At 41.8% G+C, this 106,806-nt stretch overlaps 3 protein-coding genes across 13 annotated transcripts in view; 1 reads left to right on the forward strand and 2 right to left on the reverse strand.

Annotated features, from left to right (window-relative positions):
- The first annotated feature begins 33,356 nt into the window (after nucleotides 1-33,356).
- On the forward strand, nucleotides 33,357-77,038 carry TEX9 (testis expressed 9). Of its 7 annotated transcripts, XM_065559470.1 has the most exons (13): nucleotides 33,358-33,428; nucleotides 33,728-34,007; nucleotides 34,513-34,604; nucleotides 36,277-36,340; nucleotides 40,618-40,694; nucleotides 49,162-49,210; nucleotides 50,619-50,701; nucleotides 53,770-53,948; nucleotides 57,743-57,825; nucleotides 62,154-62,327; nucleotides 72,350-72,484; nucleotides 74,244-74,378; nucleotides 76,439-77,038. In XM_065559470.1, the coding sequence occupies exons 1-13, from the start codon at nucleotides 33,424-33,426 to the stop codon at nucleotides 76,514-76,516; spliced, it is 1,434 nt and encodes a 477-aa protein (XP_065415542.1). In that variant the 5' UTR covers nucleotides 33,358-33,423; the 3' UTR covers nucleotides 76,517-77,038. The 7 variants fall into 7 exon arrangements, with proteins under 7 accessions (XP_023957589.3, XP_065415543.1, XP_008162262.4 ...); XM_024101821.3 differs by lacking the exon at nucleotides 72,350-72,484 and having other exon boundaries at nucleotides 33,357-33,428; XM_065559471.1 differs by lacking the exon at nucleotides 62,154-62,327 and having other exon boundaries at nucleotides 33,357-33,428.
- On the reverse strand, nucleotides 63,808-98,617 carry MNS1 (meiosis specific nuclear structural 1). Of its 5 annotated transcripts, none has more exons than XM_065559469.1 (10): nucleotides 98,402-98,617; nucleotides 97,733-97,960; nucleotides 95,472-95,599; nucleotides 92,142-92,244; nucleotides 89,619-89,848; nucleotides 88,527-88,743; nucleotides 88,329-88,436; nucleotides 85,064-85,321; nucleotides 82,870-82,995; nucleotides 63,808-65,219 (listed from the first exon to the last, which is right to left on the reverse strand). In XM_065559469.1, exons 1-10 carry the CDS (start codon nucleotides 98,600-98,602, stop codon nucleotides 65,202-65,204), a joined length of 1,617 nt encoding a protein of 538 aa, XP_065415541.1. In that variant the 5' UTR covers nucleotides 98,603-98,617; the 3' UTR covers nucleotides 63,808-65,201. The 5 variants fall into 5 exon arrangements, with proteins under 5 accessions (XP_065415541.1, XP_005294287.2, XP_065415538.1 ...); XM_005294230.4 differs by lacking the exon at nucleotides 63,808-65,219 and adding an exon at nucleotides 76,991-79,634; XM_065559466.1 differs by lacking the exon at nucleotides 63,808-65,219 and adding an exon at nucleotides 76,991-79,634 and having other exon boundaries at nucleotides 85,064-85,317; nucleotides 88,325-88,436.
- Nucleotides 98,618-106,351: 7,734 nt separating this feature from the next.
- Nucleotides 106,352-106,806, reverse strand: part of LOC135973860 (meiosis-specific nuclear structural protein 1-like) — a 6,380-nt gene continuing 5,925 nt past the window's right edge. Inside the window, exon 4 of the mRNA XM_065559026.1 lies at nucleotides 106,352-106,367. Within this exon, the coding sequence (XP_065415098.1) occupies nucleotides 106,352-106,367 (16 nt within the window). The remainder of the gene's footprint in view (nucleotides 106,368-106,806) is intronic.

Consider the following 106,806-nt stretch of genomic DNA (forward strand, 5'->3'; position numbering starts at 1 on the left):
GTCCAAATAAATTGCCCAGTAATGGAAGTAATTCCTTTATCAACACCACTTACTCAATAATTGTAAAAGAAAAATAAATTAACAAAAAGGAAATGTATACTAATAAATAGCAACAATGCACTGGCAGAGAAAGGACGCATTAGCAATGAAACATTTACTCAGATAATATCACTCTAAAATTCACTCAGTCAGTCTCTACAGTACCCTGCATTTTCTCTTTTTGCTTTTTTAGTCACAGCTCACACATCTGTGAATCATTCCAGGGGAAAGTTTGAGAGATGCTTTGTGTCAGGTCAATCCAGGTTCATTCACTGTACATCCTTAGAAAGCCAGAAAAAATTGTGTGTAAATAAAGGGGGGAGGGGAAGAAGAATGTTTAATGGGACAGTCACAGTTAATCTTTTATTGAAATATCATGTGTAGTATGTTTTTCTGATTACAAACAAAACTATAGTTATTTTTCTTTAATTCAGTAACACTAATAAAGCAGCCAATTAATGCTGTTGTCTGTGTGTATTGTAAACAACGACACACAAACAAAGCCCTCGTTGCTTTTCTGGTACTAACAAAGCTATTCAAGCTAAAACATATTCCTCAGCAGAACAACAACAAAATAAATGACAACATTAATTCAATCCAGAATGCTTGATAAATTGAGAGGAATTGTTTACCCAGTGTGTAAAGAAATCTGTTAGGGGTGGGTTTTATTATGATCTGCATAGTCATCCATCTTCCTGTACTATCTTGTTTCATGTTTGTGAGTAAAACATATACAGTAATTTAGCATTCAGATAATCCCACAACTATAATCCAGACAGATTTAGCTCAAATTTCTCCAGGATTTCTATTATCTAGATTTAGCTATGTGTTGTTGACTGGATATTTTAAACTGCTGCAAATGCTTTATTCTGCAATAAACAACATATTTTGATGCTCTGATAATTGAAGCTGTGGATTGTTCTTGGCATTAACCACATGTAAAATTGTATTTTTGCGGGGGCAGTGATTGCACAGCTGGAGCATACTTTTAATGGATTCCAGTTATTTGACTGCACAACACACAACAGTATACAGTGTCTATAGCTAAGTGAATGTAATATCTAGTTCTACAGTAACAACTGAGGAGAATTTGAAGAAGGTTTACCTCCATTACTTGTAACATATCTGAAAGAGAAGTTAACTACTTAACTAATTCATATTAATTAGAACTTTTATTATTGTCAGCAAATCCCCTTCACTCCAACAAGCCCCTTCAATGCAACTCCCAACCTCCCTTTCCCTGTAATTTCTAGAAAAATGGGAATTTTCTGTATGAAATGAAGTTGCAGCAAGTCCTAGGATGCTGTGCACCAGGCAAGTTGGGAGACCCTTTGTCATATGTTAAAATTAACTGCAAATGTATTCCTGGTGAGAAAGAGGGAGACAGTGGTGAGCCCGGACCACTCTGCAGGGGAAGATGAGGCATGAAGAGTTCAGGATTACTCAACTGGCTGCTGGTTTAACTGCTTGTAGGTTCTTTCCAATAAAACAGGCCATGGATTTCCATAGTCTTGAATCCACAAGCATTTTCATAAAATCTCTCTTTAGAGTAGCACCAACTGTGGTAGCAATGGTGTAACAGGATCCAGATATTGTGGTAGAAATGTTGGTGATTGGTCCATATTAGCACTCCCACACTTGTTACCATTTGCGGAGCTGAAGCAGTGCGAGACATTACGGGGAAAAGTGTGTTGGAGACCAGGCCAAAAAGCTGTTTCTGTGCTGGGAAATTTCATCATTGCAGCTTGCGCCAGAGTGACTGAGCCAATGCAAACTGTGACAGGGTCGACTCGGACAGTGGCAGGGTCCAATGCTGGATAAGGTGAAATCCTGCTACAGGCACCCACTGAAAATTAGGAAATTTTGCAAATTAGCAAATGAGTGAACAAACAGATTTCAGGAATCCCCTCCTTTTTTGAAAATTGTAGATTTTTATGATTTCACAAGTAAACGTACTATTGAATATTCTGTAGGAATAATGAGTTCTACTAGTATGGGATCTCTCTACAAGGATCTGCTATTCAGATCTTTGCTGAGAAGTAGGACAAGATCACTATTTTTGTGTGAATTATAATATGTATAATTTCCCAAGATTCTGATATAAACACAAAGTATTAGCTAATTATTGTCATTTTTAAAAGGCATCTGAATTTCTTGAAGCCAACAAGAAATACACTAAGAAATTAATAGTCTAAACAATGATCATGTGTGAGGTGTCTGCTACCTTATCACTCTAGTGTCAGAAGTGTTTATTCACCTAGAAAACATGGTTTTCACTCCCTTTATAATACTGTCAACATTCCTATTAGGTGTTTATCCACCTGTTTATCTCTTGTTCAGTCTCAGCCCAAAATTAATTTTTTTGGAGAATTTGAAAAAAGGCACTTCCGCTGTGTCTGGGTTTGCAAGCATAGCGGAAAAAATCCCATGGCTTCTTTTTCAGTTTATCCTTTTAAAACTCAAAAATAGCTTGGGCTTATACCATTAAACTTGTCTTTTAGTTCTGAACCACAGAAAACCATGGAATTTTTGCCTTTGAACTCAAAGTGGGTATCAAGTTTTACACTGAAGTAAATAAAAGAAGAATTTGGTCTGATGCTTTCAATTATTTCACCAGCTGACAAAGGATTTAGTGATGCCAGCTAAGCAGAGATGTGAAAATTAGGTGTTAATGTTTCAGGGCCTGCAACGGCTACAAATCTCTTCTTTAAGAGATTAGTTGCGTTATGTGTTGGGTTTTTTTTAGATACTTTTCCATGGCTAGCAACTATGACAATGCTTCTGCTCAGAAACCCGCGAGCATCCCGTACATTGCAGTCACTTTTGGTTTCATACTTGTTCTGAACCATCCTTTGCAGTAAAGAAAATGCTGGTTTGGTTTCAGATGTTGCAGCAGTTATGTGCTTGCACTGAAGAAACTAGAACCTGACTTACCTCCTTGGTCTGTCACCCATATTAATGCCACATGCAGATTTCCATTGCCTGCCCCTCCCCCAGTAAGAAGATAATTATATTAGCATTAAAATATTAAGTTGGTAATAAGTGTTTGAAGTTTTGAAGTTGAGTTTGACCTTCAGTCATGTTGAGATCTGAAAAAGATTTGGGGGTGATAGTGAATAATCTGCTAAATATTAATTCCCAAAAGAGCTAATGCGATCCTGGAATGAATAAACAGGGGAATCTCGAGTAGGAGAAAGATGATTTTACTGCTGTATTTAGCACTGGTGTGACTGCTGCTGGATTACAATTCAAGAAGAATGTTAATAAATTGGCGAGGATTCAGAGAAGATCCACAAGAATGATTGAAGGATCAGAAAACATGACTTGGTAGACTGAACTCCTTGAATCTATTTAGCTTTCCAAAGAGAAGGTTAAGAAGTGACTTGATTACATTCTGTAAGTACCTACATAGGGAACAAATATTTAATAATGGGCTCTTTAATCTAGCAGAGAAAGGTAAAATATGATCCAATGGCTGGAAGTTGAAGCTAGACAAATTTAAATTGGAAATAAGCCATACATTTTTAACATTGAGAGTAATTAACCATTGGAACAATTTACTATGGGCCATGGTGGATTCTCCATACTGAAAATTTTTAAATCAAGATTGGATGTTTTTCTAAAAGATCTGCTCTAGGAATTATTTTGGGGAAGTTTGATGGCCTGTGCTATACAGGAGGTCAGACTAGCTGATCACAGTGATCCCTTTGGGCCTTAGATGATATGAAAGTGGGATTGCAGTGTAACTCAATATCACATGCTTGAAATACAACCCAATAGCCATCCTTATTTCACTCCTCTTCCTCCACCCACCCCAGTTTCTGGTGCAAGCTGTATGGAACACCACATAGTGCTATTGATTTAAATTGCAGTCATGGGTATTCAGGACCTGTTAAGATCACACCCTTACTCTGCTCCTTTCCAATAGGATTTCCTTAGAGTCCATTAAAAAAGGTGACCTCAAAGGAACAAAGATTAGTTTATAGTAAAAGAGGTTAAAAACTGGACCTGATTTAATTGTCATAAGCAGAGAGGTACTATTTTTTTTAAATAAATGCATTAAGCAATTTAAAAGTGTTTCTCTTTTATTTGTAGTTTACTTTTGTTTGCATAACAAAATGCACACAGTAAACATCTGTTTCAGTCCACAAACCCTTTGCTCATGTCTACACATGCTTACTTGGTTGGCTCACTACTTGGTCTGCCTGCCATTCTGTTCTGATCTCCCATCCAACAACATCTATCACAGGTTTTAGCATGATTCCTCTGCCTTTTCCCTGACCCCTGTTTTTACTTTCAATAACAAGTGGTAATGTAATAACCTCTTTGGCATACAGTATGTAAGATCACCTGCCTAAACACTGAGGGTAAAGTCCTGGCCCTATTGAAGTCAATTGCAAAACTTTCATTGACATCAATGGGTCCATGATTTCACCTTCAGGGTATTAATTGCACTAGGAATGGGTCCATGTTCGCAAAGCAAAACCACCAGCTGAAACAGCATAATGCAAATATCGGGAGGACTGTTTTTCATGACGTTATTAGACTGGTAGTTCTTCATGAATTCACCTACACTTTCAGAAATTGAACTATGTCAACGGGTCCACAATTTTTTTGGAGGTGGGGGATGGACAGAGAAGCATTTTGGCAATACTTCACATCAGTCACTAATGTTACAATACATAATTGTATAGCTATAAGCATAGTCAGAGGATACTGACATAGCAATATTCTCCAGCAAGAGACAACTATGTATTATGAGTGTAGAGTGTACTTTTCCAGAAACATATATACATAAAAAGAAAAAAAAACATAGGGAACAAAAAATTAGCAGAATATCATGAAGATCTGAAATAAATGCAGCAATTACAAGTCAGCAGAGCAGGCTCACTCTCTAAAAAAAATTAATATAATGGAGTTCTCTGTTTGTGTCTATGTCTTGAGCTCACATATGCTCTGTATATATGTAAAAGGATTTCTTTTTCTAACTGCCTGCTCTGCAAATTCACCTTGGCATCTGAGACTCAAGCTGTTTTCTTTCTGGCTTGTACATCACCAGTTAAGATTCTGCAACCATTCCACTCCAGAGTTTGCCTTCAGCTATCCTTGTGCAACCGTATCATCTGCCATTGGGTTGCACAGATACAAATGAGACAGAATTGGGTCTACAATTGGAATTTAGTGAACAATTCTGTCAGTGCTGTGTGAGACCAAATAAGATCCAACTCCCTCTCCCACACCTGTGTTAGATCTATAGTGCTAATAGAAATCAAACTAGTAAGTTGTTCTAACTCTAAATATACACAGGAAGCAGATTTGTTATATGAGAAGCTGCCATTTGCACAGTTATTTTTCAGAGTTGAACAAGTTGTTTGAATCTCCTCTCTTCTTTTCAAACTACTGTTGCTTGCTGAACATGTATTCTTATACATAAGTCTTGCTACTCTGTCCTGCCCTTAGTTTGGCAAGGTATAAGAGCAGGTTAGACAAACACCTGTCAGGGATGATCTAGAGATAATACTTAGTCCTGCCATGAGTGCAGGGGACTGGACTAGATGACCTCTCAAAGTCCCTTCCAGTCCTATGATTCTATGAAGATGATGCAATTCACATCAGCATATAACATTAAGCCCTGTGATGACAGTCACCAAAACTGGTGAGCTCCCCTCCTATCTTTATCTGCTTTATTCACTGGTCCCACGCAACTCTAATAATGCCAGGTGTAATCTTATGTCTGTAGAATGAATTGGAATGATATTTCTTGCTGTAATATATTAAAACCCCACAAAAATTGCCTTGAACTGTATAATTATTGAGAACACTTACTATTATCTTTGACTCTTCTGAGATGGCATAATGCATCAAATTCTTCTACCATGTATTTGTTTTTATGATATGAACTGAACTGCTACAGTAAAGCTCATTTCAAACCACAGCTCACAGAGCAAAGGCCAGTATCATTATACTCTACCCTGTTCTCTCCTATACTCAGAACACATCATGGTCATAAACTGGTATCTGTTATTCTCTTACATGAATGTTATATGTAATATTTAATGAAAAAACAATTCAGTTGAAAATGCACTAGGCACAAAATGATGAAGAACATAAGGTGGTGACTAGTGTAGAGATTGATAGCTGAATTTCTTTCTCAGCTATTTAAGGAAAGTTAGAGGCCTCAGTTAGGGCTTGTCTTCACTACCCGCCCGGATCGGCAGGTAGAAATCGATCTCTCGGGGATCGATTTATCGCGTCTCGTCGGGATGCGATAAGCGATCCCCGAATCGACGCGCGTACTCCACCAGCCCAGGTAGGAGTAAGCGCCGTTGACGGGGGAGCCATGGCGGTCGATTTGCCACCGTCCTCACAGTGGGGTAAGTCGGATCAGATACGTCGAATTCAGCTACGCTATTCCCGTAGCTGAATTTGCGTATCTGAAATCGATCCCCCCCCCCCGTAGTGTAGACGTAGCCTTAGAGGCACCCTGAACCACCCTCCAGCTGCCGCTTGTTCAGAGCTGGATGATTTGGCAGCCACTGTGGTTTCAGACCCAGACACTTGTACTGATGCACCAACATTAGATGAACTGAAGTGCGCCATATGCAAACTGAAAAACAGATGCGCAGCCAGTGCTGACGGCATCCCCCCCAGAGCTGCTAAAATGTGCTATTGACCCTATAACGCAAGGATGGGCAAACCTTTTGGCCTGAGGGCCACATTGGGGAATAGAAATTGTATGGCGGGCCATGAATGCTCACAAAATTGGGGTTGGGGTGCGGGAGGGGGTGTGGGAGGGGGTGGGGTTAGGGATGAGGAGTTTGGGGTGTAGGAGGGTGCTCTGTGCTGGGACCAAGGGTTCGGCGGGTGGGAGGGGGATCAGGGCTGGGGCAGGGTTGCGGGAAGGGGTACAGGTTCTGGCTGGGGGTGCAGGCTCTGGGGTGGAGCTAGGTATGAGCAGTTTGAGGTGCAAGAGGGCTGGGATCAAGGGGTTTGGAGAGCAGGAGGGGGATCAGGGCTGGGCAGGGGGTTGTGGCATGGGGAGAGGCTCGGGGGGGGTGCCAGAGCGGGGCCGAGCCACATGGTCCGGCCCTCGACCCAGCGCCCTGGCCGGAGCGCCGGAGTGGGGCCGAACTCCCGACCAAGCTCGCGGGCCGGCTTAAAATGGCTCGTGGGCCGGATCTGGCCTGCGGGCTGTAGTTTGCCCACCCCTGCTATAACACAATCACTTCTGGCCATCTTTCTTCTGATGTGGAGAACTAGAACCTTGCCAACTGCCTGGAAGGACGGTATTGTGATCTCACTTTACAAAGGCAATGGACTGCACAGTGAATGTAAGAGCTACAGGCTGATCACCTTGTTGTCCATGACAGGGAAGGTGTGTGTGCAAGTTCTGGTGGTGCATTTGGAGCCCCTGCTACATCGGAAGTGTCACCCCCAACAGTCAGGTTTTACGAGGAACAGGTTCACATTAGACGCCATTTTGTCCCTTTGCTTGTTGGTGGAGATACACTGTGAGTTCAAGAAGCCTCTGCACATGATGTATGTTGATCTTAAGGCTGCGTTTGATTCAGTTGACTGAGTCATGCTATGGAAGTCCTTAAAAGGCGTAGGTGTCCCAACCACTCTGCTGGACTTGCTTTGTGAGCTGCATAATGGAACCACTGCCCATGGACGTCTTGAGAATCAGATGTCAGCACCTTTTACATCAGTATCTGGTGTCTTCCTCTTCCTCGTCTGACTCAAGTGAGAACGATTCTGGTGCATCACGAACCGGCAGTCCTTCTCAGTGGGGTACTGGGCGTATAGCTGATGGAATGTTTGGATAATGCACAGTCCACTTTTTCTTCTTTGACACACCTTTCCCAACTGGAGGCACCATGCAGAAGTAACAATTGCTGGTATGATCTGTTGGCTCTCTCCAAATCATTGGCACTGCAAAAGGCATAGATTTCCTTTTCCTGTTCAACCACTGGCGAAGATTTGTTGCACAAACGTTGCAGCATATGTGTGGGGCCCACCTCTTGTCCTGATCTCCAATTTTGCAGCCAAAATAAAGGTGATAGGCTTTCTTAACCATAGTGGTTATACTGTGCTTTTGTGATGCAAAAGTCACTTCACCACAAACATAGCAGAAGTTATCTGCACTGTTCTTACAAGTACGAGGCATCTCTGCTCACTTTGGCTAAACAGAAATGTGTCCCTTTGCAAAATCAAACACTGACAAATAAGAGAGCACGACACTGTATGATTTCTAGAGCTGATATAGGGCAATTTGTTCAGCAGAGTGATGTAAGCTTTGTTATGATTGCATCATCCATGACTTCTAGGAATAATAATAATAATACCAGCTTCAGATTTGCATCATTCATTGTTTTGCCTAAAAAGCAAGTACTGTCCAAACCCAGTCATAGATTTATTCATAGATCCAGTCAAAGATGTATTTTAGTCATTTCTGGTTTAAATTGAGATCCCTTCCCTTTATAACTCACTTATCCTCCGCCATTCCCAAGTCAAGGGTGGTATATACTGACCCAATAGCATATCTTGAAAACTAGAGCCAATCAACAATTTTGAGCATCATTTTTGTTCTCAGTGACCCAGAATTAGTAAAGTTTGACTACATTTATTTCAGAAGCATTTTGGCAGTAGAGCAGTGTATCAGGATCATGAGCTCTTATTTTTTAATGTAAAGAGCATATGTAAGGCTCCATGCAAATTAAGAATGACCTTCAGGCTCCTGGCAAGTTGCCAATGCACAAGCTTTGGGCACCTCAGTCTCAACCAAAGTGTTTAGATGTGCCTGACTTTATAAGAAGTTTGTATCAGAAAACAAGTGGAGAATGGATGCAGAAACATTGTTTTTTAATGAAAAAAATTGAGCCATGTATGAACAGATATTATGGGAGATTTTTACTTGTATTTTTTCTAAAAAAATGGTTCTCAAGCTAAGATTATAGACCACCAGTGGTTTGCAGAGAAAGCCTTTTGTGGCGTTCTGTAGAAAGAAACTTTGGCTCTATCTACACCAGCCTTTTTCCCTTTCCACGTTGCTACTGCCAGTTTACCTCTACTGTAGTAGATGGGAGTGCTAGCATGGACACAGCTTAGACAGTTATTGGCATTTTAATCACCATATTTTCTTACCCTTCTCACAGTAGGTCTTAGATGACCCACTCCTTAAAATGCTGATAGCTGCCTGAACCTTTTGTACACTAGCAACACAGTTGCCAACAGGGATAGTGATGGTAGGAAATTTTAGGAATTAAAAGCTAGTGAAATCAAGGCTGTAGAGAAAAAAGTAGTAAAGGGTTGGGAGGAGACGTGGGTTCATGAGACCAGTCATGTTGTATGCTGATGCCTCCTGCAATAGATTTTGAGAGAACTCAGTACCTTGCAGCATCAGGCCCAAAGAAAGGCTCTGACAAAATTATATGCAGAATGGAAAATCACATAAGGTAGATGAATGTTTGTTCACTAGCTGAATAGGGTGGATTGTTGTGGTCCCTTGTTTCATTTTTGCAATGCTTTCCAATTTCATGACTCAAGCTCACTTATGGGAGATAAGGGAGAAGTTACAGAATAGGGGAGAATTCTGAATCTAAGTCCTTCCTGTGCTGTCAGACATTGCATAGGGCAAAACAAGGCTCACTCATTCCTGTCTATCCTCTTTGCATGTCTTTTGTGTTAAATCCCATAAGTTTTCCCTCTCTGAGTACTGTTTGATGCAGGGATTTTTTCAGTGTGTCCCCTTTGTCTGTCCCTCCAGCTGCCCAATGGCACACCTGCTATGACAGATGCTCTGGTTTCATTCCTTACACATCCCAGATATTTCCATCTTCTTTTCTAGATAACTTTAGCAGTAAGGGGTGTGTTGAATTCTCTGAAGAATCTCAGCATTTGTTATAAATTATTCCATTTAATATTAGGGCAGCAATATACAAACTAACATTTAAAAAAGTAAATCAATTCAAAAAAGCACAGGGGGAGGCAGCTTGGCCTGATACCTCATTACTGATGTAAAGGATGGATACTTTTGGGAGTAAAAATGTCATATGAAAACTCCAGGGAATTAGCATGAGGAAAGAAGAACTTGTCAACCTCTAACAATACAGCATAGATACAGATTAAACTAATGTGATGTTTCGTATTACTCATAGGAATGCCAAAAATGTTTTCCTTCCCTATTTATTACTTATGGAATCTACTCCATTGCGTCCCTTCTTGTCTGTAGATAATTTAAATAATTTAAATTATTCCCTCTGCAAAAGAAACAATCCTAAGGGAAAAAAGTAAAACCAACTAGCAACTCTTTTTTGGAAACAAAGGTATGTCATGGCTGGCATGAGCAATATCTCAGAAGCTGGAGTAGTACTTTGCCAAAAAGGAAATTAAATAAAATCAAACCAGATTCAGTTAAGAACCTAAGCACAAGCTTAACTTTAAGCATATCATTAGTCCAATTGAATTACTCATGTGTTTTAAATTAAGCACATGCTTAAGTATCTTGCTGAATTAGGAGCTTGGTTGCACTATGAATCTTTCAAAAAAAATCAGATTCCTCACCCAAATCTTTGTAAAGCAATTCACATGGCAAGCATCTTGCAGAGAGAATAGCAAGGGCTCACATTTTATACATAGCTGCTGCTTGCTTTTGTGTAGGCCTGGGATATTTTTACAGGAATATCCACAGTTGTTGCTGTCATAGAGGTAGATTTGTACATCTTTATTGGCATGCATTCAAATATTCCATAAAAAGTTCAGCACTCAAACCCTAGCCAGGTTGGTAGTTATCCTCTGTTGGCTCTTCATTATGGTTGACTGAAATGGTGGTTTCATTTCAGTTCCTCTTGGACAACAAGGACATAACAAAAAACACAATCATAAATGGCACTAACTAGCTTTAATTTGCAGCCTTGTTGTTAATGTCAAACAGTGTAAAGGCTGAATGTAAAATGAACTATCAGCTCCTCCTTAGAGGCAGGCCTGGATTAACCATTTGTGGGCCCAGCACCAAACATATTTGTGGGCTCCCATGGTTTGGGCCCTATCAAATTCGTGGCCATGAAAAATGTGTCACGGACTGTGAAATCTGGTCTTTTGTGTGCTTTTACCCTATATATACAGATTTCATGGGCCCAGACCTGCGTTTCTCAAATTGGGGGTCCTAACCCAAAAAGGAGTTGGGGGGGGGGCGTAGTATTGCCACCCTTACTTTTGCGCTGCCTTCAGAGCTGGTTAGTTGGAGAGCAGCAGCTGTTGGCCAGGCACCCAGCTCTGAAGGCAGCGCCCCGCCAGCAGCAGTGCAGAAGTAAGGGTGGCAATACCATACCATGCCACCCTTACTTCTGTGCTTCTGCCTTCAGGGCTGAGCGGCCAAAAAGTTGCAGCTGCTGACTGAGGGCTCAGCGCTGAAGTAAGAGTGGCAATACCTTTCCATGCCATCCTTACTTCTGTGCTGCTGCTGGCGGCAGCTCTGCCTTCACAGCTGAGATCCCGGCCAGCAGCCGCTGCTCTCCAGCTGCCCAGTTCTGAAGGCAGTGCTGTCACCAGCAACAGCACAGAAGTAAGGGTGGCAATACCACAATCCTCCTTACAATAACCTTGCAACCCCCCCATAACTCCTTTTTGGGTCAGGACCCCTACAATTACAACACCATGAAATTTCAGATTTAAATAGCTGAAATAATGAAATTTATTATTTTAAAAATCCTATGACCATGAAATTGACCAAAATGGACCGTGAATTTGGTAGGGCCGCACCCATGGGACAGTATAGCAGGAGTTCCAGAACCTCCCCACCCTGCCTCTTTCTCCCGAGACCCCACTCCTGCCCCGTCTCTTCCCCCCATGGCCTTGCCACTCACTGATCTCCCTCCGCTTCGCCCCCCCCCCGGGTTTAAGCAAAGTGAATGAAGTAATTGTATGCTTTGCCTTTATATGTCCATATACTTCCTTTCTGACAAACAAGCAAAGTTGGTCACGTGGACCAACTATTCACTTCCAAGAAATGCAGGCACAAACATGCATGAAACTTTTCCCCATAAATGAGCTTAGTTTGGTCATTCATAACTCCATATAATTTTTGACCGCTCAGTGCATGGCACTTTCTAAAGCCAGATCTTAATTACATGTATTACTAAATGTCTTAATCTGATAAAAAAGAGTTGTTTTTAATTTCTTTAACATCCAAAAATCAAAGATGTCAGGACATGGTAACAAACTCTACATAATAGTAAAATTATAAAACAAATATACCAGAGCAGGATTAGAATTAAATCCTTGAGATTTCAATATCTGCACAGGATAAAATGCACAACTTCCAGTAACAACAATAGAAAAGTAATGTCTAATGCTCATCTCATTGTGCTGAAGAGGGTGTTGTGGGGTTTTTTTTTTGCCTTAATTTCTGGGGGACAGCCCAGGACTGAGCTGGCAGGGAGCTGTGCGTTGGGAGTGATGCGCACCAGCAGAGCTGGGGGGGAGCCCAGGGTTGGGCTATCAGGGGGCTGCGTGGGTCAATCCCTGGAGCAAGACATGGACCGGAGATAAGCACAGTGAGGTGTGGGGGTGCAGATAGGATCTTCCCGGGGCGGCGCGGAGCTCACCGCCGTAGTCGACTCTTTGGGAGCCAGTCTCTCTTGCCAGCCGAGCTGCAGCTCCTCCAGCTCTTCCCACCTAGTGGGGAGGCTGCCTGCAGTTACTCCTGTAACCGGACTTTTAGTGTCCGATCAGCACTCCTGATTGGACACTGCCAGGTCCTCTTTTCGGTTTCCGGTCGAAAACCGAATACCTGGCAACAGGGGCACTGGAATATGGGCAACTGAGGGGCCACGGCCCCATCATTTTTTCCCTGCTTTAAGGGCAAGCGACGGGGTTTGGAGGGGGTGGAGAGGAGTGAGCGGTGGGCGGGGGAGACAGAGAGGAGCGAGCGGTGGGTGGGGCCTCAGGGGAAGAAGCGGAGCAGGGGCAGGGCCACGGTCCAGGCACTGGTATGAGCCCTTTCTGAGTGTGGGCCCGGTGCCACGGAGCCATTGTAAACCTGATACTGAATGGAGGTAGTTTCCCCCATCCAGGCTCCTATTGCCCATTCTATACTGACTTCAAAATAAATCGAAGGCTTAGTTTTCAAATGCAATTAACTTTTTAATCCCCCACAAACATAATTTTACAAGAATCTTCCTATACTGAATATGCCGTCACATGCCGGATATCTGATCATGGTAAAGCAAAATCATAGTGCACCAGAGGACAGGAAAACAGAAATGTTTCTGAGCAAAATGCCTATATTTGATATTATCTGAGTAGGCTACAAACCTCTACTAAGGATTATGTTTTAAGACAGAGATGTTTAAAGTACTTTTACAGTATTTAATATTGATTTAATATGATTACATTTTCAAACTATAAGTTACTCTTTTGATTATTAAACTATAATTAATTCAGGAGGCACACTAATTTACAGCCTAACACCAGCTCTCCATATGATGTAACTTTTCCGCAAGATGGACACTAAACAGCAAGTCTCAGGTGCATTAATTGTGGTTAAATACAATAAAACATTTAAGAATCAGAGCTGAGCAAATCAAATTCAAGAACAATTTCTACAGTGAATATAGCATCTTTTCTGGTTGTACAGTACCATTTCTGATTTTTCAGTTATTTTGTTTCAGTGCATGTTTGTAAGTGCTAAATATCATATTTGATTTAGCTGTTCTTATGGTCTTTTGGGGAAGATAGGTAGGTGGGTGATCACACATATCACATCATAAAGGTCTGAGTTCCATTTCCGAGATGTAATGAGGAGGAAGTAAGGACTTTATGACAGCCTCAGCCCAGAGTTTCTTTGCTGTGAATCTCAACCTCAATTTTACATTAATAAAAATTTTAAATTAAATATACAATGAATGAATCAAGTGAAACATTACAAAATATGTTTTTATTAACCAGAGCAACTATAGTGCAATTGTTTAATATGCTTATTTTCACATTTAAAGGGATGTGTACGGTATGCCGTATGAGTTTTGAAAACTCATGGCGATCGGGGGAGGTCCCAGATGACTGGAAAAAGGCTAATGTAGTGCCCATCTTTAAAAAAGGGAAGAAGGAGGATCCGGGGAACTACAGGCCAGTCAGCCTCACCTCAGTCCCTGGAAAAATTATGGAGCAGGTCCTCAAGGAATCAATTATGAAACATTTAGAGGAAAGGAAAGTGATCAGGAACAGTCAGCATGGATTCACGAAGGGGAAGTCGTGCCTGACTAACCTAATTGCCTTCTATGATGAGATAACTGGCTCTGTGGATGAGGGGAAAGCAGTGGATGTGTTATTTCTTGACTTTAGCAAAGCTTTTGATACTGTCTCCCACAGTATTCTTGCCACCAAGTTAAAGAAGTATGGGCTGGATGAATGGACTGTAAGGTGGATAGAAAGCTGGCTAGATCGTCGGGCTCAACGGGTAGTGATCAATGGCTCCATGTCTAGTTGGCAGCCGGTTTCAAGTGGAGTGCCCCAAGGGTCGGTCCTGGGGCCGGTTTTGTTTAATATCTTTATTAATGATCTGGAGGATGGTGTGGACTGCACTCTCAGCAAGTTTGCAGATGACACTAAACTAGGAGGCGTGGTAGATACACTAGAGGGTAGGGATCGAATACAGAGGGACCTAGACAAATTAGAGGATTGGGCAGAAAAAAACCTGATGAGGTTCAACAAGGACAAGTGCAGAGTCCTGCACTTAGGACGGAAGAATCCCATGCACTGCTACAGACTAGGGACCGAATGGCTAGGTAGCAGTTCTGCTGAAAAGGACCTAGGGGTCACAGTGGACGAGAAGCTGGATATGAGTCAACAGTGTGCTCTTGTTGCCAAGAAGGCTAACGGCATTTTGGGCTGTATAAGTAGGGGCATTGCCAGCAGATCGAGGAACGTGATCGTTCCCCTTTATTCGACATTGGTGAGGCCTCATCTGGAATACTGTGTCCAGTTTTGGGCCCCACACTACAAGAAGGATGTGGAAAAATTGGAAAGAGTCCAGCGGAGGGCAACAAAAATGATTAGGGGTCTGGAGCACATGACTTATGAGGAGAGGCTGAGAGAACTGGGATTGTTTAGTCTCCAGAAGAGAAGAATGAGGGGGGATTTGATAGCAGCCTTCAACTACCTGAAGGGGAGTTCCAAAGAGGATGGAGCTCGGCTGTTCTCAGTGGTGGCAGAGGACAGAACAAGGAGCAATGGTCTCAAGTTGCGGTGGGGGAGGTCCAGGTTGGATATCAGGAAAAACTATTTCACTAGGAGGGTGGTGAAACACTGGAATGCGTTACCTAGGGAGGTGGTGGAGTCTCCTTCCTTGGAGGTTTTTAAGGCCCGGCTTGACAAAGCCCTGGCTGGGATGATTTAGCTGGGAATTGGTCCTGCTTTGAGCAGGGGGTTGGACTAGATGACCTCTTGAGGTCCCTTCCAACTCTGATATTCTATGATTCTATGTAAACTTTTTTTGATATTGCCTTAGTTGTGAGTAGCACAACTTTAAATTATTAAACAGAGAAGAAATTTTACAGTGAATCTAATGTGCTTTTCACTACTCAAGTAGTGAACTTCACTTTGATAATGAACGTTCATTTTTGTCTCTGCATTTCACTTTCTGCTTCTCATGCAATAACAAGATCTTGTAATGTTTTGGTTGCAGACACCATAGGGAACTGTTCAACTCTAAATAAACAGAATACCTCTCTCTCTCTCCATGAACACATTTATTATCATAAGGTATTTTTTGCAGAAAATGTGGGAAATTAAGTATAACCTCCACTTTCAATTTAAACTTTTTGGGAATGCCCCTTTTATTCAGGTTGGCCAAAAGCGTAAAAACTAATTTATTCCTGTTTCATATTAGATGTTTTTCTGTTCTCCACGCTTTGTTAACCAAAGGTTTAGGGCCTTATAACTCACAAGTTTTATTTAAAAGCACTGTTACATAAATTGTCTGACACTGCCTTAAAAATGACTGCAGAGTTTTTTACCTGTCAATACACTGGTCCATTGTTTGTCCCACAACAACTGATGCAAGAAATTCAGCTTGGGGGTCTGTGTGGAGAGAAGAGCAATAAGGCAGAAGGAAGTGGATTTTCAATTATTTTGTATGAAAATGCAACTATTTAATATCTTGATAGCTACACTTTTTTACAATGATTTGAGATCTTAAATGTTATTTATTTTTCAAAAAGGCTATTCAGCTCATCTTTTGTTATCTGCTGTAGTTGGTTACTATAAGGGCAATGGCTGATTTTCATAGGTGAGGTTGACCCATGGCTCTCATTGACTTTAAGTGTATTTCTGGGTGTGCAGCATGTTTAAAAATTAGATCATTTATTTTTAGAAGCTATCCAATTTTTTGTTCACTCTGAATTGTTCAGCAGCCTATAATATGTGAGATAAGTTTGGTCTCTGGTTCTCAGATGACAGGCGTTTGCATCAGCCACAAAAACACATCACAATTGAGATCAATTGACACCTTTGCTACCAGTCTGAGGCCTGGTCTATGTTAGTAGATTAAAATCAACCTAGTTACTTTGGTGCAGCCCCTAATAGAGATGCACTTAAACTGGTATAAATTGACAATTTAGCTTAATGCACTAGCAGTTCCAGTGCATCTATATTAATGGTTTGCACAGATGTGTGTATGCATGTATGTATGTTGATTTTAAGTTGATATTTTTACACCAGGGCAAGTTTCCTAATATAGATCAGCCCTTAGTAAGAAGACCAAAGACCAAATGGATGACGCAGACTGAATTGTCCTCTCCCTTCTAGAGGCTGGCTGAATCTCTCATTGAGGAGCATATGATGGGTAATGTGTGGAAAAAGCCAATGTGTTTCTGTGTTAGGGCTATATTGAGGAAATACATTCATGTTTGAAATATATCTTCAAATATACACTAAGGCAAATCCCACACAGTATAAAAGTGTGTTTTTTCAGAGAATCTGTTTGATAAATAGCATGTATAGAACATGCTCTTCTAGAAGCAAGGAAGAATTGCATACAAATGATGATATACCTGCGCAAGTAAAATATTGATGAATAGGACCCAAAGGCTTTTTGGCTCTTTCCTTTTAGACTTTGGGGGTGTTTTTGGTACTGAATACATGACCAGTTTTCTAACTGCTGTCTGTATTGATTATGGAGATAAATGTGAGCCAATAACTAAGGATGTGGGGGAAGAGGAGGAGGAAAATTGTTGATAAATCAACATTGCAAATTTTATGTCTGGGCTCATGTTATAATGGTAGAGCCTTGTAAGAGGCTGATAGAGTTTGCTTGACAATTCCATCCTATTAGTAGGAAAGGATCCTGGTGGAAACTGTCAGGTGGATTTTGCTGGCTTGCTGTTATAGGTGGATTATTAACCCACCTTGATTTAAGAGATGTGGGAGAGACTCTTTCTCTATAAAAAAGACCTAGGGTTGTGGGCTAAGTAGTTCTCAGGAGAACTCTACTAGCCAATCCTAGGGAAAAGGCCGGCCTGGATTTTGTATTGTTTTATTTGTGAGTGCTGTTATGAACAAAATGGAACCCCAGAAAGGGGATAGGTTTTGACTTGTTACAACTTGTGTGGACTATGCTTGGAGCAGGATGGGGAAGCCACCTACTCATATACCTGAACCACTTTATAACAAATGGAACTACAGGGGATTACATGTTCCAAAAGAGACAACTGCCTGTCAAACAGACTGATTAGTGATTAAGCACCCAAAATGACAGGCTTAATTTTGCTTTTAAAAAGATATATCCCCTGGAGTGTCCATTTCTGAAATATTATTCAGACACAAGTTAGTACAAGGAGAGTCCTCCTTTCAATAAAGTTAAGTATCAATTTATAATTTTGGTGATAGGCTGGAAATATAATGGCATAAACTAGAACAACAACTCAAGTGTAATCTAAGCTATAAAAACATTATATGCTTCATATATTTGGGAAGAGATTTTCATCTTTATGAAGGAGATCCCCCCCCCCAGACTTTGACATTGCCCTACTTTGAAATCCCTAACCACACAGTATTATAGGAATATACATGACAATGTTTTTATTAGATTTGCACTGAAGTCGATTGTAGTTCTGAAATGTTACTTTCCCCTTCTAATTTTCTAAGACTACCAGACATCAGAACAACTGATAACCATGCAGTTTTCACAATAACCTGATAATATTACAATGGCCACTTTTAGAAGTGATCTGAAAAGTATTTGCCAAACCTTCTGATCCTTAGCAATCAGAACAGAAGTGCCCAAAATCCTGAGATTAAAGGATTATGCCTCAAGGAAGACTTGTGGTATTTCAAGAAAATGTGACTGATGCTCACCACTTATTTTTTAGTGCTGATGAGATTTAATGTTTAAGGTCCTTTTCTGTGCAGACATAAACGCTGCTATAATCAGAGTATTATTAGGGAAAACTACTCTGGTTGTGGGATTCAATATGTTTAAATTGTTGAGCCAAGGTTATTGTTTGGATTAGGTTAGAAAGGATGACACTGAAATAAGTAAGCTCAGATAGTGAAACAAAAACAGAAAAACAAACTGTTATGATTTTAGTATATTACAGTTATATATGTATATTGACAATTTATGAAAAATAGAAAAACCTGGAAACTAGGTATACTGCTTGTCTACATAGTTATTGTAAAACTGTATAAATATTTCATTTGAACAATAAAAAAATCCATATGATAACAGAACTATAGAAATTAGAGATGGAAGAGACTTATTAGGGGATCTTGCCCATCCCCCCACAAATGTTGTTTTCCAAAATATAAGTGCTTTGGCCAGTTTATTTTTAACCACACTTTTACCTATATATACTGTATTGCACATATATATGTACAATATTTTTACAAAAAGAAAACTTGTCACAGAAGCAGCTAACATTGATCACATATTCTACACAACAACAAATATAAGACAGTGGGATATATTGATGGTGAACCATTTTTAGTACATTGTACCTAAAGGACTAAAGAGATCTTGCAGATTGTGTTATGCAAACAGCCGGCCACTGTTTTACAAAAAAATGAATGCCTATTATTTGATTTTCTTTATATTTTAGGAGACCTTGTCATATGAAAAAAATACCAGAACAAAACAGATGCTAGTGTAACCCCTGTGCGTAAGAGGGAAATATCTCTTTATGAGATCTATTGGGGGGGTGGTAGGAAAGACTTTGGTCTGGTTCATTGTTGCTAGGCAGATACACAATTAGCTATCAACACTCAGAAGTTTCTGGAATTGGGTGTGATAGTTTGGGGTATGCTCAACAGGTTCCCTGTTGCTGGATTCAGACTCTATAAGGGCAAGTAGTTAGGGCAGCTGCTTTTCAAAAGGCCAGGTGCCCTGTGTGCGTTGGGAGATGCTGAGCCCAGGAGCAGAAAGTAGGCTGTTTCCCTTAACTCTGAAGTATTTTGCAGCAGATTAGTGATATTGTTAACCCTCCAACAGGGGAGTCCTGACTGTTTTAATTATAGACAGGGGAAATTCGGAGGGGAAACTAATTTCTTTCATTTTAATTGTATACTCGGAATGTTGCTTGATTTTAGCCAAACTGTTTTAGTAAAATTGTCTTAACCGGTATGATTTACCAATTCTCATCTTATATGAGTAGGATGATGGGGAAAGAGTTATTTATATTTTGCTGTTCTCAGTTTTGTATTTTTCTTGTAACAGGCCTTTTTTTATCTATCCATACACTTAGCTGACTAATTAACCAACCACTCAGTTAACTAATTAAACCGAATTATTTCAGCAGAGATGGAGGCAGAATCTGCATGGATTCGAGAGGAAGATTTCTACAAGCCAGTGGAGGGAAGATGTTGTGGCAGTGCTTTTGACTCATCAGACTGTATAGAATTTGGTAATTAAAGACTGTAACTGAGACTCGGGTGAACTCAACATAAGCTTTTGGGAACTCTGAGTTTCTTCTCATTATGTTTCTGTGGCGATTGACCTGTTTAGTTTTAATTTGTTTTCTTGATGTATATGTATTACTGTGAAGATAATGTATGTGGATTATAAAGTAGCCATGGTATGTTGTAGAAATTAAGTTGTAGCTATTCTTGTGCTTATTTTTTTTATCTTTATAAAGTTGGCCTTAAGAATTAATTTCATTCCTTTTGTTCTTTTTGGATTGGATTGTGGGAGTGGTGGTTGACCCTGTGCACTCCCTGCTGAAAATCCTCAGTGACTGATTTTTTGGGTTTCCATGTACTTTTCTATGAGAGTTCTTTTTGGCACTAGGAGAAGGGCAGTAAAGTAAACTCTGTTCCACCCAAAGAATACATTTATCTTCAATTATACCAGTTTACATGCTTTCAAACACCACAAGATGATTATTACTGATTAAGAGAAAAAGTCTAATAGCTGTCTGGAGAATTCCTTCAATGTCTAGATTATTGATTTAATATCTACCCATTGTCTAATTCCCATCATTTCACAAATGTTTAAATATATTATACAACAGGTTAATATTATTAGTGTATTTTCCTCCATCAGTGCACATATACCTCAAATATTTTACTATAATTAGTTTGATTCTTCAGGCATGAGTTCAGCATTAATGGTCTTGGGCTGTTTAGCATGAAATTTAATTTGCACTAAAAGCTCAACATGATGGGAGCATGAAATATACTGGATGCAGCAGTTTTTTTCCTAAATGAGGTAGTTAGTCCCAAATATTTTTTAACATATTTCTTTTGACTTTTGGGAAATATGCTAAAGATGAAGTTTCACTTACATAATTACACAGTCTTGGGCATGATGCAAAGCTCATCTTTGATCCTCTAGGGAAATGGAAATGGAAAAAGGAGGGAAAAATGAAGGGTAGGCAAATTATTCAGAGGTGGGCTGGCTTACTGGTGGTCTACCTAAAATTCTACTGCTGCATTTACAAATACCTCAAGTTATGCCAATGGCACCTAGAACATGTGGATAGGTACGAGGGTTGCCAGATGTCTGTTTTTTGACCGGAGCACCCGGTCAAAAAGGGACCCTGGCAGCTCCGGTCAGCACTTCTGACCGGGCTGTTAAAAGTCCGGTTGGTGGCATGGGCAGGCTCCCTACCCAGCCCCGTGTGACTCTCTGGAAGCTGACAGCATCTCCCTCTGGCTCCTAGGCGGAGGGACAACCAAGGGGGCTTTATGTGCTGCTCCCGCTCCCAGTGTCAGCTCAGCTGCTCCTGTTGGCCAGGAGAGTCACATGGTCATACCTCTGCTTAGGAGCCGGAGGGGGATGTCGCTCCTTCCCGGGAGCCACCTAAGGTAAGCGCCACCCAGAGCCTGCACCCCAAAGCCTCTCCCGCAACCTGTCCCAGCCCAGAGCCCCCTCCTGAACCCCAACCCCTGGCCCCACTCTACAGCCCACACCCCCAGCCAGAGCCCTCACACACCCCTGCACCTCAACCCCTTGCCCCATCCCCCTCCTGCACCCCAAATTCCAGCCCCACCCCAGAGCCCGCACCCTCAGCCGGAGCTCTCCCCCCCCCTCCCCCCAGGCCCAGCCTGGAGTCCTCTCCTGCATCCCAAACCCCTCATCTCCAGCCCCTACCCCCAGCTGGAGTCCTCACCAGCTTCCCCTGCCCCCGCATCCCAACTCCCTTACCCAGCCCAGTGAAAATGAGCGAGTGAGTGAGGGTGGTGGAGAGCGAGCGACGGAGAGAGGGGGATGGAGTGAGCAGGGGTGTAGCCTTGGGAAAGGGGTGGGGCAAGGGTGTTCGGTTTTCTGCAAATAGAAAGTTGGCAACCCTAATAGGTACTCTTTTTAGCAATTTGACATATAAATAAATGTTTCATGGCACTATGGCCCATTGATATCAATGAGAGTTAGGGGTCTAAATACCTTTGAGAATCTGGCCCTAAATTCCTTGCTGTGAGCTGTAAAGCTGTATTAGCAGGCCTGTTTCTACTCTACTTCCTAGCATCCCTTTAACCTGATGTTGAGTAGCATGTGCATTGTGGTCCCCTTCACTACCACCATGGACACCCTGTTTGAGTGTGCAAATCTTTTGCTCTTAGCGAGATTAGCCTTAGGGGAAATGAGGGATGTAGTATAGACCAGTCTCTTCCTTGACTGGTTAGACCAAGCCAAGGTTTAGGAGACCGGATATGAGTACACTATGCAACACAAACTGTTAAGGAGTTAGAATACCAGTGAGAATGGCATGTTCTGTCTCTGTTGATTTGCCTCAATAAAGAATCCCCTTTATATTCATTAGAAGATTCCGTTCTCTTCTCCACTGTAGGAGATACTACAGGGGGAAACAGTCTCTTTCAGAGGGCTGCTGGGAGGGAAGGGGAGTGATGTGGAGTGGAGACAGGAGAGCTTGTGAGTGAGAAGCTCAGCACTAAGTCATGGCTTCACTGTAACTGTCCCACTGAACAAGTTGGAAACAACCTCTGAGGCCCACCTCCTCTCCCACGTAGCCAACTCTCTCTTCACTTATTGTTTCTCTCCACGCCCTATACTGTTTCAGATGCCAGGGGAGCACATGTAGTGGTACAGGCTAAATTTTCTCCATACCCACACAACTCTCACTGACTTCATTAATTCCACTGTAGATACAAGGCAAGTATGTAATCCTTAATATGATCTTTCATCTAAGAGTTGGTTGATGTACTTTTCATTTATATGATGAGTTTTACCTTAAAGTATGAATTTATTTGCTTAACATGGGCCATTTTTTTTAAAGTAGTCCCCTTAGTTTCTGCTGCAAAATTCATTCATGCTCTTGTTGCTTGCACATAATGGGTACAATGTGCAGAAGAAGTGCATGTGCAATTTTGAAAATGTATCCTGATCTCAGCATTCTCTTGCAATGTATCCATTTTGAGTAAACTTACATTGCATGTGCTAGTTTGCCCCTTATTGGTGTTTGCCATAAAACACCATCACACTTTGAATAATTTATAATTTCTGATTCAAACAGATGATTACTATACATATATATATCCAACTCTTGTTTCCTTTCTGAAATATTGGCCACTGAGTATATCCAGCTCTGTAAGAAACTAGACCGCTAAATATCGCACTTCAAATGGAGAACATGGAAAACACTCTGTGCACTGAATCCTGAGTTCCTTACTAAGCTCTAGATGTCAACAACAAATTTTGTCTGCATAAGAATTGTTGGGCTCAAGCCCTACATTAGTCCCAGGAATGATGTTAATTTATTACCAGAATTTCAGACATAGTCCAATTTATCCTACACCATATGAAATAGCTGTATCTGTAGGTACTGAAGCAGATGTTTATAATTCATCTAATTTACTGTTACACTTCTGGGATTAAAAATTATGAGCTGAAAATAACAAGTGTACATACATTATTAATGTTGCTTATGAGCCAAATGAAAATTTTTCCCTAATAAGCTACTACATATTATTTCTTTAGCTAATGAATTAGACCCCTACTGAACAAGTGTGATAAGTATGGTATAAATAGACAACAAACCACAAAAATAAACATCTTAAAATTACATGGGAATGACCTGTAATTGTAGTAGCAAATGCATAGCACTACATACACTTCCCTTGTTCAATATGAACATCACTGCATTGATAGAGATCACTGTGGGAAGGCTTAACAGAAGAAGTCTCTTTAAGAAGGCTTTTGAATAATGATAGGGTGGTTATAATAGAGCAGTTGGATCTAGGACTCTAATTAAGGTGCTTAACTTTAAGCATGTGCTTAAGTAACATTAACTACAAGTTAAGCATCTGCATAAGTGCTGTCCTGAATAGAGATGCTTTCCTGAATTGGGGCCTTACTTTACAAGTTCTTAGGGGCAGGGAATGTGTCAGTGCGTGAAGAGCTGGGTAAATTTGTGGCGCTACATACATGTTTTCAACTGCAAAAACACTGACATAAGTGATCACTTTGTTCCTTTGCTATAGTAAAACACAGACAAAAAACTCCACCATGAATTTTCTTGGGGGTATTAAATATAAACCACATTTGTATACTGTACTGGAGTTCCTCCACTACTACAAGCATGTCTTTCCAGTTTCTGAAAATGTAGACCAGGTGTAAGACAATTTTTAATGATTACTGTGTCAATGAAGGGAATAAGGAGTAACCTCTTTATTTAGATGTTGCTGTCCTCTCAAGAGAGGCTGAAGTGAAGGATAGTCTCTAGCTGAAAAGGTAGCAGGAGTGCAAAAAGTGGAGGGGGGGGGGAACATTCATATAGCATATCAAGTGATATACACACTGTAGAGGGTGCATAAAGTGCTGAAAGTTAAGTGCATATTTAAATGTTTTGCTGAATCAGAGCATTAGGTTAGTTCCATCTCTAGCGATTGGTGATAGGTCAGAGGGAACCCAATTTGATTTTGAGATTCTAAGATGAGTTTTACCATTTTTAACTGCATATATTTACTTAGGAAGTCACTAGAATTCATTAAATATTCTGGTGTTCTATATCCTCTTTACAATTACTTTTCAGATAAGAACCACACTTCAAACTGAAAAGCCAAAACTCTGTCCACTGCATACGGCTTTCACATCTGATGGACATTCTGCTAATGGAAAATACATTATACAACAAATTAGTTTTTAAAAATGTACAAAGACTGACTTAATATGTGAATCTCAGGGTCTGCATATCTTTGTGAAGAAACCATCCAAATACCATGCTTGCAAAAGGAACAGGAAAATAAGCATCATAACATGTCACCAAAGTATGTTTTTCAGACTAATCAGAGACAAATGTATGCTTACACTCAGGTGTCTTCTACAGGAAATTATAATAATACCATGTCCTGTTTGCACACTTTTCTGACTAGAACATCCCCTGTTGGCTATATTGGTTGTGGTTATTTTTGTTGTCCTTTACATATATAATTACATTCTCCTTCTCTGCAAGAACAGAACACATGATGGGAACTATACAATTTGGAACTTATTCCTTTTTGTTAGAGCCATTTAATTTGAGGTTCTTCTCTCCCGCAAGAGAGACAAAACAATAATCAGAACATACAGAAACTGCAAAGTAATGACTATGGGATAAACTAATGGAAGGAAGATTGTAGAGATGGACCCAAACCAAAACCCTGGATCAGAACATTCACAGACTGAGCTGTTTGAAATCCAGATCTATTTTTATGGCTTAGAACAACCTCTAGAATATGTAGCACTTGGATTTAAAGTAACAATTCCTTTTTAAATACACAAATATTTCTATTTTACAAATGTTTGATATTTGAGCTGGTTTTTTTTTTTTTTTTTTTTTTTTTAATTCTTGAATGGAAATGGGAGTCTGCTAACAACAAATGTTAGGTAAGTCTTGAGCTGGCAAGGTCTATTATTTTAAATGCTTCTTTCATGAAGATAAATATTGGGATGAATTGCCTTAGTTTCCTGTGTATCTTGCTATTGGCTGTTGGCTTTAATGTAAGCCTATTTTTTACCCAGTTACCAACTATGTATTATAGACTCACTCAACCACAACTGTTAAGGTCATTTCAGGTCATATTAAAAGTGACAAAGCCTTAATGGTATAAAGGATCAAGAATTTAACACAATCTCCTATTTCTGTTTTCTATATGTCTCCAGACAAATACCATTAAAGTTCACTTAGAAATATTTATTTAAACACTTTCATCCTATCACATTATCTCAAAACATTGGTGGCTGTATTCTAAGCCTGCCCGAAACATTACTGAACAAATCCTTATAAGGTCCACAGCATGATTTATTTAGAGTATAAAAAGAATGTAGAATCTACAGCACTATATATATTTCATTTATTGAAAGTTATTCTGTCCCAGGGGCTCTAAACAAAAGGAACAATGAGAATATTTTTTTAAATCATTTATGATTGAATAGAGTAATTACCCATTTTTCCTCGTTATCAGTCAGCTAAAGGATAGATAAAGCACCAAGGACTCTAATCTCTTCATACAGCACATATACATAACCCCTGCTGACACTGTTGCCTCAGCACCTAACCTTGAATGAGATGTTATCAGACCTAGCTAACTTCATCTTTCTTTGGAATTTCTAACATCCCATCACCATATATCTAGACCTGTATAAGCCTTTGAAATAATAATTTCCTAAGAAATATTTCAATACTGTAGAAAGAAATGATAGTTTTTCTTGTAAAAAAGACAAAAGAAGTATTATTTTATTTGAGCATGGTCCTTCTTTGGGCTGCAGTCTGCCAACCTTCTCCCCATCCCTTGGATTCCGTCACCCCCACTTCCCTCCTACTCCTCTAGGAATTTCTATTCCAGCTCTAAAAACCTGACCTTGACCACGATCTTTTAATCTCTTACTGAATTAATCTCTTCATTCTTATCATCTGTTTCCCTCTGTCCATTTACTTAGGTTCTATCAACACCCTCTCCCTGTCTCATTCCACCAGCTTGAATTAATTGGTCAAGTTCCCCTTCTCTTCTTTTGAAGCCTACTGTATGCTTCTGTTCTGTTCCTCTGCCAATAAATGGCTACAATCTACTAACTACTTGGGATGACCATACTCCTCCCCGCACCCTTTGTCAACCTAAATGACTGGTTCTTTTTCTTCCTTTCATCTCAATACCCAACTTTAATCCTAGGCAACTTTAGTTTCCATGTCCGTGATCCATCTACTTCTGCGCCTGCTGCTATAACCCCCCTTCTTCCACTTTTCCCCCATGAGCTTACATGTCTAATCTTCAAACTTGCCTCTCCTTCAAACATTTTCCCCCTTCTTCTCCAATGGAGCTGAGCACCTTTGGAGAAAGTCTCCAGATGTGCACTTTATGAAGTCCACATTGCCCTCGTGCTTAGGGTCCTCATAGCTCCAATGTCTATTGTATAAAGCCTTCAATTAAAGTCTTTATATAACCTGCATGGTCCAGTACACGTGTATATATAGTACAATGAGTTGAATGAAAGGAATCAACAAGAAGCATTCAAGAGTATGAAAAGGCCCAGTTAAAGTCACCCAAACATCCTTAATTCGACTTGTGTAGTACTACCAGCCTCCCTTTTTTCCTTTGTACCCATTTTGTAAAATTATTGTCTTTAGCGGCTCAAACAAGTGTGCAACCTATAATTGTGGATATCTTAAACCTTGAAAAGCCATTGTATGTACAGAGATGGCAATACCATCAATGTCTCTTCCTTTTTTTATTATGAGTTCTTTAAGAAGTTCATGGCTGATGGCTACAACCATATTACTTTTGGACAAAACACTGTTCTTGCATAGTTTGTAGAAGGAGAATCATAAAGGCCACACTATTCTTCAATGGCTCACTCTCTCTGCCTCCTCCAAACCCGAGGAGTGGTTCATTCCTTCTGCTTTCTTCATAGTCTACTCCTGAGGGAATTCGGCACCACTGTGCAAGTAGTAGAATTCATGTTCCTCACAGAATAATACGTTCTGCCTGGGGAGGCGCTGCAATTACACCCTTCACCCACCAGGGAATGCTATGGCACCAGAAAAGAGGGGAACCAGCTCACAGCCAAAGCAGCCAGCTGTGGAGAGGAAGGGGTCAGAGACTGCATTCCTCATAGCGCCCTGCCTGCAGCATCAGGTGAGGAGGCAAAGGATATCGGGGGACGGACAGAGCGGGGCACATGGGGCTGCTGAGGGGTCACACAGATTGGAGTTCAGAAGGGCTAGTGGGGTGTTAGCACTGAGCCAGGGGCTGAATGGGAATGGAGGTGTAGGGCCACATGGTGACCTAAGCCCGGAGGTAAGTGGGGAAGTGGGATATCAGGAGGAAACACAAGGAGGAGGGTGCAACAGAGGAGGCCTCCTGATTCATATTAACAAAGTAGGGCAATTGGCTAGTTATCTTAGGTGCCTGTACACAAACACAAGAAGCCTGGGAAACAAGCAGGAAGAATTGGAAGTCCTGGTACAGTCAAGGAACTATAATGTGATTGGAATAACAGAGACTTGGTGGGGTGACTTACATGACTGGAGCACTGTCGTGGATGGGTATAAACTGTTCAGGAAGGACAGGTGAGGCAGAAAAGATGGAGGAGTTGCACTGTATGCAAGGGAGAAGTATGATTGCTCAGAACTCCAATATGAAACTGGAGAAAAGCCTGTTGAGAGTCTTTGGGTTAAGTTTAGAGGCGAGAGCATCAAGGGTGATGTCGTGGTGGGCATCTGCTATAGACCACCACACCATGAGGATGAGGTAGACGAGGCTTTCTTCAGACAACTAACAGAAGTTTCCACATCACAGGTCCTGGTTCTCATGGGGGATTTCAATCACCCTGACATGTGCTGTGAGAGCAATACAGCAGAGCACAGACAATCCAGGAAGTTTTTGGAGAGTGTTGGGGACAACTTCCTGGTGTAAGTCCTGGAAGAACCAACTAGGGACTTTGCTCCTCTTGACCTGCTGCTCACAAACAGGGAGGAATTGGTAGGGGAAGTAGAAGTGGATGGCAACCTGGGCAGCAATGACCATGAGATGGTCAAGTTCAGGATCCTGACAAAAGGAAGAATGGAGAGCAGCAGAATATGGACCCTGGACTTCAGAAAAGCAGACTTTGACTCCCAATTGGAATTGCAGCTAGCAAGGGATGTGAAGGGTAACAAGAAGGGTTTCTACAGGTATGTTAGCAACAAGAAAATCAGGGAAAGTGTGGGACCCTTACTGAATGGGGGAGGCAACCTAGTGACAGATGATATGGAAAAAGCTGAAGTAATCAATGCTTTTTTTGCCTTGGTCTTCACAGACATGGTCAGCTCCCAGACTCCTGCACTGGGCATCACAGTATGGGGAGGAGGTGAGCAGCCCTCAGTGGTGAAAAAACAGGTTAAGGACTATTTAGAAAAGCTGGACATGCCCAAGTCCATGGAGCATCTAATGCATCCGAGTGTTTTGAGGGAGTTGGCTGATGTGATTGAAAACTCGTGGCGATCAGTGGAGGTCCTGGACGACTGGAAAAAAGCAAACATAATGCCCATTTTTGAAGAAGGAGACTCCGGGGTGTGACAAGTTGGATCACAGAAACCCCCTTGGGGCTGCCAACTGATGTGCCAAAATTACTTCTGCCCCTGCTTTCCCTGCCAGCTTGGGACTCCAGCACCCTTTCTTGTTGAGCCAGACACGCCAGTCTGCTCCAACACAGACCCAGGGTCTGAACCATGTGCCCCAAAGCTGCAGACTTAACTGAAAGCAACTTAAGAAGTGTTCCTGTCTTTAACACTCAGATGTCCAACTCCCAATGGGGTCTAAACCCCAAATAAATCCAGTTTACTCTGTATAAAGTTTATACAGGGTAAACTCATAAATTGTTCGCTCTCTATAACACTGATAGAGAGAGATGCATAGCTGTTTGCCCCCCCCCCCCCGAGGTATTAATACATATTCTGGGTTAATTAATAAGTAAAAAGTGATTTTATTAAATAGAGAAAGTAGGATTTAAGTGGTTCCAAGTAGTGACAGACAGAACAACGTGAATTACCAAGCAAAATAAATTAAAACACGCAAGTCTAAGCCTAGTACAGTAATAAAACTGAATACAGATAAAATCTCACCCTCAGAGAAGTTTCAATAAGTTTCTTTCACAGACTGGACGCCTTCCTAGTCTGGGCACAATCCTTTCCCCTGGTATGGCCCTTGCTCCAGCTCAGGTGGTAGCTAGGGGATTTCTCATGATGGCGTGCCTTTTGTTCTGTTCTACCCCTTTATATAGCTTTGGCACAAGGCAGGAATCTTTTGTCTCTTTGGGTCTCCCCCCTTCTAAATGGAAAAGCAACAGGTTAAAGATAGATTCCAGTTCAGGTGACATGATCACATGTCACTGTAAGACTTAATTACCCACTTACCAGCACACATGTATACAGGAAGACTTACAAGTATAACACAGCCATCTACAGACAATTGTCCTGGTTAATGGGAGCCATCAAGATTCCAAACCACTATTAATGGCCCACACTTTGCATAATTACAATAGGCCCTCAGAGTTATATTTCATATTTCTAGTTTCAGATACAAGAATGATACATTCATAAAAATAAGATGAACACACTCAGTAGATTATAAGCTTTGTAATGATACCTTATGAGACCTTTTGCATGAAGCATATTCCAGTTACATTATATTCACACTCATTAGCATATTTTCATAAAAATCATAGAGTGCAACGTCACACGGGGAACTACAGACCAGTCAGCCTCACCTCAGTCTCTGGAAAAATCATGGAGCAGGTGCTCCATTTTGAAACACTTGGAGGAAAGGAAGGTGATCAGGAACAGTCAACATGGATTCACCAAGGGCAAGTAATGCCTGACCAACCTGATTACCTTCTATGATGAGATAACTGGCCCTGTGGATCTGGGGAAAGCACTGGACTTGATATGGCTTGACTTTAGCAAAGCTTTTGATACGGTCTCCCACAGTATTCTTGCCAGCAAGTTAAAAAAGTATGGATTGGATGACTGGACTATAAGGTGGATAGAAAGCTGGCTAGATTGTCGGGCTCAACCGGTAGTGATCGACTTGATGTCTAGTTGGCAGCCAGTATCAAGCAGAGTGCCCCACGGGTCTGTCTTGGGGCCGATTTTGTTCAACATCTTCATTAATTATCTGGATGCTGGGATGGATTGCGCCCTCAGCAAGTTTATGGATGACACTAAGCTTGGGGAAGAGGTAGATACACTGGAGGGTAGGGATAGGGTCCAGAGTGACTTAGACAAATTGGAGGATTGGGATAAAAGAAATCTGATGAGGTTCAACATGGACAAGTGCAGAGTCCTGCACTCAGGACAGAAGAATCCCAGGCATTACTACAGGCTGGGGTCCGACTAGCTAAGCAGGAGTTCTGCAGAAAAGGACTTGGGGATTACAGTGGACGAGAAGCTGGATATCAGTCAACAGTGTGCCCTTGTTGCCAAGAAGGCTAACGGCATATTAGGCTGCATTAGTAGGAGCATTGCCAACAGATCGAGGGAAGTGATTATTCCCCTCTATTCGGCATTGGTGAGGCCACATCTGGAGGTCTCTTCCAACCCTAACCTTCTACGATACTATGACAGAGGAAGATATGCCTAACTGAATAGGAGAGTCTAGGGGTCAGCCAGGGTCTGCATGAGGAAGCCTCCCCAACTTCCTAACAATTTCTGCCCCCAAGAAAAAACCTGTTCCATACTTCTCTCACCCACACCCAACAACCCCCAGGTTTGCTCCCAGGATCCTTCCCAGCAATTACTTCTTTCTCCCTCAGCTCCTCCATTACCCTGACTACCCCAAGTCTTTGCACTGCTTCTGAGGGGTGTGGGAAATATGTTTCTGTATTGTAGTTTAAATTAATTATGTCTCAAAGTTCTGTATTAATATGCCAAGTAAGGAATCTATTTGTCAAAAAAACATATCTTGAATCTTTTTTGTCTGTATATACAGACATACTTGCTGCCAGGTATTTTGAAATAAATTACCAAAATAATTGAAACTGGGGAGATTATATTGTTATTTAGACAAATAAAATAAGCAGATTTTTATAGAACTTCAAAATTTTATGTGCAGAATTTTTAATTTTTTGGTGCAGAATTCCCTCATGAGTAATAATCCTTCACTCCAAAGGCTCCTTCCTAACCTTTCCCCCAGAACTTTATCCACTCAGCACCACCCTCTACCAGCTAATTTTCTCCATGGCCCTCAAACCTCTACCTCATACTTCTCCACATGCTCCTCTCCAAACTACCCACTTGCAGCTCTTACTCTACTTAGTCCTCAGCCCTTCACTGTGGTGGCTACTCTTCCACCAAAATCTGCATCCCTGGCAGCTCCTCCTCTACCTGATCCCCACCCTCAGGCTTGGGTGATCCCCAATCTATTGCTTTTCTGGCTCCTCCTCACAGCTCAATAGAAGTGTGTGTGAAAGTGAAAAATTGAGTGACTATAAGGAAGAGACTCAATGAATGAATGTGTGAGTGGGAGAATGAATGATATGTGAAAGGATGAATGAGTGAATGTAAGGATGTGGCAAAGAATCAATGAATGAACATGAGTGGGAGAATGAATGATATGTGAAAGGAGGAATGAATGAATAAGCGGATGATTGATTTTTCACTGTGTCTCTCTTTCACAATCAGTGTGTGGGTGAGAGAGAATGAGGTAGAAAGAATGGGGAAATTCAAAAACAAAGCAGAGGACAATGTAGGAAAAAAGATAAAAGTATAGAACAGAATTGAGAACAGAATACCCAGGTAGAGGAAGATGACAGAGGAGAAAAGCAGAAGACAAGGTAGGACTGGAAAAGCTGTGATAAATAACTGAGCAGAACTTTCAGGAACTAGTACAAAATAGAGTCGAGGAACTAGAAATAGGAGAAAACAGTAGAAAGGGCAGAGGACACAAAAGTTTTTGTCCATTTCACCATTTATTGTAGTTCATATCCTTCAAATGTCAGGAAGGGGGAAGGGACACAATAGGCATTAGCCCACACTCCTATCTTGCCTCCAGCTTTAAAAAAAAAAAAAAAGCTATGTCTATGTCTATACAGTACTAGGAACCAATTACAGGTATAGGAATACAGTATACTATAATGGCAAAGACCCCCTCCTAGTGTGGACACAGTTATGCTGGCAAAGTGCACTTTGGTTTAGTAAAACCAACCCCTATGTGTATAACAGGCTATACTGGTAAAAGTGCAGTTTTGCCATTATAACTGCATCTATACTAGTGTCTTTTGATGGCACAGCTATGTCAGTCATGGATCACACTTCTTCACCCCCCCGAATGATGTATGGTGGCAGAAGTCTGTAGTGTAGGCCTACGTGCACTTCCATGACTCCCACTGAAATCATGCATTACCCAAGACAGATGTCCCTGATTTTCATTAAAAATTTCATTCATCCTAATCACATATCCAGCATCAAAACTGCACTAAGGTCTTGAGTGACCTCTTCATGGCCTCATCCAGGGGCCTTTACTTCATTCTCAGCCTTTCTGAGTCTCTTTGTTAACTCCCTCTCCTTCACATCAGACACAAGCCCCTTAGCTTTGTCTTTAACGTTCTTCACCATTTAGCCTTGTTGCATCAATTCTTAACATTGCAAACCATTGACCCCTGCGCCTTTGCTCTGCCACTCATGGCAGCCTTAATTTCCTGCCTTCCACTTCTTCCTCATCCACCTCCACGTTTTCTCCTATGTCACCCCTCACACATGGGATAAACTCCTTGTCAACATTTCTAAATTCATCCTAGCATCCTTAACACCTGTCCCTGCCAAATCACTACCAGCTGGCAGCAGTGAGGCAAGTGACAAGCCATTACTTTCCCCCCTAAATTCTGTTCATTTTAGCACCTGATCTCCCCCCCGCCCCATCATTGAATTTGGACGCTGGTCACGTCCTGACAACCAGACTGGAAACATTCTGGGCAGGGATCGCCTCATGGGGTATTTGTGTCCATACAGCACCTAGCCCAGCGGGGCTGTGCTCCTGGAGGAGGGGTTGCGAGGAGGGGCAGTGAGAGCTGGCACCAGACTGTATTCTGGCCTCCACGCCAAACACCTGGAAAAGGGAAAAGGCAAAAACCCGTCTGCCCATGTCGGAGATGGTGGCAGTTGGGTTCACGGGTGGGGTCACAAGGGCACCCCGCTGCCCCCCTAAGGAGCAGAGCCCGGAACCAAACCCTTCCACCGGGGGGGTGGGGCGGGAGAAGATATCCAAGAATTAACCCCTCCTCCCCCGGTAGGCGCCAGGAACCAACCGCACGGAGTGAGGATGAGCTCCACGGACCCGCCCTCCTGCGATGTGGAACGGTCAGGCCAGGCCAGGCCAGGCCGCCCCGCCCCTCCCCTCCCCTCCCCTCTCGCCAGGCCTCGACACGCGACGATTTAACGCCCCTTCCCGCGCGGGGGTGGGTCCGGTTGCCTAGTGACAGCGACGCTACTCAGCGGCCCCTTAGCAGGGACAAAATGGCGGCGGGCTGCGGCAGCGGGACCCGGCGAGGCGCGGGCTGCGGTTCAGCTGGGGTGAGGCGTGAGGGAAATTTGGGGTGCTGACTGCTAGGGGAGGCCCCTGAGGCTGGTTCCGATGCCGGGGGCGGGGAGGCTGTGGTGGGGCCCATCCCGGAGGGGCTGGGTGAATGCGGTGATTGGGTGGGGGGCTAACCGGAGTTGCCCAGGCGAAGAGGAGGCGGGGGGAGTTGATCGGATTAAGGGTTCAGACCCGCGTTGGGGAGGGGGGTGTCTGGGCGGCCTAGGGGATCAGACCCAGGGGAGGCAATCAGAGTGTGTGGGAGTGTCTGGGGTAGTTGGGGGCCAGAACTGGGGGAGGGGACGTCGATCAGGGTTGTGGCGGGGTGTCTGGGTGCTTAGCGGTTCAGACCCAGGGATGTCTGGGGAGTCGGCTGGGGTTTTAGGGGGGTGTTGGTTCTGGGCAGATTAGGGGTCAGACAGGGGTGGGGAGAGTATCCAGGGGGTGAGGTGTGATCCAGTGTGCTAAGGAGGGATGCCTCACCTGTCCTGCTCTCTACAGGTGCGGAAATCCCACAGGATCCTGCCCCATCCTGCCATGCCAAAGAAGACTTTGATGCATGGAGACTTCCTGGCTAAGGAGGAGGAGTACAAGTAAGGACAGAACTGTGAGGCAAGGAGGAGAGAGGCTCCCTTGACCCTATTTTGATACCAGTAAAATACTGTGTTCAGAATGGATTGATCAAATTGGACAAGGCAAATGCTCCAGCACTTTCAGGATCGTTACTGGGTTTTTAGGGTACCCCAGCACGGTTCTTCTTTGTTGGATGGCCTCTCTGGCTCTTAACAGACCCACATTCAATTCAGAGCTACCCAAATCCACAGGCCCAACTGTCCTTACCAAACAGTTATGGCCAGAAGTATTAGGAGTACCCTTTTCATCAGGATATCTGGTCATGGCAGAAATGATGATTCTTGCTAACTAGTGCTCTGACACCTTTCTCCCCCCCCCCCCCATTGGCATCTTACACAAAAGGCTACATCTTAAACATTTTCACTGTACTAGGCCTCAGTGTAGGTAGGTTAGTTTAGGGGTTTGATTCCCCCCCCTTTTTTAAAGCTGCATCTTGAACTCACCATTGGTAAAAAGATGCGATGACTTTAGAATATGAAAGTTCCTTTAAAGTGCTCAAAACTTTGTTTTAAAAAGTTAAAAATTGCTGTTAACTTTTTAAATCTAAGACATTTTTAGCTGAAGGGTAGAACCCACCCTCTTTCAATAAACTCCCCTCCCAGGTGTCTGCTCTCTCTCTCTCTCCCTATTATCTGTTAGGGATATGTGATGATACATCTGGTAAGACAACTTTATATTACATTAAAAAAACAAGCCCTCTGTACATTAAAATAATGTTAAGGTTTCAAAAGTTAAGCACTCAAAAGTTAGGAAATGTTGGAACTAAGGTTGCCCATGAAACCTTAATTCACCCTTTCTCTTCCTTGTGCATATGTGTAATGATACAGTCTTCAATTATATAATCACATAATACTATTTCCACAGAATGCCAGCATCATTTCTCATGCTTGCTGTCAGCTCTACCTATGTAGATTTTAATTAAAAATGTTTGAGTTTTGAGCGACATAAAGTATAATAAAAAGTGGTGTCTGAAAAAGCAGAGATGTGTCTTCTCCACACATTTTGATTGTACTGACTTGTTCTAATACATGATTGTGTTGTATTTTCTGGCTTTGGGTTGCAACTTGAATAGCTTTTTCATTCTGCTGCAACAACTAATGTAATAATTAGTCTTATTCTAAAAGGAAAATCTAGTAGCACAATGGAATAGAAATTTTGCATTGTGTATTTGGGTTTTTTTAAGGGGAGAAGGACAATTTAAGATAATCCGTTTAACTTGTGTCCAACAGAGCATTACATTTTCTAATGCAGAAAAGTTCAACTGACTGGAATAAAAGCACTGCAAAAGCTTTTTTCCTTTAGATGTGTAAAAGTGAAATAAGTTGAACTTAAAAAATAATTAGCTATTTTACTTTTATTGTAGGAAAGTATTACCCTGGGTGGGGTTTAGGGAATTAAAATACATATGTATCTAAAAGGCAGACTGCATATATGACATCAGTCTGTTAACACAGAAATAGGTAAGATGTTACTACCCACTATAAAGGAACCTATAAGTATTTCATTCTGCTTTGTAGACGTGAGTGATTATTCAATGTTTGTGTACTGCCAGACTGCAGAGATTCCATTTAAAATTTATTTCCTTTAAACTCTTCAGGTAAACTTAATAACAAAGCTATCTTATTGTCTCAGGCGACTGAATGCAGAATTAGAGGCAAAAACAGCAGAGTTGGTGCGTCAGGCTGAAGAAGTAATAGTGAGTAAATTTAGGCTATATTACATAACGCAAATGTAGTTCACGTGCACAAAGTGTCAATTCTTGAAAAAATTCTCTGGCTACAGGAGGTAGGAAGCTTTCATGGGCAAGTTGGACATAAGTCATCTATTTCTGCAGAACTTAAGCTTTTTTATTTAAAAAAATCTTTCTTAATACAAGTTGAATATGAACTTTTTCAGTGCTAGCGTCTGAGTCTGCAGGAGCTGGAGTGCCTTTGTGGTTGCTTAAAATGTTCCCAAGCTACAGCAAAGCAAAATTAAAGGGATACTTGAATTTGGCCCAAATTTACTTTTTAAAAAACAAAAAACAAAGAAACAAAAACAACCCCAAACTACGGTTGTCGATTAATCGCCGTTAACTCACACGATTAACTCAAAAAAATTATTTGCAATTAATCGCAGTTTTAATTGCACTGTTAAATTTCAATTGGTATTCTATTGTTTATTAAATATTTTGGATGTTTTTCTATATTTTCATATATTGTATTCTGTGTTGTAATCGAAATCAAAGTGTATATTATTTTTTATTACAAATATTTGCACTGTAAAAATGATAAAAAGAAATAGTATTTTTCAATTCACCTCATACAAATATTGTAGTGCAAACTTTGTCCCGAAAGTGCAACTTACAAATGTAGATTTTTGTTTGTTTGTTACATAACTGCACTCAAAAACAAAACAATGTAAAACTTCAGAGCCTACAAGTCCACTCAGTCCTACTTCTTGTTCAGCCAATCACTAAGACGAACAAGTTTGTTTACATTTACTACAGGAGATAATGCTGCCCTCTTATTTACAGTGTCACCAGAAAGTGAGAACAGGTATTTGCATGGAACTTTTGTAGACAGCATTGCAAGCTATTTACATGCCAGATATGCTAAACATTTGCATGCCCCTTCGTGCTTCAGCCATCATTCCAGAGGACATTCTTCCATGCTGACAATGCTTGTTTAAAAAAAAAAAAAAAAAAAAAAGTGTTTATTAAATTTGTGACTGAACTTGGGGGAGAATTGTATGTCCCCGGCTTTGTTTTACCTTCATTCTGCCGTATATTTCATGTTATAGTAGTCTTGGATGATGACCCAGCACATGTTGTTCATTTTAAGAACACTTTCACTGCAGATCTGACAAAACGCAAAGATGGTACCATTGTGAGATTTCTAAAGAAAGCTATAGCACACGACCCAAGGTTTAAGAATGTGAAGTGCCTTCAAAAATCTGAGAAGGATGAGGTGTGGAGCATGCATTCAGAAGTCTTAAAAGAGCAACACTCAGATGTGGAAACTACAGAACCCGAAGCATCTAAAAAGAAAATCAATCTTCTGCTGGTAGCATCTGACTCAGATAATGAAAATGAACATGCATTTGTCCGCACTGTTTTGGATTGTTATTGATCAGAACCCATCATCAGCATGGACGCATGTCCCCTGGAATGGTGGCTGAAGCATGAAGGGACATATGGATCTTTAGTGCATCTGGCACGTAAATATCTTGCGACGCCAGCTACAACTGTGCCATGAGAATGCCTGTTCTCACTTTCAGGTGACATTGTAAACAAGACACGGGCAGCATTATTTCCTGCAAATGTAAACCAACTTGTTTGTCTGAGCGATTGGCTGAACAAGAAGTAGGACTGAGAGGACTTGTAGGCTCTAAAATTTTACATTGTTTTATTTTTGAATGCAGGTTTTTTTGTACATAATTCTACATTTGTAAGTCCAACTTTTATGATAGAGATTGCACTACAGTACTTGTATTAGGTGAATTGAAAAATACTTTGTTTTGTTTTTTTACAGTGCAAATACTTTCAATCAAAAATAAATATAAAGTAAGCACTGTACGCTTTGTATTGTGTTGTAATTGAAATCAATATATTTGAAAATGTAGAAAACATCCAAAAATATTTAAATAAATGGTATTCTATTATTGTTTAACCGTGCGATTAATCACACGATTAATCTTTTTAATCACTTGACAGCCCTACCCCAAGCCAACAGAAGCATATCCACACCATTCTTCGGGAGAGGGAAATCCACATCTTAAATAAACATTACATTTCAATGTTTGAAACCTAGCCATTGCAGCAGTGATACCTTACAGTGAAATTAATTATAAATAAGTGAAACTGACTTGATTGATTTGCATTGTCCAAGTTGAGAGAAATACAAACAGTAAACAGCATAATTAGCAATAGTGTTGTTAATAACAAAGGAGCTTGTTTAAAGCAAAAAGTATTCCTTTAACAAGGCAGTCACCAGGATCTGGACCAGGCAGACTGAAGACTGGCAACAGACAATATTCTTGTTTGCATCAAAAGAGAATCATAAAATCTCAACCTTAAGAAACAAATCAGGCTTGTTCAAGCACTAACTTAGACAGCAAATAGGCATATTGCCCCAATTACTTACAGTATTGCAATCCATATCAAAAAGAGAAAAAGCTAAAGTCATACGCAGAAGTCCATAGTTCTTGAAGCCACTGCACAATTATTGGAATCACCAATCTTCATACCCACTAGGTATCACCTATTCCAGTAGCTCACCTGGACCCTGCAAACTGAGCCTAGCTATCCGGTTTCTGAAAAGAAGCAGCTGAAAGAGGCATTCAAAGTGCTATCTGTTTTTCTTTCTTCAAAAAAGAAACCTGCCAACTGGCTGTATTTCCTTATGTGGCATAAGATCAGAAACTGTGTGGGTAAAACTCAACCAGACCAAAGCTGACTACAATATCTCGTGTTGTAGAATTTCTCCAAGATAGCTAGATTTAAGACCCAGGAAAAGAAAGAATATGGACATCAAAAAACTCCTCAGAGCAGCAGAAATTAGAAGGTCTCCTCTGGTGCTCAGGTTCCCCCTTGGGACCTAAATCCAATCCTGGAAGTGTGAGTAAGCATCCTTTTAAACCATTACATAGTTCTCTATATTTATAAAGGTGGCATTTAGTGGCCATCATATCCGGCGGAAGAATCAGAGTTAGGAGCGCTATCAATTGATCAGTTTTCCATGTTTTAAGGCAAAATGATCCTAAGAACATATGTAGCCTTTGGTCCAAAGGCAAACAGTTGTGCAGTGCTCAAGTGATAGCTTGCCTCCTTTTTGTGTGAAGCCATCTCTCCCAAAGGAGAAATTGTGGCAGGAGGGCTCTGAAGAACCAAAAAGTTAAGGAAAACTTAGTCCCTGTATCATCTAGTAGTTTGGGGGCAAGAAAGCCTTCAAATCCATCACCTTCAACAGAGCTTTCAAGTCCATTCCTTCACCCCTTCAAATATTGAAGCCCACCCACCGAGATCAAAGTAGCATCATGGTCCCCAAAATCTCATTCCCTACAAAGAAATCTGTAAAATTAGCTACATGCTCTTCAGTACATACATTTTCCAAGTGCTAAACATCAGATATGCAAGTGTCCACAGAAACCTCCTTGGTGGAAGGAAGCTGTGTTGCCTAAGAGTACTTTTGACTAGTAAGTTTTCTGTATATACTTCAATCTCCCCTTATGAATATTGCTTAAAACAACGACGACAACAACAATTCCATAGATGTGCAAACTTGCAGGTAACATTTTCCCCAGTACTTAAGGCACTTAAAGCAAGAATAAAAATAAATAAGGGATGAAAATACCACATGGCTGTACTGGCATTGTGTGTGTGTGTGTGTGTGTGTGTGTGTGTAAGAACCCAGTGTTTGTTTGAAAGAAGCAGATATTGGATGTTTTTCATGGACTCAGTATTCCAGCCAACACTCTAAAAACTTCAAAGAAAAATGATTTACAAGTTCTGAATGTCTCTGGCTAAACTGATGTCTTAAAAAAAACGTGTCCGTGTTTTATTTATTTGGATAGAATTGGGAGAATATAAATATTTTAAATTAGAAAGACTGGTTATTTCTTTTGCATAATCTGGAAAATAGGAAGTTTGTTCATCGACTGTGCATTATTGTATGTTCTACAACATGTGCATAGGACGCAAAGGTACGCCTACAGTTTCCCCAGGTTATTTTAATATAGGTAGAAAGATTTCACATGAGCAAAAGCTAAATACCTGCTTTGAAGTGGAAGAACACTTGAGGCTGTCAGTGATATTTTAGGCTTTCCTCTCTGGATTTGAGAGAGATAAGTTATCCTACCTACTACCCTCTTTGTTTCTGTCTCTCAAGTGTGGAAAGCGACAGCACTTTTGATTTTTGTGATGTTTGCTAATTATTGATTGTATGGTACCAACAGTATTTTCCTGTAATGGAAAACTTTCTTTCCTTATTAAAGAGAGATCAACAAGAGATACTATCAATACCAGTTTCAACACAGGTTAAATTGTGTGAAGATGATGACAAACAACTGAGGTAAATGCTTTGAAATTCCAAAATATTATTGGCTGTCTGTAATGGATATGGAGTCTTTGAATTTGATTCTGCAAACCCTGACTTGCACGAGTAATTCACTTGACTTCCATGGGCCTGCTTGTAGAAATAAGGAGCACTAATGTAAATAAGAGCAGGGTTTCTAAAACAGGGGTCGCTGCTTGTGTAGGGAAAGCCCCTGGTGGGCCGGGCTGGTTTGTTTACCTGCCCTGTATGCAGGTCCAGCCGATCACGGTTTCCACTGGCCACGGTTTGCTGCTCCGGGCCAATGGGAGCTGCTGGAAGCGGCGCGGGCCAAGGGACTCGGCAGGTAAACAAACTAGCCCAGCCCGCCAGGGCCTTTCCCTACACAAGCGGCGACCCCTGTTTGAGAAACCCTGAATCAGAGTTTGCAGGGTCAGGTTCCTATATTGCACGTAGTCTTTGAACACTAAGCTTCAGAGAGTAATTTTGTCAGGTTGCTACTGGCTTATTAAGTAGCGGTATTGCTGGCCTCTAAAGGACTTCTGCTTTGTTCTTTATTTGAACAAAATGATGGCTCAATCTAGAGCAAAGTAGGGATGCAGTGTTTCATCACTATGAGGATGAAGAGGGACCAAACATAAGCCATGCCTGATAAAGTGAAATAGCAATAGTCATTTCATTATGCAGAATGCCAGATTTAGAAAGAATTTTAGGATACCCTCTGTAGGAGGGTGAGGGAGGAGTGACATGTCTCCTCCCTGCCTGACCTCAGCACTTACCCTCCTGGAAGGATCTGGGGAGGCAGTTTCCTTCAAAAAAGAGAGTACAAGAAGCTTTATGAAAGCTTGTCTCACTAACACACAGCCTGTTCAGGCTCATGTTGGGGGGGGAGGTCCTTAAACAAACTTAAAAAGGGAAATTCTCAGTTCCAAAAATCTGTTCCAGGGCATGGCTCTTTCGTCAGAGCCTGGGGGAGGGAAAAGTGTTTCTTCAGTCTCTCATCAGTTTACAGTTGCCCTGCCCAAGCTGACTCCATTGTGGCTTCAGAGTCAGTCCCATTCCCTCTCCTTGGAACTGCTTCATCTCCTGCTTCCTTCCCCGCACCAGGTCTCTCTGGTTGGCTCATTTAGCAAGCCTGCTCTAGGCTTCAAGTCTCCTGCAGGGCAGCTCCCTCTCACTCCTTTGCTCTTTCACACACTCCCCCACTGACTCTCTGGAGTTTAGAAGTATGGGGGTAGGAGAGCTCCTTTCAGTGACAGACAGCACACTGATAATTGAGCAATATACTGCTCTTCTTTGGGTGCTAAAGGAACAACTTAGTGCTGTTGAAAGTGTTATAGCTAAACTGCTGGGCACCATGGTGATTGATGTGTATAAGAACATAACTCGAGTTAACACATACCAAAGAAACTCATAACTGTAAAGATTTAGCCTGTTCTCAGCCAATTACATCAACAAAGGCATGATCTAGAAGCCTCTAGGACTGGAAATGCTTATGCCAGAGACCTAAACAGAGAGACATCCAGCTGGCACCCTGTGGAATGTGTGTCATTACATTATAACAGCAGGCATTATATTCTACTACAGCATATGTTTGGGCTCCATATGTGTACACCAGCTAACTCCAGAGTTTACAATTAACTATGCTGTTTATTTAGTCAGATGTATGTTACATAGGAGTGTCATTAGAAATAGTGGTTAGATTGAAGAGGTATTGGAGATGGTTTATCAACTCACCTCCCCAAACTGATAAAATTTCAAGTTTATGTCGCAGCTGATCTTGAAAGGATAGTGAAAATGCAGTGTCAAACTGTTTCAAATGTTGAGCTCTGATTGGGAAATTAGTTTGCCAGAGCTTTTGATTTGATTGCTACTCATGACCATATAGCTCTAAATCAGAGAAATGAATAAGGGAGGCACTTAGTCCTTGTTTATACCCAAAGGGGTTTGCTGGAATAGAGGTACTGGTAGAGATATAGTGGCGCGCACGCACACACACACACAAAGTGGAGACGCAGCTTATAGTGGAAAAAGAATTCTTTTTTGCCAGCATAACTGAGTCTATGCTAAGAGTTGTGTTGACAGAGCTATGTTGGTTGCTTGTGTGGGGTATGGCTTAGCTAAGTAGAGTAAAGCTACACCTGAAGTTTGTGGGTATGTGTGTGAGTACGTACCTCTGTGTTCTCTACTTGCCTAAGCCATGCATTGCTATTTTTAGCAGCGTAGTGTCCCGCTGCCTCTCTGCTGCTGTAGTCTTTCCCGACTACAAAAAAACCCTTCCCCAGCAAGGAAAGGTTCTGGCAGGGGGGAGGCATTGAGAAAAGACTCCATTAACTCCCTGTCGCTGGAGCCATTTGCCCGCTTCAGTGAAAGGCTCTGGCAGTGGATATCTGCTGAAGGCTTTGCTCACTGCCTCCCCTCTGCCAGTGTGTTTTACTGACATTTAGCTGTACAATGCAGCGTGGATGCAGCCTGCTTTTCATAGCTACATGTACTCTACATGCTGCTGCCAGTGGTATGTAGTCTAGACATAGCCTAAAAGGGGTTGGGGAAAGAGGAGGAACTCTGGCCAGGAATCTCTAAGATACAGTTGACCTGTCAATTACATAAGTAATTGAAAAGCTTTTAAGGCAACCACTGTTTGTATGTCCAGTGAACTTTTAGCTGAAAAAGAGAAAACTCCAGACTGTAGTGAAAAAATTATAAGCTATTGATAGCCATTAGAAGATGGAAGTTATAAAAACTAGGTAGTTGGACACACTGATTACCCTAGGATGAGCATCCATTGCCCTTCAAAAGGGGTTGTCTTTAACTCACAGTGTATTTGTCTGTACCAAATTATTTCAGTGTGTGGCTTTTTTTTGGAAGGGAGCGGGGGAACAAGAGGGGTACATATTATAATTTGAAAAATTGAGTTAACAAATGGTAAAAGTAGGCAGACAGCACCAGTTAGGCATTTGAGAGAGGCTGTGTTCTTTTCTGTATTTTTTTTTCTAGTGGTCATTCTTAGTCTTTTGACAGATACAGAATCCAGGAGAAAAAACAGGTTAAGGATGGAAAGCAGTTAAATAATGGGCAGAGGAGTTTAATGAAAAAGATACTGAAGCAAAAAATCCTTGCTTTTTTAAAGCAAATGTTTTATTAAGTTAAAGGGACACTAAAGTGAGGCTAGGTGCATTTCTTTAAATCTACCTCAAGATGATTCTGAAGTATTTTATAGCATAGTCTCTTTTCCTCCAAGTTATTAATATTTTACATTGAGAAACAAAGCAACTATGGTGTTTACTCTAAAGGACCAGCTTTTGTTTACACTTTCACTCTTCAGGGCATGGCCAGGCAAACAAGGGTGGGCAGTGGGTGTGCGCGCATGGCTAGGCATACTATAGGCTTTGAATAGGATTAGCGAACACAAAGGATTCACTCATGCACGCGCACCTCCTGTTTATGTGCAGGAAAGCGATTGTAAACATTAGCTGCTATTTTGATGTGACCACCAGCCTAGGTACTTATTTGTGAACCTTTTGAGGCTTAACACTTTAATTTCACATCTCAAATGATTTATACAATCTTCATTTCTTAAGGATTAAAAAACAAACAGGGTGGCAGGCAAACATGGGGAAATGAACAGTGCCTTTAAAATTAAATAGATTTGAACACTTTAGCAAACAAATTGAATTTTAGGTCAGAATGTCTAAGTACAGAGGTGTTAGGAACAAATTCACATGCTGATGAAAGGGATGCTCTTGTTTTCCCAAGAATAGAAGTGTTGCATTTTAATATTTCTGTAAGCAATATGTAATGGAATATTTTGTCAGCAGCTGTGGAGGAGGGCATGAATCCTACCCTTCCCTCAGTGATTGTAGCTAGCCAATAGGATGGGAATAGGAAGAAAACTGGGTAGGAAGACTATCTGTTCTCTGTGTCTGTTGCCACCCGCAAAAGAGATCCTCAGTCTGTAATCATATGATACTAGCAGCACGAATAGCCCCCTGAGATAGCTAGATCACAACTGTAAAAAACAAACAAACAAAAATCTTAGTCAGAAAACATGTTTGGAAGGACTTTCCAGTTCCTTGGATTAACAGTATCTAGAGCATTGTGCAGATAACACTTGTGTTTGTGAATAGGGAGGTTTGAATGTGAGTGTAGTTCCCAATGTTAGTGTAGGGTGAGCATAGAGATCTGTTTCTGTCTGGATTAGAAATAACCAAATGGAGGTAGAGGTGGTAAGAACTGACCTGAACCTTTGTCCAAACCAAGGTGTTTTCTAAACCTCAAAATATAAAGTTAAGGGAGTGCAGTTAACTTTGGTGTAAAATTTAAGTATTATGAAAACAAATTTTTATAAGCCTGCAGATGAACTATTTACTTGTTTAAAACATTGATAAAGTCATTTTTAAACAATCTACTCCAGTGGCTGAAATGCAAATATTGCAGCACTAAGAACCTGGAAGTAAAACTGATTTAGTGGATTTTCATTAGCCATGTGGAGATAAATGGAAAAAATAAGAAGCATAAGTAGTGAAAAGTAAAGTGGATTTTTTTTACTTTAAGATTAACAATTATAACACATATTAAGCTTAGTGTTTACTTTCTTCAAAATTTGCATTTAATGTGTGTCTACACTATACCTGATGACTCATTACCCAGAAAAGAATCCATTTTCTTTTTCCAAAGCTGCATTTCTCCTGTATTTAAGAAGAATAGTAAGATGTTGATTTGTCAATAAAATAAGCAGATATAATTCGGAACACAAGGAGCAGATATGTTATGCAAATATTTTCATAGTCCTATTCTGGCCACACTTTAATCTTTCTGAGTCTGTTTCTCTGGCTATAAAATGGGTATAACAACTGTATAGGTTTTTGTTTTCTGACAATTATTTTCAGCTCTACTGATGAAAGACACTATAAAAAGGATTGGTATGTAATAGCACAGGGGTGGGCAAACTTTTTGGCCCGACGGCCACATCGGGGAACATAAATTGTATGGCAGGCCATGAATGCTCACAAAATTGGGGTTTGGGGTGGGGCTGGGGATGAGGAGTTTGGGGTGTAGGAGGGTGCTCTGGGCTGGGACTGAGGGATTTGAAGGGTGGGGGATCAGGGCTGGGGCAGGGGTGCAGGTTCCGGCTGGGAGTGTGGACTCTGGGGTGGGGCTGAGAGGTTTGGGGTGCAGGAGAGTGCTCCGGGCTGGGATTGAGGGGTTTGAAGAGCGGGAGGGGGATCAGGGCTGGGGCAGGGGGTTGGGGCATGGGGAGAGGCTCAGGGGGCACAGGTTCTGTGCGGCGCTTACCTCAAGCGGCTCCCGGAAGCAATGGCATGTTCCTTCTCCGGCTCCTATGCGGAGGCGCGGCCAGGCGGCTCTGTACCCTGCCCCATCCACAGACGCTGCCCCTGCAGCTCCCATTGGAGCGTGTAGGAGCCGGAGTGGGGCCATGCCGCGGCTTCTGAGAGCTGTGTGGTGCGGCCCCTGACCATGCGCACCAGCTGGAGCACCAGAGCGAGGCAGAGACACGTGGTGTGGCCCCCAACACAGCGCCCTGGCCGGAGCGTTGCTGAGCCGCATGGTCTGGCCCCGGCTGAGCGCCAGAGCGGGGCCGAACTGTGTGGTGTGGCCCCTGACCCCGCGCCCCGGCCGGAGCGGGGCCGAGCCATGTGGCGCGGCTTGCAGGCCGGCTTAAAACAGCTCATGGGCTGTAGTTTGCCCACATTCCTGTGCCACAAGAATAAAAGTATTGGACTCTGAGACAGAATGCTCAAAGTTTAGGATCCTGCTAAAAATTGCAGTTTACTGTAGTTGACATTGATCTTGCTAGCATACCAAATCCTGTAGAGTAAACGGGGTATAACAGAGGGGTTTCATAAACAGCAGACAGATTGTATATAAAAAAAAGTTATTTTCTTGGAGGGGAAAATAAAGATCTTATTTCCTTCTAAAATGTGTAAATTAGACACCAATCTTTTGCTTACAGAATCCTGCTGTGTTCCTACAGCTCTGATTACTATTTGTTCAATTGCACTGCATTTTTACTGATAAGTAGTACAGCATGAGACATGACCCTCCTCTGTTTGATACTGCTTCAGGTAGAAGATAAATGGTTTTTGCGAAGAGAATAGATGCATCTCAACATGGACCATTTATCTGCAACAATCATGTATTTAAAGCAAAAAACAAAATACCAAACAACATGCGCTCCCAAACATACACTTTTTTTTTGTTACAGATATTCTCAGCAGTAACCGACAGGATATTGCCTTTTTCTTGAACATCTCTGGGTGGTCTTTGAGCGTGACAGGTGTCCTTGATCAGCCACAGCTTGGTGCTCTTAAACAGAGTATCTACTGTTAGGAAAGTTTGGCTTAGGAGAAGCCACCTGGAGTCAGTGGCACATACATGTTGAAATTTCAGGAGAGAGCATAAGGCAAGCACCCTTAGTCAGTCACAGGGGAGAAATTTGTTACATGCTTAAGTCCAAAATGGTATTTGGTAGTATACCTCTGACAGCCCTTACAGGTACAGGTGTGACAGTTGGTTTAGAGTGGAATAAAAGGAGTAAAAAGATGCAGAGGGAAGAAAATTTCTCTAATTTTTAATACCAAGTAATAGGTGGCAGATGTGTCTGAAAACAATTAAAAAAAAAAAAAAAAAAGCATTTTACGGCCAGCACACTCTCCTTTTTTTTAACCTATTTAATTTGTAACCTAATTTTCAGCTCTGAATATCTGGTCAAATAGTTTAGGGTTCTCTGTTTCTGCCTGTAACAGTCAGGGAGCATCTTTAAGAGCAAGTGCTATGTCTCCAAGCATAATTTAGGGTTTGTCCATTTAAGACCAGGAACACTGGAAATGTCTGCAGGAGGGATTGTTTGGAGTTGTATGGCTGAGGGAGTCAGGCAACCAGCCAAGACTAAAAGAAAAAGCCTGTGGTTCGCTGGAAAGATGGGGAGTGGAAGAAAGGCCTAGGGTTGGACTTGTCATAGCAGAAGGCAAGAGAGCTGGGAAAATAGTCAGAGGCTGGTGGAATAGAGATAGGAAGAGGCCTGTTAGAGATTTAGGAACAGGGCAGAGAAGGAGTCCAGGAAGGGGTATTAACATAAGGAAGTAGCAAGGGCAAAACAGTGTGGATGGCCATTCATATCTGATCATTTTACCCAGTTGGAAGCCAAGGGGGATATCTGCGTCAGCGTTCCTACTCTGGGTTCATCCACTTTCTTCCTTTGGTGGTCCTCTGACTCAGCAGTGTTGGATCCCTGATATGATTTAGCCCTTTGGCTAAGTCATGCAATTCCTCCATCGCTTCTGGAGGGGCCAGAACAAGTCTAAAATCATCTTCCGGCCTTCCTCAAAACACACAGTTCTTCCCATGATTGCTCAGGGTTCACCTTCACAGGGCCACACAATGTCTTCACTCAAGATGGACTGCACTTCCTTTTCTAGACCCCCTACTAGGATCAGCAATCCTTTTGCCCTGTTGGTAGAAGGCTGTAGAAGGAGATGGGGGCTTTTCCCCACCTTTGCTGAAATCCCAGTTCGCTAAGTGAAAGTGTTAACTTCCCACCATGCTATTTTGTCCAGGTTATTTTCTTCTGATTGTACCATCCTCAGGGTCTTTTGATGTCCTGGCCCTAGGCACCTCCTAGGCTTTTTCACAGTTCTGTTCAACCAGGTTTCCTGACTGTCTTATCAAGCTTGTTACCATAGAAAGACCAACTGTAGGTGATATCTCCACTCCCTACCTAGCCCACTGAGCCACAGACTTTTAAAATATGGTTTTGGAAAGTCACATGGAACACCACAAGTCACATGATCATCACCAATCCCCACATAGCACTCCCTCCTCCCCTGTTTAGTTAGTAGTGTTGTTTATTAACAGACCTCTTGAGTAGAGGCTGAGAATAGCATCACCACATTTTTTGTTATTTATGCAAACAATGACCTTTAAATAGATGTACCATACCAGGAGCATCCTGTGTAAGTGAGATATATGGGGGAATAAAACCTATGTCCCTGTGTGTGGGATCAGTCAGGACTACAATTCTATCCCTTTATGATCAGCAGTGAAGGAGGCTTAAGAAATGGGTAAGAAATCACATAAATAAGTTATTTGCAGGGTTTTTTTTTTAATTTGCTTCCACAGAGATGCATTGGGAATTTAATTCATCTCAGCCTACCACATGGTAAACTATTTAAACTTTCTTTCACTGATCAGCCCTTAGTCTTGATCTTCTTTTATTCTTTATCATTGAAGACACTGAATTCCCAAACCAACTGGATTTATTGGATTAAAATAATTTTAGTAAAAAAAGCAGTTGGTGCATTTTCTCCAATTTTACGTTCACTTTTACTGTTTTGGTCTGATGTATGTAAAATGTCAGAACCAGCAGAATAAAAAGCATAGTTCATTTTGGAATATTTTTTCTTTAAGTATTTGTTTTATTATGAGTTTACAAAACAATTTACTTTCATTTTATTTTTCTTTTCAGAGATGTGCTTTCTCCTGAACTGCCAATCCTTACACTTTCGCATATTAAGGTACTGAAACTCTGCAAACTTTGCTCTTTAATGGAATTACCAGATAGCTATGTCTACCATTCTAGAAACTGTACTGAGTGGTGAAAATCTATGGGGTGTTTAAAGCAGAAGTCTGGGAGATAGGATTCCTGGGTTCTATTTTTGCAAATTGCTGTGCTACTGACTTGCTAGGTCACCTTACACTAGTCACTTAGGCCTGGTCTACGCTAGAACATTGTCAGCTTACCTATGCCACTCGGATGTGAAAAATCCACACCCCCAGAGCAGCATAGTTCAACTGACCTGACCTCCAGTGCAGACAGTGCTAGCTCAACATAGTTACTGCCTCTCGGGGAGGGGGATTAGCTATTGACAGGAGAACCCCTCCTGTCAGCATAGTTAGTGTCTACACTGAAGTGCTATAGTGATGCAGCTGTGCTGCTGTAGCATTTCAAGTGTAGACAAGCTCTTAGGAGTAAAATATGGCCCAGAAACTATGTAAAATGGAACTATTATTTCAGTATGTATAGCATTTTGAGATCCTTAGATTAAAGGTGACACGTAAAATTTTATAATACTGCCTTTTTCTTAGACAAAATTTTTGTGTATTTCTTCTCTTGTCAGTGTAATGTTAATGGCAATACTATTATTTTTCAATTAAAGTCCTCTTAAATAAGTTAACGAGCAAAATAACTGGATATTATGAGAAGAAAATAATGGATAAACAAGGCCAGGAACAAATGCAAAGACTCACTAGCCTCTTAAGCTTTAGCTACATTGCATCCTTTAGAGATTCAGCTAAAGTTTCCACAGTGTTTCCTTTAAGAAAGACCATAGCAAAGAAAGCTGATTCTTGGAGACTCTTAATTTGGGAGTAAGCTCAGAAAGTTACTCAGTAACTTTACTGCAGAAGAAAGATATAGCAAGACTAAAAATATGCTAATTCCATTGGTGACCATTGGTGGCAAACGCTGTCAACAGCAATGTCTGTTAACTTGAGATTGTACTCATGAGCCAAGTGTATGATGGATTCAGCTTGGTGTCTAGGTGGAATAATCTTGCTTATTTAGTTGTAGTACATTAGAAGTGTTTGTACATTAATGGCTCAGTAACAGTTGTGTACCTTATTTGTGCATACTCATGATTGCACATGCAAGTCAGTTTTGAATGTGCAAATAAATAGGTGTTTAGTCACTTGTACATGCAGATAACAAGTCTGCACATGCAGTAGCAGTAAAAACATTTGCAAATTAGGCAAAAAAAGTTTTAGTTTCTTGGGTGTCTCAGGCTTTGAAAATCAGACTGTTTAAAATATTCCTTTTGACTGTCATAGTTTGACTACAGGAAAATGGAAAAATAGTTGTGCTAGAAAAAGTGTCATGGTTTCAGTAGTCAGGATCATATTAATGATAATACCTTTTTCCCCTAGCAACCAAACAAGAAATCTGGTTCCATGTCTGCAGCTCAGAACAGACCACACTCTGGCAGTAAGGGAAAGAGAACAACTTCAAGGTACATTAATTGTACACTGCATTTATTTAAAATTTATACTCTGGTAATGAAACGAGAATAGTTTTAGTTGATTTTTTTTATATTGATACACATTTTATACAAATATACTTTGTGTCTGAAATGTCTTATAGTTTACTTAATCCTATTTCTGCTCTATGCTCGCCTACATAAAGCAGCTGGAAATCTTTAATGAGTACCCATGGTTAACACTACAGCAATGAAACTGTGGCTTATCACAAATTTAAAACAAAGGACTTGTCAAGGCTGTGATTTAAACTTTGTCTCAATGAAAGAGGAATAAGCAGATCTCTACCTATTGGTCCTGGTTTGGAAAGCATTCTACTAGAGGCACCTGGAATGAATGCGCTTGAGCACAGCAGTTCAGAGTCATTGCAGCTGAAAAAGAGGAAGAGTAAGGCCCATAGGTCCCAAAGGCATCTATCTACATATTTTAGTGTGCCCATTACAGTGGTATCTGAGCTCAAGATTCACCAAGATGACAGACAAGAGGCAAAGATCGGGGCAAAATTTGTAGGGTACTTTAATATTGTGAGAAGTTTTGATTGATGGAGGTAGGGAGAAAATTAATCTACTATCCCTAATCTCTTTATAAAGTGCTTTTGATATGGTATAAAACGTAGAAAGGGAGTGTAGTAGGGTTCACTAGGGGCTAGCAGGCCTATGGATCAGGCCCATGGCTCAACAGTCTGAGTCTTGGGATGGCCTTGCCAAGCAATATGAAGGCCTAGTGGTTGAGTTATAGTTCTCCCATCCCCTGGTGCTCCCTGGGTTCCCCTGGTCAGTTAGAGGGGGAAGGGTTGGGGACCCCAGGCCCTGCCACTCCACAAGGTCCCAGCCCAAGTAGTGAGGAGAGTCTCAGTTCCCTCTGGTTGGTACAAAAAACTAACCTCCTCAGGGCTACCTCTTTTTCCTCCTGTTCTCGCTTCAGTTTGTAGCATGGTCATGGTGCTTTGCTTCCCTCTCAGCAGAGGATTGCTCTCACAGTCTCAATAGTTCAAATAGTCTGTGGGGTGTTCCCAGCTCATTTTCCAGTGCCCACTTGCTCCTCCTTGTCAGGGAGAAGTGGGGAAGAGGCAAGAAAAAGGGAGTCAAGCCCTTCGCTGCTCAGTTGGGTCTTACCCAGAGTCCAGATTCTTCCCCTGTAGATGGATCTCTCTGTCCCAGAAGCTACAGCCTGGCTACTTGCCTGCAGCCAGTCTCTCCTTCACTTTTCCCCTCCTTGCCTATCCGTCTCCTTTTAAGCAGGCCATCCATTTGGAGCATGCTCTGAAACTGCGGAAGGGCGGGGCCTTCTTATCCCAGTACTACTTCTTTCGTCTTAGTGAGGGGTCTGTAAACCCCATCAGAGGGAGACCGGTGACATTTCAAGTAGCAGGAGAGGGACAAATAGCATTTTTGATAGAATGGAGGTGGGAGCAGAGTAAGGGGGATATCTCAGTAATCAAGGGATGAGATGGTAAATTTTAGCATAAGTATAACACAGAGAGGGGTGGGCTTCAGTAGAATTAGATGAAACAGCAAGAGTCACTGGCTGTAAGGGGGAAAGAGTAAGAAGTCAAAGATGACACCAAGGTTGTGCACTTGAGATGGAGGATAGCAGAATTGTCAGGAATAGGAGAGCAGAGAGGGATTAATAAAAGAGATTAGCAGCTCAGTCTTGGGTGTGAGTGAATTTGATACAGTAGATGTGAAATAGGACAGGAAGCTGAAATCAGGACAAGCAAAATGGATTTGGAAATCTGAATTTAGAACAGATGAAGGTCACCAAAGAAGAAATAGTGAATGAGTATGACAAAATTCTGAAGGATGCCATTGCCAACTGATAGTGACAGGGGAGTACATGGAGTGGCCATAGGTGATACCAGAGAAGAGGTCAGAAAGGTTGGAGGGGAAGCAGAAGAAGACAGAGTTGCAAAAGCCAAGAGAGGGGAGAATGATCAACAGTGTCTATGGCAGAAGACCAATGTAGATAGATTATCTTAATCAAAAGGAACACTTATGTTGTAATTTAAAATATCTTAATAAAGCCTTCCCTTTCCAGGCTAAATAATCATTGTTATTGCAGCCTCCTGTCACTAAGAAGATGAGTTTCTCTGCACACAATATGGCTGTCACACAGAATTTGAATCAATCAAGTTTTATTTCTTCCTTCTACAGCAGGGGTGGGCAAACAACAGCCCAGGGGCTGCATCCGGCCCTCCAGACGTTTTAATCTGGCCCTCGAGCTCCTGCTGGAGAGCGGGATCCGGGGCTTGCCCCGCTCTGGCACTCCAGCCGGGGAGTGGGGTCGGGGGCTTGCCCCGCTCTGCAACGCTCCCAGAAGCAGTGGCATGTCTCCCCTCTGACTCCTATGCGTAGGGGCAGCCAAGGGGCTTCGCATGCTGCCCCCACCCCTGCAGCTCCCATTGGCCAGGAACCACAGCCAATGAGAGCTGCAGGGGCGGCGCCTGCGGACAAGGCAGCGCTCAGAGCTGCGTGGCCGTGCCTTCGCGTAGGAGCTGGAGTGGGGACATGCTGCTACTTCTGGGAGCTGCTTGAGGTAAGCGCCGCCCGGAGCCTGCACCCCTGACCCCAACTCCCTGCCCCAGCTCTGATTCCCCCCTCCCTCCCTCCAAACCCTTCGGTCTCAGCCCGGAGCACCCTCCTACACCCCCAACCCCTCATCCCCAGCCCCACCCCAGAGCCTGCATCCCAACACCCAATTTTGTGAGCATTTATGGCCCACCATACAATTTCCATACCCAGATGTGGCCCTCGGGCCAAAAAGTTTGCCCATCCCTGTTCTACAGTAACTTGGGCGTGAAGGCCAGTAGATGATACTTGTTGCTACTAGTTTGAACCTAATTTGAATGTAGGAAAGATTTTTTGGTAAATGGTACAAACTTGGCATTATATCTTTTTTACTAATGTAAAAGATGAAGGTAATAGCAGACTGCACATAGCTAAATGGTTTTGTACAATTATAAATGACTGCCATTGAAGTATTTTTGTAGCTTATTTGGAATATCATAACTTCAGTCTAGAAATTTCTTATTATGGAATTTTAGTGCAAAACTAAGAAGCATTGATATAAAAGCTGCTGATGATGTTGCCATCCTGGAGGACTTCACAGATTTTTCTCTTGCAAAGACAATTAGTAAAATTGAAGGAAAACTGGAGGAAGGAGACTTGCTTGAAAGTCTAGATGATGATATTATTCCAAGTGTAGGAAATGAAATTGGAACAGGTAGGTTCCTATAGCTATGCATTTTCTTATCCTTGGTTCCTTACTGTTAGAATCTTCTGAAAAACCCTATATTTTATCATTTCTGTTTAGATTATAGCAGAAAGTTCTATAACTCTTAAATTATGTTCAGATTACTGCTCTGGGGAGAGGATGAGGGGAACAAGATGGGACTTTTTTCTGTGTGGATTCCCAGGTCACATACAAATCAACATGGAAAGAATGGGTTGGTGTCCCTACTCCACTGGAAACCTAACTTACCTTTGTTCTTTAGCAGTGCATCAGCCTCTTCTGGAAGGAGGTCATATGAGTTACTTGGGACAAAATTGTGACTTTAGATCAGTGCATAACTTTTTTTTAACTTCATTGGGAGTTGCAAATATGTATCCGAGGACAGGATTTGGTTTTAAGGCTGTATTTCCATAAGATAAAAATCCTTTCACAGCCTTTGTCTTTAGGGCTAAATCCTTTCAGCAGATCCATGCTCTGGAACTTGGGTAAGTAGCTTATGAAGTAATGTTTTAGCTACAATGCTTCAATGACGAACCTTTGGATCTTTCTCACTCCAAATGGTGTTTTTACACTTGTCGTAGCAATAACTAGAATGTGAGAAGGGATTGTAGCATTTTGTCAGTGAAGCTAAAGGCATGATGCACACCTGCCTTTTTGGCTGTGGTATGACAAGCTGGTAGAGTTATGAACAGGGCCGGCTCTACTGTTTTTGCCGTCCCAAGCAGCGCGCCGAATTGCCACCTCAGATGGTGGGGGCAGCCCGTGTGCTGTAGGGCAGCGGCGGCAATTTGGCGCCAGCTTCTGTCTTCAGCTGGAAGACAGAAGCTGCTGCCGAATTGCCACTGAACATAGAATGGCAGCTGAACATAGAAGCTGCCACCAAATTGCTGCCGCCGCGGAAACGCACATGCCGCCCTAACGGCACATGGACTGCCCCCGCTGTCCACAGCGGCAATTCGGCACGCTGCTTGGGGTGGCAAAAAGACACAGACTGCCGCCCCTTGCAGATTGCCGCCCCAAGCACCTGCTTGGAATGCTGGTGCCTGGAGCCGGCCCTGGTTATGAAATGGTTTATGGTGTCTGTGACAGGGTGCACTCACCTCTCATGGGCACCTCCTGTCAGCGGTGTGTGATCCTGCACTTTTTCCTGGTGCCGCCTGTAAGTTGTTGACCTTTGCAGGCACATCTTTGGAGGGCTGACCCACTGGCTAAGTCACACACAGTCTGAAATGGACTAATCCCTTCCGGGGTGACAAAGGTCCAACAAGGACTATCGCTGTGCCCTTTTTGGTGTCTGTAGCCCTGTCTCTGAGCAGTTCTCAGCCCCTTCTGGGCTAGCTTTAAGCCTGTCTCTGCCCTGTTCTGGAGCACTACCCCCAGGGCTTTCTCCCTGGAGACTCTGTGTCCTCAACAGTTGTCTAGTGTCCCAGCTCTCCAGCCAGGTCACTCCTTAACTTCAGTCCCCTTCTGGGGGTGGGTGGTAACAAAGAGTTCACCAGACAGTGTGTCTGCCCTTATCAGGGTCTTCAGCCCTGTCCCTGAACCCTTTAAATTCCAGACCTTTGCTTGGGCTGTAAACGAAACTTGTCCCCTTCTTGAGGATTTGGCCACTTCACTAGTGGCCAGTGGGGGAACCTGGGCTTGTTTACTGTTCTGGGTCCCAATCCAGGGAGCTTATAAACAGTAGCCACATACCACTGCCTCTTGTTCACTGCTGCTATTCCCTGAGCCTCTTCCCACATAGCCCCTTTCTCTTCCCCCTTACCTCGGTGCTGAAGTTCTCAACTCCTCTTCTTTCACATTAAATACCACTGCCACCAGAACCCATTTTCTGGTTCTCCCGTGAGCTCCAGAAAAGAGCACCCTTCCTTGCTCCTCTGGTCACAGTAAGGCACTGACATGCTTAGGCCCTACAGCTACTTTTAACTGAGCCTGCTGCACTCCGATTGGCTACTTCTCTGCAATTTTTCTAGACAGGCCTAAGGGATCCATCTTTGCTGCTCCTTTCCTGGCAGGGCCGGCTCCAGGGTTTTGGCCGCCCCAAGCAGCCAAAAAATTAAAAAAAAAAAAAAAGCCGCGATCGCAATCTGCGGCGGCAATTCGGTGGGAGATCCTTCGCTCCGAGCCGGAGTGAGGGACCGTCCGTCGAATTACCGCCGAATAGCTGGTGCCTCTCCGGAGTGGCCGCCCCAAGCACCTGCTTGACAAGCTGGTGCCTGGAGCTGGCCCTGTTTCCTGGGGTGGGGTGTGGTAGAACCAGGAGGCTTCAGCCGGAGGCCTCAAAGGGCCCAATACACTCCGTCACATAGACCCATCGTGTGAAAGGAAGCGTGAAGTTAGAGGTTTATTACATTGTCAAAATGCTATGGTGTTGGAGTCTAACTGCATGGTGATAACAATCAGTACTTGACAGAGGATTCAAGGTAGGAGTTGCTTGATCTTCGGCCTTGTGTGATTTGTATGAGACACTTTGGGAATACCTATCAAGGAGAATCTATGTGAATCTCTCATATTATTTATTTTGTGACCCTGAGTTCTCAATTAAAATATAAGTGTGCTGTGGAGAATATTACAACCATCTGCTATATAAATTCAGGATGGAGAAAAGGATTAATTTAGTGTCTGGCAATGGGAACAAGGCATCTTGAACTAACACCACATGGTTATCTAGCCTGAGAGAGTTACTGATTGAACTCTGTGTTTGAGCATTGGAGACTGTTTCCATAACCGGATCTGGAAGCTGAAAAAGACCTTGGACTGATTTCCGCTTCTCAGATCATCCACAGACAGTTGGAATATATGCCTGAATGTCTCCTGGACACCAGAATTTAGCAGTTAATGTTCTAAATAGGCCAGTACAGATGGAATCATTGGTGACAAACAAAGAGAGGTTACTAGGTTCACAATAAATGGATTATCCACTGGCCCAAAAATCTCATGTAAATAACCTAGAGAGGTAATGGTCTGTTCCATTCTGCTAGAATAGTGGCTTGTCTGTGGTTTGAGGTGTCAGTTCCATCCACCCAGCCCCCACAAAGTTACCTTCACAAAAGCCAGTTACTCAAGCTTTAAGCAGGGCTGGGTGAATTTCACTGTAACTGAACAAAAACCCTCAGCACTTACTGCTTGAAAGCTAGATGGCTCAAGAGTCATGTAAGATAGAGCCATTTGCATATTTAAAATCCAGCCAAAATTGATAGTAGTAACTATCCGACAGCTATTGCACTGACCTGTGTGAAATGATTTGGTGATCCCAGTTCAGTTCCCTGTCACAGATACCACCCTCATAGTAGACATTCTTAATGGCAGTCAGTCACAGCAGAGGGGCTTTGGGCTGAATCTGCATGAAGACTGCACTACCTTCTCACTTTTAGATGTGGTTCCTTGAGGCATATTGTCATGACAGTTTTGCGGAAGCTTACACTTCCTATCCAATCTCTACCTGTGCTGTGGATCAGCATAGAGATGCCATTTCCACAATTATCATTTTTTTACGTTTTAAGAGTGCTGAATTTAGTAAGTCTTTTAAAAAAACAAAAACAAAAAAACCCGCTATCCACAACTTGGTCTAAGAACAAGCAAATTACATGAAAATTTTATTTGGAAATCAGTATTTTGCATAATTGCATTAAACAGTATGTATGGTGTATTTTGTAAACAAGTCTGCAGTTGACAACAATTTGTTCCTAACGTGATCCAGTTTGAATCAAAGCAAATAAAAATCAGTCATTTCATAGAAGTATTTATAAGTTAAGGGTATTAAACGTGACTATTTAAATTCACAGAAGCCCAGATCAGATTTCTTAAGGCAAAGCTGCGTGTTATGCAGGAGGAGCTGGATAGTATAGTACGTGAATGTAGTAAAAAGGTAAGAATTGAGTGTTCTTATTCAGTAGAGACTGAATATGTTCCCCTTCCATTTAACACTGTTGTTAATTCGGCTATATTAGGATACATAGTGGGATGCTATAGCTTCAGTTATTAGACAGTGAGGGTTCTACATAACTATTTTTCCTCTTTATAAATCCAGAGCCTAGAATATCGTTTTCTGTGTTTCATACATATTTAATCTTTAGTCTAAAGATTTAAAAATATAATTTAAAAAAATTCATAGGATGTTTTAAACCATCATATTCTGTGTGATCCAATTTTTAGGCAAGGAGCAGTTTTCAAAACAGAGTATATTACACTTGTACTGCGTGATCTGTACTGACTCACTGCCCATTTCTGGTGCTATTTAAGGTGTTAGAAGGTGCAAAACCCTAAATGGTTTGGGGCTAGTTTACCTTAGAGATCACCTCTCTCCCAGTGCAATTCTGTGATAGCTGTGATAACTAAGATTCTTCTTCAATTGGTTGTAGACAAATATTGCACTCAGATGCATGCATGCCAAGTGTGCTGAAGTGGAGAACTTTGCTTAGCAGTACCTGTCAGGGTAGTGGTTGCATTATCTGGCCCTCATAGCAACCCCTTCGAAGGCTATATAAGGTCAGTGGCACTCTGACCCCCCTCGGTTCCTTCTCACCGCCCAGAGCTTGTGTTGGAGCTTCCCGTGCAGATTTTACATCACACTTTCTGATGACAACAGTGAGATTATCTGTAAATAGTTAATTAGTAGTATCCTTGTAGCTATTAGTGTAGGAATTACTTCCATTTATAATGTTACATGATGCTGTGCCCTCACCAGGATTTAAGCACTGTCTTTTGTATGGGGTGGCTATCCCCCAAAGTGATCCTCCACATGTAATGTTTGCTCTGTCTAGGAGAGGGGCATGTTAAGGAAAAGTTCTCCATTTGTTGCTTCTTTAAGGAAAGAATTCAGGTTGCTCAGGACTTGTGTTTAAAACAGCACAGCATGGAACATGCCGTGAAGTCAGTTTTGGCCCTGGGGCCCTTTGCAGATCATCAGGGCTGTCAGTCTTCTGAGCTGGTGCGGACCCCTGATAGGCTGCCAGATCCAGATTCTTCTCCTTGGAGAAGATGACACTGGTCCCCTTCCCCTGGTGCCCTGAGGAGTAGAACTCATAGAAACTAATCAGAGTCATTCCAATGCTCAGAGAGACTCTTTCTTCTCTTCTTGGAGGAGTGCTATTCTGGCCATCCTCATTGGTCTTCTTTGAGCCATTAGCAACTTGATCCATTGTCTCTCCTTTCCTAAAAGACAGTCGTTCTTGTTGCTGTAACTTCCACAAGAAGAGTCAGTGAAATTCAGGCCCTTATGACAAAGCCTCCCGTACACAGTCTTCTAAGACAAAGTTTTCTTGAGGCTACATCCAAAGTTTTTGTCCAGAGTAGTTTCACCTTAAACTGGTTATTTGTTTACCTGTATTTCCTAAGCCGCACTCAAATGCAGATGAACAACGGCTTCATATGTTAGATGTGAGGTGGTGCCTGGTGTTCTATCAGGAAAAGACCAAATCATTTATTCATCAAGTTGACTTTTTGTCTCTTATGTGGATGGAATGGAAGGGCAGGTGGTCTCTGTGCAGACAGTTGCCAGGTGGATAACTTCCTGTATTACTACAGCTTATGAAGTAGCTCAGACCATGCCCCCACAGATGTTATAGGGTCATTTGACAAGGCCTCAGGCCAAATTGATTGCATTTGTCAGCAATGTTTCAATATTGGATGTTTGTAGGGCTGCACCATGGTCTTCTGTACATACTTTTGAGAAACATTATGCAATTACTATGGCATCAAGTCAGATACAAACTTTGGGAAGGCAGTTCTGCAGTCACTATTTCAGTAGACTCTGAGCCCCACTTTGTACTAGTGAAATACATGTCTGCAACCACTAAAAGGAAAAAAATATACTGTTACTGTTCTTCAAGATGTGGGTGAAGACTGTATTCCATGAACCACCCTCTGTCCCCTCTGCATCAGTTTCCCATCTTAGAGTCCAGTGCGAAGGAATTGATGGGGGTTGGGGCGGTACCACTCTTGGTTCTGGGTGTGATTCTGTTGGGGCTCTGGGTGTGATTCTCTGGCCCTTATAGCCCCACCAACACCAGGAAGAGATAGGTCTACTTGACTGGGGACTCCTTACTAAGAAAAACAGGTGGGCTTTTCACCAGGGCTGATCCAGAAAATACAAGGGTGTGCTATCTGCCGGGAGCTAAGACATGGGGTGTGGACCCGAAGCTGAAGAGAATCCTAATGGGAGCAGGAAAGAATCCACTGATCCTCCTTCTGAAGAACAAATGATACTGGTAGATTCTCTCTGAGACACATCAAGGAAGACTATGCCAGCGTGGGGAAGATGCTTAAAGAAATGGAGGCTCGGGTGACCTTCATCATGATTCTACCCCTCCTTAGAGGAGGAGAATGAAGGAGAGACAATATGATGATCAACAGATGGTTCAGGCAATGGTTCTATAAGGGAGGGCTCTGGGATGTTTGACCACTGGGAGGCATTCGTGGACTGAGGATTGTTCTCATGGGATGGTCTCCACCTGAGCAGAGAGAGAAATAGGCTCCTGCCTCTAGCCTCAGCCCCTAGCTGAGTCTCCTGCCACTAGCCTCGGCCCCTAGCTGAGTCTCCTGCTCCCGGCCCCAGCCTCAGCCCTTGGCCACGGGCTCCGGAAGGGAATTTGGGTGCGGGAGGGGGCTCAGGGCTGGGGTATGGGCTCTGGGAGGGAGTTAGAGTGAACGAGGGGGTTCCGACCTGGGGCAGGGGGTTGGGGTGGGGGTGCAGGGTCTGGGAGCAAGTTAGGGTGTGGGAGGGGGTTCCAACCTGGGGCAGAGAGTTCAGGGTGTGGGCTCTGGCCAGGCGGGTCCTGATCGGCAGTGCAGCGGGACTAAGGCAGACTCCCTGCCTGCCCTGGCTCCGTGCTGCTCCCAGAAATAGCTGCCATGTCCAGCCCCTAGGTGGCGGCGCGGCCAGGCGGTTCTGAATAGTGCACGCTGCCTGTGCCCGCAGGCGCTGTCCCTGCAGCTCCCATTGGCTGTGGTTCGGCAGGGACATGCCGTACACTTCCATGAGCTGCACGGAGCTAGGGCAGGCAGGGAGCCTGCCTTAATCCCGCTGCGCCGCCGACCAGACTTTTAACAGCCCAGTCAGCAGTGCTGACCGGAGTCTCTAGGGTCCCTTTTAGACTGGGCGTTCTGGTCGTAAATTGGATGCCTGGCAACCCTATGTATAAGTAGCATACAGGATATCATAACGTGTATAATTTTTACTGTTTGTTGAAGTTTGGGATATAGCAGAAGGCCGATTTTTCTCTCAAGGAGGTTCATGTTAGTATGTTTGTTTGTTTTTTTCAGGGGTATGGGGCAGGTTTGTTCTCTTAAAAGTTGAAGAAACTTTCTCCTCAAACACTTTTGGATGTGGCTTGATTTTTTTCCCCAAGTCTTTTGACTTGTCTGTATTAACACTGATTTATAAGACAATATTCATGATATTTCATACTCTAAAGGAAAAAAATGATTTCTAAGTCATAACATTATTTAAAATAGGGATGTAATTTGGTAAATAGGACATGAAAATTCAGCTGTTGCTGTATACCATTTGATTTTAAAATAAACATGAATTTGGGTACTTGAGGTATCCAAGAATATGAGCTGTGATTGTAACTCAAAAATCAATGATCTCACTAAAAGTTGGGAACTGATTACTTTTTTGTAATTGTGATGAAAATTTAGAGTATCCACCCTTTAATTCTCTTAGTGAGATTTTTTTTAAACATTTATTTATATACATTCTCACAAATATGTTACTATTCTCAATTTACTTTGTAGAACATCTACATGGCTTTACTATACACGTTATTCTATAACTAATGATGGCTATCACAGTATTGAGCTGTGATCTTCCGTGCCTTGAACCTTAAATTACTGAAGTTTTATTTAAAGCATATATCTAATTTGGCATATTGTTCAAATAAGACTAGACAAAATTTGGTAGAAAATTAAAATTTAGTGAAGTGTTGACTAAGAGCAAAATTTAAGATTATTATTATTTTTTTGTTTTGTTAACCAAACTGGATTGTGAACTCCACTGTGAGTTATCAGGTATTGCTTATGAGAGAAATAATTTTTAAAAAGTTTTTAAAACAACAAGACACCAGTGATCACAACAATATCTGCAAAAAACATGTACTAATGACTCCATATTAAGTTGTAGAAAAATGCTTTCTCATCCGAACACGTTCTTAAAACATTCATTGATTTCTAAATTTACAAATTATTGACTGACAGGATGATGAGAATCGGAATTTAAACTCTCGGGTTAAAGAAACTGAGGAAGAACATGCTAGACTCCAGCGAACAGTCAGTACTCAACAGTTTCAAATTGAAAAGTACAAAATGCTGTCAGAGGAAGCTAACAGGAAAAGTGAAGGATTACAGCAACAGCTCACTGCAGTAGAAAAGGTAATGCAGTCATTCATTTCATTTCCTTAGCCTTAGTTGAAGGAAAAAATATATAATTGCCACAAGTACATCCTTTACCTGAATTGCTTTACAGCAAGGCCGGCCTTAGGGAAAATGGCACCCTCTGCAAACTTGTATTTTGCCCCCCACCCCCCCAATCACTCCTGGCCCCCATGGGCTCCCTGGGCTTCCCCTCTGGGCCTGGCTGCCTCCCCCAGTGTTTAATTTGTATTGAAAGATGCCAGAGGCTAGAGCTCAGCCCTGGCACAAATTAAGCACTGGCAGGGGGGCCGGATACTGCCAGGTGCTGGCGCCCAGCTCTGAAGGCAACGCCATCACCAGCAGCACAGAAGTAAGGGTTGCATGGTATATGGTGTATTGCCACTTTTCTGCGCTGCTGCTGTGGCTTGTGGTGCCTGATGCTCGGCGTGTGGCTCAAGGCGGGCTTCGCGCTGTCACATCGGGGCCGCATCTTGCCAGAGCCCATGGCCCTTCTGGCTCACCCAGGGTGCCATTACAGATTTGGGGGGAGGAAACTTTAATCATGATTCCAGGGACTACTGAGGCACCTGAAAACTCTAAGATTTTCTGCAGATAACTTAAGAATTAGCTGACAGGAGCACTGCATCTAATTGTGTGTATATATATATATACAAACTCCAATTAAAGCCACGTTTAAAGTTTATATGTAAATTTAGAACAATCAGGAGATAATACAGCAAGATATTCCCAATCCCAAGCCTTAAGGTATCAGTTCTAGAACTTTGACACAGATATCAGAAACAAACATTTGATACTTTGTACACTATCTTTATTAGAGATACATAAAAATAAATAAAATCTGCTTAAAATCTGTGTTAATGCTATTATCTACTCTTTCAGTCAATTGTTTTTCACTAAAAACATAATTTTAACATATGTTATTAAGGTTTTTTCCTCTTTTATTAAGAAAGGGAATTTATTTTTCTAATTATTTTGGCATTTATGTTTACCGATCACAATTATGTATGTGACTCACTAACATTTGACTCCATCATTGCAATTGGTATCATAGCTGGAACTGCATTTATTTTCATGCAGATTTTAAGTTTTTTTTACAGATATAACTACAAATACAATTTGAAAATAAGCAACTTTCATTTGCCCAGTATCTAAAGTTATGTGTTTAGCTAATGTTTTTTAAACTGTCACTGCTAAGGTTAAAAGAAGAACAGGAGTACTTGTGGCACCTTAGAGACTAACAAATTTATTAGAGCATAAGCTTTCGTGGACTACAGCCCACTTCTTCGGATGCATATAGAATGGAACATATATTGAGGAGATATATATACACACATACAGAGAGCATAAACAGGTGGGAGTTGTCTTACCAACTCTGAGAGGCCAATTAATTAAGAGAAAAAAACTTTTGAAGTGATAATCAAGCTAGCCCAGTACAGACAGTTTGATAAGAAGTGTGAGAATACTTACAAGGGGAGATAGATTCAATGTTTGTAATGGCTCAGCCATTCCCAGTCCTTATTCAAACCGGAGTTGATTGTGTCTAGTTTGCATATCAATTCTAGCTCAGCAGTCTCTCGTTGGAGTCTGTTTTTGAAGTTTTTCTGTTGTAATATAGCCACCCGCAGGTCTGTCACTGAATGACCAGACAGGTTAAAGTGTTCTCCCACTGGTTTTTGAGTATTTTGATTCCTGATGTCAGATTTGTGTCCATTAATTCTTTTGCGTAGAGACTGTCCGGTTTGGCCAATGTACATGGCAGAGGGGCATTGCTGGCACATGATGGCATATATCACATTGGTAGATGTGCAGGTGAACGAGCCCCTGATGGTATGGCTGATGTGATTAGGTCCTATGATGATGTCACTTGAATAGATATGTGGACAGAGTTGGCATCGGGGTTTGTTACAAGGATAGGTTCCTGGGTTAGTGGTTTTGTTCAGTGATGTGTGGTTGCTGGTGAGTATTTGCTTTAGGTTGGGGGGTTGTCTGTAAGCGAGGACAGGTCTGTCTCCCAAGATCTGTGAGAGTAAAGGATCATCTTTCAGGATAGGTTGTAGATCTCTGATGATGCGCTGGAGAGGTTTTAGTTGGGGGTTGAAGGTGACAGCTAGTGGTGTTCTGTTATTTTCTTTGTTGGGCCTGTCTTGTAGGAGGTGACTTCTGGGTACTCGTCTGGCTCTGTCAATCTGTTTTTTCACTTCAGCAGGTGGGTATTGTAGTTTTAAGAATGCTTGATAGAGATCTTGTAGGTGCTTGTCTCTATCTGAGGGATTGGAGCAAATGCGGTTATATCTTAGAGCTTGGCTGTAGACAATGGATCGTGTGGTGTGTCCTGGATGGAAGCTGGAGGCATGTAGGTAAGTGTAGCGGTCAGTAGGTTTCCGGTATAGGGTGGTATTTATGTGACCATCGCTTATTAGCACAGTAGTGTCCAGGAAATGGACTGCTTGTGTGGATTGATCTAGGCTGAGGTTGATGGTGGGATGGAAATTATTGAAATCATGGTGAAATTCCTCAAGGGCTTCTTTTCCATGGGTCCAGATGATGAAGATGTCATCAATGTAGCGCAAGTAGAGTAGGGGTGTTAGGGGACGAGAGCTAAGGAAGCGTTGTTCTAAGTCAGCCATAAAAATGTTGGCATATTGTGGGGCTATGCGGGTACCCATAGCAGTGCCGCTGACTTGAAGGTATATATTGTCCCCAAATGTGAAATAGTTGTGGGTGAGGACAAAATCACAAAGTTCAGCCACCAGGTTAGCTGTGACATTATCAGGGATACTGTTCCTGATAGCTTGTAGTCCATCTTTGTGTGGAATATTGGTGTAGAGGGCTTCTACGTCCATAGTGGCCAGGATGGTGTTTTCTGGAAGATCACCGATGGATTAACTGCTAAGGTTAGTACAAGCTAAAGTTACATTCTAGAAGGACACTATTATTTGATTGTACCACTTTTTAAATAATGAATGACAAAGCACAATATGATGATAAAAGTAATAATGATAATTACTCCAGCCAGGAGAGGTTAGGCATTTTAGAACTCACTACTCAAAGAATTAAATGTAAGCATGAGAAAGAAATAAAATTATGAAATGCACAGACCAGTCAAAAAATAAAATAACAGCACTTCGAAAGAATAAAATTACAGAGAACATACATGCATTGCAGGGAGTACCAACAAGTAACAACAACAATATAAGTATGTGTTGGGAGGATGAGTGTGAAACAGCATGTGTGAGCTGGGGCACTGTGTGAGACCGCACGCTGCCCCTTTAAGAGAGCTGCACTCACCAGCCTGAAGGAAAGCTCTATCAGACACTGCAGCAGCCGCCAGCAGCTCCCTCCCGTCCTCTCTCTCTCTCTCTCTCACACACACACACACACACACACACACACACACACACACACACACACACACACACACGCGTGCGCGCTCTGCGGAGATGGGGTACATAGGCAGGGAACACCTTGACATCAGCACCCTCCTCCCTCCCTCCCCCGTACAGCAAAGGGGAAGCTCCCAGGAGCAGTTTGCCAGGGGCGGCTCCAAAGCAGGGGGCAGAGCCGCGGGGCTGCAGATGCTAGCAGAGCAGCAAGGGGGAGGGGCACCCCTGCTCCAGAGGCACCTCGTTTATAACAGCATCTCTGGGCTTTCGCCCAGTTTGCCCCTATGTAAGGCCGGCCCTGCTTTACAGTCAAATCTGCAGTTAACATACTGACTTCTGCTTATACTGATGCTGTACATTTTGATTTAAAGATAGTGTCTAGTCAGCCAATTTTTTAAAAAAAGATTGAATAGTTTTAGATTTTCTCCCAGAGTCCCCCAACGGTTTTAAGGTTTTACAATCACATTTTCCTATATTTAATTTTTTCCCCTCATTCTTGTGTAGAACATCCCTAGAGGCAGGTGACACTGACTACACACAAAGTGCAGTCAAGTTCACAAAGGAGGAAACAAAAAGTAGGAGAAATATTTAATTTTTCTAATTATTTTAGTTGTAGCAACCTTGTTGTAACAATAGTAGATTTAAAATAAAACACCATTCAATGTAGGGGTGGTTTTTTGGTGGTGGTGGGTGGGTACATGGGGGTGGAAGGGTGTATGTGTGTGTGTACTTGCTTTGTTTTTATTTTTTGGTAAATTGACTGTGTCCCTTTAAAATAATCACACTCCGATTTTAAGGAATCAAAACCAAACCAACCTGGCTCCAAGTACAAGCCACATATGCAAAGTTGTGAAGTGCCTGGTTATACCAGATGGCCCACATACACAGCTTTGTTTGTTTGGAACTTAAGCTAAGAGCAGCATGTGTTTTTTTTCTTTAATTATTCAGAGCTGGAGAGGTCGATTTTAAAATCAAACATATCTGAACAACCTAGAGAAAATTATCTAAAAAAATGATTAAATGAAAACTGAACACATAACTTGGAGCCTAAACCACGTGTCCTTGGTATAAAACAGGGGTCGGCAACGTTCGGCACGCGGCTCGCCAGGGTAAGCACCCTGGCGGGCCGGGCCAGTTTTATTTACCTGCTGACGCGGCAGGTTCGGACGATCGTGGCCCCCACTGGCTGCGGTTCACCGTCCCGGGCCAATGGTTTTGTCAGGAATGAGAATATTCCATTTTTGGAGGAAAATAGTAATGTGTAATAGCAATAGTTGTCTACAGGATTGAGGAGCCACAGAAGAAGAAGAGCCTGAACATTTTAGATATCAAAAATGTGTATACTGTATAAGTAGTTATCTAGTTAAGTAGTAAAGTTCTCTTTAATTTACAAGTATGATTTTCAATGTTCTAGGGAATTAGCATTTATATTTTTAATCATAAACTTAGTTTTAACTACCAGTAAACATGGATTTAAAAAATCATTCTTGTTTTTAAATGGTTAAATCTCTTACAGAGTTGATCTTTTGGTTTTGAAAGCTATTTGTTCTTTGGCAAAGTTTGTAGTACATTATTCAAGACTAATTAATATTTAATTAAAGAGAGATGAATTGTAGATATGTTTCAGAAAATTTGGCTGAATATCATAAGCTGAGTCTGCACTATGTTGATCACAGATATTGAAGACTGACATCTTTGGAGTCTAGAGAGTCTGTATATGTGGGTTGGGATAGCATGAGTTTTAACCTCTGTTTTATTTTTGTGCCTTTGGCTTCATTTCTCTAACGTAAAACTTTTCTTTTAATTCTCTGCACTCTTAGCAAGTGAAGAGCTTAACGTCTAAAGAAGTATATTATTATACTATAGTATATTCTTATTTTTGTCTCTGTTTCAATGTCCCAAACTTATCGTATTCATATGTGTGTACAGTGGATGACACTTGATATTGAGTGTCCGGATGAATTTTAAAAGCTACTTTAAAATCCAGGTCATCTTTGTATGGTTGGTAATATTTAAGCCACACAGAAATGAGGTTGTGATGGATATTTTCTTGATCCTGCTTTGCTCCCCAGCAACTTTTGAGGTTTCTTTGCTTCCTCAGCTGCTCTTCTGTGTGTATGTAGACAGAGACTCACCAGCTGGCTTCCATCCTCTGTGCTGCTATACCTCACCTAAAATAATTTTAGCAACCTTCTTGTTTGTTCTGTTCTAGAGAGGGATGGTATTAAACTTCAAGGGGATGCTACCTCCTTCCCTGGAACAGGCACTACAATTGAATTCTGCTACTCCCCAAACCCTCTGCAAATGTCACTTCCTCCCATTGTCTTTCACTCATTAATTCTTGATGAGTGAACTCTGTACTCTCAGGGAGAATGAGTGGTATGGATACATGGGATGGGAGACAGAAACTTCTGAGTTCTGACTCCTTTAATTTCCTTTGGGCAAGTCACTTTACTCTGCCTCTGTAAAGGAGTTGATAATGCTTGTGTGCCTCTCAGGGCTGTGGTGAGGATTAACTGTTTGCAGAGCACTCTGAAGATAAATTTCTGTAAGTGTTTATTGTTATCTGCCTAGTGGGGAGAGAATTCATGAGCAGTGTAGCCATGGAATCATTGGCACTAAATACCTCCTTGCACTTGTTCACATTTATCGAATTTAGGGGCCACAAAATACACCAGGACAGTGAAGAAAAGGAAGAAATTTTAGACCCTTAATTTGCCAAAACAGTGAGTTGTACTGCAGGAAAACTAGAATTACTGATCTCAAATAATGAAGTACTGCTGGCAGCACTTCATAGTGCAGTTTGTCTACACCAGCAGCCCCCAAACTTTTGAGGGTCATGCCCTCCCTTACACCTGTCTGCACCCTCTCCACCTCCCACTGTAGTTGGGGCTGGGAGTGGAGCTACAGCTCCAGGGATGGGGGTGGGGGATGAGGACAGGGGCAAGGGTGCCAAGGCTGGGGTCGCAGCTGGGGGTGGGTCTGGGACTGGGAGTGGGGCCAAGTCTAGGGGTGGAGCCACACCCAGGTTGCAGCCAGGTGTGGTTCTGCTCCCGGTCTTACGCCCCAGCCTCAACCCCAGTCCAGGAACGGAGCTGCGGGCGAGGCTGAGGGCTGATGCAGGGCTGGGAGCAGAGCCATGCTAATGCTGGGGACAGGGACAGGCCTGGGGCTTGGAGCCGGGGATGTGGGTGGGGGTGGGACTGGGTGGCGCTCACTCCCCGTCCCCTTGAGGACTGGCCCAGGTCCTGCATGCTCCCCGGATGTTCCTCCACATCCCCCTAGCGGGGTACGCCCTACACTTTGGGGGCCTCTGGTTTACACAAACACAAGCACAGAGGTCTGAATGACTAGAATCCCAGACACAAATTGTGCACTTGCCTTAAGAAGGCGAAAACTGACTCAAGAACAATCTAATGAACAGTGGAGATAAGTACGGTGATTTGGTCCTTGATCTCACTTTAGCCAAACCCCAAAAATCACCAGCAACCACGCACCGCACCATAACAACTTTAACTCAGGAACCAACCCATGCAACAAACCTCGATGCCAACTCTGCCCACATATCTACACCAGCAACACCATCACAGGACCTAACCAGATCAGCTACAACATCACCGGCTCATTCACCTGCACGTCCACCAATGTTATATATGCCAGCATATGCCAGCAATGCCCCTCTGCTATGTACATTGGCCAAACTGGACAGTCACTACGCAAGAGGATAAATGGACACAAGTCAGATATCAGGAATGGCAATATACAAAAACCTGTAAGAGAACACTTCAACCTCCCTGGCCACACAATAGCAGATGTAAAGGTAGCCATCTTACAGCAAAAAAACTTCAGGAGCAGACTCCAAAGAGAAACTGCTGAGCTCCAGTTCATTTGCAAATTTGACACCATCAGATCAGGATTAAACAAAGACTGTGAATGGCTTTCCAACTACAGAAGCAGTTTCTCCTCCCTTGGTGTTCACACCTCAACTGCTAGCAGAGCACCTCACCCTCCCTGATTGAACTAACCTCGTTATCTCCATACTGATTTATACCTGCCTCTGGAGATTTTCATTACTTGCATCTGAAGAAGTGAGGTTCTTACCCACGAAAGCTTATGCTCCCAATACTTCTGTTAGTCTTAAAGGTGCCACAGGACCCTCTGTTGCTTTTCCCAAAAATTTAGTGGACTTCAGATTCTACTTCTAACCCACTGCTGTTGAACTTCAGAGTGTGATATGCCTTCATATGAAACACCTCTGGGATGCATTTTTGAAAGGTTTCAGAGTAGCAGCCGTGTTAGTCTGTATCCGCAAAAAGAAGAACAGGAGGACTTGTGGCACCTTAGAGACTAACAAATTTATTAGAGCATAAGCTTTCGTGGACTACAGCCCACTTCTTCGGATGTTACTCATAAGACACATTCCTGTGCCCATTTTTGTGCCCCCCCCCCCCCTGAATGTCTGTTCTGGCTGTTGTGAATATTGATATCTAAGGCCTCTGCGTTGTCCCTTTTGAGACTGCTCTGCTGCTGAGTAGTTTTAAAACCATTATCTGGCAAGTATCCCCTATGCTTTTACCTTAGTGGTTTTTGAGCATGCTCAGCTGATTGTCTTTCAACGTTATTTTTGGCCACCTATAGTTGTAAGAGCAAATGGAGAGATTGAACTCTTTTGTTAAAGTAACTGTAGAAGGGCAGTGGAAAGCAATTTTTTTTTAAAATTAAACTAAATTAGGCTATGCTAAACAAAAATATTTAAGAAAAAAATCTGAAAAGACCTAATGCAGTAATTCCCCCCCCTTCTTCAGATACTTAATTGGGAAACAGAATTCAGTAGTTAAAAATTGTTTATGAAGGATTTGCAGAAATCCTGGTTACTTAGAACTTTATTTTTTATTTATTTTTGTAGCATTAGTTGACAAGATATGAAAATACAATACAACCTTACTGATAGATCTGCAAAAATCCCACTGCATTCTATTACTCTCTGGAGTCAATGTCAAACAGAGCATTCAAAGAGCATTTAACCATCCTTTTGTTACATCATTAGGTTAGCCAATAGCTTACATACTGTGCAAGTGATATACAGGCAGTCCTTGGACTTACGACGCAATTGGTTCCTGAAAATTGCATCGTACGTCAAAATGTCATAACTCGGAACTGCAATCCACTCCATTGCAGGACTGAGTGTTATAAACTTGAAACCAATGTCGTAAGTCGACTCAGGGTGTCAATTCAGAAACGTCGTAAGTGCCATTTGTTGTAAGTTGAACATCTTAAAGTCGAGGACTGCCTGTATCCTTTTATGCTGCCAGGTTCTGAAATGCTCTACTCCAAAAGTTAGAATTTCACTTTAATGTGAAGTGGAGTATATGGCACTGAAGACTGAAACAAGCAATTGACCTTATTCAGAGCTCTGCCATCTTAACATAAGAGAAGAGATGGTGATGCTATGAAGAGGAGCAGACTGTGTTGTTTGTTTACTGCCTGAATATATATTTCCAAGTTATCTTACCTGAAAATGTGTGTACGTTCCAGAGGTAAAAAAAGTGAATCCTACCTCAGTATTGTATATGACCTGTTCACTGACACAACGTAGTGTAGCAAAACCACTCTATTTGTCCAAAATCTTGGGGGAAGGAAATTTGGCAGTAGAATCTAGGTGGTTTAGTCAGACACACTTTTTTTTTCTAGATTTCACATCTTCCTGTTCTCTGGGTCCAGCTTGGAGAAGTCAAGGATCCTTCCACTATCCATATGATCCAGTGTTAGTTTGCCACAATGCTTTTCTATACAGATTTGTCATTCAGACACTTACATAATCAAGTCATTCATCCTATAGAGCTTCATTAAGGATAGCTTTCTAACACAAATGGCACACATTTAAAAAAACCACCACCACAACCTCTTGGCCTCAGCAGGGTTGATATCAGAAATATGAAAAAGTGGGGCAATTCCCAAAAAGACACAAATTCAGGGAGCAGACTTAATACTTAAGACATTACTCTTTTTTATCTTTTGGTTAAATGATTTAGCCTTTCTCTAGTTATTACTTTACAAAACCTGACTCTGCTTTTGTAGAGACATCTCATCTTTCATGTGAGTAACAAGAGTTGCCATTTCTGCGAGACTACCATATGTTCTTGTCTCCTTCTGCTTTGTCTTAGTCTGTTAGTTTCATCCTTCGATCTCTATCTTTTACTCTGCTCTACATATCACCACCTTTGCCTCATCCCCTCACCTTCTCCCCACTCACAGCACTATCAAATAGTAGCATCAGAAGGAGAGGCCGTTCTAGTTCTGTCTTTCAGACTAGACAGCACACCAAGTTGTCTCAAGGGGATTTAAGTGTTGCAACATTGATTCAGTGTCACTGGCCCATGGTGCATTCCTCTGGTCTCATTGATCCCTGTTTTAGTATTCAGATAGAAGAATTTCTAGAGGGGGGCGGGAAAGAAAGCGAGGTAGGAGTCAGAACTATTCTAGCACTATAAAAGTAGGAGATGTGAAGTCCGATTCTACTGCAGGGCCAAACAAGATCAAACAGGCTTTCTGCCATGTCTCTTGCTCTAACTGTGTTGCTTATAGGGGGATTCATTGATTTACCATTATTCAACACACTTTTTTTAATTTATTTAGGAACTAGAGAATCTAAAGCGCATACAAAAGCAGGCTTCTACCAGTCAGAGTGCTACAGAAGTTCGCTTAAATAGGGCTCTTGAGGAAGCAGAAAGGTATAAAATGGAGCTGAATAAACTGAAGCAAAGCAATAAGGTACAGTAGTGGTTTAAAAATATAAACTGATTTAAAAGTATAACCCCCTGTTTAAAAATGCTTTAAAGATCACCAAAGGGCTCGATCATGTAATAAGTGAGCACTCTCAAATAATGGATGGCAATAAGAGTTTTGAGGGGGTTTTGTCTTTCATAGACAATCCAAAGCTGGAAGAAGTTATTCAGGCAATTAGAATACTGTAACAAATCAGTTGAGTATCTGGACAAGCGTTCTAGCTGTATAGAGAATATTGCAACCCCTGTTGAAAAATGTCATATTGGTTATATAAAGTGTAGTGCTCCTCCCTCCCCACCGCCCCAATCTGCTTGATTAGATTAGATTCTACATGATTAGAAATGGAAGGGGACAAATATTATATTTCACTTATAAGTGAAATAATTCATGTTGGCAAAATTTGGCCATGTAACTGCAAAGCAGTTTATTTCTCTTGAATATCTATGTTGTCTTATATCTAGAAAAAACATAGCTAGGGAGTGTCTCTCTCTACTACACTGGACTGCCAGACGTTGGCATGTGGTAGGAAGACATGTTTAACTATTTGGAAATCCATCTCTACAACACACAAATTCTGGTTGATCTTATGGAATTACGAAATGTTACTATGAAAAACAACTGTATCATGAATGCCTTTATGTCTGTCCAGCATTACTGACAGGCCAGGCACCAGGTACACTCCAGAGTGAGGAAAGGTACTTAAGGATAACGACAGTGCTTTGACCACACAAAAGTTATGAGAGAGTAACTGCATCCCGGAGGGAGGGTTATTTTGGAGCGGTGGAAGGTTATCAAGAAATGAAATAAAGGAAGACAGGCATTGGAAAGGGGCATATAAAATAGGGAATCACACGAGGAAGTGCTGGGAAGGTGAGAGAAAGGTCTCTCAAGCTGGGGAAGGTGAGATTCCATGACATGAGCAAGAAGCTACCCAACATGAGGCAGGGGAAACCATGCACTCCCCCCCACCCCAACTCCTAAGGAAGGAGTAACCTAGTGAAGAAAAATGCATGCAGGGTTTATTTTCTATATGATCTGTATTTATGTGCTTTATATGATTAAGTAAAAGAGCAATAATGCATTGGATTTGTGCAAAGCATTGTGTGCGTTATATGCTTCACAATTATGATGAGCCTTGAGAAGGCGTTGAACTGTAAACCAGAAGATTCACACCTTTGAGGTGGAAGTTCTGGGAGAGGGTGTGTTAGGTATGAGCCAGTGTCAAGAGTCACCCTAGCACCCATGCGCTAGGCAGCTGAACAGTAGGTTCCTTCTCTCAGACGGGGGTGCCAGCTATTCTGCACCCCAAGTGTGCCTACAGTTCCCAAGATTAGGGCAGTGGCCTGACTCCATTCAGGCATTGGAGGCTTAAATCAGGGGATCCAGAGGCTTGAATTCCCCTCACAGCAGTTTAGTGGGGGGCTGAAAGGGGGCACCCAAACAGATCTCTGACAGCTTGAAAGAAGAGATACCTATGTCCACAGAGGTATATCGATTACAACTGACCATGCATGCCTAAGACACACAGAAACAATGCACATTGTGGTACCAGTATAAATTCTGCTGCCTTAGTAGCGCAGAAGAGAGTTATCAGCTAGATGTGGGGTTTTGTTTGTTTGTTTGTTAAGGGTAGAAGTCAAAAGCTTTGGTAAAAGAATAGTTTTGATGTCTCTTTTTCTCCTTTTGAAATATCACAGATTGCTGGTGCCCATTCTACAGCTAACAGGTTGTTTTTGTCCTCTAGGACATAGCCAACCAAGAGCACAAAAAATTTGAAGAACTAAAAATAGCAAACAAGAGACTGGAGAAACAAAAAGGAGAGCTAATGACAGGTTTCAAGAAACAGCTAAAGTTAATTGATATTCTGAAGAGACAAAAGGTTAGTCTGGGGTACAAGTAACATTGCTGGCTTTCTCCTTTTACCAAGAAATCATGAAAACTGGACAGGTCATCTCTTGAATTGATTGTCTTTGCTTTTTGTCCCTGAATTGGAATGTGTTTAGTGCTGCTGAAAGCTGTATTGAGCAGTCCTGAGATCAACGGCCTCTTCCTTCGCTGAGCAAATACAGCTTAGATAGGAGCAGCTTCCCCATGCTGTCCTGACAATGCAGGGAATACCTCTTAAATTGGGAATTATGTAAAATAAAGCTTAGACATGTCAGCTCCATGGCCTTTCAGTACTAACATGTTACCTTAATGCGACAATGTTCTGTCCTACATGAGCTATTTCAGAAATTGTGTGGTCTTCTACGGATAACTTTGATTATGTTTAGCCTCCTAATCTATGACAAGAACTTCAATAAGCTTAGGCAAAATAAACTTGATGTATTGCACTCACAGGGAAAGATAGGTTGGATCATTCGTACTATATTCATATGCCAAATTTGAAAGGGTACAATAGGTGGAAGTAGCCTGCAGGTCAGGAAGTGCGACCACCTTAGGAGTGAGAGAGAGGACATAAATGAAGCTAAATACTATCTGGAAAGAAGGGAGTTGCAATCTGCAGCAGTCAGCTTGCTTGGTGTTCAAAATGATTGCCTCACTAGATTTAGAGGACAAGCTCCCAGAGGAGAATATTTTGGAAAAGGCCTTATTTATAAAAAAGGATACAAGTGGAAGATCCCTTCAGCTTTCCAGAGCTGGAGGCTGGTGTATTATAGGAGTTATAGCTGTCTTTTGTTTCGAATTGATATGTTTATAGATTAAAATTTCAGATCCCTTTTGGACATCAGCTGCTTCTTGTGCTTAATGTTTACCACATCAGACTAATTCCCTAAGAACACAGTTATACTGAAGAAAACTTTTCTGCCAGCAGGAAAAAAAATTCTCAATGGGACATTGATTTTGCAACCTTCAAAAATTAAAATCTAGGACAGATTGTAATTTTCTACTTAAAAAAAAAATTTAAAGTGTAGGGATGATAAAAATATTAATCTCTGTAATATGATCTGAAGCTTGCTCTCATCATGGCATTTTTAAGGGGCTTTTACAGGCTTCAATAGCTGCTGCCCATTTGAGTGGTAGGTTGTGTCAGGATGGAGTGTGAAAAACCAAGGTCCTTATTTTTGTGTGTTTACCACCATTTTTCCCTCTCAACCACCCTGCTAGGAGTTTAAGTAACTATGCTTATTGATCATGCGAAGACAGCATTTCTGTAAACTACTGAGATTTTGGTAGTTTATGTAACATACTTTTATACCATACTTATGGTCTAGTACAGTATCTTAAGTTAATTGTAGTACTGAAACTGCAGAGACAGACAACCTCTTCAATAGCTCGAAGTGTCATGAAGGCATTAAATCTTGTTTAGTAACCAGTAGTGGGCTCCAACTGTCTCTAAGGCAGTCTGCTTTAGTAACTGCTTTTTTAAAAAAGAAAACTGATATGCACAGATAGAATAGCAGAAGATTCTTCTGTTCTGAATAGTTCCTGTAGTAATCTTAACTGATAAGTATTTTTAGACTGCTCAGAAGAAACATTTTGTCATCTTAAACATGAATTTAAAAGGTTCCTAGAAATACAAAGCATCCGAAGAAGTGGGCTGTAGTCCACGAAAGCTTATGCTCTAATAAATTTGTTAGTCTCTAAGGTGCCACAAGTCCTCCTGTTCTTCTTAAAGCAGAGTTGAATGTTATGTTTTTGAAAGACAATGATTCTCTTATAAAAGCATCTCAGGTGTAGAGAAGTACATATAAGGAAAGGACCAGTGCTTAATTTGTAATGAAAGACAGAAAAAGCCAAACTTCCGTCAATGGTGCAACACATACAAAAAGAGAAATCACAATTTTTCTTTCTTTTTTTTTTTTAAAAACCTATTTCATATTCCACTTCTATTTGCATTAAGCTATCTAGGCTACAAATATCTTGATATAGCAAATGTAAAATCATCTTCTCTTATACACCTAATTGTTTAACAAAATTAATTTTAATCTTTTATAGATGCATATTGAAGCAGCTAAAATGCTTTCTTTTACTGAAGAAGAGTTCATGAAAGCTCTTGAGTGGGGAAATCCATGATGCAGTGTTCAATGCCTCGGTTTGAAAATCAGTTCTGATTGTATGCTGTTTTGAAAATATATAATGTTTTCACCCCTCAGCTCGCTACTTACCACAAATGTCCAAATAGATAGTTTTAGATTAATCCTGGTAAAATTGTTCAACTTTTAAGAGTTATAATAGGATAAACATTTTAATGTTTGATTGTAAATAGTTTTGTGTTGCAACATACCTTGAAATGGAGTTATTCATCCAACACTTTAGCTAAGTGGATAAATGCTCTATATCCTCACTGACTGTAATGGGTAAAGCAAGCAGTACGGAGAGAACACATCTGTTTTAGTTACCAATTTTCTGTTTTCATACTGAGTGGCTGAAACTGTAGTTGAGAAGATGAAAAACACTGCTGTCCAAATAAAAGGTAATGTTTCTATATCTCAGAAAACTAAGGTGATAGTTCAAAAACCGCATTAATAGGGAGGAAAATTTTACAACTTGGATATAAAAACAAATTTTATTGTAAAAATAAAGGTTTGGGAACTACGTAGGGACAATGTTTGTTGTTCATTCCGCCTTAGTAGATCTTCACAGGGTTGGAACATTAAATACATTAGTGGATGTTGGTTGTCTTAATTTACAGGAAAGTTGATAACTTGCCATAGATATTAAATCTTGATGTCCAATTAAGCATGCAAAAATTAGTTTGCTAACATGGAAGTATTGTTTAAAATTGCTTCTGATGACTAGAGGCAAGATCCGATCCCATACCTTTATTTTTAAAAGTGATAAATATTGGTGTCAATGTAAAATGAAAATCTCTCAATTTTCAGCAATATTTAATAAGTTAAAATGTGTCTACTGAAATATTTGAAGTTGAATATTTTCTTGACCCCATCCATTTTCCTAAGTCCTCCTAACATCATATGCTGTTCTCAGTCCCATTTGGTTCCTATAGTGTTATCTTTTTCCATATTAAATGCACATGGCTGTGTAAACGTTCGATGAAAGTAATGATCATTCTTAGCATCATTCATTTAGTGTTCTGTACATTACAGTCAAACCTAAAGGGCACAATCAGGAGTGCAGACCCCACTGTGCTAGGCGGTATATAAAGATGTGATGATTTTGTAATCCTATTACAATAATCAAGAATAAATGGACAAAACTGACTATAGGTGAATCAGCTATTCTATGTATGTTCAGAGTAATGACAGGTACGCAGTAAGTTTGTGCTGCTTCTGTCACCCATTATTAAATCTAAGTGGTTTCTCCTGCAGCAGATGAAGCTGTCAGGAGGAAACAGGAAATGAAACAATGGCAAAGATCAGTTACTGTCTGAGAGAATACAGGTTCTTGAGGAAACAATGGGGAAGTATTAATTGGGGAATACCTGAAGCTGCCATGGTTCACTCTTCCCAAACCAATATCTAAGCTATCAAAGAGGATATTAAAACCTAAAATGCTGGCCTAGGGAAGAATGGGGGTGGAGATTGTGTGCAGCTGTCTATGGGAAAGATGGAGTCCAGGGAAGGGGTAGGGATGGTTTTATGGCCTGCAGCATGCAGGGGGTCAGACCAGATGATCATAATGGTCCCTTCTGACCTTAAAGTCTATGAGACTCCCTGAGAAGACAAACTGGCACAAGCAGCCTGTCTCTCCCAACCCAGCAATAGAGAACACTGTTCTGAAGTTTCCAAGAAAAGATATGGTATAGTTAAGACCAATCCATATAAGCTTTTATTTTAACCCTTTGTTCTGTGTTGTTTTATGTTTGCGTGACTAAACAATGCTTTGTTTTGAACAAGCTGTTTTTGATTCACTTTAATCAGCAGCTATAAGAAGGATTTTACAGGTTCCAAAGTGAATTAAGGCCATTTTAATTCTGAATGAGTGTCGACAGAGGGATAACTAATCACTTCAAATTCACACCTTTAGTTAATTCAGATTAATTTTCCTGTGTGAACAAAGCCCAACTACAGGCAAGACTGCATAGTACCACACAGAGAGGAGTTAAAGTAGTGAAACCTGTCCCCAGGTGCACTCTTGGAAATAAAAGTTGTCCTTGTCCCGTGATTGTGATAATACTCTTTCAGACATTTCCTAATGTAACTGGAATTCCTATCATCTGTCCATGAATCAGTTTCTAAAGTGACAGGTTTCAGAGTAGCAGCTGTGTTACATCTACCAATGTGATATGTGCCAGCAATGCCCCTCTGCCATGTACATTGGCCAAATCGAACAGTCTCTATGAAAAGAATAAATGGACACAAATCTGACATCAGCAATTATAACATTCAAAAACCAATAGGAGAACACTTCAACCTCTCTGGTCACTCAGTAACAGACTTAAAGGTGGCAATCTTGCAACAGAAAAGCTTCAGAAACAGACTCCTACGTGAAACTGCTGAACTTGAATTAATATGCAAACTAGATACCATCAATTTAGGCTTGAATAGAGACTGAGAATGGCTGAGCCATTACACACATTAAATCTATTTCTCCATGTTAAGTATCCTCACACCTTCTTGTCAAACTGTCTGAAATGGGTCATCTTGATTATCACTTCAAAAGTTTTTTTTCTATTGCTGATAATTACTCATCTTAATTAGCCTCTTAGAGTTGGTAGAGCAACTCCCACCTTTTCATGTTCTCTGTATATATAGATATACTCCTTACTATATGTTCCATTCTATGCATCCGATGAAGTGGGCTGTAGCCCACGAAAGCTTATGCTCAAATAAATTTGTTAGTCTCTAAGGTGCCAAAAGTACTCCTGTTCTTTCTAAAGTGAACTCCCTTAGCAAGTCCATTTTATTATGCATGCACTGTTTGAGACATACTGTAATAGCAAAATTTATTGATCCAAACTAACTACATCACTGACTTAAAAATTGCAGCTCTTGTAACCATTTAGAAAAAGCTCAGAACTAAACCAAGACCCTTTCTCATAACGTTAAACAGGAATTTCTCACTATTAACAGCAGCATGTAGAAATAAGATGACATCTAGTGGTATGCAACAAAACAAATTCAGGGGAATTTCAGTTATCTTCTGAATACACATCCTCTTTTCTCTTCTGATAAGCCTTCCTAAACTCCTCACCAAGCATATTAACATCATCTTCATCTTTGAGTATTCCCTGCAATTAAGGAGAAAGGGGAATAAACATTGTGCATGTTATTTAGCTCCTGTATATTTGGCCCAAGAATACATAAATTATTTCTTAGGTATGTATATGCAAGGCACTGTAGTACAGTGCCTGTGGTACTATTATGAAATTTGAAAATAAAGAATTAGTGGGTAGGCTGTTTCTTTTGTAAAGAAGCACAATTATTTTGGAGGTTGAGTTAATAAGGAGGCTAGAAGTTACCAAAAATCTTGCCTAATTGTTTTAGTTCTTAGTGGGGATGTGAAGTCAGTAAGGATAATGGCTTCTGACATCACATAATAGGTCAAAGTATTATTTGTTTGTGATAGAGCTCATCACCAATGCAAGTGAGGATATGTACATAGTAAAAGTTCTGCATGCACTAGCTTACTTTGAATCCAGCTAACAGAGGTAACAATAGCAGTGAAGACATCACAGCATGGGCTAATGAAATGAGAAGATGTCCAGGATTCATGCAAGGCCTGTACTATCAGCACTGAAGGCCACACGGTGCTGTCTTTGTTATGATTATTACCTGAGCTAGTGCTGGATTCAATCTAGCTTGGCTAGGCTAGCCTATACACAGCTTTTGCTGTGTAAACATACTGGGTGTCTCTTGTAAGGGCCACAGCACAGAACCAACCTCCCAGATTTATAAAAATCCAGGAACTGCATTAAAGAGACTTTAGTCAGGTCACATCTGACCACAAACTTAAATTCTGTTAAAGTCAGTTATTACACAAAATAAAAGCCATAATTGGAATTTGAAAAAAAAATATTTCACTTTAACTATTTGCAATCCCAAATGGCAAACCATTATGCTAGTGCAAGACGACCTGAAAGTAAAACAAACAAAAAACCCCTTTCATGTCCTGTGCCCATGCTGAAAGAATTATGTCTTATATTCTGACAGGTTTCAGAGCAGCAGCCGTATTAGTCTGTATCCGCAAAAAGAACAAGAGTACTTGTGGCACCTTAGAGACTTATGCTCAAATAAATTTGTTAGTCTCTAAGGTGCCACAAGTACTCCTGTTCTTTTTGTGTTATATTCTAGTACTTATAACTTACACCTGCATTTTATCAGCTTAATGCAGTTTAATTTTTTTTTTTAATTTCCTTATGCGTTCTCCTAAGGTGCACAACTGGCAAGTAAAACAATCCCTGCTGCAATTATTTCTAGAATTTTTTGCGGGGGGGGGGGGGGAGAGGAGGAAACATTCCACTTATCTTAATGTCTGAAAGTTAAACTTTAAGACATCTTCCTTTCATAATAACTCACTTCAGGAGTAAACAGCATGTGTAAACAATACAATAGGTAAAGCTAAACCAGAGGTGGGCAAACTACAGCCCGTGGGACCCTCCTGCCAGCCCCTGAGCCCCTGGCCCCACAGGCTAGCTCCCGGTCCCTCCCCTGCTGTCCCCCCTCCCCCGCAGCCTCAGCTCACTGCGCCATGCTCTGGGCAGCAGAGCTGCAAGCTCCTGGGGCAGCGCAGCTGCAGAGCCTCGGCCTGACCTGGTGCTCTGTGTTGTGCGGTGGCGTGGCTGGCTCCAGCCGGGCGATGCGGCTGCGTGTCCTGGTGCTCTGGGTGGCATGGCTGTAGCGTTGCCAGCCACCAGTGCTCAGGCAGCGCAGTAAGGGGGCAGGGAGCAAGGGGGGTTGGATAGAGGGCAGGGGAGTTCGGGGGGGGTGCTCAGGAGATGGGGGTGTGGATAGGGATCGGGGTGGTCAGAGGGGAGGGAACAGGGGGGTTGAATGGGGGCAAGGGTTCTGGGGGCAGTCAAGGAGAAGGGGTTGTTGGATGGGGCAGGGGTCCGGGGGGGGTAATTAGGAATGAGAGGAGGGGTTGGATGGGGCGGTGGGGGGAAGTCGGGGCGGAGAGTCCAGGGGCCGTCAGGGGACAGGGAGAGATGGATGGGGCAGGGGTCCTGGGGGCCCATCAGGGAGCGAGAAGCAGGGGGAGTTGGATAGGGGGTGGGGGCCATGCCGTGCCTGGCTGTTTGAGGAGGCACAGCCTCCCCTAACCAGCCCTCCATACAATTTCGGAAACCCCATGTGGCCCTCAGGCCAAAAAGTTTGCCTGCCCCCGAGCTAAACCAACAAACCCAAAGAATGAAGGAAAGGAACAAATTAAGGAATGGGTGCGGACAGGAGATGTGCCTTCAACACGATGAGAAACACACAAATTCCAGTCAGTTAATTCAAAAAACAAACCAAAAAAAGGCCCATCTGGTATATCTTGATGTAATTATTCGCGCTCTGTAAGAACAACCATATTAGCAAAGGGTTAGGTGGAATTTGGAAATTCAACCTTCTAAGGTTTACAAATTCACACCTGGGTGCTCTGAATTAGAATACAATTAATGAATAAATGTTAGGCGTCATATTTAACAGGATATCTGCATATTTAGAAATATTACTGTAAATCCTATTTCGTCAAGTATCTGACTAACCCTTCTCTGTTGTAGTTACAATGTCTTGTGTTCATTCTGAATGCAAGCTCTCTGATCATCTGTATAGTCTAAGGCACTCATTATAATTATACTTCTATTCAGCTACATTTCACAGTTTATTAACGTGAAGCAGTCCCTCCTTATCTTTTGAACTTTCAAACTGCTAGAATGAGCAGAATGAGGTTTGAGTTTCATCTAAATACCCGAGTAATTTATTTTACTGCCACAGATGAAGGGCTAGGTATCACGGAGACAGGGCCAGATTCACTGTTGAGACCCATTCCCCATACACCTTCCAGCAGCAGAAAGCTAGTGGAAACTGCAACTGGGAAATACCATAAGTTAAGGAGGACTTTCTGGCTGGTATAGAGCTGATGTATAAGCCTCCAACTCTAGCCCTCCTCCTCCTGCCATATGGGATATGTTGGAGGAGGGAAAAACATGGCTGAATGTTCTGCACTTCAGCAATTCTCTGCTTCCCAGAACTCAGATCATGAGAAGCAGAGTGTAAGTTAGCACAGCCTTCAGCCTGCCTTTACTTATGCTAAGAGCTGGGCAGCCCCCCCAAACTTCCGCCCAACTACAGAAAGCCAAAATGGGTTTTTGCTCTGTGTACCCCTCACACAGGCCTGCACTGAGTGCAGGAATGTAGCCACAATATATTTTTTAAAAATTACATTAGTTATAGAAATTATCCTTGAGGTGTAATAGTTAAGAGAAAACAGATTTATGGGATGAACATTTCAAGTATTAGGGGAAAATATAATTCACTTACTCTAGGAAGATACCCCAATAATTTAGTTGCATGTTCTTTAAGAAGTTTCTGTCTCTCTTCTTCAACAATTGCATGAATATTTCCTTGTCGTCTCTCTTCCAATTGCCTTTCTTCAAGTTCACGCTCCTACAGAAAACATGTCTTCGTTACCCTTCTATTTCTGTTTTATGAAAATTAATTTCAACCACATATATAAACTAGTAAAGAAGGACTCTGTCAGTAGAGCAAACCAAGGGCTTCCACTTAATTGCTCAGCTTTTGCATCATCTTGCAAGAAAGTAACAAGTTTTTTGTTATGATTGTTGCTGAAACAACACAAACTCAACATTTAAACAGGATGAGAAAGTGGCTGTGAAGGAGTAAATTATTGTTTAAATACATAATTTTAATAATTAGAAAACTTGAGAAGAGAAATTATAAGCCTCTGAAAGATAAGAGAGTTGAAGTTACTTTGCTGCTTAGATGTTTACAGAAGTCCCTCTTTAAAAACTGATATATGAAGATATGATTCCCTATGACCTAAAAGTATTTTCAGACAAGATAAAGTGTGTCCAGCAAAAGAAACTCGAAAAGAAAATAGACATGTTCTTCAGGCCAAACTGAATCCTCAGTAACATCCATACAACCCTGATTATCTTTAACAGGCTTGCACAGGTGTAGCTGATTTGAAATTTAGTAAACAATTCTATTGATGTATAAAAAGGAACAGAACAGTACTAATGTGCAAAAAGCAAGAAACTCATTTTTGTTAATACAGTGAGCAAATGATACTGAATACACACAAGAAGCAGATCCACTGAATAAGAAAGTCATTTATACATAATCACTTTCAAAGTAAAATTGAACTAGTTAGACATTGCTTAGCACCTTTGGCTATATCATTTTTTTAAACATTCAGATGAGGGAATCTCAGATGGCTACTGCAGGTGATATGTAATTGGATTTGTTTCATATATACAATGTGTGAGCAATTTATCTGTCAATTAAATCCTTTAATTCCTAATAATTTAAATGCAAAGTATTATTTCCCTTTAAGGAAATGTACATTCAATATTGGTTTAAAGTCTAAATTGTAGTATGCTACACAGCCATGTACCCTGCAGTATTTAAAATAGTGTAATGGCCTTTGATATATCAAAACTATGATGAAGTGCTAAGATTCTGGAGCGAACATATTTAAATATTCTTTTCAATGGATTGATTTTGTGCTTGTCACTTTTTGCAAAGAGAGCCATTAATCTGGTACCAAGTCTGTTTTAATTCATATAGTAATGCGATTTTAAATATTAAACAACTGTTTTACATTTAGTAATGATTTTGTATCTCTACCTACCTATATAAAAGTATTTGAATATGTGTTTTAAGTCGAAGGAGAATGTTAAAATATCCAAGATAAGAAAGGTCCTTTTTGACTCCAAAGCTAATATACTGCTATTTAGTTGGATTAACATGTGATATGTCATCTACTTTAAACAGATATAGAAAATTTTCACACACTCTATGCGAGTATAAATTAGAGTAATAACTTTCTCCCTTATATTTTACCCGACTATAGAAATAAAAGATTCAGTGAATCAGTTCACATAGTTTTACTCCTAATTTTGTTTATAAAACATCTAGACTGATTACATTCCCCTTTTTGAGTGTGAGCCTAGTAGGTGAATGTTAACATGAATCTGCTTCCTTTCCTGTGCCATGATTCCTTTGGAAAGAGATGCTTAAATCTCAAAAGGGAATTTCGTGATTTAAACTTTTAAAATAAATTTTGGACTAAACCATCATTTTAAGACAACAGCATGTTCAATTTTTAAATCAATATTTTCTACAATGATGCTGAATAAAGTGACCTAAAACAGCACACTAAACCCCTGTTGTGGCAAGTATATATGCTGGATGGACCCCTGCAGAGTCTGTTGACTTCAACAGAACTCCCTGTCCATAGAGGTCCAGGATGGTGGATCTACTTGCTGGATCAGGGCCTAAATTAATACATTCATTGTAAGTTTAGCCAAAATTAGCCATGAGGTGACTTCTCCATGAAAAATAAAAAACAAAAAGAATTCCCCATTCCTTGATTGAGGATATGGAAAGGAAAGCAGCAATCCTAACAAACTGCTGCAAATATTGTCTTATAATTTTAATAAGCTTTAGCTCATATTGAAATCTAGAGGGGGAAAAAAAAGAATCCTCTTACTTTGTCTGCAAGGAACTGTTTGTGACGCTCTTCAATAAGTTTTTCCACTGCCTTTCTGTGCTCAAGCTGTTTCATTCTTCGTTTCTGAGCATTCATCTGTTCAATGCGATCATCCTCTGCAAACTTGGCTAACATGTTCTGTCTGAAGGCCTCTTCTTCTTCTTGCAAAGCCTGCAGTACTATCTTCTTGAAGGCTAATTGTGCTTCATATGTTTGCCTTAACTCTAGACGCTGCCTAATTCTCTTCTCCATTTCTGCCTATAGAGAAAAGCCAACAAAATGCTAATACACTGCAAATACTGTGTACCATATCTACCTGTACTCACATCCTTGTGTCCTTGCATCCAGTTAAATACTGTCAACCAGTCTATGCTTAAACCCATAAGGAGGGGCTCAGATAAGTATCTGAATTGAAATAAATAGTATATTACTGGGGACCTACAAGATTCTCCCATCCTTCAAAAAGATTTTTACACTAGGATTTGCACTTGTTTATTGGGGCTATCATTCCTAAAACCAACAAGGATGGTATTAGGGAAAAAGTGTATAGCGTAACTATACAGTGCAGGATAAGTGCCATAAAATGCTGACCCTTCTAATGCCTTCTTATTTAGCCATAGTAAACATGACTTAATGGAGGATCAAGCAAAGAAGTTGATATCTTTAGCTATTTTGTCATGTGACATTTTAAAAACAGCATCTGGGATAATCTTCTCTGGAAAATCTTTTGGATTATTTATTGTAACTGGTTTTCCAGAATAAATAAGTGCACTTCAAAATTATGTGGACATGGTAGACATTCCATAGTTAAGACTGCAATGGTATTTCTATTATAATTCCAGTATTGTCATATGCCCTCTCTAAATCCACACAAAAAAATCTAAAACTGGTAGATTAAGTTTGGGGCAAATGTAAAATTTTTCTACAAAAACTGAAGTGAACTGAACAAGCTACTCCTGAATGGCATCTAAAAAACGTTATGTGAAGAACTCAAAGTCTGATTTTTTTTTTTTTTGGCACCACCATGTAAAAGAAGGCTAGTAGCATGCACCAGACTCATCTATTTGTCATCTAGGGCACAAGTCCAATGTCTAGTTGATTAAACTTGAATGTTAAAGTTACTGACATTTCAAAGAGAATGGATCATTCGCTCCAACAAACTGTCATAAGCAGGACCGGCTCCAGGCACCAGCGTAGCAAGCAGGTGCCTGGGGCAGCCAATGAAGAGGGGGGCAGCACGTCTGGCTGCAATTCGGTGGTGGGGCCGTCACTCCCTCTCGGAGGGAAGGACCTGCCGCCAGATTGCCGCCGTAGAATGAAGCGGCGGTAGAGCTGCCGCCAATCACGATGGTTTGCTATTTTTTTTTGGGTGCTTGGGGCGGCAAAAACGCTAGAGCCGGCCCTGGTCATAAGAATGTCTGAGACCTAAACTTTCATTTTTAAAAAATAGTCTCCAGCTCTTTTCCATGAAAAAGTAAACCTCAAAATGTAAACCAATTGCCAAAGAGGCTTGTCAATAGCAAAAATATTCCCCCGCCCCCACCACCACCAAAACTGAAGTCAGTTGAACAAGCTGTTTGTAAAGTCAGACACATTTTTTAAAAAGGCATTAGCCACCACAGTTAGTTTCTAACTTTTTGGGGGGCGGGGGGCAGATCCTAGTTTGATAGTGGAAAGGGGATACAATTTAAATTAAGTTTATCCAATGCATCTCACCCTAATCCCCCAATTCTTCAAGATACAGGATGCTTGTTGGGGCACCTCAGAAACCACAACGGACTCACTGAAGTCCCTCACAAATAACTCTAATAAGGCTGTTGGTAGTTTGGGGGTAACAGATCCAAACAAGCTTAAATAGGGATGTCAGCCCATGAACAATTCTAAAGGGAGATTGTTGAGGGAGAATTATACTAGGTGGGTGGTAGGAGGGTGATACTTGGCTCCAGAAGAGCATTCTAAGACTCAGGAAGCGGTAAAGAGACCTGCTCACAAGCTTCGTAGGGTATGTCTACACTGGGAGCGAGCCTTCCAGCCCAAGCCAGCATGAGTTTCTTTACCCAGGCTGGGCGGCTCACTCACAGCTGAATGCAGACATACCCAGAGAGCTCTCCAGAGGCATCACCCAGATGGAGCATTACTCCAGGCATTTCCCAAGGCGTACAGGGAGTGGTCCTGCAGAAGCATTGCAAGAAAGGAAAAAAGGAATGCCTCGAGATATACTGCCTTCCACATCCATCTTACTCTCCCCATTATCCCCTGCACCTCAGTTTCCACAGCAGTGGAATTCTCTTCCTGTGCATATCAGGAGGGGAGCAAGAGTGAGGCTCCATTTCTGCAGACTTCCAAGTCAGCTTGCCTTTCCCCTTCCTGCTCTCCCCAGTGTCACATTAGGATTATATCAAATATTAATACATGTTCATACAAATAACTTTTAAGTTCATGCGACTGGGAGTACCTATCAATAGCTTAAGGATAAAATCCTTACAAGAACACTGAACAAATAAACCATTAAAAAGTCAAGAAATTCAGCATTATAATTAAACATGAAAGAAACTTAAAACCCTTGAAAGTATGGAAATTCATATTAAAGGTAGCCAAACTGCTTTAAGTACTTGTTACCGTCTTAAACTTGGAACCCAACTTTCAAATGCAATAAGCATTAACCTATATATAAGTCATGTTGTTGGCGAGGTAGCAGCTGCCAAAGTCATGTCAGAATTGATGGTGTAGAAAAATGCAAGATGGTAACCAGAACATCATTTTTAAGTTTGATATTTTACAAATGCTAGAGCTAGCACCTTGATGGATGCTGTTCAAATTCTTTCAGGATCAAACTTTTCTAAGCACCGGTCCTGCACCAGTGATCAAAAGGAGTAAAACCACCTCAATTACAGGGTTGGCTACCTGAGCTTAGCTAGTGCTGTAACTACTTTGTAAGATACTTTATTATTGTATATACACTACTAAATCTAAATATTTTTTTCTGTACTTCTTTGAGACTATTATTTCCCCCATTATTTCTCTCAATCTTCTGCAAGAAGTATGACAACATCATTATCTTTTGCCTCCTATCCACACAGGTTTATCTGTGCCTGAACTATTAAGGTAACACAAAACACCACTTAAAGGAGCCCACTGCATGAAGGGCCAAATTCTCACATTAGATACTTGTGGAAGACCCATGTGCATATCTAACAGGAAAATCTGGTCCAGGGAAAAATATTATACTTTATACTTATTGCTTTAACCACTAGCAAACACCTACCATCTCCCTTTTTCTATCTGCCTCAGCTTGTTCCTCAAGATATAGCTCTTGTCGCACTTGTTCCAGATCTTCACGCTCCTGTTGCTCTCTTTCCAGATTCTGCGCAATCTAAAACATGAGTAAGAAACATTTTTAAATGACATCTCAGACATCAGACATTTTATAAGATTTCGAAGTTTTTGGTAGCTATTCTAATACCATGTTCTGGAGCTTTTGTTTTCTTTCCTCACTCGCTTGAGCTTTAGCCATCCGATCTTCTTCTCTTTCCTGCTGCATGTTGGCAAACTCCATGATTTTCCTATTTTCTTCTTCCATTTCTTCACGCTTCTTTCTCCTCCAAATAGCCTGTTCGTTTTTAAATTCTTCTATGTATCTCTGAGTTGCTCTCATTTTCTCTAACTTGAGCTGTCTTTCCCTATATGATGGTACAAAAATGTAAATACCAAAATAATTATTCTAAAAATTATACTTTGATCTTTATTATTAATATGCTCTCACTCTTTGTAAATACTATATCCCCTTAGGGGAAAAAAAGCAGGTGCCTAGTGTCCCAAAGACCCTCCCTATTGCCTATTATTGTACTTAGTCCAAAAGAAGATCCCATGCCATAAATACGTTTCTTCAGGTGATTTAAGGCTATACATAGCTACTCTACAGAACTCGGCATTATGTCCAGGCACATGCCAACAGAGACCAGGTCATGTGGCACAGTTTAATATCACTGGCTGAGCTTTATTTTGGAGTTGTAATCTCCAGAAGAAATACTTTAAGAGCAGAAATGTTTCAGAAAGCAGAAACTCAGTTGTCTTTCTGATTAACTTACATCAACCACCCAGAATAAAACCGCCTTCCCCTACCCATCCCCATGAGCCCAAGCTGCCACATACAAAAGTCTGACTGGACAGAAGTGTCTGTGTCAGGTAGGCATGTGCGACCATGAAAAGTTGAAATCTGTGTTATGTAGCCATTTCTGGGGTAAAGAAAATCAAGGAAGTACTCCTTGAAATAAGCTGCAGACTTCACAGCTGGTCAACGAAAGCACAACCTGAGCTAGATGACAAAAGTACTTATGCCCAAATCAGGAAAACACATGCTTCAATCCATTCCTATTCAGGAAAATACTTAAGGATGTGCTTAACTTAAAGCATGTGCTTAAGCACCTTTCCTGAATAGGGATGCTTTCCTGAATCAGGGCCACATTTTGTGAAATAAACATGCATGAATTGGTTCATCTTATATGTGATCATATGAACTTTTTTGGTAAAAAATACAAAACCAAAAACAACTAACATTTGGTCTTCCTCATAGATCTTCCTTACGATTTCATCAATCATGAGTTTTTCTTTTAGGAACTCCTCATAAGCATCCTGCTTCTTTTTTTCTTGTTCCTCAAGCTGTTTCTCCAGTTCTTGCTGATAAAGTATTTTCTCCTTATTTCGCCTCAGTTCTGCAGAACTCTCTTCCATTATCACCCTTTCCTGCTCTTCCTTCATCTTTTGTGATATTTCAGCATCACGTTTCTGTTGTTAAAAACATTGTAAGATTTTTCCCTCCTCTCTTAGGAGTATAATCTGGAATGAAAAACTTTAACGTATATACAAGCAATCTTATAGCATCTTATTGTACCATAAAAATGAAGCGAATGTTTTCATCCTGAAAGATGACCTACAAATGTAATTACCAATGTGTGCTGAATTAACAGATAAGATCTGAGCACATATTACCCCAGCACCTAAAAGAAGATATGTAGGTAACACTATGTAGAACGCCTCTCACAGCCTAGCTATTGATGAATTCTGAAAGGTCACTGGAATATGGTGTCTTAGCTCTGCAGACCATCTTTAATAAAAATGTTTTCTTTCTAGCAAAATAAATCAAAAGAATAAGGTACTTATTTAGAATGATGACATAATCAAAGTTACCTGCCTGTTTGTCAGCATTATCACACACATTAAAAGCATCCACGATTGTTTTCTGAAATTCTTTAAATATACATTTAATAGCAATAAAATTTCCACCAGTGTATTTTCTAAAATCAGCACACTAGCCATGCACTGTAAAAATGCACTGCTGCTGTTTGCTATAGCTTAATTCAAAAGAAGAGACTCTGTTAAACATTTAAAATAATTTGATATTATATTTAACCATGCAATTTAATTAACTATTGCTCTGATTGTTGCTATAAACTAAGCTTCTTTGCTATGGTCATATACTATCAACTAATTAGCCTTTCATAACAAAAATCAGATCTACAACAAATTATTAGACCCTTAACTCGAATGACATTTTAGATAAATCAGCTTCACACTTAGGCTAACTTTAAGGGAGACACTTTCAGCATAGTTGCTTATTTTCAGCTGTTGCTGAGAATGAGGAGGATGAACCTGCTCCTACTTAAGTGAAAAGCAAAACAGGCTGATTTCAATGACAGCTGGATCAGTCTCTTACTTTCCATGCACCACAATGATTATTCAGCTTATTAACCCAATTTTGAATTTGTATACAGTGGTAAATACTCACAAGCCTGCATATTTAACTTGCTGGCTAATTAGCAACCATAAAAGATAGGAATGAAGACTTTATCATATACAAAAAAGTTTAAATTCTAGTTGTTACAGTAACTAGTCTAGAAATCAAAATAATTCCCGTCATTATGTAAAACTAAACAAATATTTTAGTCATTGGTATTTATGCTATCAAAAGTCAACAGCATAGTTCCTACCAAAGGGCTCTCTTCCAGTCATCTCTAATTCACATCATGGCTTCTGACCCAGGGAGTTGCTGTGAGCCTTCTGGACTGCACAGTCATGGAAGCAGTACTCTTTTTAAGGCATAGAATCATCATACCAAACCATGAGAAAATGCCACATAATGTCAAAGTTGGCATTACATCTGGGCTGCTCTTCTTCACACAGAGACATACTTTCATATGGGAATCAAGCTCTTGGGAATAACTTAAGGAAATATACTGAACAAGCTAGGTGTGTTCCCTTATGCCCTAGCATGGGGTGGATGAATCAGCCAGGCTATTTTAACTGACAATTTTAATGGAGGAGACAGACTGAGGGAGTTTCCTAGACTTGAATCAGAGTGCTATCTGTAACAGATGGCAGAAGCCCCCCCACCTCATTTCTAGCCACTAAGATGGGAGCGATACTACTCAATCCTGGCAGGTAATTCCTCCTCTTCCCCACAATATCGTAATGTCTCCTCACCCAACAAGGCTAGCAATTAAGTTACTGGCTGGAATAACTCCAGCAGGGTGGAAAGAAATAGAAAATATGATTCAAGACATGGAGTTGGAGTGTGCAGGCAATGTGGAACTGAGTTAAATCCCAATACACTACTGCCAACCCAGAGCAGCTATACAACCCCCAGGAGCATATAAGAATTTGCAGGTTGTCCCGATGCAGGGCACTGTGACTCCTGAATACATCCACCAGCAAACAGCAGACAGCTCAGGCTGTGAAGAGGGCAAAAAAGCTTTGTAAGACTTCAATTCAGGAAAGTGTCCCTACTCAAAAGTGCACTTAAACACAGACTTATGTCCCATTGACTTTAGGGGAACTTACGCATGTACTTTAAAGAAAGACTTTCCTGAATTGGGACCTATGAGTTTTCTAAGACATTTGAACATTGAATTCCAGTAAAGAGGAATTGTATTAGTTTTCTTCAGGAAATCATTTCACATTTTTATTATAATAGACCAAAAATCAGAAGTCTTTAATACTATTCCATTTTTTTTCTAGGATCTGAGGTTATTTAACACAGTAAATGGACCTTTGTTTAGTGAAAGTCAGAAAAACAAATTACCATTTTCTCATATCTTATAGCTTCTTTTTCAGCAATCTGGGCAGCCCTTTCTTTATTCATGTAAGCAGATTTCAGTTTCTTCTCTAATTCTCGAAGTTCAAGACTGCAAAAACAATTTTTTTTGTCAATGAGAATGAAAAAAATTGAAGTTAATTGAGTTGCAGGAACAGGGTGAAAAATTCAGCCCATTACAGAATACTTAAATCGGAGGCCAGATCAACTGTGTTGGAGAGCTGAGATGACATAAGCACTGGACATGAAGTCAGAAACGGACCAGCAGCTGAACTCAAATTAAAACTGAAATATGGGTATAGAATGGTTTTGAAATGAAAAAAAATTTACAGTTCTCAATTTAGTTTTAATATTTATGACAACCTACAACAGTTTGCAGATGGTGAGCTACTAAAGCAACTGCTGCTTCACTTTATTATTGCTGTTTCCACATTATTTAACTGTACTAAGTGTCAAGTATTAAAGGACACCAGCATTAATTAAGAACCAACTAACAACTGTAAAAAGAAATCATGCAGTTGGGCACCTATTTAGATGGGCATGATAGTTTACAGATATTTAGTTAAAATTAGAAAAAATAATTAAAATAGGTACGTTTCACATGTAAAAAGAATAGTACAGAAAGAGAATGTTTAAGAAACATAGGCAAGATAGAAAAGAAGACGGAGAATTGATGAGAAATACTTTAAGACTTTTCCAGGAAAGAGAGACGATTCCTATGCTAGATGATGGAATGAAAAAGAAAAGAAAAGAGACAAAAAAATTGTGTGGAATATTTTTAAAAACAAGGGGTGAAATCCTGGTCCCGTCTAAGTCAATGGCAAAATTTCCACTGACTTCAGCTGGACCAGGATTTCACTCATGGAATGCAAATTTAAAGTGAAGCTTGAAATGAAGACAAATTATTTGAGGATGGAGTTATGCTTCTTTGTACATACTGGAGTCTGGAGAGGTAGGATTTGAAGAGCCATAGAGATACCACAGTCAAACAAGACAGATGGAAAGCATAATGAGGAGCTGATATCAATGGTCTTTTGCTTACCGCAAACTTATAAAAGGCTATTCCAAAACCTTTTTCATAGAGGCCAACTTGAAGTGATCACTGACAGAACAATCACTAAGCTTCTTTCCCTAACTAACATATTTAAGGATTAACCAGGATTCCTACTTAGCTTGACTTTAAATTGCTGCATAAACTGGTAGTATCTTTTTAATTCTATCTGCTCTCCCATAATGTCAATGTCATTTAATAATCTACTGCCATGATGTCCACTTGCTACATTGTATTTTGTAACTAGCAGCTGTAAAAATCATTAATGCTCTGTCCTCCTCATTGAAATAGCTAGCCATTGTTGCTCATCATAATTCTGATGTAGCCTAGAAGTGAGCTGGTGAACAGAGAAGACGGTGCATGCTTGGACTATTATTGGAGATAGGTAATTCAAGCATTGCACTACATGACCAACAGCCACTTTTGAAGTTACATGGGAAATTGTACTAATTCTTAAAAAAAGCCCAACAAGCTTTGGTATTCATGTCATTCTGTCCTTAATTTTATCAAGCATACCCCCCAAAAAAGAAAAACCACTTTTATTGGAAAAGGTTTTGTGAAAGGGATCATTGAATGAGAGAGAAAGTATTCATTCAGTAAGGTTTGAATTGGTTCTTATTTTAACCATATTAACATTCTTAGGCACATGAGTTACACTAGTAATTAAAAAAATCATTTAAATATTGTGTTTCTAAAACTGATGTGGCTATTCCATTTAAAAAGGAAACTTATCCCTCTGTTAAAGGAGTAGAAAAACTAAACTAATTTTAAGGGACAAAATCCTTCCCCTAGTATGCATGTGCAACTCTTATTGATGTCAATGCGTATTTGTATACTCATGTCTGAGGGCAAAATTTGGCCCTAAAAATTATAACAAATCAGAATATTTAAAAAAATCTTTCTTACTAACTTTTTAAATCGATGTTAATATGACTTAAAATTTGTGCTTTAAATGCTTAAAATTTATTTTAAAAAATTAGCACTGCTGAAACCACACACAGAATTTTGTCTAGTCTGTTAACACCAATAGTATGTTAATAAGGAGTTAATGTTACAGTCAGGGCTTGTAGTTTTCCATGATTCCATAGCGGTGCCAGAGCAGATTTCAGGACTGATCATAGGAAAACATTGAAAACCGTCAGTTGTCAAACCTCTTTCCCCACTCCACTTGCCTCTTTTTCTTTGAGCAGGGGGGAGGGGAGCAATTACCTTTAAAAAGATTTTTAAAATAGGCCAAAGAGGAGTAGCCGTGAAAGAGACAGAAAAAATAGACAAGAGAGAGAGAGAGGGAAAGAAATAGAAACTTTATTCAAATTGACCAGTGTTGTAAATAATGAAATTCTGTCACCCTGCTGTCCTGACTGACTTCTCATTCCAGATTAGATTTAAACTCCTTGCCTGCTAGACTCCACCAAATTCTATCTTGCCTCCATCTCATATTGTCTCTTGCCACTGTGTTACTCAGGATCTCTGATTCTCTAATTCTGCTTCCTTCTTTGTCCTCTTTGTATCCTCCCCACACACAACTGTTTTCTCTCCCTTCCACCTGTGTCTGAAATATCCTCCCCAATTTTGTATGCTTTACAATCTTCCTATTTTTTTAATTCCTCCTCAAAACACACCTCCTTTCCAGTTTCTCCACTAATGAACCACCCTCCCTTACTGATCTAACATACATACATTAGTCTTTAAAAAAAGGAACCAGGCATGAGGTCCCTTTCAAAAACTAACAGGCTCATAATCTTAGGGTGCGACTACACGAGCCACATTAAAGCACTGCCGTGGCAGCGCTTTAACATGGCTTGTGTAGCCGCGGCACAGCACTGGGAGATAGCTCTCCCAGCGCTCTAAAAAAAACCACCTCCACAAAGGACGTGCTCCCAGTGCTGGTGCACTGTTTACACTGGCAAATTACAGAGCTGAAATTTGCAGTGCTAAGGGGGGTGTTTTTTCACACCCCTGAGCGAAGAAATTGCAGCCCTGTAAGTCCCAGTGTAGACAAGCCCTTAGTTTATTTAAACTTCCCTCTCTCCCTCCCTTGCCTGAGGGCACCTCTCACTGCATCCTATCCTGTGGCATCTGAATTAGGGCTCAACCCCAGCTGTAAAACAAAACAAAATAATAAATGGAAATTATTCCATTGCTTCAATATAAATAAATATGTTTTGAAATATAATTTTCAGAATTCAGCATCAATCAGTTTTACAGTACTGGAATATTTATGAATTAAAAATGAGATTACTGTATTTTTCTATATATAAAAATACCTGTTCTCTCTTATTTGCTGCCTCATTTTTTCATCTTTAAGTTTTTCATAGTTTAATCTTGCCAACTCAGTTGCCAGTCTTTCTTCCTGCTCCAGCTGCAGCTCTTTCAGTTTTTTGTTTTCTTCTGCCTGGCCAGAGCAAATAATTTCTGTAACAATTTCCCCCCCAGACATTTCATACACTCATTCTCTTAAACGGATTGATAATAAGAATATTCAATTATAATAGTCAATTAAAAAACAAGATTTGGAAAGGACGTAAATGCTCACACTTTGGAGCATAAGCCAACCTCTAACTATTGAAGTTGGGAGAAAACTTTCCCTTGGGACAAGTTACACCATAACTGCCTACTTGCAGGGTTTCTTCCTCTGAAATACCTAGGGCTGGAAAATGTCTGAGACAGGATGATGGACCCTGGTTTGATCCACCACAGCAATTTGCATCAAGCTGTACTTGTTTTTCAATTAACAAACCATGTTCTTTCCTCATGTGCTGTTACTGTGCTAGAATGCGATTCATACGAATTTAAATATAATGCATGTTGTACAGCATATATTGAGGATCTGGGACATGCCATAAAACCTATCGTAACAGTCAGTAGATTACTGTTTTGGAGATGGACAGTGCAAACATAATAGAAATTTCTTATAAATATGGGACAAGTAAGGAATAAAGCAAATTAATCTAGACATTTGGAAAAGAAAGAACCATTTGAAAATGGAATAGTTTACTTTCCTCGGGGATCTATCACTGCAATTACTCTGGAACAGGTTAAATAATGCTTCTGGTCACATAATCTATTACAGTTAAACATGATATACTGTGTTAATGTACAACTGTAAATACAGTAGCCCCTCACTTAACATTGTAGTTATGTTCTTGAAAAATGTGACTTTAAGGGCTGGTCTACACTAGGGGAGGGGATCGATCTAAGATATGCAACTTCAGCTACGAGAATAGCGTAGCTGAAGTCGACGTATCTTAGATCGACTTAACTCACATCCTCACGGCGCAGGATCGACGGCCGCAGCTCCCCCGTCGACTCCACTTCCGCCTCTCGCTCTGGTGGAGTTCCGGAGTCAACGGGGACCGCGTCCGGGGATCGATGTATCGCGTCTAGATGAGACGCGATACATCGATCCCCGATAGATCGATTACTATCTGCCGATCCAGCAGGTAGTGAAGACGTACCCTAAGTGAAACGATGTTAAGTGAATCCAATTTCCCCATAAGAATTAATGTAATTGGGGGGGGGGGGGGGTTTAGGTTCCAGGGCAGCTTCTCCTACTCTGCAAGCACCAGGGGTGGGGGGGGCTCAACCCTCAGCCCGCCCACTCCACCCCTTCCCCCAAGCCCCCACCCCTGACCCACCTCTTCTCCCCCTCCCCTCCTCCCCCTTTACTTTGCATGCTGCGTCCTGGCTTCTCCCCCCTCCCTCCCCTCCTCCCTTCTAAACGTCAGCAGCCAGCTGATTGCCATGTTGGGGAGGGAGGGGGAGCCTGCGTGCCAAGTCCTCTCTCCTCCCCCCCCCCCACCTCCAAAATGCTGTAAGCCAGCTGATCGCTGCGGGCAGGAGGTGAGGGGAGGAGAGGGAAGGTGCTGATCTACGGGGTCTGCCGGCGGGCAGGAGGCACTGGGGGGGGTGGGCGTAGGGAGGCTGCCTGTTGTGGAGAAAGCAGACAGCCAAACAATGTAAGAGTGGAGCATTGCACAACTTTAAATGAGTATGTTGTTCCCTAATTGATCAGCAATGTAACAATAAAAGAACGTTAAGCGGGACAACTTTAAGTGAGGAGTTACTGTATTTACATACACATGCTCTGGATGGCTATAGTCTATGATATTTATTTATAATGTACAGCTTTAAAGAATACATTTCTCTAGACTAAATGGTATGCTCATAGATATCTTTTGTCTTCAATGAACAAAATTACACTATGATATTCATACAGCCTGTTATTCAGTCCATGTTTCCATTTTGTAACTCTTATTTATAAATGCAATGAAAACGATAAGAAGCCCTGCAAATTACTCGCTCTGCTATGTTGCCTGTAAGATTAGCTAAATAATATTAGGTTTGGGGACATTTAGACATTGATTATTTTACGCATATGTTTTATCCTTCACTCCCACCCTTTATATGTTGCATGTCATCTTAGGTTGTGAATTTTCCCAAGCCGGAACTGTATCTTCATATGTGTATGTGTGAACAGTAACTAGCACATGTGATAGACACCACCGGAACACAAATAAGTACTCACTTTTTGAATAGCTTCCTCCATCTGCCTTTCATACTCTTCATCTTTCAGCAATCTTGTGAGTCGCTTCTGATCAACCCGTTCCTCAGCTTCCCACATCACCTCCAATTGCCTGATTCTCTCCACCTTTTTTTCATGTGCCAATTGGAGGAGATCTTTGTGATACAATTCCCTCATCTTTTTCTGATTCAGTTGGGCAGCATTCAGCTGCGGAGGCCTTCTCATCGACTCCTGCGTGGGGGGGGGGGGGGGGGGGGAAGGAACAATTTTATAATGGAGCAGAGCCACAATGCTGCAGGGATGCACAAAGTGACAGGAATTGAGCCAAGGGCGCCCTCTGGAGATTCATGGGAGAATAATCCAGGTTCAAATTCTCCTTCACTTACCGCACACTCGGATTTATCGACACAGCCCGCCCCATAACTACCTCAAATGCCATCGCCGTGAGTGAATGAGGTAGGACCAAGCAATGTACACAATGCAGCAGGTATGAACCGACAGGCCTTCCACTCCACCCCACCCGCTCGGCCCATGGCCTCGCCGCTCCCCCCTACCCCGCTCGGCGCAGGGCATCGCCGCTTCCCCACTACCCTGCTCGGCGCAGGGCATCGCCGCTTCCCCACTACCCCCCACCGCTCCTCCACATACGGCTCGCTGCCGCTGCTAACTCACCATCCTCTCGCAGTCAAAGAGACCGCCCGGCGAGGAGCAACCGCTAACGGACTTTGGCGGCCTCTCCCCTCCCCCAAACCTGTAGTGCCCGCGCGCTGTTTGGGAACCGAAACCGTTGCCCTGGTAACAAGCGGCGGCTCCAGCTTCCGGGTCGACGCAGGCGGAGCGCAGGGGCCACCTGCTGGGAATCCGCGCTCCCATTGGCCAAGCGGGCGGCCCAATGCCGCTCAGCCTTCTAGAGACAGAATGCGCTGTCACTAAGCAACCGCCCTTTCCGGTATTGGCAATCAGGCAATAGGATCGTTCGGGCTGAGGCGTGAACAAGGGTCTTGTCCAGGGCAAGCGACTTCGCAGCGAGGCGCCTGCGCCACAAAATTCTACAGCAAGTGGCGGGAGGCTGATCCCCACCGCATCGGCCTCTATAGAAAATGGGGGAAGGGCCGACCACAGGGCCTAGCAGAGTAGGGCCTTGATTGCTGATGAGGCCTCTAGCCCTGGCCGCACTACAAATACCGAATAGAAAATGGGGGCTGGCCTAGGGTTACCATCTTTTAGTTTTTAAAAAGGAGGACACTCCATGGGGACCCGGCCCCGCCCCTCCCCCACCCTCAGCCCCTCCCCAACTCTGCCCCCCCCCCCTGAACTTTCCGCCCCCTGCTCCTCCCCCACCCCTGCTTCCCGCGAATCAAATGTTCACGGGAAGCCTGAAACAGGGAGGCAGCAGGTAGGCTGGGGCGGGGTGCAGCGTGGCCCAGTCCGCCCCCCCCTGGCTGAGCGGCTCCCTCTGGCGGCCGGCCCAGGCCAAGAGGCTCTGGCCCCGGCATCTCCCGCCCAGCTTGGCCCTGGGGCACTGACTCCTGGCCCAGCACCGCGCCTCCGGCGCCCGGCCCGGCCCCGCGCCCCCGGCTCCTGGCCCGGCCTGGCACTGCGACCCCGGCTCCTGGCCCGGCCCTGGGCCCGGCACCGCGCGCCCGCCTCCTGGACCCCGGCCCGGCACCGCGCCCCCGGCCCTGCAACCCCCGGCACCGCCCCGGCCCTGCACCCCTGGCTCCTGCCGAGCACCGCCGGCCCCGGCCCCAGCCCAGCACTGCCGGCCCTAGCCCCAGAGGCCCCGGCCGAGCACCACCAAGCCCTCCCTCCCTATTTTCCCAGACATGTCCGGCTTTTTGGGGCTCAAATCCCCGTGCGGGGGGAAATCCCAAAAAGCTTATGCTCTAATAAATTTGTTAGTCTCTAAGGTGCCACAAGTACTCCTGTTTTTTTTGGAATCTCACTAATTTAAACTCATTTAATGATTAATTGATATTAAAAAACATACATTGGCAACATATATAATAATGGCTGAGAGCCCATGACTTCTCGAATCTGTCGCTTCTAACACTAAACTGAATGAATAGTCTTATCTCTGTGTTTCCACTCCACCTTCCAGTTTCAGATTACAGGTAATGCAAAAAAAACAGTTTCCGATTACAAATAATGGAAGGGGAGATGGAAAAGTTTGCGCACCACTGTCCTAGACAGCAAGGGAACATCGCTCTGTTAATGCGCATGAATGAGGCTAATTGCAACCATAAACATTCATTATAACCATCAGATTTATTAAGGACCCCTCTATTTTGACAAACATTTGTGCAACAATGAATAAAAAATATCCAGTTGCCTCCTATTCAACAATTACCAGGGTGAATACCACTGAGGTCAGCTCTTTCTGTCTAGTAAAGGCATGGCCCTAACTGTCAACAAAAAAGAATGTTTTAGCTCTGTCCTCATAAAAGTCACCTGCCCCAGTACTTTTCAGTGAGGGCATAGGGTGGTTTTCTACAATATCCATCTTCTAGCATCTTTAGAATTTAGCATCTATGGAACAATTGTTGCACACCTGTACTTATGCAACTCTCATGTAGTCCCCAAAAATCACATTCAGGACTCATGCTACAGATGGGAGGAGGTTTTAGATACATCAAGAGGACATTTCCTTGCTGCGATTTTTTCCAGATTATAGATATTTAGCTCATAGGCTTTACTACACTGAGGAAATGTCTCCCAAAATTCAACTAAACTCATAGAAGCAGTAATATAGAGAAGGCAAAAATGAACAGACCCATTTTTAAAACCAGTCTAGTTAAATCTGCTGAAGTGTAGTAGAAGCCACAATATGAGGAACAGAAGTAGTACAGAAAGAAGACAGTTTGTAAGATGGGAAATAGATGTCAGAGTTAGGACACAACAGTTCCAACTCAAAATCCAAATTCCAAAATCATATTGCATTAAGGTAGGGTTAACATCCGTCCGTATTTCCCCGGACATGTCCGGCTTTTGCGTCTCTAAATAGCCATCCGGGAGGAATTGTAACAAGGTTAAAAGGTCCGGGATTTTCCCCCTTCCCTCCCTCCCTCAAAGTGCGGCTGCTGATTTGGCAGCTGGGCCTGATTGAGCCGCTCCCAGTGGCCTCCAGCAGCCAGAGCCCTCCCCTGCTCCCTGCAGAATGTTTTGCCTACACGTGGACATGGGCATGGTAAGGGGAGTCCCGGGGGGCAGTCAGGGAGCGCGGGGAGGGTTGGATGGGTCCCCGGCCTCCACCTGCCACCCCCCCTCTGCGCATCCCCCCCCATCCCTGCCTGCCTCTCCCTTGCCTGCTTGTACTGCCAGAGCCAGCAGCAACTGCTGTCTGCTGCCCTCGGGTCCTAGTGCCCCCATCCACTAATGGCAAGACAGGCTGCCCTTACCCTGCCCTTTCACCCTAGCCCCGAGCCTCTCCAACGCCCCAAACCCCTCATCCCCAGCCCCAGCCCTCATCCCCCTGCACCCTAATCCTCTGCCCCAGCCTCGAGCCCCCTCCTGCATCATGAACCCCTCATCCTCAGCCCACAGCCCTCACCCTTGCACCCCCGCCTATCCCCAAACTCTCTCCCAAACTCCCTCCCCCTTCCCACACACCCCCTCCTGCCCTCAAACTCCCTCCCAAAGCCTGTACCCCCTCCCTTTGCACCGCCTCCCACCCCCAAACTCCATCCCAGAGTCTGAACCCCTCACCCCCTCCTGCACACCCACCCCCTGCCCCAGCCCAGAGCCTGCACCCAGCACCCAAACTCTATCCCAGAGCCTGCACCCTGCACCCCTCCTGCACCCTAATCCCCAGCCTAGGACCTGTACCCCAGACCTCCTCCCCCCTCCCAGAGCTTAGGCAGGTGGGGGGGGGGGGTTCTGGGCACCACCAAAATTTCTACAACCCTGCCACCCATGCGAGTGGATAAGAGTTGGGGCAGTCAGGGGACAGGTAGGGTCCTAGGGGGGCAGTTAGGGCCGGGGGGTTCTCAGCAGGGGGCAGTCAGGGGACAAGAAGTGGGGGGGCGTTGGGGGTTCTGAGGGGGCAGTCAGGGGGTGGGAAGTGAGAGGGACTGGATGGGGCGGGGCTAGGGCAGGGCTCCCCCCCCAGTAGCCTCTTTTTTGATTGTGGAAATATGGTAACCCTAATTAAGGAAAAATATTATTTGTAATTTAAGCATTTTTACACTCCATTGCTATGGTGCAGTGTGTCTGAGAATCAAAATAACAACAACAACAACAAAGCAGAAACAGGTAGGCTAAATACAGTAGGATAGTAAGGAAATGGTTTCCATAGAAACAATACTCCCAGAATATTCTAATGCTCATGTGACAGTGGTTTGGAAAGAAGGAGAGCAAAAGTGGATTGTACCTCCTTATCTTTAATGAACTCTGGTGAAAAAAAGGAAGTTGAAGGATCATTTATGAAAATACTTCCTCCCAGTTTCCTGTCTTTTCAGTCTTATTAGTATATTTAGATTTATAAAAACACTTTAAAAAAAGGGCACTCATCCACAGGGCCATCTTTAGGATTTATGGGGCCCTACGCAGTATTATTAAACTGGTGCTCCTATGCCCGACAGCAGCCCAGGCTCGCAGCCCGGGGGGGGGGGGAGGGGAAATGAGGCAGCAAAGGATACCGAGCTGCCCAGCCTGCCTCATGGCGGCGGAGAGTCACAGTTCCCCACAGACACCCCCATACCCTCTCCCTCACGCAGAATGCACGGCGCTGACGCATTTGGCTCTGTGAATACCACCCCTGCATAAGGAGACTGCAGTGCGCACTGAGCGTGTGGGAGCCAACCCTCTTACTTGCTGTCATGAGCGGTGGGTGAAGCTGCTGCTTTGGGAGGCTAGCTCCCCAGCCCACCTGTGGCCCTGCCCATACTCCACCCCTCTCTGCCCCAGGCCCCACCCACTCCCCACTCTATCCTTCCTCTCTTTCCCTCCCTGATCACCCCCTTCCAGCCAAATCCCTGAACCTAAATGAAGCAAATAGCATTTGGAAAAAAAAAAAAAAAAAAAACACCTCTTCTGCAATTTCTTTCTAAAGAAAATGGAGCATGTTTTCGACTGCATGCCAGAAGGTGAAGACTGGACATGCAGAAGGTACCTAATTAAAAGCACTAAACTTGAGAATAAAAAATGTCAGTCATGGGTTTTTGATGTACCCTGAATTTTGTCAGAGATTTATTTGAAAAACTTTGTAGTAAGGGAAAGTCAGCTGTCCTGCTGAATACAACATTAAATATTATGGAATACATGATGCAGGTCTTCTCTGTTTTACATTTTCTTAATCAGTATTTCTAATCTGATTTTATATTTTAAATGTACTCTTAAGCCTTCATAAAGTAATCATTCCAGATTACTACATATTTAACTCACTGAAACAAAGACGTTTTAAATTAATCAGTCACAGAGATTTAGTGTGTTCATAACAATGTTCATTGCTTTTAGAAAAAGGGAACACTAATTTACTTTGTGTGTGATCTCCATAACAATAAACAGTTTATGAAATTTCACCTTTAAAAAATTTCAACTTTAAAAAATATGTTTCCAAAGATTTTAGGCATAACAAAGGATTTTATATCTTACTAAGGTACTGATTTTGCTAGCGGTTTCTCTTAAAACTAGTTAATCAAATAGTCAGAAGTAAAGAAAGGGAAACTCGTTTGTCCAGCTTTCAGGAAAGGGACGTTGTCCCTTTAAGGGCTCTCTTCAACAGGGGGTGAAGGGAGAAAGGACAGGAAGTCTTTGGAAGCAAATTTTTTGTACTATAGTAATTACAATTAAAATGTGTATTTTAGATAAGGGTGGTCCTTTGAAGGATTTATTTTAAAAACTGTATGTTTGAAGATACAAGCATTTAAGGCTAAAGATGAATACTCAGATTGTTCATCTAAAAATCTATGCAAGGATTTTTTAGAGATGTAATTTTATCATCTTCAGCAACACACTAATGAAATATTTAAAAGCAAATTTTAAACTAAGGTCCTGTAGACTAACATATTCTGAGTAAATATTACAGTAATGCACCACTGTTTTTGTCAGTATATTCAGAAACTGACTATATACCTGGGGATTGGCAAATGCCTGTTAAATGGCTTCATTACCACTTGGATGGCTCTTTAACAGCTTCAGTGTTGTGCTAATAGGTCTGGCAGGCTGGGAAAGCTTTTTCACTTTTAAGATCCCCTCCAAAGTAAGAGTCACCAAGCTGCAGTAGCCAACTGTGGGAGGATGCAGGAAGGGTCAGAACAGGGATAGGATGAGGTGGGTGGGTGGACACTAAGACCCAGGAATGCCCCAAATGTTCGGGTGCCCTATGCAGCCGCATATGCTGCCTATGCCTATGGATGGCTCTGCTCATCCAATATCTCTGTGTATCTTGTCACTACTTAATACAGTGTTTCTAAAAGTGTAGGGGGTGTCCCCCTGAGGGATAGAAAGGACTGGTTGGCGTGAAGGAGCATGGAAGATGTATAGCCCTATGGAGGGGCAATGTGTTTCATTTTCCTGAAATGGGGCTTGACTTTCAAAATGAAAAACAATGACATAGATATACAGATCACACAAACTTCAAACAGTTTCATCCCTTGACAAATCCAGCCTTATATCAATCAATCAACGAAACAAAACTCCATCCAACTCAATCTAGACCCTCCCTTTCTCCATATCCCCATCCTATTTTCAACATTAAACTATAGAATAGTTCCATCAAATAATAATGTTTAGTAGGTTCACGAACTGGAGTTTCTCTATAGTATTTTATAAAAGAGAATGATGTTCAAAATAATTTGAAAATGAAAACCAAAAGAGGCCATTCCTGTTAATACATTTGCACAATAACCTAACCCAAGAGCAGAGAACTTCAATATATTCCCATTTATACTCAAGATGTAACCAAACCTTCAAGAAGAACTGGAATAAACAAGTAGATCATGTCTTTTAATCTATTTCAGACCACTAATATAACAGCTGAGTAGCAGCTAGGCACGCAGATAGTAGTGTAGTAGTTGTCCCATAAATGCCTGGAACAAAATAGTTATGGGGGAGCAGAAAGTGAGACTTCTGATTAAATTTGTCTCGAAGGTAAGAGACAGTGGAGTTGAGAGAACTATTTTTCCTACACCAGATGTTCTTAAATCCATCCTGCTCTGCTCTCAGACAAATTCTTTTGGATAGATACAGCACTCCTTTCCTGCTAAGCAAAACCTTGAACAAACAGAGTTTAGGAAAATTTTAGTTGCCCAAAAATATTTTAGGTTATTTCCTAAATCATTGCTGTTTTCAGTTGCACCAAGGTCACTGTTCCTATTTACCTCACTTGTCTGTAACTTAAAAGTCCAGCTGAGGGCATTTAATTGTGAATTTTTAATTGTGAATTTCTCTCCCCCTTTATGACCATTTTGCTGAAGCTCAACTCCACACAAGTAAAAGGGATATGCTCAGGGGAAGTAGGTGAAAGAGTTGAGGAATATTCACAATGCCCACATTACCTTTGAAATCCATCAGAACTTGTAATTAATTTCTCATTGTGTCAGTAAAGTTTGCTTTATATCTAATACAAAACCTAAAAAGCAAATACATTAAACATTAACCAATATGTGAAACTACACAGACTCAGGATCTCATTTAAAAATGCACTTACAAAACTCATTAAGAAGTTGCCTATTTTATAAAACTCATTATGTAAAGCTAATACTTGCAGAAGTTTAGAGAGAAAACCATTTTTGCCAGAAAAATTCTGTTGGTTTTACAACAGTGTATTAGAAGTTAAACATTATATAATGCCATAATGCAAAATGAATTACTCATTATTTGAGGTACACTCGCTGTGTTTTGCAAAACAGCCAAAGATCAGTGGAATTTTTGCTGTTTTTTTCCTATAGTTTTCCCTTGTTCCTGCTAATCAATGAGACAGACCTGTTCCTGCAAAATGATTGGAAGAATGGGACTGGCAGAGGAGCATATCTCTGACTGTAATGATGTAGGTGGAAAGAGATAAGATGCTCTTTAATTAGCCAGAAGGATTACTGCAAAGCAGTAGAGAGCACTCTCTCTTCCTCATCCTTCTCTCCTGGGTTTGAGTATGTTACTTCTGCAGTAGTACCAGGATGGCCTCTTATGTTTGAGTTCCAGCATTTCTCCTGCACTGGGCCAAGAGCATGGAGGGCAGTCAAAATCCTCTCCCCACAGATACTCTGTCTTCACAGTGTGGTGGCGGGAATTCTGCAAAGAAGGCTGCTGCGCCCTAAACTGAGGGCTTTACTGGTCCTCAGTTGTCCCAGGTCTTGGGGGAGCTCAAAGGTGACAAAGCCACTTTTGCTCTCCCCCTCCTGGCAGTAGACAGGCACAAATCCCATTAAAAGTCAATGGAAGTTTCCGCTGCATCAGAAGAAACAACAAAGTCATACATGCGCACACACCCTTCCCCACTCTGCCCGTGAAGTCAGATTTCACTTCTGGGAATAAAATTCCAAAGCAGGAAGTGATCCTTCAAACCTGGCATTGTCACAATCATGAAAATGTCTCCTTGGTTGCAACAGCTACATCCTAAAAATACATAGAGAAAACATTAATATGAAACATATGCTAGACCAGTCTTGAGGTAAAGCAACAAATTCAGATAGTTTCATTTCTGTTTTTGAAAAACACATATAAAGAAAAACACAGATAATTCAGTTAAAATATTTTTATAATAAAAATTAAACTGTATTTGAGCAGAAGTACAGTACATCTGAGTTATCTCAGTCCTCCTGAGAGGGGCAGCACATCAGAGAAATATCCAACAGCACTCTCTAAAGGAAAATATTTTCAAGGCTGCCAATCCTTGGTGTCTCATTATTTTGTCATTTCCCATATATTTCAAACTGGCAGCAGTTTATAATGCAATAAATAAGTAAATAAATAAATATCATTTTTATTTTATATTTTGCAATTAGGGATTTCTTTTATCCCACACCTTCTGGCACTGTGGGTTCACAAACTTTTACTTTTAATGTCCTCCTAGTTTTATTAATATACATTAAACCACAGGTACGTTTCAGCAAACATAATACACATGCAGATTCACAAGG

Source organism: Chrysemys picta, chromosome 10 (assembly GCF_011386835.1).
Source record: "Chrysemys picta bellii isolate R12L10 chromosome 10, ASM1138683v2, whole genome shotgun sequence".
In the NCBI taxonomy this organism is placed as follows: domain Eukaryota; kingdom Metazoa; phylum Chordata; order Testudines; family Emydidae; genus Chrysemys; species Chrysemys picta.

What these genes read in the sequence shown, in the direction of transcription:
- TEX9 (XM_065559470.1), top strand. An exon ending in GCTAAGGAGGAGGAGTACAA is followed by an intron (nt 34,605 to 36,276) that starts GTAAGGACAGAA and finishes TTATTGTCTCAG; the next exon opens with GCGACTGAATGCAGAATTAG. An exon ending in ATATTCTGAAGAGACAAAAG is followed by an intron (nt 74,379 to 76,438) that starts GTTAGTCTGGGG and finishes AATCTTTTATAG; the next exon opens with ATGCATATTGAAGCAGCTAA.
- MNS1 (XM_005294230.4), bottom strand. Translation starts at nt 98,602, where the DNA reads ATGGGAGCGCGGATTCCCAGCAGGTGGCCCCTGCGCTCCGCCTGCGTC. An exon ending in CTATAAGATATGAGAAAATG is followed by an intron (nt 89,849 to 92,141) that starts GTAATTTGTTTT and finishes TTTTAACAACAG; the next exon opens with AAACGTGATGCTGAAATATC. An exon ending in AACAGTTCCTTGCAGACAAA is followed by an intron (nt 82,996 to 85,063) that starts GTAAGAGGATTC and finishes TGTTTTCTGTAG; the next exon opens with GAGCGTGAACTTGAAGAAAG.